Raw genomic sequence first — 124,436 nt, 5'->3', positions numbered from 1 at the left:
AAGAAAGAGGGCTGGCTGGCATCAACTGCAGTTTTAATCCCTGTTTAGCATGAGATGGTGGAAACCAGTTACAGAAATTGAACGTGGCTGTTTCAGTCTGTGTGTTTGGTACAAAACCTCAGAGGTTGGATTGAAGTAGTGTGCGTATCTTACCAGTTACCTGTAAAGATGACAGCAAGGGAGGTGGTAGCAGTTTGGTTAGATCAGAGACTCTGGGAGGTGGAAGGGGGCTGTCTTCGTACAGGCCAGACCTGGAGACGTTCCCTCTGAGCTTTCATGTTTACGTTGAAAACACTGTGGCCTTGCCTAAAAGAAGTGTGAAAGAAAATGGTAGTAGAAGAATAAGCAATGCACACTGGTCCAATATTTAAATATATAAATAAAGGTGTCTCTGCCCCTCCTTGCTCCCCTCATGGAGTGTGCTGGTAGCTCGTGCTGCCCTGTCCCCTCAGCCCACCACAGGGCCAAGGCAAAGGAGGCTGTGGCTGCTTCCAGGTGTTTTGCCCTTTTCCCTGGTTCCAGAGTGATTTCCCTGAGAGGTCGGCCCCAGGGCAGGCACCAGAGGAACCCTCAGGAGGCTGGACAGATGGCTGAGGCCTGGGATAGCCATCTTGCCCACCATGTCGGGGGCTCCCTCCACCATGTCCCATGACCTAGCATAGTCATAGAATTATTTAGGTATGAAGCAACCTTAAAGCTCATCCAGTTCCAGCTCCCTGCCACAGGCAGGGATACCTTCCACTAGACCAGGTTGATCCAAGTGCTAAGCTGGCCTTGAACACTGCCAGGGATGGGGCAGCCACAGCTTCTCTGCGCAACTTGTGCCAGAGCCTCACCACCCTCACAGGGAAGAACTTTTGCCTAATGTCTAATCTAAATCTTCCCTCTGTCAGTTTAGACATCTGACTGTGTTTTCCCCAGCTGTTTGCACAGCTAGGCTGCATGTGCAGTTGGCATTTGAAGTCTTCTTGCACCAGGCTAAGGAAAGAACCCCAGGCAATTAAGCCCACCCTTAGGAGAAGCAGTCATATTGAGGTTACTTTCAGTGTTGGAAACTTCAGGCATAGCAAGTAACTTCTAGAAGTTAAGGTGTGCTTTCATTTATACCTCAGCTGCACTTCTAGAAGTAGTGTCAGGTTGGAGCTGCTTACCTGCAATTTGGCAGTAGTGGCTTTATAGCTGTGAGATCACTTTCAAATCCAAGAGTGCTCCTTTACAAATGGAACATAAACACTTCATGCAACTTGGAAGGATGGTTTATGTCACTGGAGAAGGCTGGGGGCTTGAGGTAAGGCCTAAATATTTTTTCTTCTCTTTGTATACATTTATACCTTGTGATTGTCTTTTTAGACTGCGCTGTGTTGTGGAAGCTTTATCAGAAGTACTGCTGTCTTTACATGTGTGTGATTTGATGGAATAAGAAAAATAATTACAGAAAGTGTTAAGCTTTAATTGTTTCATCAAAGAAGTGGAGTTTGGGAAAGAACTGTAATTTGACTATTACTGTTGTTAAAGAAAAGGTCCTCATGCTCTGTCATCAGCTACAAAACTTGTTTCTCCAAAAGAAGCTTATTCTGTGCTTACAAGATGCCTTACCTGCACTTCTATTGCTATATTAAGTAATTGAAGAGCAGAATTAGCATTGTTTGTACTTTGTCTCTTGGTTTCATGCTTCTGATAACACTAGTTTGGAGATGACGTATTTACACATGCATTTTTGCTCCCATTCTCTTGATGCTGATAGTTTTGCCTAGAAACTGTTCGTGTGTTGGTCTATTCCATACTGTGCTCCTCCCCAGTTTGGAGAGAAGATAGTTTATTTTTATTACTTTTATTTGAGATGAGGTGCGACTGGAGAGTTTGAAATGCCCATTTGCTATTTTAATAGCTGCAACTGTGCTTTCAGATCAGGTGGTTTGTGCTGGAATTCATTCACCTGCAGAGAGTAGAAGCCCATTAGGCAGGCTTACAAGTTTTGCTTATTTTATGTGGGATAAGATATTTGCAACAAACTTTTAATAGTGAAACTCAGTTCCTGATTTACTAAGGAAACACCTTAATTTAAAAAAAATTCTTTTCAAACCTTAATTTTTCAAGTAGTATTTGTTTCATTTCAGTCAGTTAAAAGTAAGCAAAAAGTTTGCTGCTAAGCCAGTTGAATCCTGTTCTGTATTGATCTGTGTTTGACAACATCCTTGGTAATGAGTTTTGAGTCTACTACTTACGGTATCTTCTAAAAGGTGATTTCATCTAAAGGTAACCTGAAATAATTTAAAGTAGAAAACTCTCCTGCTATGTGCCAAGGTTTGCCTGTAGTCAGTTTTAAATTCTGCCTTGTTATATGTGGGGTTTGGGCTTTTTTTTTAAAAAGCAAACCCAAAATAAATGAGAGGCCTGACTCTTTTTGTTTGTTAGTTTGTTTTCCTTTTCTCTTTTAATACAGTCAGGTGAGGGCCACTGTATTATTTAGCTGGATAAGCAGCTGGAAATGTATACATACAAATAAAGGTGACGTTAATCTTGACTTGCCCATTGCCATTTCTTATTTTACTTTATATGTTTGGTGATTTAAAAAAAAACCACAAAACAACAACTAGCTATTTGATAGTGCTTTCAGTGTGCTTGCTGATAATAAAAGGTATAGTTTAGATAAAATGCCTTCCTTTTGGTAAACATTACTAAAGTACTGTTATAATTTTGTCTATTTGATGTTAGCTGTGTCTTTGATAGACTATGTTTTGCAGTGGGTTTTTTTAGTAATCTTTATTTAGTGGCATGAGTAGGCGGTTTTAGATTTGTCAGGAGCATCAGTGGAGATTTTGGTATTTACCGCCTACACTAACCTTTGCTACCAGTAGATGTCTCCTTCCGATAAGGGTTTGCAAGTACGTGCTCGACCTAGAAATGCTTAGGGGCCTGAGAGCTTCGTCGTTAGCATTGCAGTAAAAGCTCCTGCATATATCCAGATGTCTGCAAGTAATCTGGTGTCTGTTAGTCTTAAAATTGGGGGTCATTGTGTTTCCCGTAAAACAGCTGATTTTCTTTTTTTTTTTTTTAAAAACTTCTTCTCATTTTTCTATTTTAAATGTTCTCCCCAGAGAATGGGCTTCATTGATATTTCACAGGGTTGCTTTGAAATGTACAAATATATTTCAAAATGTGAAAATTACAGTAGTATCTGACTCCAGTTGGAAAAATAAACTTTTAAAAATTGCTCTACAAAAAGAAAACATTGGATTATCTTACAAATCCAGTAGAAATTGTTGGACAAACTGAACATTTTTAAGTATGACCCGATGTGAACACACTATGCTAGAACAGAAGAGACTAAAGAACCAAGAAATGAAAGCAGGACTCTTTCATCTTCTGGCTTTAAGAAAAAAAAAAAAAAATCTATGCCAATAGCATAAAGTTAGGGGTTTACAACTGGTTAAATTTGGTAGCAAAACCCTGTCTCTGGACATATGTTTGGTTGTGATGGCTCTCTGCTCCCAGTGGGTGGCTAGACGTGAGTGTGGTGTTCATGCTTTGCTGATTGACTTACTTGCTCTTGGCCTGGTGGTTGGTTCTTGATTTCCTTGTGCAGTATAATGGCTTCAATATTGGCAGGGTTCCTCTCAAAGATGTGGTAACTTGTTCAGCTCTTCATTGTGGGGGGCTGTAAACTAGTTGGCAGAGTTCTTGTTTTGAATCCTGTTTCCAGCCCACTCCAGTTCCACGGCTGCTGGATATCCTGGCATGGTGGCCAGACATACAGGGACACTAGCACTTGAGCTTCTCCTGAAGCTGTCTTTGCAGAGCAGACTGAGTGTACAGCTTGGAGGGGGCTGGAGCTCAGCTTGAGAAGAGCTAGACTTGACATTTACTTTGCCCCCTCCATCTGATGTTCTGAATCACCCTGTGTGTGTTAATTTCGCCTTGTCCTTTGGTCATGTTGAGCACCATGAACTAACAGTCTTCAGAAATTCTCTTTGTAAAGGATCTTACAGCACATTAATCACTCAAGTTAGAGTGTGTACGTAGTACAGAAAAAAATCATAAAAATGGGGAGGGGTTTTCAATGTTTGGTATTAGATCTTCTTGTGTTGCTCTAGCACTTACCACATTTTGGGACTGTCTCATTTGAGAGAATTCCATTAAATTAAGAATGACTGGGGGGATGGGGAGTTGTATGTCAATAGTCCTGCTATTTAAAAAATTAAACAAACACACACTGTCTCCCACAACCCTTAGCCTTCGAACATGTGAGTTGTCTTTGTAGATTTTTGTTGCTTTGAAGCATTCCCTGTATTGAGTGTCGTGATGTTTCCCACACAGTTCAAGAATGAGAGAGGTATTTGTAACTCATTTAGAATATGAACATAGCAATAGAACTATAAGAAAAAAAATATTACCTCTTGAAGTGAGGAGTTTTTGAAAGAAGCTTGTGTTAAAAAATTACAATAAGCTCATTTTTGAGGTATGTTTTTAAGTGAAAGTATATGTAAACCCCTATTTTTTTTACATTAAAAACTCTAGTTTTAAAATGCTAGGGGGTTTTCTGTCTCTTTTCTTTCATTCTCCTTATTCCTGTAGGTATAATGAGTATCTATTTACTCAGACTTCTGACCCTGCACTAAGAATGCTGAGGTAGCAGGAAGTACAATGGAATGGTGGGAAACAGGACAGGTTAGAGACAAGTTAACAAGGTTGGACTAGTAGCAACAGAACAGACTTACGAGAATACAGCCTACCTTGGTCAGAAGCATGGGGACATTCAAGGGGGCCTTTATTGCTTGTACACCTTTAAAAACATTCCTCCCTTGTAGTTCACACTTTTACTTACTGCTCAACTTATTGCGCTGGTTTTATTTTGGGAGTGCAGCTTCTAGAATAGACCTGACGAATGTGCCGTCGTTCTTGTTTATATCAATTTCGTGTAGTGGTCTCTACGTTCTGGCTTGGCTGTGACAGTGTTGTAACTTTTGTAAATTGTTTTGTTGTTGCTCTTTGGTTTTAATCTGTTATCAGCAATTTTCTGCTTGCTGGAGTTGGTGAAAAGTTAATATGCAACTGCTATGGGCTCCTTGTGCATGAAGGTCCTTTTAAAATCACTTACAATGCTTTAAAATTCATGGGACTATAGCTTTCAAAAAGTGTATTCATATGCAAAAAGCTTACAAAATTTCACTCTGGAAGCTTTGAGATGAGAAATCTTTAAAAGCATGCAAAGGCATGAGAGGTTAAGTGAGGAAAAGGCAGTCTGAGTCTCATCTTTAGCGTAATATTTGTTGCTACAACTTAATCCCATGAATTCTTATTTAAGCATGCTCTGAAAATGTGGGTCTAGTTCCCGTTGGATTAGGTGTGTCTTTCTTTTGTTTGATGCAATGCAGTCCTTGTGCAATCAGGAATTTTACTGTGAAAATCCACACAAACTACATGGAATATTAATGGCAGTACCAGGATTAATTTAAAATGCCCTTGAGAAGGTCAGGGCAACCTCTTTTGAAAAGCAATGCTGAAAGTTAAAAATGTAATCAATTTTGCTTATTTCTTACTGACACTAAAGTAATCTATGCCTGATGAATAGAAGTTGTGAGACTGCTTACAATGCTGTATGCTTTGTATGTGGTATCTACCTCTGAAGTCCTTCTAAAATGGCTTATCAGAAGTCAAGTATATGATGTTTCTGATGGGATCTGAACCACAGGTTAGGTGATGGTCTGCAGGCCATAAGTAGGTACATCCTAAACAAGAGGTAAGAAGTTTGAATTATGTCTGTAATTGCTCATGTGAATAATAGATCATTTCTCTTGCTTATGAGGAGGAAAAGGCTTACAAGGAAGCCAGCTTCCATGTTTTCAGTGAAATGTGACTTCCTGTCTCAAAATTTGATTTTTTTCGCTCAGTTAGAAGATAGTGGTGACTGAGGGACAATAGCATGTCAGTGGTTTTATTACAGTAACCTGATCATCCTTTGTAAGAAGGCAGGCCCAGAAAATGAAGGATTCTGAATTTTCAGGTTGTGGAGACAGTTTTGGAGTTGGTGTGGGAAAGAAATTAAATTATAACGCCATGGATACAGATACTGATAGTGGCATCACAGAGTCTGTGCTACAACAGGAGGAATTGTGAGTGCACTGAAGGCAATACTGAGGGGTTTGTTAGTTTGAGTTTTTTCCTATTCTGTTCACTGGCACCAAGAGATCATCCAGTTCTTTTTAAAATATAACAGCTCTGAGGAAATAGCGCAGTGGTGTAGGCCTGATAACCTTTCAACTACAGGGCAAGTTCAATTTTGGGTATTTTGGCCTTCAAAGGGTACTTGATAATGACTAGACTGTTCTGGCTAGTGGCATAGGGATTAACATTGCTCTTCTAACAATTTAGTAGGTGGTACGATTTTCTGACTTGTTGCAAACAGGAAAAGCAGGTTAGAAATATGCTAAGGAGGCAGTCTGTGGTATTAGCCAGTACTGTGGATATGATGGGATGAGCTGGATGAAAAGGACATTACTGCTGGCAGACTGTTCTTGGGGTAATTCTGGACAAGCCAGAAATAGAGCAGTTAAAGTGAGAAGGAAGATCAGTCAAAGCATGTTGCAGATTTAACTAAAACAGATTTGAGCTGGGTAGCTTTGGAACTGCCATCAAAGCAACCTCAGCATCGCTGACTATAGTTATGTCAAAAAGCTGGACAAGGAGGGATGGAGGACAGAGGTTGTTCTGTTCCTGTTGCCAGTCTCATGAGCTGCTATGATCATGAGTCACAGCTGATGATAAAATGGTGGCCTCTAGATTTTTTTATTTTTATTTTTATTTTTTTAAGACATTAAGATGAACCAAAGTTGGGGAAATGTTGCTGAATACAGTTGTAGTGCTTGTTGCATGTCTGTTATTGAGCATAAATGAAGGTTTAGCCTTTAGGTATAGAATAGGAAATTGGATTTGAAATCAGAAGGGACAAGGAAGAGCTGCTCTAATGCCATCACCTCAGTTTTCATCCTTGTAAAACAAGGCTTATTTAGCAGACAGCATTTAACTTTGAGGTATAATTATGGAGCTCGTAATGAAGTAGCACCCTTGGATCTTAGAACCTTTGAATTTGTAACTCTGTCATTTCGAGTCAGAAATTCTTCAGAAAAGCTATTGCTGAATTAGGCCAACTTTTGAATTCTGTTTAGCAAGCAAGGCACATCTCTTCAGAAATTCTTCTCATTCCTATGTGTTACTGATTTCAGCAATATTCCTTTTCATATCAGGTATAGATACAGCATTTGTGAGGAATACAGGAGAAATCCGTTTGTGTTTAACAGACTGTACCACTAAAAATCGAACTCTGCAAACTCTTTGTGCAAGAAGACTTGCATTTTTTCCTGAATGCTCAAAACCACTGCCCTCCCCCCACAACTTGAATGTTTTTCTCTATTGTTCAGTGTACCCAGGAAAAATAAGATTCTGTGGTTTATAATTCATTTTTATTTTTTACCCGCATAAACCATAGGGTGTTTTTTGTATCTCCTTATTAAAAACACTCCATTCTTAGTCCCCCAAATCAACAGTGGAACACTGATATCGAAAAGGCTTTTCGGTACATTTCTCAATGCAAGTAACAAACAGTGCTTTGCAGATCCATATTCTTTAGATAGCATGGCTACTCATGGTACTATGCAGAATGGTGACAGGTATGACAATCTGCTTCACTGGCAGATATAACGTTGGAGAGAATACCAGTTACTCTCCCTTCTCTCTTAATTAGGTTCTGCTGATGTGCTTTCGGAATTGCATAGTAAAGTTTCATGCCCTTCAATCACCCAGATTTGATAGACTTACAACAAGATGTTTTTCATGAATGACAAATAAATTCTAGGATCTGAATATCAACCTTGCAACTTTTTCACCAGTGGCAAGGTTTGTAAAACAGGAGACCATGAATATTATGGAGAATAATCCAAATTATTCCCTGTTACCATGGTGGCTTTGCCGTGCTAAGAGGAGTAAAGCATAGTTTGCTTAGTATGGAAATGGAAGTGGCAATTTATACTACAAGTGACATAATAAAATTATTGTTCAAGGAAAGCTTTTGTCCTGCTGTTCGATGCTCATGAGTAGCTTCTCAAATTGTGCTTCCAGAATGCCTTGTGGCACAGCCTAGACTGTTTTGGATGCAAGAGTCTTGCTTTTCTCTGGCCTGTTCTTTGTATATTCCCTCTTCATTATATACCTGTCTTGGGATCAGCAGTAGCAGCCATTTTTTCTCCTTCTTAGTAGCTGGTGCAGTGCTGTGTTTTTGGCTTCGAGCCTGGGAACAGCACTGATAACACCGATGTTTTTAGTTACTGCTCATATATTTAGTCTGACCAAGGACTTTGTGAGCCTCATGCTCTGCCAGGGAGGAGGGGAAGCCGGGAGGAAGCAGAGACAGGACACCTGACCCAAACTAGCCAAAGAGGTATTCCATACCACAGCACGTCATGCCCAGTGTATAAACTGGGGGCAGTTACCTGGAAGGGCTAGCTGACTGCAGGGCTTGGGCTGGGTAGTGTTGGTGGGCGGGTGGTATTGTATTCTCTTCCCTTGTTATTTCTTTTATCATTATTATTATTGGTGGTGACAGTAGTGGTTTGTGTTATACCTTAGTTACTAAACAATTCTTATCTCAACCCGTGGAAGTTACATTTTTTTCAATTCTCCTTCCCATTCCTCCAGGAGTGGGGGGAAGAAAGGGCCGGGGGGGGGGGGGGGTGGTGTAGACTGCATGGTTCTGATTTACTGCCTGGGCTTAAACCAGGACAATACCCCAATTTATAACCCCTGGGCAGCAAGCCTTTTTCATCAAGATATCCACTGTGTGATTTCTTTGGATCTTTCTCTGAATGGGTTGCAGAAGTAGTCTAGGAGAGCCATTTGCCCAAAGCAGAAGCCATCATTGCCCAGGTCTCCTCTGATATGCCCTAAATTGCGACTGTGAAATATGCTCATTTACTTTTGGTTACATTTGGGTACATTTTAAGCATGATTTTTAGTTAGCTTAAAATTACACCTCTCTTTTCCACATAGTATCACAGCAGTGAATAAGATTTGTAACTTTTTAAGATTTTTTCTTTTTTTTTTTAAATGTAACCCCCATTGTTCAGACTTTCCTTTAGAAGCTCAAAGAAACATTAAAAAAAAAAAAAGTTTTCTAGGTGAATACAGTAACTGCAGTCCATTTCAGACCAATAGCCCAACCACACATAACCTTTTGACTTGAATGTATTAAAATATTGAAGATAATGCCCTCTTGATGATGCTTCATGATGAGAAAGCATTCCTCCCTTCCAACAAGTGCCTTTGCATTTATTTTACTGCAGCATCTTCTGAAAGATTGCTAATGTGGAGCTTTATAAATAATCCTTTCTGCACTGCTGTAAGAGTAGCTTAATGGACATTTCTGGGAGGACATGCTGATGGGAAGATATTTATAGGAAGCATCAAGGGGTGCCTGACAAACTGGGGTGCGTGGTTTCGCTTTTAAGTGAGGGGTGGGAACAGCGAGGAAGGAGTCTTGGTGCTGGTGAACATTCTGCCACTGTACAGTGCGAGCACACTCTGTGCCTACTGTTCCCAGCCCACCCACCATGTTCTGAGAAGAGCTCAGCTCCTCCACTGTTGTAAACATTGCTCCAGCTGTGTGAAGCCAGTTGAGTGGCTACAGTAGTTGCTGGAAGGCTAACCAAGGCCAGCCTTAATTATGCAGACTTTTCAGAGAAAATAACTTGAAAGTTCCCAACATTCAGCAAAGATTTCCTCTTAACCCTGCTATAGCAGAAAATGCTCTTCCTGAAGGAAGAGTTTTTTCTTTTCAGAATGGCTTTTCTTCCTGAAAGCTTTCACTGAATTATCAGTCCTGCCTGGCTGTGCCTCTGAATCCAGCCTTTTTTGCAAGTATCTTCTGTCTCACAAAGGAAGATTCCTCCATGCAAAATTCTGCAGTACCTTTTAGGTAAATAAGGCTGTAGAGTTTTGGTTTTGTTGTTGTTTCTCTTTTTTTCTCTTTTTCTTTTTTGAGACATGCACTGTAGTGCATTTGGGAATACCAGGAATCTGTTCTGTAAGATCTAATGATATCTTTCACAAATGCACATTCATGTGTCCTTTCCTTTAGTCGTGCATTTGTTTTGTGGAAACCACCAGATGAGTAACACTATCTTTCAGGGAGTACCTTTCGTGGCAGGGAGAGACTGAAGACTTTCTGTGCAGTTGTTTAGCATGGCTGGTGTTTGAGGCAATTGTCTCTTGTGGTTTGGATGGTTCTGTACTGTGTAGGAACAAGAGGGGGACATTGAACTAATTGTTTATACATAAATTATTGATTACTTTTAAATTAATGAAACTCTGAGAAGAGAATCATATGTTAAAAATTTCTAGGGTTCATCAGCCACCATCTGTTGCTTAAGTGAATTTGATGTTGGGACCTAAAAAAGGCATTAGATGAACCTGGGTTTCTTTGAGCAGAAGCAGAATTTTGGAGCTAAAAAGGGCAAGGAGCTAATAAATGCAAGATAATAGCAACCAAATGGAGTGAGGTAACGCTCTGTAATAAAAAAGCTGACAGGATTTATTATTGCCATTGTGGATGTATGCAGGTATATTGCAGGTAATATAAGCACTTGAATAGTTGTATCATGCCCCTCTCCCCAGGTGTTTGCTGTTTAGCAGCTTGCTTCCTTCATGTGAGAACTGGGGACCTACTGTAAGCCCATCACTTGAACTTCTCTAATCGTGGCTTTTGAATTTGATTTCCTAACCGAGAGGGTCACTGGTGGTCCTCTTCTCCTCCAAAGATGAATCTGATATGGGTACACACAGTTGCATGGAGGGGGAAAAAGCAACTATACTTCCAGTAGCACTTAAAATTTCCTCTGGTTTGGGAATGACTTTAAATGGTGACTCTCACTGAGGGTAGGGAGGGAAATAATTGATAAAGCTATAAATGGCTGAAAGTTTGAGCTACAGGAAGGATCAGTAATGGAACAACTCATGATCAATATGTGGTATGTTGACAAATACTGAGATTAAAAAATGCACATCATAACCAGTAAGACACTAAAATGCTTTATATACGTGAACTGAAATGTCAACAAAAAGTACATATTGAATTCTGGGAACTGGTGATTGCAGTACTTAACAGAGGTTTAATGTTATCTCTGTGGGACATGGTGGAAAATAACTTGATGGAATTCAAATGAAGATTGCTTAAGGAAACATTTACTTTTGTGACCTGCACAAACTTGGACAATTATGTAATACCTACTTGAAACTCATCTGTATTTCAGCTATCACCTGTGATACTTCTTCTTTCTAGACTTCCTGTAATTAATATTAAACACTTGCTGCATTCCAGCTGCGTGGAGGTTGTCTTCTTGGTGACTTCAGGAATTTTTTGCATTTATTTGAAATATCTCATAATGGAAAGTAGATTAAACCCAAAATTATAGCACAAATTCTGTGATACAGTGATATTCAAAAAATAGTAAATCCTGACATCATTGTCCATTTTACCAAAGCTTAATCAGTGCTGTGATATTGAGCTCCCTGAAAGTCTTGGGGTTCAAGTTCAACCAATTGGTTATTGGTAACCAATTGCCTAGCAGATTCTCCAGTATGGCAAAGAGTTATTAAATGCTGTTTTTTTCCTCTCCAACATGTGTGCTGTCAGCTTTTCCCTGTGTTGAATTTGGATGGGGCTTTGAGCAAACTGATCTAGTGGAAGGTGTCAGTTCCCATGGCAGGAGGTTTGGAACTAGATGAGCTTTAAGGTCCCTTCCAACTCAAACAAGTCTACAGTCTATGCTGATGTTTGTGGTCTTTTTTATCTTTTTAATTTTTTTTTCTTTCAATAAAAGACATAGAAATAAAAAAACAGCCAACCCCATGCTTAGTCTGGTTGCATTTATACTATGTGAGAGCACTCTTCTTCTGACAAGTAAATGGCTTTGCTCTTTCCCCTTCTGATAAGAGATAATTAAGGGTTTCGCCTTTGTGCCTTCCACCTTTATAGTGGGGCATCTTTACCTTTTACAGCCATTATTCCTTTTTCCCTTTTAAGTCTTCTAGAGGATTTATACCAGTTTAATCTTTCCTGCTGCTTCCCTTGTTCCAGATAGTTTTCTTGACAGTTGGGCCACTTTTTTAGAAAAAAGGCTATTTCCCTTCCATATGTATGTAAATGTTTCCACATATAAAGCATTAGTTCTCTCCCCTTCATTTGATGGATACTGCCCCTTGCAGCAGAACACAGTTTCACTGGGGCCCTGTATTTCATATCAGTCTGTACACTGAAGGCCACATGCTGTAGTTATGAATGGCTTCTGCTAGAGCCCAGACACTGCTCACCACTCTGCAGTAGCATACTTTAACCATTCCTCTTTGTAGGTTTCCTAGCATGTTCTTGTGCTTTGCTCTCCTCAGCCCTGTGATTAGGTATACATGACTGCTTTATTAGCAGTGGTACCAGAGACTGGGATTTGAAGTTGGAGACATTATATCCTGGTTAGCTGCCATGCCATTAGTCTTTTCTGGGAAAGACTATTTTCTAGTACTGTCTATGGTCAGAAAAACATGTAGGATAGTCCAGCCCTTAGTTAATTGAAAGTAGAAGCAGCAGTGGCTTCTCTGGAGCTTGGTACAAAGGGACAAAGGTACAAAGTGTGAACCTCCTGATTAACATTGTTTCAGTGCAGGTGAGCCAACTCTGTTTTCCTCAGCGACCTTTCTGCATGTGAGATTTCATCTCTTCCTACTTACTTATGCTTATTTTGTGGGATTCATACTGAGAATAAAGTGGTCCAAAATACACAAATGGGGAGAAATAACTCAAACTACCTGTGGTTGCTCTTAGTTGCAAATAGAAAGCTAAAGCTGGAGTGCTTTCTTTCTTTATGCCCAATATCTGTGCCTTTGGGAAGCTCATGAAGTATAATCTGAATTCAGGTATGTGTTTTGTGAGCTCTTGCATCTCATTTACTAGACAGAAGAGACTCCAGAGAAGCGTCCTGAAGTGAAAAGGTGTGTTGTGCCTAATTGTGAACCTTTTTCTTACCTCTGACCTTTCTTAGGGGTAACTAGAACAGCAGGCATAAACATGGGATCTTTGTGTTGATTAAATGATGTAGCAGTCCTGCCCCCACTCCTATACTGCAGTTTGCCTTCTAAAAATACCCCCAAAGTAATCCTACAAAGGTCAGCTTGCTGTTGAGAGTAGAAAACTTGATTGCATCTATCTGGGTCAGTAGAGTTCCAGCAATACCAAATGAAGATTTGAAGGTGCTTGCTTGATTTGAATGAATTTGAGAGCTTTAGGAATGCTTCCATACCAGCTGAACAAGCAAGCTCCACACATCTCAATAATGCTATGTATTATTTTTAACATCACCACTGAGCAATTTTTGATATTGCATGATATCCAGTTCTAATTCTGCTTGCTTGGGTCCATCCACAGCAGATCTCTATGGTCTGCCAAGTGGCCTTCTTTGATGGATAAGCTACCCAATGTATCTTGGATAAAAGAAACAAGAGTGTAGCTTAAAAACTATCTTAGAATCTGAGTGGAAAGGTTGAATTTAATTGCTATTTTCATTTTTGCTACTTTGTTTATGAAGGAATCATAGAACGGTTAAAGTTGGAAAGGACCTTAAGATCGTCTAGTTCCAACCCCTGCCATGGGCAGGGATGCCTCACACTAGACCATGTCACCCAAGGCTCTGTCCAACCTGGCCTTGAACACTGCCAGGGATGGAATATTTACCACTTCTTTGGGCAACTTAAATATTTAATGTCATTCAGTATTCTACTGTATTTAGGATGTGTCCTTCTAACCAAATGGTATTTTTTTGTTACAATTGTTAGAATTTTACGGGGCTAGTCTGGATGTTGTTTGAACTGCAAAGAGTTAATGTTCTGTTGGAAAAATTCTTGAGCATAGTGTAATATGTATGCAAGTGATATACAGCAATGAAGGCACAGTCCCTGCAGGAGAATGAGGAGTGAGGGCAAAAATGGCGCAGCAAAATTGAACAACAGACACTAGACCATATCCTGTTTAGCAGGTGATATGCTTAACTATTGCTTACCCAAAGGGTGATTTATACAGCTTAACTGCTACCTAAAAAGAATTGCTAAGAATTTTGTGAGAGGTTTTCTGCTTTCTGCTATGAAATAGGAGTTGAGGTTTACCTTTTGTAGTAATGGAAGACTGCAATTGGAGACAGACCTGCTCCGCAACCAAAATAATTTTTTTTTTCTTTTTTTCTTTTTATTCTGTATGTTTTGTATTCTTTCTAGCTAAGGAGACCTTATTGGCCTCCAGTGTGGTTTCAGCAGCTGGGTTAGTTCCAAAGAGTTTAGGCTCAGACAATCAGAATTTAAGACTCTCAGTGAAACTCTGCTGACAGCCGCAAAATGTATGTCTGTCCCTGTCTCTCCAAACCACGATGTCTTTCAGCCCAGTATTTGGCCAGTGTTGGATTGCTTGTTTCTTTCATTGTTTGTGCAACTTTTCCATTATAATTTCTGTCAGTGGTGAGGTCAGATGGCAATGATGACATTCTTGGCATAGCTTCTTTTTTCATATCCTTAAAAGAAAATAATCTCATAGTAGCACTTAATTCAGTTTCAGTATTGCCTTATTTGTCCTATTGGCTTGATGACTTGTACTGCTCATCCAGCTACTGTGACTACAGCCAGGCAAATGTCACAGGGTGGTATTTGCTGTTACTTGAATAAAGTTTTCCTTGACCTCTCATATTTGCTTTCTGTTCAAGATTTTATAGGCGAATTTTTATTCCTGGTAAGTGAAGAAGTGATGGGAACATGGAATTGCACAGATGTGTGTGTCAGCAAAACAGTAAATGTGCCAATTAGTGCAGGAGAGACAGAAACAACTACTACAAGAACTTGAAATAATTACACAGCACAGACCTGAATATGAACTGTTTCAAGTAACAACAGCAGTTGCCAAGATTAATGTCTTATGAGCAACCAGTGGACAGAGAGACACTTCATGAAATGCACGCAGTGTATGGGTTGAACTAATGGCAGTTAAACTGGCAATCTGCACATCTGCTGTGAACTGAAAGTGTTTCTGATTTGTAAATGGTTGGACCTTTATTATGATGCATTTCTTACAATGCCAGACCTTAAAACTAAATCATAACTTGTTAAATCATAGAAAACCAGTGCTTTGGATAAGGCTGTGCATCCTTTCAAGGCATTTGTTCAAATGACAGAAGACTGGAAAAATCTGTTCTTACATCACACTCACAGAATTTCTTACTTGAGAAGAGTGACATACTGACTTCTGAAAGCTTGTCTTGACCTTTTCCATCACATTGTAAGAACGACTTGGCTCATGGATACACCAGGGAATTAATGGAATATTTACAAACAGATCATTTTATTGCAGTGGAGAAAAATTCATCATGCATATAAGAGAACCAAGAGAAGACACAGCTATTCTGTGTTGCTTCTTACAATGTTGTTGCCATCTTGGCAGAGAATCCACCACACCTTTTGCACCAAGCTACATTAAATTTAGGAAGGCAACCCTGACCTTTCATGCGTTGACCTAAAAAGTGCTGGATACCAGGTTAAACCCCAAAAGCTGATGTTGGTATCAAAGCCAGTGCTGTGCTAGCTTTACTCTTGCTGCTCACAGAATATCTAACATGTTAAGAAGTTAGGCTTAGGGACTCACATATTTGATACTGGGTGCTACAGTTGTTAATGTGTAGAGGTGCTTATTGTTTTTTGAAGCTACCTGTTTTCTAGAAACATTGGCCTGCCCAACTGTCTGCTTCTCTTCTCTGATTTTCATTAAAAGAAGTACTTCCCAAGTCATTAGTTATTTCCCCTTCTCCGGACAAGAGAACTTCTAAAAGTAGTTGATCCCTTTTACCTCTTATTCCATGTGATACCACTGATTGTCCAACACTGCCTTCCCAAGCAATACTTTCAGGAATGACGAAGTCCTCTTTAGGTGCACCACTTTTCTTTGAAAACTGACAGGACTAAAAATTACAGAAAAAAACAGGCCAATGGTAGTTTTCCTCATGTACTAGGGGTGGATAGGAAAGAGTGTAAGTGCATGACAGGAAGGAAATGCATTGATTCTAGGAACAAAATTGGAGTTTTATTACTACGAGTGGTGGGAAAAAAAACCCCAATATACAAACATCCAACAAACAGCATCTGGGGTTCAAATACTTGCTGTCAATTATTTGCAATATGAATTGTCAATCAGTTACCTGTTGGCATTGAACTTCTTGATGCAGCGGTCAGACCTCCCTGATCAGAACAATTTTGTATTATTTTCAGGCTGCCTTGCCTATCCATTTTCTGGCCCTTTAGCCCATGCTCTCTGCTGCCTTACCTAGAACCAGTCTGTCCAATCTTCAGGAATTTTCTGTGCTGTACATTTTTGATTCTTTCTAGACACAACTCTTCAGATTTTCACTGTTCCCTTGTATCTCTACGAATAACCCAGCTCCTGACTGCGGCAGTGATTATCATCAATATATTAGTCTTTTTTATTTGCTTTGTCATGATGAATCTTTCTGTAAGAGAAGATGAATGGCAGCATTGTCTTTTTAGAAATAAATCTGGAAAGGCTGAGACCCTGAGGCATCAAATCATTTGAGAAAGATACAAATGTGCGCACAATGACTTTTAACAGAACTGGGTTGGTTAATTAATGACCTTACACCTAAACACAGCCTTGCCAACAAAACAAATGGTGACTAAGACTTTTTTGTTCATTGCTTATCTTCCCACCCAGTTTTATTACCCTCCTCTTAAGTGCTTGCATCTCATTATCACCGTGTATTTGTGACTGGGCTTCTGAAAGATGTTATGAGTGTTTCTCTATGGAAGGTTTAACTCCTTCTGCAGTGTTTTAAGAGGCCAGGCAGGACTAAGTTATCTTAGCATGATGGCAAGCTCTGTTATGCACAGGCAGTTTGAGGAGACTTCTCTTCAGCTCAGCTCAGCATGATCATAGTTTTCTTCTGTCTTGCTTCTAGAAGTGTAGGCACTTCTCTGTGATATACAACAGTTGTGCCAACACTTAACTGGGTATTTTTATGAGTGTCAAACGAGAAATGCCCTAGAATGGCTTGCGGGGGGCGGGGCGGGGAGGGGGGGGCGGTGTGTGTGTTCAGGGAGAGCCTTTGTAATGGGAGCATGGACTACGAACATTCTTCCAGCTCTTACCAGCAGGTGTCACAACGGTGACAGTAAGAGGTAAGGTTGGTTAACTGTTGGCTTGGATTATTTTTTCTGTTTCCAGACAATATTTAAAGATAATAAATGTCAACACTAATAAACAAACAAACAAAAAAAATCACTCTGTTTTCAGAGAAAGCTCAGATAACTTGTATAGCTTGACAATATTTTATAAAACAAAATTCATGGTATGTACAAGCCTTTGCAAAGCAAGTATCCTATTTGTACTGCTCCTTAAGGTCTGCTCATTTTTTTTAACCTTCTGCTCCCTTTACATGTAGCAGATGTTACTGGTAACAAGGTAACAGTAGGTTATCATAAAATAATTTGTTTCTTAGAAAATCTTGGCAAACCACAATGCTTTTTGTGTGCCAAGTGTGACTGATAAACATTAGTCTTTTCAGTAGCAGAATAAACTTCCGTTACCAGAGAAGCGTGCATGCAAAACTATGCAGCAATTTAAACGTATTAAAATACTTTTTCTGTTCTGTGTTGTTTTTCTAAGTTAAGAGTACACTCTTTATGGCCTTTCACATACCTTAATAATTAAATCACTACAGCAGTAGCCAGTTCCTGAATATTATTCTTGTAAACTAATTAAAGCCAAAGGCCAAATAAATAAAAAAGGTGGGGGGACAATTTGGAAAATATCTCAGTTTTCCCTAATTGCCTACAGTAGAACAAGTGCTGGATTTGGAGCATACAGTGACACTGTGAGTAGGCAGCACAAGTAATGCGGTTGGATATTGTAAAGAAATGCTAGCTGCAGTAAAAGACATAAAAAGCCTTGATTTCTGCCTGTACTTCCTTTGGGTTTGTGTCTTAAACGAAGAGGAACTTCTGGCTACTCTTCTAAAGGAACTGGCGTTCCTCCTCTCTGGTTACCTGAAATTACAAAACACAGTGTTCTGCAAGGTACAAGTGGTGTTTTTACAATCCCTGAAATAAAGTATTGCAGATCCATGTGTCAGTATGAATGCTAAGGGTTAGCCACACTCTGCTTTAAATGCCCTGGTGTTACTGCTCATCCTATCATCTCTTCTCTCCCATCAATCTTGGTGAGTCAGCCTTCAGCCTATTTACATCTGAAAGAAGACTTAAACTGACACTAAAGTATACGCTGTCAATCCATGGATTATTACTAGTGCTGATACATTCTAATTATATACTGCGTAATCATACCAAAAAACGTGGAACAGCTTGTGCTATTTTTAGTAAAACAGATAAAATTACTTTTGTGTTCCCTTACTGACACTGCAGCCACCCCTTTCTGCTGGATTTATAGATAAAAAACATTGGTGAAGGTACTTAGTTGGGATGTGCACTCTAAGTAAGAGGCTAATCTCAAACTGGCCTGTGCTGTCCCTGAGCAATGTGCATAAATCACTGTGTGATTGCTCCTTTTTGCACTTTGGCAGGTGTGTGTTGCCAAACAAAGCCAGAGCTTCTGCTTCAGCGCTGAGTTTAGAACACTTGTGTACATTAACATTTACTTCCACAGAGAAGTAAAAGACCCTGTAAACAGAGCTGCAAGGGAGATGAGATAGATAGACATCTTTTCAGTAGCACTGATATCATTGAGATGAGAGAGAGCTTTTAAGGCCTGACTCAGCTGTACCATTCCCCAAGGCATTTCCCTCAACTCTGCTGGTTCAGCTGAGATTTGCAAATTATGTAGAGTAATAGGAATTTTACATCTATTTCTGAAACAATTTAACTGCATCTTCTCTATGGTAATATCTTTCAGGAATGGCAATTACTGTTTATGATGTGCTCTCTGAACAGTGATTTCTGGAGTAATCTCTCAGAATAACCTTCTGATCATCTAATTGAAACAATGAAAAATGTGAATAGGAGATAACCAGTTATTGTGCAAACTGGTACACTGTCAGCACTGGTGGTTGTTCATTACATGTGTATGTGTTCACTGCTGCTGGCTCTCAGCTGAGCCTCAAACTCTTCTCATTGCTTGGAATCACCACTTTTCTAGGGCAAATATTACATGTCCTATAGCACAACTGCACACAGCTGTTTACAGATGCTTCACAAATGCGGAATTTCTTCCCAACCTGTGATTGGGTCTGCATTTTAAAAAAATGACAATGCATTTGCATTCTTTTTATTGATTTGAACACTACGATTTAAGAGCCTAAATGCGAGTTTTTCCCTTTATTTCTGCAAGTAGCACTGCAATCATAACTTACAAAAATGTTTAAAATACAAAATGTACATGAAATTACAATACAAGGCTCTGTAAACATCTAGAACTTACTTAATCTTTATTGTCCCACATTTTTAAATATAAAACTTCAATTTGAACGATTTCTGAACCCCAAGGAACGACATCCATTATGAATATCAAAAATATAGAGTTTCAAACCTTTTTTGTATAAGAACAAAACTGCGATGCTATTTTCATTCTTTGGTTTAAAAAGGATGGCAGTTCCCCTGATAACATGTAAGTAAGTTTTACTACAGAAATTCAGATTTGTGGTGATTTCAAAAACCACTCCTTCACCCTCCTGGATGAATATATTACCCCCTTAACTTTTTGTTTTTAACATTAACCTCTGACCCTCCTTATAGAAAAGCTACTTCATCATTAAGGCTTTCCTTCAGGATAATCTAAATTATTAAAAACTTTTTGAAAAGTATTCAGGGAGAAGAAAAGACTTAAGGGTTAGGAAGTGGATGCCAACAAAATATCAACAGTTGTTGGGTTCTGTGGTTTAATTAAATTTGCATAGTCCAATAGAGATTGTGTGCTTTTTATATCACTAAAATTTTACGAGATTAACAGTCTTTACCTATGTTATCACACAAGCTAAAATAAAGACCCTTGTATTGAAGCTTTTACAAGGCAAATACAAAACTGCTTTAGTATCCAAAGCTTTTTTTTTTTTTTTTTATTATTATTTCATTTTTAAATAGGAAAGCATCTCTATGTCTACAGGCATCAAGGTATTTAAAGGCATCAGAAAATTTAGTGCATAGCAACTCCAGATTGTTTGGGCTCCCATATTTTAGGTACAGTGTGAATTCCAGCTACTTGAAGAACTTGCAATAAGAGTCTGTACCAGCAGGATTAAGGAGCATAAATCCCATACAGTATGAAAAGTTGTTCAGTTAGAATTCTCCTACAAACAACGGTTAATGCAAAAGACCCAACACACAAATGTAAATTGGAACATGCCTTGCCACCAGCACCCAGTCCTAAAACAATTACATTGATTGCAGTGTTGTGTGGTTTGTTTTGTTTTGAAGGTGTTAAAAACATAAGTAGATGTATTTCTGAGCATGTGAATCCTTCTCTAGGATCTTAAATGTAAATGAGTAGAGGACAGAGTAAAGCACCATCGCTGAGGGACAATTAAAATATCACTTTTCAGATTACAATCCTGCCCATTTTTTTCTTGCAAATTTAAAGATTTCCACCATTGAACAATATATTCACAAAACGGATGTTCAAGATTCCCAGCATGCACATAGTGGCCTTGCATTAAGTTGTCTGCAATTACCATGAAACATCAAGATAGTAGCCTTAGGCTGCACTCTTAAAAGAAAGGATATAATAAAGAGTTATAACTTCACCCACTTAATACATGGTCTTCTAAAAAGTTAATGATTCAGGTTATTAGAAAGATGCAGTTACAGCTACTTTAATGGTATTGCTTGGGTGCTGACTTAAATGTAGGTGTAATGTTGTGCCTGCAAAAGGCTCAATGGAAAGTTTTCCTGTGACCATCTGCCAAAACGCAACAGCAGTAGAATCCATGTTTTCTCTCACAGGTATTAGAATGCAGTTCTAGTATCCACTTTAAGACCATTTTACGGACATTTTAAGAATCTCTGTAAAATTTTCTACAGAAAGAGTCATGTGCTCTACGTGTTAAACCGCTGAAAGGTCCACAATTGTCTGAACTAGTTTCAATACAAATGTACTTTCTATATTTGGAAGTTTTTGAGTGTATTTGGTCTTAATTTTCATTAGAGCATCATGGCTCACCCAAATGGGGAACTAGAACTAACACCCTCAGTATTTGGATGTTCAGTGTATTATTTCTAATCTTACTTTGCCGTGATTGCTGTACCCTGTGTGTTCCATGTCAGGAAGCTTTGTAAATGACAGTGGCTTCTGGGGGACAGAAACATTTGCGGGCTGCATGGGCAGTTTCAGATCCTCTCCTAGGTTTCTAATCATAGAGGCCTGAGATTTTTCATAACTATGTAAACAGATTGTCTCAAATGCATCAGATTATGCATGTAAGGGAAATGCACCCTTTCAGCACATCACAAAGTTTACCGCTGGTATGAATTTTGTGTGTTTCTTTGGTAGCTTCTGCTTTTCACATTCACAATTAAACAAGGGTGAAATTATACTCCCTAATCCCTAATTCACAGTAAATTACTTTCTAGCAAACTGACATTTATAAACAGCTTAAATTTAAGGAACTGTAACTGTCATCTCCTCGGCACTTCCAAGTGGCAGAGTCAGGCATACAGCATATAAAAGCTAGAGATGTGATCAAACCATTTATTGCATGGAAAACTTGAATGCCACTGAATCGGTGATTTCAAAACTGTATTTTGCAGGGATAACAGGAACACCTAGATCCTCAGCAAATACTGAAATTTCTCCTGTATCACGGCTTTGATGTTGCTGTTCTTTAATCTAAAATCCTACTGCTTAAATTTGATTACAAGTGTAACTAAGAAAAAGCTATTTCAAGAAGGAGCCTGTGCTAATAAAAGAATAGGAAGATTATCCACGAAGTTATAAAAGTTAAATTTTGGAATGTCATTTCTATCCCAACACTTTCATGATGGAATGGTCTTTTTGCAGCCTATCAAGTAACATTTTCAGTTTATAAACAGTGCAGATCTACATTTGGCTTTGCTTCCTATGAATCTAAGAAAGAAAACACTACAGTATTTGCATACAATGGCTTCCGTGGCATTGGCTTCAGATGACAGGTATGATTTGCCACTGGAAGATAGTAGTAAAAAAATAAAATTAAACAACAGAAGCTTTAAAGGCTTTCAAAAATGACCAAAAGGTGTTACAAATCATCAGTTACAAACTATACTACCTCTAAAGGAATGCAGCACACTGAAGATGTGTATTAAATCTTTTTCCCCATTCAGTACTGTGAATAATATAAGAGCAAACTAACATCTCCGCACATCTGAAGCACTTACAATATAAAAGTATTCTATTTAAATGCAAAAAGCAAAGCTTGTTTATAACTTTAAAAGAGTTAAAATATCTGGTGTAGATTCTGTGTGTCCATTTTAAGAAGTCTCTTATACAGCATTTGAGGAACTGTAATTAAAATGCTCTGTCTCTACATCAAAAATGTAACCCACTAAAAGGGCTTTGCAAGGATCCACTGTTCCAGTTCATAAAGGCCACAGAGTTGGAAGCACAGTAAGTCTAAAGAGGAAAAGGACGAAGAAATATCCAGAGAAACTGTAATGTTTTCATGGACGTTTAGTTGCAAGCTTATCCACTACTGGATTCCATCAGATATTCTTGCCTCCAGAGATCCAGGACATGTACGTGCAGACTGGCTGGCCGCTGCTGTTCCATGTGACACTGAGATCTGTGACATATCTCTTCCTATAATCTCATTCACTAGAAAAAAAAGGAAAAAAAAAAAATCAACTGTTTTCATGTTTTCCGAAAGGCAGAATTCATCAGTGTGTCTCTTTCAAAAATAAATATTCTAGTACTAAGCCTTGATGCAGTTAAGTAACAGAGGATTAATGAGGAACTTAATTTCAGTTAACAGTTGAGCAAGAGAGGGGGAGAAAGTCCAGTTTTCTCTTAGTATTACACTTCGCACATACCATAATCCATGTTGGAAAATCCCTAAAACAGTTGAAAACCATACATAAGCACATATATATTCATGACAATGAGGTAACTGAAAGGCACAGCACAGGTGTCTCCAGACAACTCCTCCTGTTCAAGGGTGTTACAGACACAAGTAACTCCAGTAATTCTTGTCTCTTTCAAGCTACTTACAGAACCTCCTCAGAACTTGGATTTGGTTTGATAGAATATTCTTTTAATACTAGATACCTATTTAATTAGCAAGTTTTCTGGATACTTCCATTTCTGAAACTGCAGTAATAAAATCTTCTTTAGTTATCAGTCAACTTTTCTTTAGAGAAGAATTAAGATTGACTAATAGCAGGTCACATCAGGTTGTGTGTCTATGTATGTGTGTCAAATTCAGCAGAGATCAGTCAAAATGTTACTATTTACAAGTGATGGACAGCTGGTGAATATGACAAAGCAGCTCTTCAGTTATTAACAAAAGGCAATTTTGAAGTGGTATGCTAAAGCCTGAGTAATTGATTGCCATCCAATTGACTTTAGAAGATGACAAAACCGATTACTTTAATGGATATGCAGAAATGGTTTACATGGGTGACATGGTTTAGTGTGAGGTGTCCCTGCCCATGGCAGGGGGTTGGAACTAGATGATCTTAAGGTCCTTTCCAACCCTAACTGTTCTATGATTCTATGATTCTAAATACAGGGATATAAATATCCATTTTACAAAATGGGCAATGGTAAGTTTAAGAAAAGAGACTAATATTTGAAGTGCAGATGAAAAAAAACACATTAAATAGTAATGACAAATTTCAGATAAATATTAGATGATAACCAAAATAGAAATTACTTAATAGAAGAGGCAGTCAATCCTGCTGTTTTCCACGACTGTGTGGCAGTAGGTGTACAGTATCTTTTATACAGCAGGACTGTGAATTACAGTAATAAAAGAAACCCCCTAATACAGTTTGTTTGGACCTTCTATAAACAAGCATTAAATGGGATCCTTTTGTTGAGTAAGGACTATTCCTTGTAAAAGTAAGAACTTCTGTTGGGCTAGTAAGCTGCTTCTGTTTAAAATCTTAGCAGATTTCAAACCTAGGCTTTCACTCTTTTGTTGTCCATTGGGTAGCTTTACAGAACAATACACTTCACCACCTTTCTTAATGCTTCCTTCATTTCCCATAGCAGGATTTAGTTTCCTACTAACCATTCCGGTTTGGTAGAAGCAAAATTAAAAAAATTAATCTAAATTAATTAAACAAAAAAATCTAAAATCTAATTACAATCTAAATCTAATTAAACAAAGTTAATCTAAAGGTAGTGTTAATTGCTCTTAATGTTTATAGTGTTCAACAGTCTGAGCTTCATCTTTTGTTGGAGCACTAGCATAAGTGGGTTTGAAAGAAAATGTAGTAAATACTGTGAATCCTCTGAAGTATGTATAATGTACATAAAATCCAACTCTGATACAAAGGTTTGTCTGTATTCTTTTAGTTTACTTAGGAAAGCTTTAAAACCACCTTATGTCATACAACTGCATGTAACCATGGAAGAGGTACTTGTTATCTAAAGGTCAATCAATGGCAAAGGTGTTCTCTTGCATGACTGCAAGGACAGCTTGTTAAAAATGCACATTATTGCAGATCAAAGGCTCAGACGGTTCAGAAGAGCTACATAGTAACCAAATCCCTTGAGCAAAGACTTACTTAAAATCTATTGGGCTTTAAAAAGTCTTTCATTCAATGAACTTAATTGTTACTATGATAACTGAAAATTGTGTGACTGCACATAGGATCCTCTTTCAAGTGTTTTTATTATGCTAACACAAAGCATACACAAACAGCTGTTAAAAACCAAGACTTTTAAAAAAAAAAAAAAATAATTTAGATGTTCACTTACAAGAATTATGTTCCATTGGTTTCTATCGGGCACTCTTATTTTGCTCTAACCACAGGACCTCTCACAGCTATTATCTACTCTGTGTGACCGAACCGTTGCTTTGTGCAAGTCAAATATTGCAGCTGTTCAGTACTACTAAAATTTTGATGACTGGCACAATAAAAAAGAACATTAAATAAAACCACTTTCTATATTTTGTAATTGGATGGTTACTCCCTTTAAGTTTTGAGAGATGAACATGTATCTGTACTGGCAATGTCAGGGCAAACTAGTCTATCGTATTGTAATGCTTTGTGGTTTCCACAGGCAAGAATGTTTAACTGATCAGCACATAGCCATGTGGCGGTAAACCCTCCTTACATCACGTTACACTGGGAACACAATAGCTGCTCATGTGTTTTATTTGCCAAAGTTCTGCATAATCCATTATGGAGAGTATGACATTAAAGTCCGAGGTTGTTTTGTTTTTAAAATAATCACCGGTTTGTTTGCAAGAAGCTTACTGCCATGGCTCTGTCACACATTTCCTTTTGCAGCTGGGAGAACCTTTTTCTGCCAACATTTTTAGCATGTGGCCAATACAGCTTTATCAGGTTTATTTCGATTTATATTAGAAGTATCTACCACTTGTAAGGGAAATGCAATACCTGGCCTTCTTCCCAACAGAAATTCTAGCGGAATATTTACTTGCCACAGTGATTTTGAAAGGATTGTTCATTGTAAACCCAACCAGTATTCCAGTGTGCATTTTTTTTATTTTATAATTTTAATGTGTATCTCACTGGGTGTTTGTCAGATCACCATGCAGGCCTAAATAAAAGGCCACAGTCCTTTTTCTGCTGTGTCTGGCAAAGTTGTTTTTCCACCTTTCACAGACCATAGCCGCCTGCCTAACACACCTCCTTATGGTATACCTTCCAAGTGTGCCCATTTCAGCTGTCTGGAAATCTGTAAGCAACAAAAGAATGGGGGAAGCCTGCAGGCTCGGGAAGGCTACACGTTGAGTTAGATTACGTACAGATGATGGTAAAACGGCTTCAAAGAAAGCCCTGCCTGCAGAAGCAGCAGCTGAGATCAAAGCACTCCAACCTTTGTGAAGCAGCAGCCTGGCTCCTGAGCAGGGCAGTGCTGGGCTCTGCAGTGACAGGCTGGGGGCAAGGGCTGGCTGCCCAACAGGCTGGGCCCAACATGTCTGGGAGGTGTGGAAGGGATGAGAGAGAACCTGTGTAGTCCTGAGCTAGCATGCAGACTAGCAGATGGAGAACGGGTCTTTAAACCAGGAGAGCAACTTTTCCAGAGAAGGCTGGTTTTTGCAGCCTGAGAAAAACATTGTGAAGAAGCCATACTGGATATTTACCAAAATTAGGCAGCCTGGAAGTCCTTTGGAACAGCTCTCTGAAGGGCTGTACAACTCGGCTTTAAGGCACCAAATCCTGAGATGCCTCTATGTATCTAATTAGGAAACATTTAGCTTTATATGTAAGACATCCCATGTTTACCAGCATTGGCATAATTAACTTGTCTTTCTGACCGTGGAGTAGCATAAATAAAAGAAGTTTAAAATGTAAATTGTGTAGTCAGTAAGAAGAGTTAAAATCCTGCATAGCAAGGTACAAGACTGAAGATGAAACCATACCTATCATGTTTTCCTTTTTGTATTAATGTGATGGAGAAAAATCGTATTTGTTTAAAGACTTAGATAAAAATTCAAAGGTTAGCAATTGAATGCAGGATATATTACTTTCTTCCACAAAGGGTCAATCACAGAACATTCAGTGGTCTGAGATTAATGCTGAAAACTTAACTTATGCGCATAAACACAGGTTTTTATAATGTTGTCTAGTAAAATTCAAGTTTTTAGGTGACAAACTGGGAGAGGAAGTCAACTGCAACAGTCCTGAGCAAGGACAGAGCAATAATGTGTTAGAAGCAAAAGAAAATTTCTATTCTATACTTCCAGAAGAACATTTATCCCACCATTCCTATTTTCAGCTGTGGGGTGCATGGGCTATGCTGTCCTAGAAATACAGTTAGAAAGATTTCATATGTCTTTTTGTTTAACCTGAAAAGCCATTCAGTTAGCAACTAGATACTGGGAAACCAAGATGCACAGTACTTTCAATACATGCCCTTGTTTTTTTTATAGCATTTCCTTTCTCTCTTCAGCACAAGTTTCTAGGGGAAGTCTGCAGAGCTTGTTTGGGATTCAGGAACGCATATGTCAAGCATGTTGTTAAAGTTCTGCATGGTCTGTCTGCCAGGTTAATTTGTGTTTGTTGTGTAATTTATTCTTCTGTTGTCTCTTCAAAGAGAGCTGATCTCATGGGACTTAAGATGGAGGTGAACAGTTATGTGGGAAGGACTCTTGACTCCTTCAGTCTACTGCCTTCTTCCTGCCCCCAGATTAAATTAGCGCCTGTTGGGTATGCTCAGTGCCAGGGGGCCTGACTGCTAACTACATGCACCCTGGAGCTCTGCTGTCAAGAGATGAGGATCCAGAAATATGTTACACACTAAATTTTACACACCTACAATTGTTTTGGATGATCAGTGTCAAGTGAGTGGACAACATCAAAAATGTTATCAAATGTTTTACATGGTAACAGAGGCCAGGTTGCTAATCCTGAAATAATGACTGGATCACAGCAAGAGACAGAGGGGTGACACGCACAATACTGCATAGAGGTGTGGCAGATTCCTCCACAAAACTGGCAACTGCACTTCGAGAACCTGTTTGTCAGAAATGGCATGGATCAAACAACAATACAGGGGTGTTTTATTATTTTACTCCTATGGGACTGTGAAGTGGAAATTATTTTAACAACTTTCTTCTGTCTATTTAACTGACTTCTCTGGCAGTTATCCCAAATTTCAGATTTTCAGCTGTTACTTTATTTGCAATAGGTTTATCATTTTCTTCCCAGTGTTTACACTTGTGTAAGCTGGCTGGCAAATTTATACCAATAGTTATAAATAGACTGTGCAGAACAGAATTGAACATGGTGTAGAGAAAATCTTCTGCTACTGCAGAATCAGCATTTATACTTTCTACTGGAAATAGGCAGTTACAACACATTTTAGGTTTTTGTAGGTCAAAATTACTGCCCGAAAACCTCCATGGAGGACTACAACAAAATCAGTTCAGGTTACAAACCATTAGGTATGTAACTGGCAAGAGTAGACACCCAATGAAAACACATCATGATGTGTCTGGAACTTCCCCAGGATGTTCCACTGGCCTCCAAAACGTGTTTGTTCTAGGGAATTCCTGAGCCATCTATCTTTGCACCGATTTGTATCTATCTTTGGCACCGACTGGTTCCAGTCAGATTTTTCTCCCTGGGGTCTTTCAGGTCTGTGCAAAATTATGTCACCTGCAACATTCTGAGACAGTAAATTCCAGTTTAACTACAGATTGCTAGCAATGCTTTGTATGTGTTGAGCTTGCTGCATGATTATGTGGTAGACACTTCTATTATTTTCTTTCCCAAGCAGAACTTTACATTACCTTTTCCCATGCCACCCATTAACTTTATTATACTTGGCATATTCTGATTCATTTTTCTTGCTGCAGGGCCCTAGTGTGTTCAACATAACTTCTGTACCAAATCTTTGCCTGCGCGAGGTGTCCTTAACCAAAGCACTCCACAACACATGTGCACCTAATGCTTTTGCAGATCAGTGGCAAGATGTGGGCATATAACACAGATATATAGTAGCATTTGTTCATTCTCTGCTTTCTAAATATTCCTAGTATTTATTTACCTTTCTGAAACTGCTTTTAACACTACTCAGCAAGCTTTCATAGCCTTGTGCATTTTAAATTCAAGACGGCTTTAAATAAGAACAGTTCACCGAGCTCGTCACTGTATGTACGGAATTAGGGCAGGGTTTTTTCCTTCGCTTACCCTAATTTCCACTCCTTTAACTAACCAATTTTCTTTAATCACAAGGTCTTCCTATAGAGATTCCAGAGAGTTTGGGGTTTTTTTCACTTTCAGTATCTGAGCAGCAGTAGTGTCACATTTACCAACTTCCAGTCCCCTGGCTTTAAGCAAGAGGTTATACGTTACAGTTAATAGTTCCACTATTGCTTACTTATCTGCTGTCTGGCACATCAGCTAGCTGTGAAGAACTGTCACTGTCTGTTGATGTGTTTGTTCTGAAACCTTTTTACTGACACTTGAAGGGTGGCTACAAAGCAGATGAAGATTCCTTTTTTGCAAGGAGTCATATGGAAAAGACTTGGGGTAATGGGCACAAGTCACTCCTGGGGACATTCCAATTAGACACAAGAGGAAAATTTTTCCACACTGAGAACAAGCAGCCAATGGAATAATCTCCCCAAGGAAATGGTGGATTCCTCAACATTGGACACTGAATGTTTGGCAGGACAGGGTACTGGGACATACCGTTGAAGTGTCTAGGCCATGCTTTGCCTAGTAAGGTTAGACCAGATGACCCCTGAAGTCCCTTCCAACCTGGCATTCTATGACTTCAACTTGACAGATCCTGCAACAGATCCCTTTTTCAAAGGACTCTGGCATGAGCAACTCTAGTTCTTCAACTCTGAACATCAATACAAAAACCTTTCTAAGTTGATCCACCTAATTTTAAGTGAATTACTGATTTGTCATCTGTTGGACAGGTTAACCTAGTAATTTTCATGTTTAACCTAGTAATCTTCATGTTCTCTTCTGTTCTCTGCATTTGGAAGCAGTTTGTAGTCTCTCCCTCTGCAGAGTAGTTGTACACTTAAACTGAACCCTCATAAATAGTTTTCATACTGCTCACAAGTACTTTACCCTTTTAACCACCTGTTTTTTCTTAAGTAAGTTTTACTGTTTTCCTATAGCTCCCCTTCTGAAGTTCATTACAGCCTGTAATGCTGAAACTGCTACCAAACAAAGGAAGATTTGGTTGTTTATTTGGTTGGGTTTTTTTAAGCAGTTCCTGTATGCTCCTTTGGACCAAATAAAGAGACTTTTCCCCTTGTGGGTTCTTCTCATGACTTAGTGCTCCATGAAGAAGTCATCACACTTACCCATTCTATAAAGGATGACAAGTATTCCATTAGTGTATTTCCTGTCTGCAGATTAGCTGATCTCTTCTCGCACATGATAGTAACAGTCGCTCTCCTGCTCAGCAGTATAATTTAGAAGCTATGCACATCCTAATTTAAGCCTGAAAGGTGAATCTGTAAGCATTCCCTACTAGTTGATACAGTCAGCTTGTCTGTTTGTTGCTAAGCATTCTTCGAGGTACAGAACCATTCTACTAACATTCCTGAGAGAACACATCTCTTGCGTTAGTACAACACTATCTTGATTATTTTTCTTACACAAATACCTAAAATATTTTAATAGTGCCACGTGTCTCAACTATGCTTCTCAGATGCTTATGTGCAAGCATATTTCTCTCTGGGTCTGATTTTCTGTGTGCGTGCTCTCTTGAAAAGGGACCTGTGGGTGTAGGTTTCATAATTCTGAATTTGGGGGTTGCCAACCTGTGTGTCACTCTTTAGTTGAGGATGCTGGTATTTGTGGGTTATTACTGAGTTTTCATTTTTCAAGAACAACTGGTCTTCAACAATTATACTGTACCTACCAGATCCTGAGTTGCACAGGACATAGTACAGAACACTGAAATAATCTAAGCCATAACTGCTATCTTACTAATTGATTTGCTGGTTCAACATGTAGAAATGTCAGCTAGTTTTGCCATTCTGAGTAGTAGCTATTTGCCTTACCAGTAACATTTTGGTATGTAAGGAAAGCAGAACTATGTCACTTTCTGGAAAGGTGGTAAAAGACCAACATGGTGATTTCAGTTTCATGGGCAAACTCCTTTCACTCTTTTCCAAAGATCAGTCTACACACCCCCTGTGTGAGAGTTTTATAAAGGCTACACACAGAGCTTGGTCACCTTCCTGGTAACAATCCTGAAGACTGTACACTTACACGTACTCCTTTTTAAAAATCTATGGGGAAAGTAAATTGCATTACATGTTCTTATGTATGGGGGAGAGAAAAAGGGTCAGTATAGTTCTTTGGCATTTTAGGCATGTTTGTAATAAAGCGAAAAACACTTAAGAAGAATGAGTATAAACACAATCACGACCAATATACCATGCATCAATTTCTAATATCATTATGTAAGAGTCACATTGCATAATTATCTCGTTTATATGTGAAATGTGAGGCTGAAAGCATCTTAAAACAAACCCAGACAATCCTTCCCCGTTAAGCGCACATTCAACTAGAAATGTATTTATGAGTCTGTATCCCGAGTGTTTGGATTGGCAGTGCACGACACTGTATTCCATCTACTTAAATTGACATTGATTCCTCTTCTTGAAAAAGGGGAAGCATTCTAAATTTCTCACAGTTAACTGATCTGGCCACTCTACAGCCTTGCACGTATCTGGCTTAAGATTTTCATACCCTCTTCTGCTGTTGTACTAGATCCTACAGCACTCAGGAAGTTCTGCTGCACTACATATACTTTTAGTGGGGATTTTTACCGAATAAGGGAACACCTGGTTCATAGCTTCTGAATTTTCAGCTATTTCAGAATACACAGGTGTGTGATTATGGCAATACTTAAGTATTACATAGCGCTGTTCACTTGTAGATGTTAAGACTAATAAAACACTTTCCCCTTTCCTTTGTGCTCCAATTTAAAACATTGAAGCATTTCAGTAAGCAGACTCACCCTCTAGATTTTCCACATAGGAGTTGGACATGAGTGCTGAATGTTGAGTCCATTTCTCTGTTGAACCTGATGGCTGGTATTCCAGGTCAGAGATAAAACTGTCTGTGTCAGAGAAGAAGACAGACATAACTACTGACTGGACTAAACCAAGATGTTACAGTTCACTCAACCAGGAAGTGACTTTCAATTTTCTTTTAATAGCACTAACTTTAAACACCCACTTTCATTCACAACTACTACATATGTCGACATAAGTAACTATTTATAAATTATCAGAGTGCCTATTAAAAACAGTATCGCTTATCTCATATATATAGTTACTTTTCAGTTAGCAGCCAGAGCCATAAAGGTAATGGTTAATATTTTTTGGATGTCTGCCTAGTTGTATCATGATGAATTTTGTACTACATAAATTTCAATTTAGTATGCGTGTTAGTTTAGAACATTCCTTCTGCAATTTTCTCAATCTGTTTTACTTACTGTGGTCAAATTAAAAGTGCTTATGTCCTTTGGCAGCACCTCCACTGAACAAGGCAGGCAAAAGAGTACTAGCAAATAACACCTTTATTTTTATTTTTCCTATCCTTTCACTGGAGGAAACCGTTGTTACAACATGTTAGCTTCCTGCCTACTTGTCAGGCTGTCTGCACATTTTGCCCCAGGTACTGATCTGCAGTCAGGCCACACACAGGCTGAAGTGTTGGAAACCTAAGCATGATCTTGGTAGAGGTGGCTCTGGCAGACCAAGGCAACGTGAGAAACCAGGGAGGAAGTGAACTGTACTCCCTTCCACTGTTTTTCCTGGAGGAAAAACGAATGTAGACTAGTGTACTTATTACTTTAACCAACAGGCAGGTGCTTGTTCAGTTGTGATCAATGACAATGCAGAGAGTGCAACAGTGTACTGGGGTGGGTTTGGGTTTGAGTTTTTTCCCTGCCAAAGAGAGAGCTGCAAGTTTAGTACAACAAGTTTTAATACAATTAACAAAATTACTCTGAAAGCTGGCTAATTTGTGCCTTCTGGATAGAGCCATACATTTGCTTTGCTGGCATGATTTCTAAGCCCTGCTTACAGGTGACTCCTGAGAGAATGAAAGAGTTTATTCTTACTTCCTTATGAAATTCAAGCAGTTCAAATTACTGCTTTGGATGCCTTATGCTTAATTGTTTAAAGTGTAAAGTTACACGTATTTAAACAGGAAGTGGAAAGCATCATTTGGGTTTCAACGTAAATGTCACAGAATCATAGAATAGTTAGGGTTGAAAAGGACCTTAAGATCATCTAGCTCCAACCCCCCTGCCATGAACAGGGACATTTCACACTAAACCATGTCATTCAAACCTCTGTCCAACCTGGCCTTGAACACCACCAGGGATGGAGCATTCACAACCTCCCTGGGAAACCCATTCCAGTGCCTCACCCACCCGCACAGTAAAAACCTTCCTCCTTATATCCAATCTAAACTTCCCTGTTAAAGTTTTAACCCATTACCCCTTGTCCTGTCACTGCAGTCCCTAATGAAGAGTCCCTCCCCAGCATCCTTGTAGGCCCCCTTCAGATACTGGAAGGCTGCTATGAGGTCTCCAGGCAGCCTTCTCTTCTCCAGGCTGAACAGCCCCAACTTCCTCAGCCTGTCTTCATACGGGAGGTGCTCCAGTTCACTGATCATCCTTGTGGCCCTCCTCTGGACTCCAACAGTTCCATGTCCTTTTTATGTTGAGGACACCAGAACTGTACACAGTGCTCCAAGTGAGGTCTCAGGAGAGCAGAGTAGAGGGGCTCCAACACAGGTGTAGGACCTTGCACTTGTCATGGCTAAACTTCGTAAGGTTGGCATCAGCCCACCTAACAAGCGTGTCAAGGTCCCTCTGGATGGCATCCCTTCCCTCCAGCAGATGAACTGAACCACACAGCTTGGTGTCATCGGCAAACTTGCTGAGGGCACACTCAATCCCACTGTCCAGGTCACCAACAAAGATGTTGAACAAGACCGGTCCCAAAACAGATCCCTGAGGGACACCACTCGTTACTGGTCTCCAGCCGGACATTGAGCCATTGACAACAACAATTTACATGTGGCCATCCAGCCAGTTCTTTATCCACCGAGTAGTCCATCTATCAAATTGATTCTCTCCAATTTAGAGACCAGGATGTTGTGTGGGACAGTGTCGAACTCTTTGCACAAGTCCAGGTAGATGACATCAACTGCTCTACCCCTGTTCATCAGTTCCGTAGCCCCATCATAGAAGGCCACCAAATTGTCCATGCCATTTTGAAACAAAGCAGTAGATAAAGGACAAATTATTCTCAAATAATAGGAGATGAAGAAAATAGTAATGTTTTTTCCACCAACTATGAGACAACCAGCAAGAAAGTGACATTTAAATAAAGATATAATGAATCCAGAGAGATGAGCAGAAAACTACCTTGGGATGAAACAAATCAACTTTTATCAGCAATCCTCTTTAAATCTCAGGCTTTCAAAGGAGCAGACAACAAACACTGACAAAAAGCCTCTAGAGAGGGCAGTGGAGTTAATTAGCTCTTGTAAGCAACAGCCTCTGCACCATAAAGTCTGTATAGCTTAGACGATAGTGATTATCTGTCACTTTAGCAGAGAAATATGCTTTGAAGCAATTTTTCTAATTGATTTTGTATATAGAAGGACTCTGAGGTTCTTGCATACCCTAATGAAGCTGCTGACAGCACTGAGGTTTTGCTCTTATAAATCCCTGACAAAATGCGTCATGCGTAACATGTCTCCAGCCAGCACCTTCTGCAATGAAGCATGCACTGGCCTCAGGCACCCAATATTTGGTGTTTGTGAAACATGGTAAATAAAGCAACAGCCTTTAAAAGCATTCAATATAGCATAAAGATTTTGTTCAACATGCACTGAAGTTACTCGAACTTGAGGCACCAGATAAATACAAATTAAAAATACCTTTCTTCCTCATCATTTCAGGAACATTTGAGAGAGCTTTTTACTTCCTTAAGCAATACCATAATGTGTTTTGTACCCAAAGAATACAACATTAAAATTAAAGCTACTACATTGAACTGGAAATGAAGAAAACTGACATCCAGTAGATCTATTTAATTGGTCAAAAATACATGCTTTTATAAATCACCTCTTTGTCTTGGATTCTCCCTTAAAGAAAGAAAGGTTAAGAAAACACTTTTATCACTCCATTATCTGCATTAGCTTTGGATCAAAGCAGTAAGTCTAGTTAAAATTAGGAGTTCTACTATGGATACAGGCAGACCAAAACGCTACTGCAGTTACACCTTTGGTTTTCAAGACGAATTCCTACAGGAACCAATTAACTTTTTTGTAGCACTATTTGGATAAAAGCTTAGCTTTTCTATCCTTTACTACCACTGAACTGAAGCAGGATATGTGGGCAATGGGACATGACCTAAAATATGTACTGGTTTTAGAAAAGTAGACTCCAAAATATTCTAGAATGCATGATTGTTTGCAGTGGCATTAGGGTTTTTTAATATGCTTTGCAAAAATAAGTTTCATGCGACTGTATGGCATTTGATCATACCAACTATCTAGGTTTCATAGTATTGCTTCATCCACCTTGGAGTTTGTGTGGTTTAGAGGACAGGTGAATGAATTGCTGTATCTGCAGGCAGTAAGGATCAGTTATCCTCAAAGAACATCATGGCTAGACTGCAGTGCACACTTCCTTGGGGACAGGCCTTTGTTTGTCAACTGCAGATGGAACTTTATCAGCCACATTCATGTGAAGAATCCCTGCAGCTACGTCACAGGGGTTAGTGCAGCATATTTAGCCTGGTTTTGACTCCACATGACCAGCAACTAGTACAGTGTCAACTTTCCCTAAAAGAAAAAACCCAACAGGCGCTGCCAGGCTATAATTAACCCTCAGTGTTCTCTGCTGTGGAGCTGCCAGCTCATTCTGTTGGTCTGTGATCAAAACCAGTCGTATGGCAGGCTCTGTTTGCAATGGCAAGCTATTGACAATGTGGTGAGCTACCTTGCAAGTTATCATCCCAAGCCACAGGACAGGGTTCCTTTGAGAATTTTCAGGTTCAATTCCAACTTGACTAAAAAGTACTTTTTTTTTTAATTGACTGATAAATTTGAAAATGAAAGTAAATTTGAAATGTTAGGAGGAGTGTAGTTTTCCTGTACATATTATATATACAGCTACATAGACAGGCTGAATGTGCCTGCAGAGTCACAGCACAAGCTCTGCAGGTGTTTGGCTCAGTAACAAATATCCCTCTTCATGACATCATTATGTCACCACACCCAATTTACGTATCATAGTGAACCACCTCATTTCAGTCATATATTTACCCTTTCTCTCATGCAAGAAGATAGACAGTCTAACGTAGTAATTATAAAGCTTGAACCTTGGAGCCGCAGGACACATGCTGTGCAGTGGAAAGCAGCGTGAAAGCACCTAAGCATACTTTAGCTGGTGTCACCAAGGAATGCCTAATGCCTTCCAGTTCCACTACAATTGCAAGTGTCTGCAACGTGACGTAGACATGTCACCTATGCTCACAGAGTAAGCTTCTACTCTTGTAAGTCGTACATGGGAATCTTTTTGCTGTGGTGCAACCAGCTGAGCTTATTTTGAATCGGTTATGAGGTGTTCTATGGCTCTCAGGGCAATAGGAAGTTTCATACATTAGCTGGTCACAGATGGCTGATGAGTTGTCTGAAGCTCTTTACACATCAGCAGTCTCTAACTGGTCTTCTCACCAGGTGCCTTGCTGGCACACATTTTATAAACACAGTGAATGAATCTACTAGAAGGTATGATTGTAGCATCCTTTAACCGCTGTCAGAGAATAACATCCTCTTCACCTTTCCTTACTGTTTCACCCTTTTCCTTTTAATCTACTGGTAAGTCTGGTTCTTTCTCTGGTTCATTCATAACACCCACCCATTTCTAAAAGAAGATTCCCATTCTCTTCCACTACGTTTCAGGTTCTTCCTTGTGTTGAGGTTGAGTGAGGTGACCTCATGCTTACAACCTTACTAAAGAACATATACTAGTGTAATTTTGGGAATGCCTGTTATAAATAGGAACATTTTGAGGGTCCTGTGTACAATGTAGGCTAGAGTTCTTGTCACACAAATCCTTCCAGACATGCTGCAAGATGCAACATGTTGTTCTATGCTTAGGAAACAGTAAAAACTAAAAACTGGTGCTGCAGACAAACATCTTAAGTTGGAGCTGTACTGGCAAGAAGACAGGTTTTTGAGCTGCTCTCCTCCATGCTAAGCTAGACTTTAGCATTTGGCATTTTTTTTTTGTTTCTGTAGACCTTCAGTGCTCTGTTTGGCAGCGCGCTGCCTTAATTAAAAATTACCTGTTAATGCATAAGTTTAAAATATATAGAGAAATACAGTATACAGTCCTTCTCTAATGCTTTCTTACTAGTTACTACTGTAAATCTGCACAAGTTAAGCTGAAGCTACAGTAAAAAGCTACCTGCGAAGACACACAAATTTTCTAGCAAAGAGCAGAATAAACTCTGAGCAAGTGGAGATAACTCTCATCAAGTGGAGAGTTATCACAGAACTACTAAAATGAATCAATGCAAATGGCTTAGAATTCTACACGGAGTATGTCTGACAAAGCAGACTTATTGCTTTATGTACACAAAACTGTTAGAGGATTTCTAGTTATGATTTATAGTAAATCCATGTACTTCTAATCTTCAGCTTCATGTAATGGAGATGCAATGAGTAATAAAATGTAAGAGGATTAGAAGGTCCTCCCGATTTGCTGAATACAGCCTAATGTAGTACCTTAAAAGTGGTTAAATAACAGTTGTACATGTTAGAAACCTCATCACCATAGAAAGCCACAAAATCCAAGGTAAACTCATTCCTAAACTGCAATCCACAAGAGATTACATTTTAGATCAACAGTATTAGAATAGATTTAAATTTAAAACTTGACAGCAGGATAGGTAAACCACCACACAAGTAGCACTACTGAAAAGCAGTGTAGAGAAATCATGGAACTAGACTGAGTCTAACTTTGACTTGCCTTCTTTAAGTGGGGAAGAAATGGGATCTATCATAGAATGGTTTGGGTTGGAAAGTACCTTAAGATCATCTAGTTTCACCCCCATCTGTCACGGGCAGGGATGTCTCACACTAAATCATGTCACCCTAGGCTCTGTCCAACCTGTCCATGAACACTGCCAAGGATGGAGCATTTACCATGTCTTTGGGCATCCTGTTCCAGTGCCTCACCACCCTCACAGAAAAGAACTTCTTCCTTGTATCTAACCTGAACTTCCCCTGTTTCAGTTCAAACACATTACCCCTTGTCCTGTCGCTACAGCCCTTGATGAAGCCCCTCTGCAGCATCATTGTAGGCCCACTCCAGGTACTTGAAGGCTGCTATGAGGTCTCTACGCAGCTTCTCTTCTCCATGTTGAACAGCCCCAACTTTCTCAGCCTATCTTCATACAGGAGGTGCTCCAACCCCTCACCATCCTCGTGGCCCTCCTCTGGACTTGTTCCAACACTTCCATGTCCTTTTTATGTTGAGGACACCAGAACTGCACACAATACTCCAAGTAAGGTCTCATAAGAGCAGAGAAGAGGGGCAGGATCACCTCCTTCAACCTACTGGTCACGATCCTTTTGATGCAGCCCAGGATACGGTTGGCTTTCTGGGCTGTGAGCACACACTGCTGGCTCTTTTTAAGTTTTTCCATCAACAAACACACCCAAGTCTTTTTCCTCAGGCTGCTCTGAATCTCTTCTCTGCCCAACCTGTAGCTGTGCCTGGGACTGCCCGGAGTCAGTTGCATATTAGGAGAATGTACAACAAAAAGAGCACAGGATGGCTCATGGATTTGGGAAAGGACAGAGATCAGCAACTACCTGTCTGTAGTCATTTCACCTGCCTTGTTTACACCTATTTGCAGTCCTAAATACGCCCTGTCTATACAGGGAGCTGTTAGCTTGGGGAGCTGGGCAGAGGGCAGACTTCCTGAAAGATGGTAAAGGGAAAAAAAAGGTCCAGCATGGGGAGGGCGTGAGGAGGAGGAAAAGCAGATGGAACAAATAAAGAGCAGGAACCTTCTTTTACGTAGTTCCAGTCCAAAAGTTTATCAGCTTGTGCAGACTGACTACCGCAAAGCAGAATCAAGTACTGTTTTACAGAATACCTTTTAAGTAAGCATACAGTAGAAATTACTTAGAAATTGTGTTATATTTCAAATGTTTTCCAAAGTATCACTGAAATTTCATATTTAGGTGTCCTCATGCATTTTGATCCCTTGTTTCTTCAAGTGAACTAGAAAGCGTTTCCTGTAGGAAGCATGCATGGGAAGAGGAAAAGCCAAATGAAATTCAAGGTGGAGATGAGAAAAGCCTTAAGACATCAATGAGATCCTGGTGAAAAACAAGAGAAGAAAGGGCCACATAAACGTCAGCAAGGGGAAAAAAGGTAAAAAGTGTACTTTCTGCAGATACCCAGGCAGAGATCTGCCTTTAAGTGATGTAACTCTTTTTCACTCCTAGTCTGACCAGAGGCCAGCTTGCTCTGATTGATGAAGGGCAAAGAATACAAAAGGTTAGCCCATGCTGGTCACTGGCAAGCGTGCCTGACTCTGCAGAGAGCTCTAAGTGGTGAATCCACATGTCACAAGACTAATCCAGATGCTGTTGCCTTGAGCACTGATGTATGAAGCAGCTCTGTAATTCTGTATTAAGTAGTGGATATGGGTTTTTTGGTATGTTTTGAAAAAAAAAAAAAAAGCCTGAGGAGGCAGTAAGATTCACTTTTAGGAGTTTTGCTTAAAGGGATTTAGGTAACTACTACCCAGAATGTGTTGCTTGGTAGTTTTCTAAAAAGAATTTTAAATCCTACTCCATCAAGCCATACAGCTTTAATTTCAAGCCTAATTTTAGCATGAGGTAGCATGTCCATACTACACTCAAATTTGGTTAAGATTTCTTAAAATATTTTATTTTCTTAAAAAATACAATATCTAATATGCTGATTTGGGAACAGTACATGCTACTTAAGAGAAAGAAGACTATTTATGCTGACAAGGGTTGTTTGGTTTGGGGTTTTTTGAGTTTTTTTGTTTACTTTTTTTTTTTAAGACTATTGACTTAAATATTTAAGATCAGTAATCCAGACATGATTTACACAGTTCACAGTTGGCCTTGCCTTAGTATTTTAAGAGGTTTATTCGGCCTAACTGATAATCCTTAAAAACCTACTTTCCAACTAAATACAGCTTCAGGTTTGATATATTAGCTGGGAGAACATACTGTATTAACATTCATTTATGCACGCAATTACGTTTGGATTTTTTTCCTTAAGTGTTACACTATTAATGCAGAGTAACTGATTTGGTGTTTGTATCTAGCTCAATCTGTACAGAAACTAAAATTTGATTACACACATAGGAAAAATTTTGAAGTTATTTTTTAAAGTGCAGTAACCATTAGAGAAATTACAAAAATGTGCTCCTGCCCAAACATGGTTTTTACTTAAAGCTGATTAAGCAGAAGAAGGAGTTACTTATGTTGAAAGAACTGAGCAGCTTGTTTACTGTCACTCTGCCCTTTAAGATTTTTCAAATGGCAGGTTTCAGGCTAGACATCTGATTGGTATTTGCAGATTGGAAATGAAGAAACAGAACCAAACCCAACCCCCTGAGCAGTTATCAAGTGGGTGTACTGTGAAACCCAACTGAAGGTAATCTCTACGCTTGCAAACACATTGCTGCTGCCAATTGTTAGTTTAGTGTTTAAAACTTTGTTCAGTTTTCCATATAGAAAGTTTAAGAAGGTCTCATAACTGCTGATTAAACTATAAACTTCTATAGCAAGAGTTATTTACAAAAAGAAACCATTGAAACTGTGGCCATCTGACTCGTGTGTATGGATTACACGTCTCTAAGCTTGGTCATGCTCTAAGTGTGGCTCTTGCAGATTTTCCCATGATACCATGATTTTGTCAGCACAGAAACAACTTGGTCATTTCACAGTGTTAAGCAATAGGAACAGTTTCTAAAAGCAACTGGTATTTGTGCTATGGTGGGAAAAAAACGGCTTTCTTTTTACTGTCCATTGATTTTAATTTTTGAACCAGTATAAACAAACTGCCAAGATGCTCATAAATGCCAAGCACTTCTGCTTATGTTGTGAAAAGTTTAACTACTGCATTTAATTGTGTTTTATTTATTTCTACATCTTTCTCTTTTGTGGGTGTGGAGGGAAGAAGGATGAAAAAAAGGTAGGTTCTGACATGACACTTCTTGAAACATTCGATTTTTCCTCACTCTCTAGCACAGAAGTAGAAAATGCTGTTACTTTTTCCATTGCATTTTGTTTCACAAAGCCTTGCTCATCTCCCCTCAGCAAGTCCTTGATGGAATCAGTCTCTTTCTTCCTTTCTACATAAATTTGACTGAAAAACAGTATTTCTAAAATGAGAGTTTTGCTTAATTAGGGTGGCCATTTAACTGAAAGCCCAACTATATTAATTTCTCCAATTTTCTTCTCAGTAAGCTGTTCCTTTAAAAGCATTTCTTAATTTTTCTTTTACTGACTGGAGACAATAATAGCAAAGCTCCATTTAAGCAAGGGCTGGAACTGACATTTAACAGACAGCCTATGCTTATGTTTTTACACTACTGTTGATGTAACTAAGTAATTACTAGGGATGATTAAAAAAAAAAAAAAAATCCCCAAAACCTAACAAACCACAACAGTTAAAGCTCTCCTAAAAGAGCGGTACTTCTAAGAATCCCATCATCAATACCAGCTTTTACACACCTTTTAAGGCCAGGCTGTCTGCTCTTCAGTCCCATTAACATGACACGCTCTTTAAATTGCTTTGCATCTATGCCTCAAACAGTCTGACATTTAGGATCTGATCTCTCTTTGTTTTTCACTTGATTGGACATGTTTGTAAGTGAACACTGTCCAAGTATTTGAAGTAGAAAACTTTACAGCCTGGCCTTTAGCCCTAAAATGCCCTTGTTCTGTTGGTGTTAAAGAAGTGAATTTCTCAAAAGGGTGGTTAGAGTGGCAAGGAGAAAGCAAACAGCTACTGTGAGAAGAGATGCTGAATGATGACTGCAGATCTACAGAATGTCTGTGAAGAGACTAAGATGGTGCCCAAATAGCTGCGAAATATTTTCAAAAAATTAGCCTGTCCTTCACAACTGGGACCCCTCCAAGAAACATGACTCCAAACTACATTTATTGCAACTTAAGACGTATTATTACAACTCTCACTGAAACCTACCAACAAGACAATAAAAAAAAAGCTCCAAATTAGTTCCTATACATAAAGTGTCAACATGTAGGGGTTAATTTTCAATCCCTGCTTTATGACAAGCAGTCTACAGGCAAATTAGACTGAAGTACATAAACTGTGTAACTACAAATTTACACCAGTTTTAAATAAGTTGTTGCTTTGGACAGAAAAATATAATCCCATTTTAATAATACAAATCTACTGCTGTGGAGTGTGTTCTAAACAAAACAACCCTCCCATACCCATTCTGTACTTTAATGTGGATTATGTCCCAGTATTAAAATATTATATCCACTTACCATCATCTAGTGTGATGTCTTGTAGTCCTATTGTTTGAAAATTCAATTCTCGATCTTCAGGTTCCGGTTTAATGTTAATAGCTGCCCCATCTGGCGAGAACGGAGATGAATCGCATGTGGTGGGGTGGTGCACCAGTGACGATGCTGCATTCAGACCACCCAGCGCCGGACTGTGTGCTTGAGGGGAGTGCTGTCCCGAGTGACTTACAGCAGCTGGCGGGGGAGACGAGGCAGGTCCTGAGCTAGGAGACTGGTAAGGCATAGGTTGGAGCTGGGGTGAAGAAGGTCCAGACAGTGGCGAGTGGACCAAAGGGTGGGAAGCTGTTGGGGATGGGGATGAAGTGGATGTTGGATTTGTAGCATGATATGGGACTTGCTGCAGCTGGGGAGAACACTGCCCAAGGGAACGACTCATTGCAGATGGGATGGAGCCCTGCCCAGCGCTTGGACAGTGGTATCCCATTGAAGGCAGGTGAGAAGATGACTGTCCTGAATGAGCTGGGTGTGCTAGTGGGTGTCCTGCGGGTGCTGACATAGAACCTGGGCCTGAAGAATGAAACTGCATTGGTGGTAGGGCTTGGCAGCTAAGATTTATCAAATGAGGTACAGCTGTGTCTTGCTGAAATGAAACAGCATCGAATCCTTGGCTGGAGACAGAGTTCATAGAAAGACCAGACTGTCCATTGTATACATTGTTAGACTGCATAGGCTGGTAAGAAGGCCTCACAGGAGGTGCTGATGTTACCTGAAAAGACGGAACCACAGCAGGAGCCAAAACATGACACTCTTCACTTGGACTAAGGTTTCTGCCTTGCATATGTGGCAGATGGGATACTGCCGAGGTCACCATGGCTGTGTATGGTGGTTGAACAGGACACACGAGGCTCCTGGGTGACGTAGACAGTAAATTGTCATGAGGATGTCCTTGCTCTGGTGAAGGCAACTGAGTTTGGATAGAATGCAGACCCTGGACATTGCTTGTGTGAGGCAGGGCCAAAGATGGAACGGCAGACAAATCCACCTCATCCCTGTGCTCTTGCTTCATTATAACTACAAAAAGAAAAACACTTTATTACAAACCCAAACCATTTGTACCCTGTGCTAAATATACAGAAATTGCTAATAGGCTTCAAACTCTCCCCAGCCTCAGAGCAAAACAACTGCTGAACTTTCACAACACTAGCCCAAGTTGTGTGTGTTGTTTTAACTACAGCAGCTCTTTCAGCATATCCCTGATTTCAGTGATGGCAACAATTGTTCTTATAATACAGGTATGAACTGACACACTTCATTACAGTGGTGGTAACACTGTAACAAAGGCTCATGAAGAGATACTGATTTTAAGCACAAATAGCAGAAAAATGCTAACATGCTAAACTCCTAATTACAACTTTACAAAATACACTGTTGAATGGTTATATATCTTTATAGATAAAATGGATTTTAAAACAGTTGTGAAATAATAGCTGTAGTTATAATTAAATTTATTTTTTATTTAAACAGTGTCATTAGTTAATTCCATCATTTAAATAATCTAAATATGTATTTCTCAAACAAAAATACAGTTTTAAGATGTATTTTGTAACTATCGTAGGAACTGATATTCTTAAGAATGGTTGAAAAAGACCCCATAAACCTGAGAACGTAATTAACATATACTTAGTGTACCAGATACCTCGCTAACATGCCTGAATTACACATAAAAGTAAATAGGTAATTTTAGAGCACAAGTGAGAAAAATTATTTTAAATCGTGTAAACTAATGGAAGTTGGCTTTGCCAGCATACACATTAGCTTCAGGAAGTATATATTAATAGCTGTATCTCTTGAAAGACTCCAGATATCTGACTGCACATCCTTCAAGCAGTACTACAGGGCCTAACCCCATTACTGGGACCTTGTGAACTCTGACTGCTCTAAACAGGTATGAATTTCTGAGAAGAAAGTACATGACAGGCAAAGGAGTAGGTTTGGTTTGGTTTTTTTTTTTTTTAATCTTCTTTGTATCTAAATTTGTTTTGGATTGGGTTTTTTTAAACATTTTGTGGGGGGAGGAATGTGTAAAACCTGTTCTACAATCTCACTCTCCTCCATGTCATCTCTAGTGTTCCTTAAAGGGCAGCTTCTGAGATTCATCATCACTCTTAAAAAGAAGTAGAACGCAAACTGTTCTGTAAAAAGCATTAACAAAAAAATACCAGGCTGCAACCACAGCACAGTAGTTTATTGCTCTGAATTCAGCTGTTCAAGTAGACAAGCTTAAGTAAGTTGTTTTACAAACCATTCAAAACCAGTCTTGTCTACCTGTCAAAGGTACAAAACTACCCAAATAATTTTCAAATGTCTACTTTAAAACAAAAAAAATTAAAAAGCAACTGTTTAACTTTTTATTCAATACCTGGTGTGTAAGTAAAACGTTGAGACTGGCTTTTTTTCCTCTTGCCATTGCACAGATAAAACTGCACCTGAACTGCGGCTGTAATGGCTTTGTTATGGTATGGAGGAACTTCAAGTATGATGTTTGCCTGCATGAAAGTTGAAACAAAAATGTTTTACATATCAAATGCAAATGAAACTGCTATTAATTACAGAAAAACTAGAACACTTATTGCAAAACTAGAGCACACTGACATTCTGAAATTGGTAAACTGCAAGCTCATGTGCATTACACAGTAAAACAGTACTATAAATGAACTTGCATCTGGAGACGTTTTTTCTTCTTTTAAACACAAGTGTTCTGAAAGTAATACTTCTAATTAAAACAGACACATCATCTAAAGGATGCTTTATCTGCCAGAACATAAAAAACTCCAGCAGTCAAAAAACTGCATTTTGGATAATTTAGCTTTGAGAAAAATTTCAACGCACTGGAAATTATTTGTCATATTAGCAAAATTATAATCTGTTTTCTTTTTCAATTTCTTTTTTCACTGCATTCACAACCAGGATGCTATTTCCAGTTCCTTCACAGCATCATCTTAATGGCTACTTTATAGTATTAAGCCAGTTTGGAAGTCTCCAGTTGTCTGCCTGAAACAGCTAGTGATCTACTTCACTAAATGAAGTCTAAATTCCAGAACAACAATGAAGATGTCTAGCTTCTCACTTTAAAACAAGAAGCTTTCTAAAGTAAGAAAAACTGTTTCTCACCCCTTGACACTTTTCCCTCATTATTTTCCCTTCTACCTCCCACTGAGGTCGTCCATCTGTTGAGAGAAATGTATAAGCAATTTAAGCAAAAAGCTTTTTCTGAAATACTTTAATACTTAACCTTAAAAATACTTCAATAATTCATACAAAACTGCATTTATTTTTAGTCATAAAGAGGCCATTCAACTGACAGAGATACTGTAAACAAAGTGTGAAGTATAGAGACGCTTGAGCAATTCTACGACGTCCACAAGTTGACTGCTGCACAGGATTCTGCATTTGAACAGAAGCTGCTGCTTGCATTAAGTTAGAGTCAATTCCAAAGGAGGCAGCATGCACTGTAAGTGTACAGAGATACTTTTTTATCCCATTTTTTTAAAAACCTTTCTGAAAGGTAGCTAAACTACTGCTAACTCCTGAGATTATCCAAACATGCTGATGACTTCTAAGTGAAGTCACCATGTGAAAGATAACACGGACCTACATGCACATACCCACAGGTTATACATGTAAAATAAACAGTCTCCCCTGACCTGAAAGACCTGTGGCTCAAACACTGGGCAATCGGTCTGTGTTGTGAGATGTGAGGGAAGTAAACTGACCAGTGACGCTCTCTCTGGTCTGACTTTGCATTACCCCTCAGCCTGAATGTAATGCTCAGCACTCTTGTCACTGGTTTTTGGACAAGTTTGTCAGGCAACTTAGAGCAGTACCTATTTAACAGGCATTCATGTTGTTTGCTCAAATACATCATTACCTAAACCTCCCAGTTACCTTATATTAGCTAATTAAAAAAGATCCAGCTCTTTTACATATATATTTAAAGAAACAATGTAGAAGAATCAGACATGGTTGCCAAGTTTTCTTTTTAAGGATTCATTTTGCTACTGTTTTCCCAGAAGTTCAAATCAAGTATTCAAGTCACAGCAATGATAATTTAAGTTGCTCAAATTTTATCCTCTCTATATTAAAGGGACAATCAGGGAAGAAAAGGAGCTCTATGTATTAAGGCAGTTAGTCACAAGTGTTTGACAATTTTGCATGCATTTTAGTATAAGTAAGAAATATTAAGATCAAGTGTATATCCCAGAAGAGCTAAAGAACCAGGAAGGAATGCTGAATAACAGAACACCTTTTGAGTAATATGTATGCACGTAGCTGAGTGCATATATAATACAAAACAAAGATAAGAAAACTTTCAATACATTCATAGAATTATAGAATCATAGAACAGTTAGGGTTGGAAAGGACCTTAAGATCATCTAGTTCCACCCCCCCCGCCATAAGCAGGAACACCTCACACTAAACCATGTCACCCAAACCTCTGTCCGACCTGGCCTTGAACACCACCAGGGATGGAGCATTCACAACCTCCCTGGGAAACCCATTCCAGTGCCTCACCCACCCGCACAGTAAAAACCTTCCTCCTTATATCCAATCTAAACTTCCCTGTTAAAGTTTTAACCCATTACCCCTTGTCCTGTCACTGCAGTCCCTAATGAAGAGTCCCTCCCCAGCATCCTTGTAGGCCATCTTCAGATACTGGAAGGCTGCTATGAGGTCTCCACGCAGCCTTCTCTTCTCCAGGCTGAACAGCCCCAACTTCCTCAGCCTGTCTTCATACGGGAGGTGCTCCAGTCCCCTGAACATCCTCGTGGCCCTTCTCTGGACTTGTTCCAGCAGTTCCATGTCCTTTCTATGTTGAGGACACCAGAACTGCACACAATATTCCAGGTGAGGTCTCAGGAGAGCAGACTAGAGGAGTAGGATCACCTCCTTCGACCTGCTGGTCACGCTCCTTTTGATGGAGCCCAGGATACGGTTGGCTTTCTGGGCTGCGAGCGCACACTGCAGCCGGCTCATGTTCATTTTCTCATCAACCAACACCCCCAAGTCCTTCTCCACAGGGCTGCTCTGAATCTCTTCTCTGCCCAGCCTGTAGCTGTGTCTGGGATTGCTCTGACCCAGAGGTAGGACCTTGCTCTTGGCATGGTTAAACTTCATGAGGTTGGCATCAGCCCACCTCACAAGCGTGTCAAGGTCCCTCTGGATGGCATCCCTTCCCTCCAGCAGATCAACCAAACCACATAGCTTGGTGTCATCGGCAAACTTGCTGGGGGCGCACTAAGCCCCACTGTCCATGTCACCGACAAAGATGTCGAACAAGACCGGTTCCAACACAGACCCCTGAGGGACACTACTCGTTACTGGTCTCCAGCTGAACATCGAGCCATTGATCACAATTATATCCGGTTGTAGTAAACTAAAAATTAAAGTATTTAACAGGGTTTTTTTTTTTGGTTTTAAATTCCCTAGTTTATGTAGCTGCACTATTATAAAAGTGATAGAAAAAGAATATGGATTTAGGGGGAATAACCCCCAGCTTTCTTCAAACCTGTACATGTATTTAAAAAAAGATGTTTTAGAAATACTCATCCAAAATCCACAAGTTTCTTGCTTGCTTTGGCGATTCTGTGTCCTATATGTTCAAGTGAAAAATTTAATATTGGTTTTTCATTTCATGAGGTCAGCATGAAGCAGTTAAATTTTTTTGTTGCTTTCACTGCATGAAGGACACACTATGTCTTTAGTACAACTGAACTGAAATATGTGCCTGCAATATCATTGTGAACTCTACTGTGCTAATACACAAGTGTAACTGCTGCAATTCTCACCTATGACTACATGCTGCCATGCTGCCTGGAAGACTGAACTTGGATTCCAGAAAATGTGAATCATGTAATAAACTAACTAACATTTCTGAGTCTGTCTTTGTTCAGCATCTTCATCGCTGACATGGACAGTGGGATTGAGTGCACCCTCAGCAAGTTTGCCGATGACACCAAGCTGTGTGGTTCGGTTGATCTGCTGGAGGGAAGGAATGCCATCCAGAGCGATCTTGACACGCTTGTGAGGTGGGCTGATGCCAACCTTATGAAGTTTAACCATGACAAGAGCAAGGTCCTACCTCTGTGTCAGAGCAATCCCAGACACAGCTACAGGCTGGGCAAAGAAGAGATTCAGAGCGGCCCTGCAGAGAAGGACTTGGGGGTGCTGGTTGATAAGAAACTGAACATGAGCCGGCTGCAGTGTGCGCTCGCAGCCCAGAAAGCCAACCGTATCCTGGGCTGCATCAAAAGGAGCGTGACCAGCAGGTCGAAGGAGGTGATCCTGCTCCTCTACTCTGCTCTCCTGAGACCTCACCTGGAATATTGTGTGCAGTTCTGGTGTCCTCAACATAAAAAGGACATGGAACTGCTGGAACAAGTCCAGAGAAGGGCCACGAGGATGTTCAGGGGACTGGAGCACCTCCCGTATGAAGACAGGCTGAGGAAGTTGGGGCTGTTCAGCCTGGAGAAGAGAAGGCTGCGTGGAGACCTCATAGCAGCCTTCCAGTATCTGAAGATGGCCTACAAGGATGCTGGGGAGGGACTCTTCATTAGGGACTGCAGTGACAGGACAAGGGGTAATGGGTTAAAACTTTAACAGGGAAGTTTAGATTGGATATAAGGAGGAAGGTTTTTACTGTGCGGGTGGGTGAGGCACTGGAATGGGTTTCCCAGGGAGGTTGTGAATGCTCCATCCCTGGTGGTGTTCAAGGCCAGGTCGGACAGAGGTTTGGGTGACATGGTTTAGTGTGAGGTGTCCCTGCCCATGGTGGGGGGGTTGGAGCTAGATGATCTTAAGGTCCTTTCCAACCCTAACTATTCTATGATTTTATGATTTCTTGCCAACTAAATAACTGATGGGTGTCAAACTCACACGTTTAACACACATACAAGAACTCACTACTGTGCACACTACTGCTTACTTATTTTACCTACATGCACACTTGTCTGTTTGCAAACTGGACACAGACATAGCTGAAGGATACACTGCACCCCAAATCTGAGCCAAATCTTGAAACTTGTTAACAAATGCAGCCCTGAAGAATAACAGAAAATCTTATGCAAATATATGGGGGGGGTGGTGTGGGGTGTGGAAATCAGTAGTACTTTCTAACTAATATTACATTAGCTTAGGAGTAGGTCAGTTCCTATGCAGCAATTAAATAAGATGTAACATATCATCAATGCCAAACAGTACATTTCCTTTCAATTTTTTTCTTTTTTTTTTTTTTTTTTTAATGAGAAAATGCACAATAAGATCTGTTAACAGCATCTTTTAAATACACACAATTCCAAGTTAGGTAATTGGTAACTGTCTTCCTGAATCACAAGTACAACTTCATTAATAATTGCCAACCAGCATACAGATCAATGGCCAACCTCAAGTTTCAGATTACTCCTTGTGACTGGTTTTTTTACTTTTAGAAACATCCTTGCTTCCTAAAATCAAGCTCAGGCTTGTGCTTTTGGCTTTGTTTTGAAGCGAAAAAAAAAGAGTACTTACCTTGTCCTTTTTCAAAAAATATAATTTTGGATTCTGGAAGAAAATTGGATCCTGTCACCACCATTTCATGGCCTCCATTTACTGAGCAACTGTTGATGCTGTACTTCTCAATCTGAGGGAGTTCTTGAGCAGATCGCTGAGCTTTAAAAAATGACAAAGGGAAAAAAAATTATTATTTTCAATTTTAATCATAGTGACATGTCTTTTATGATCCTAACTTGAAGAATCAGGGATGAAACCAAACCTACCATCTATTTACTTATATAAATAATGTTTTTGTATGATTTATCTTTGTTTTTAAAATTGTGTTGAAATTATATAAATATAGAAAAGGAACACCAAGAAGCCATGAATCCCAACAGTCTCTAGTGTTACAGCAAATTAAATATTTAGTTTAGGAATATTGGTTTAAAAATTACTTCAGTATTTTATGAAGAAAATTAATTCTAGGAGAAATTCAGGTTGTTTAAGGTCACGTTTTGTTTCCTCAGTGTCAGCATTAAACAAATGAACTCTTTAGAAGTTCAGCTGTGCATTAGGTAATACTGTATAAAGACTAGTAATGGTATAGACTCATTTAAATGAAACGGTATTAGCTCTTCTTGAAATGAATATTTATTTTATTTATTTTCATTGAGATGTATCAGCTGCCTCTGTCCATATTGACGAACCACTGAAGCTGCTAGCTGCATGACTGTAGTATTAGGTTTAAAACCTGTAACGCTGGTTTTCCTCCAAATCTTCAAGCTGCCACTTAGCAAGTCCCATCTTTATAAAAAGCTATATTAGGTTTTGGTAACTTAGCTCTTTACACACAATGCTTTTTACACACACTTGTTATATATAATTCTGACAATAAATATTATCAGAATGACAATACTACTAACACATGCAGAAAACATGAGTATAAATGATGTATAGTTAAAGCAATCTTACAGCATTCAACAGGTATGGAAGCAGTCTGCAGGGATAAGACTTTCCCGCTAGGTTGTGGGATGTGAACACGAAACACAAGCCGCACTCTGGTATTCTTTCTTCCAATATCTGTCTCTCCTTTACGGAGCTCTATATCTGAATTGCGAAGTTTCAAAATACCAGCACAATCGATACTGGAGGTAGGTGAGGATGGATGGAGCAGAAGAAAAACAGAAGAAAATTAATCAAACTATTGCCAAAGTACACTCTGTAAACCTTTCTTTTGTTTAAGAATGAACAGCATTCTGTTTTACCCCATGTTATGCTATTTTAAATGTTATTTTAAATGTCTGAGATTAAAAGATCTGCTAGTGTCAAAAATGGCAGCAAGTACTCTGTTGAAACACTGTCTTATAAATAACTAGCTGCTGTTTTTTTGAACCTTTGAAATATTATTAATAATGATTCTGTGATTCTGTGATTCTGTGTTTCTGGAAACCAGGCGAGTCTTCCGACCAATGTTCTATCCACTCCAACTTGTTCTGCTTCCGAAGCAAGTGCAGGCATGCAAGCTCCTAATATTCTTCCTTCAAACTTTCATGTGAAAAAAGTCTTTTGATCATCATAGAAAATGAGCATAGAGGAAAAGAAGCAGAGTGAATGTTTTCGGATTTTTAGGTTTTTTTTTTTTTTTTTTTTTTTTGGTCTAAGCTTGTTGTTCCATCTTTAACAGAAGCACTTCAAAATCATCTTTCACCAATACAACTTGAACATACAACCAAGTTATTTTAGTCAAAGATAATACACAATGTGAATATTTTTATTAAAAGGCGGGATACACCAGTCCCAGAGAAGAAAAAGGGTTTTGGGGCAGGAGTTAGCAGGGCTTATTGACAGGGCTTTAAACTAGTTATGAAGGGGGGAGGGGATTTAACTGGGCCTGTTGGGGACAAGCCCAAGAGGAACATGCTAGGGATTGAAGGATGGCGGGCTAAGGAGGACTATCAATCTCTTGTTTCACTTGTGGGAAAGGATAGCTTTTTAGACCCTGTCCCGCAGGGGAAAAAGGGTACTAGGACTGGCTCCCTGAAATGCCTGTACACCAATGCACGCAGCATGGGGAATAAACAGGAGGAGTTACAAGTCTGTGTGCAGGCTAAAGGTTATGATCTAGTGGCAATTACAGAGACATGGTGGGACAGTTCACATGACTGGAATGTGGTCATGGATGGCTATGTCCTTTTTAGGAAAGATAGGTCAGCGAAGCGAGGTGGTGGAGTTGCTCTTTACGTGAGAGAGCAACTAGAATGTATTGAGTTCTGTCCGGGGTCGGATGAGGAGCAAGTGGAATGTCTGTGGGTACGAATCAAGGGACAGACTGGCACGGGTGATACAGTTGTGGGGGTCTATTACAGACCTCCTGATCAGGACAAAGGAGTTGATGAGGCTTTCTACAGGCAACTGGAAGTAGCCTCGCGACTACATGCCTTAGTCGTCGTGGGGGACTTTAACTACCCCGATATTTGCTGGAAGACTCACACAGCCAGTCATTCACAGTCTAGGAGGCTCCTCGAGTGCACTGATGATAATTTCTTAATGCAAATGGTGGACGTACCAACTAGGAGAGCAGCGCTGCTAGATTTAGTACTCGCCAACAAGGAGGGTTTGGTCAAAGTGGTAACAGTCAATGGCAGCCTTGGCTGCAGTGACCATGAGATGGTGGAGTTTAGGATCCTGTGTGGGAGGAATAGAATACCTAGCAAAGCCACAGTTCTGGATTTCCGAAGGGCCAACTTTGGCCTCTTCAGTCAACTACTAAGGGAAGTCTCATGGGAAAGTGTACTAGGCGGTAAAGGGGCTCAAGATAGTTGGTTAGCATTCAAGGACTGCTTCTTCCAAGCTCAGGATCGGAGCGTCCCAATGAGTAGGAAATCAAGGAAGGGGTCTAGGAGACCGGCGTGGTTAAACAAGGAGCTGCTGGGCAAACTCAAGTGGAAAAGGAGAATCTATGGATTACGTAAGGCTGGCCGCTTGGGAGGAATATAGGACAGTTGTTAGAGGATGCAGGGAGGCAATTAGGACAGCTAAGGCCGCCTTGGAACTCAATCTTGCTAGTCGGGTTAAAGACAATAGAAAGGGCTTCTTCAAATACATAGCAAATAAAACTAACACAAGAGGCAATATAGGCCCACTGCTGAACGAAGTGGGTGCCCTGAAGACAGAGGATATAAAGAAGGCAGAGGTGCTGAATGCCTTCTTTGCCTCTGTCTTTACTCATGCAGACTCTCCCCGAGGGCCCCGGATTTCTATAGCCCCAGAAGGAGTCAGGACAAAGGAGGAGTTTGCTTTGGTAGATGAGGATTGGGTTAGGGATCAGCTATGCAATCTGGACATCTGTAAATCGATGGGTCCGGATGGAATGCACCCACGGGTGCTGAGGGAGCTGGCGGAGGTCATTGCTAGGCCACTCTCCATCATCTTTGGTAAGTCGTGGGAAACGGGCGAGGTGCCTGAGGATTGGCGGATGGCAAAGGTCACACCAATCTATAAGAAGGGCAAGAAGGAGGACCTGGGTAATTATAGACCAGTCAGCCTTACCTCCATCCCTGGAAAGGTGATGGAACAACTTATTCTTGACTCCATCACTAGGCATATCAAGGACGAGGGGGTCATTAAGAACAGCCAACATGGTTTTATGAGGGGGAAGTCATGTATGACCAACCTTATAGCCTTCTATGAGGAAGTGACTAGGTGGAGGGATGATGGTAGAGCGGTAGATGTAGTTTTTCTTGATTTCAGTAAGGCATTTGATACTGTCTCCCACAGCATCCTCATAGATAAGCTAAGGAAGTGTGGGCTTGACAATCAAGTAGTGAGGTGGATCGAGAACTGGTTGAAAGGAAGAAGGCAGAGAGTTGTGGTCAATGGCGCAGAATCTAGCTGGAGGTCTGTGACTAGTGGAGTTCCTCAGGGGTCGGTGCTGGGACCGGTGCTGTTTAATATTTTCATCAATGACCTGGATGAGGGAACTGAGTGCACCCTCAGCAAGTTTGCTGATGACACAAAACTGGGAGGAGTGGCTGACACACCAGAGGACTGTGCTGCCATTCAGCGAGACCTGGACAGGCTGGAGAGTTGGGCGGGGAGAAACTTGATGAAATTTAACAAGGGCAAGTGTAGAGTCTTGCATCTGGGGAAGAACAACCCCATGTACCAGTACAGGTTGGGGGTTGACCTGCTGGAAAGTAGCGAAGGGGAAAGGGACCTAGGGGTCCTGGTGGATAGGAGGATAACCATGAGCCAGCAATGTGCTCTTGTGGCCAAGGCGGCAAATGGCATCTTAGGGTGCATTAGAAAGGGAGTGGTTAGTAGGTCAAGAGAGGTTCTCCTCCCCCTCTACTCAGCCTTGGTGAGGCCGCATCTGGAATATTGCGTCCAGTTCTGGGCCCCTCTGTTCAAGAAGGACAGGGAATTGCTTGAAGGAGTCCAGCGCAGAGCCACAAAGATGATTAAGGGAGTGGAACATCTCCCTTATGAGGAGAGGCTGAGGGAGCTGGGTCTCTTTAGCTTGGAGAAGAGGAGACTGAGGGGTGACCTCATCAATGTTTACAAATATGTAAAGGGTAGTTGTCAGGATGATGGAGCTAGGCTTTTTTCAGTGATATCCAGTGATAGGACAAGGGGCAATGGGTGTAAACTGGAGCATAGGAAGTTCCACGTTAACATCAGGAAGAACTTCTTTACTGTAAGAGTGACAGAGCACTGGAACAGGTTGCCCAGGGGGGTTGTAGAGTCTCCTACACTGGAGATATTCAAGGCCCGCCTGGACAAGTTCCTGCGTGATGTACTGTAGGTTACCCTGCTCTTGCAGGGGGGTTGGACTAGATGATCTTTTGAGGTCCCTTCCAACCCTTGGGATTCTGTGATTATGCTGCTATTGCACATTGTTCAACCTTTGTAGTAAATCATTTAACATAATGAACATCATCAACAATAGGAGCAAGAGAACTATATTTAATTCTGCCTTAGGAAGGACTAGAGAATGACAAAGCATAGCTGCCAAATCGCAGCTACTATTCGACATAGTTCTTGGTTATTCATATGACACACACATAGTTTAATCAAGTAACACCTATAGACAAACTGGTGAGGAGTGTTCTCTTGCACATCACCGTGGCTTCATAGCCTTCAACAGAACTAGCATGAAGTCTGCATCTAGGAAAATGGAAACTGACTTCAGAAGTCTAGATAAGAAATAGATGTGCTATATAAACAAATAATTGTGCTTTGCTCTGTTCACTGACCCTTCAGATAGAATGAAGCTATTTAATTGTTGCTGTAACTTGCCATTAAACTATTATTTGGCACATCTGATCCAGCAAGACCTGAAAAGTCAGATTAATGTAACTGCTAAAAATAAAATAATCAAAACAAGGAGAAGGCCTACTATGATACCACAAGTTAAAAATCGCCACATTCAGTCAAGGAACAAATAGCTAAGTTGTATATGACAGTATTTTCATAGAAAAAAAGTCTTCTGTCTTTGTAAAATCAAACAACCTCCACTGCCATCAACCCACATTCAATCTACAAATGTGGAGTCAGATGTATGTATAGATTGTACAGAGAAAAATAATCCCAGAAGTGCTCATCTATCTCCCTGTCAATCTTACGAGCTTCCGTCTGTCTCCTCCTTTTCTTTTGAGTACCTGAACACTGGCATGTTTAAAGAGATGTGTCTGTCTCAGTCATGAGCCATATTTGTGGAAAATACGATATTCTACAAGATTTTCTTTCGCCTTCGCACAAGTGAAAAAGGCACATACAACTACACAGCTAAGTTATGCTGTGACGTACCTGGCTGACATATTATTTTCAGGAAGAAGTGGTATTTCCAGAACTTTTGTGCTGGCAATTATTATCTCTTGACTGGCTGTTGCAACTGTTTTTCCAGTGATTCGGTGCACCTGGTAGAATGCGTGAGGTCTTAAGTACCGATCATCTGCTGTGCCGATGAACATCTGCAGGTTTACTGGCTTTTCGCTGTAACCCAGGAGCTGGTGAAAAAGTAGGTGTAATATTAAAATATTAGTTGACTCTTACTGCACTTGTATGTGCATAATATAAATACACAACTAGTATAAAGACTTATTAGTCAAAGAGTAGCATTTACTTACAAACTTCAATATCTTCAGAGAACTAAACACAGGCATCTGTCTGTCCTCCAGTACAACAACAATATCAACAACATTTACCAAAACAAACTAGTATCTAACTACCTTTTTACTTTTACATCTCTCAATTCTTATGTACAGGATTTCTACATCATAGCTATGCTATGTTATAGGTGTGTTTCTGATACTGTTTTTAATCAAAGCCAAATTACCAATTGTACTAAGACACACCTAGTTTCTAGAAATACAAAAAATATTTTCAAGTTTAGTTTTTCTACTACAGAATGCAGGAGTGAGTTTTATTAAGAGATTTGGTGTATGCAAATATATCATGTTAGGACACAGAAAATACAATTCATAAACAGGATATCATGTATGGTTTATTTCTGGCACACAAAATGTTTTAAAAACCAAAAGTTGATCAATTTTAATTCCTGCATCCTTCCTTTTCTTAAATATAAGGCTAACCACCAACTACAACTTCCAAAAAGTACTTTTTTTTAATACCAAATGAACATTTTCATATTTTCCAGGAGTCTGAATTATTTTAGGAGTTTAAAGAAAATTTGAAACATGGATTAGTTTAGCACTCACAGCAACCATCTTGTTTCAACTTCTCAACACCGACTCTACCGTCCATTTTCCTCAGAGTTAAAATTAAATCTTAATACACTGGAATACACCCTGAATGACATTCATTAAATGTGTTCACTCTAATACTGGGAATTATATAAATTACAAGCCTATTAAAAAATTTGAATAGCTTCCAAATAGGGTCACTGTGACAAAGCTAATTTCCCATTAAAGCTATCTTCCCCTTCCTTAACAATGGAGAAGCACACAATAGTTCCAAGAGATACTAGTGATATGGGAGAAAAAAAGAGGGTGAGGGGTAAGGACACTAACAAAACTAGGCTGGTGTGTCTGTAATCAGTGGGAAGCTGCCCTCTACACGAGCCTACACACAGCAGGAGTTTAATTTTGTGAAGAAAATCTACCCCATGCCAGCAGTTTAAATGGTATTGCCCATGAGGCTGTATGGGTATATGCATCATTCGAACTGTGCAAAGTCATGTCTGATACAGGTTTTGCTTCCATTTTTCCTTGGTGCTCACCCAGATATGCTATCACGGGAGATGTTTAGGGCTTGGTATATGCAAAGCACAACGGTGGGGGGAAGGAAGTCTTATAAAAAATGCCCACCCCACCGGCATGTATCAGTAGGTTATGTATCAGTAAGTTATGTATCAGTAAGTTATGTATCAGTAGGTTCACAAGTGCATTTCCGGTACAATGCTCTTGCAATATAAGCTCTTGAGCCTACTGACTGTCTCACATCACTGCAGTACATTAGCATACCAGAGTAAAGATGTGAAACTATGCTAGTACAGCTTCAGAATAAATAATAACACCCCCAACAAGACCCTGCACAGTAGCACTACCTTTAGTTACCCTCCTTTGGTTTATGTATCAGATTAAATCAAACAAGGAATCCAGCACCCCAAGAAAAAATATAACATAACAGAATACATTTTTATAATAATTGAGAAGAAACCTATGCATGTTATAGTACAGAAGCATATAAATAAGGCATCTCATAATTAAAAATTATCTATGATAACATCAGGACAAACCCCTGATATATGAAATTCATATATACTTAAAAGCTATAACAGTATAAAGCAGTCTCCAAAGAAAAAAGCCATACTATAGCTTACACTACAGCTTTGCCACAAATGAACTGCTGTAAAGGCTCTGCAATGAAGTCATATTAAAGGTACTATAATATATGGTGTGTATATATATAGCATATTCCAGTATCTATAGATGTATATATTATATGGGCAGACAGAGTAGTAATACATTGGCAAGGTAGCAGAGACTTCATAAATTTATACTTTGCATTACAGAGGAGTTACTGCATTTATTCAAAGTTTAAAATAAAAATTTATAAATGCATTCCATTTAAATACAGTTTTGTTCTAGTTAAAAAACACCCACAACTCATTGATTGCTCACCATTGACACTGGGGTGACACTTACTTATTATCTCATCTGGTTTATGCACAATTCCCTATGCTGAGCAGCCCAAACATTTAAGCCAGTAAAAAAATAATTTCTAACTGTTCTTCAACGAAAATACCTGCATAATTAACTTGAAAGAACCTAATGAAATCATGGTATCTGTACGTTTAGTTCACCTTTGTAAAGAATACACAGTGTATATAATAAGAACATAGTGTGTCCATATAGACCATAGGCAGTTAATAGCATTTACAACCCACTGGTAAGTGCTGCAGAATCACCACGAAGCAGATGCATTAAAATAAAGCTGCTGCAATATCAGTGTGCCCAAGGTACAGTCACGGGTCACTCACTGGAAGACAAAAACTTGAACTACTGGTTGAGCACTATGGATATTTTTTAGTATACCTTCCAGCACTTACTCTATTAATGTGCAATCCTAAAGCTGCACATTACGAAAAAAGAAAAAAAAGGCAACCCTTCCCCCCCCCCAAAAAAAAAAAGAAAAAATAATAAAAAAATCCATACTAATTTTACTTTAAAAGATATAAAACTTTCCCAGGAGTAACAGCCAGCCTTCTGCAGACGACTACCAAGTTACTGCACACTGTCACTACTGACCTCTAGAAACCTTCCTCTGTAACAGAACACTGATACACCACCCACAGCTCTGCTGAGGAAACTCAGCCAAGTTGTTTTTGTGTTTCTATATCGTTTCCATAGCAAAGGTCAGTGCATGCGTAAGTTAAACTAAAGCTGGAAGGCTAAAGACTGAAGGTCACCACAGGATAAGCCAAAAGGGCTTCATGCCAAAGTAGTTCCAGTCGTGTTACTATACTGCATACAGTAAGCTCACGCATGCATGTCAATACTTAGCTTACAAATTTTACCAAGGAACTACAAAGACAGTAAACTGGTGAGAGAATTTTTGGATCACCAATAAGCTGTATTTTATATTACAAAAACATTCAGAAATTCTTATTGCACATATGGAAAACATTAAAAAAATGTGTAACGCTAGAGACTATATAGAATAATTCTACCACTGAAGACCACATTTAATCCTGGAACTTTGCAGCAGTTGGGAGAACATTTTTGTTGCTGAGGAAAGCAAATATGTCTTATTTGCTAAATGGGAGGCATCAGCCTGGAAAAACAGTTATCATTTTTCCCAATTAGATGAAGATTATGGCTCAGATCTCACCAGTTCCATGCTCTGATCTAAAGGAAAGCTTGCAACACTCCACAAGCTTATGAGAAGACATTTCTTAGTCTCTAATACTTAGAAGCTTCACCTCCCCCATCTACTCTTTTAAAAAGTTCAGAAGATTCTGTCTATATTTTCCATTTATTGCTACAGGACACGTATCACCAATCTTGATTCAACTGTAAATGCTCTTTATTCACAACTTATTATTTCTTAAGACATGCAACAAGATTTAGGAAAAAAACCCAACAGAAAATACACACTTTACAGTAAAGAGGTCTTTAGCAGAAAATACTAGTATAATTTGAAATAGTCTGTTTTCAAAACCCATACCCCCTTTGCTTATTTAAAAAGCCCAATGCCTAATACTGTCACTGAAACCAGAAGCAATGCCAGGGTTTCACATGCCTACTGTTTCAGCCTAAAAATTAAAGAAAAAAACAGAACTCAACTGTGTGTGTTAGAAAAACCATTGAATTAATTAGTTAAGTTTTATGTTCAGCAATCAAGCTATACTATGATATTAATGACATTCAGACAGAGCCAAAACCCATTTAGCTATTTTTAAAGCATTTTTCCTGCAAAACTTCCCACCATTTATTAGGAAATTGCTATGCTTAATCAAACTTTCACGAGGCTTTATAAAATACTCATATCTTATCTTCCATGTGCCTTTTCTTTGCTTGCTAGTTGAAGATGAATCGTCTATCAACACTTTAGTGCTCCACCTTTGTGCAATTAACTCACTGCTTATGGCATTACTGGATTGGTACAACAGACTGACTAAAAAGAAAGCTTTTTACATACAAGTAGGCCTTCCTAAATATAGGGCAAAGTCTTGAAGTACAAGACATGTCAAGGGAAAAGTTTGGGATAACTTCAGTGAACAAAAGATTTTATTAACAACAATATCTTCACCAAATGCACCAGTATTCATATAAAAATCCTCAGTCTTCCAAGTTTTTCACTATAAGCACTTACTAAGCATTTACTAGAGATGGGCATTTCCTAGGCTTTTCAATACCTTGATATGAAAAGCATACTGTAACTAGTTATTTCCTCCTTGACAGTCTCATGGCAGCTGGATGCATTTCAGTGACTTTTGTATTCCTTAGAACACCCCTGAAGTGACAAGGCAAGAAGGGCAGGAGAGAAGAATGGAGGCCCCTTTACTGGGGGGAAAGATGAAGCTTTCTCTTGAATTAGGTATTTCCACTTTTACATTGGAAGATGATGAGTAAAGATACGATCTAATTCAGCACAAAACGTAAGTAATCATAAAGGAAAAGAATTTTAACACTTAAATTTTAGCCCACATTTAAAGTAATATTTTTTCATTTCATTTAAAGATAAAGGCAAAGCATGCCTTTGAAATGCCTGCCCTCTGAGACAACAGAGATGTGACCCACAAGCCTGGAACTTTTTTGGACAGCAATAACAGAGTGCATGGCTTTGAAGAACTGAACCTTTTTCTTCAGACATTTCTGCATGAAAATTTAATTTTCGAGTGGTGCGCAGCAACTTTCCTAAAGATCTGTGAAAGATGCTGGTTTAAACCTGAAGGACTACTCTGCCAAACTGAACAACACACCCACTAGCAATGACCTGAGAATAAAAGCAATGGATGACAAAGATCTGAAGGCATGAAGATGACATAGTTTCAAACAAAAGACACACAATGACTAACACCAGTGGTACAATTTATCACTAATTTATCAACAGTCACATTTGGAAAAGCTTGAAACAAACCATATATATAAACCCAAGAAATTATGAGTTCAGGGAAGTTACTGGAGTCAGAGTGACCATAGCCATCCCCTGTGGCTCCCAGTGGTGCAGGTGCTGACCTATCAACTTCAGTGCACTGTTTAAAAGAAACTGGAGAAATTCATGAAAGAAAACTCCATTCAGATGTACTAGGCAACACCCCAACCTCTGGCTCAGAAAGTCCTAACATGGGAACTTTCTTATTCATTCAGATTCTGCAAAGGTTATAATCTTATATAAAGCTAAGTGTCCAATTTCAAAGTTAAGTATGTTAAACCAAAACATCTACTCTCCTGTCCTGAGGGGCAGTACTATTTTCTACCACTTAATAATTTCATGTACCTTTCTGAATACTGAGAAGGAAAAGCATGCACATCAAAAAAAGCATCTTCCTTCCTCTTTTACTAAATAACCGAGTAGACTGACTTGAAAAATTTAAAATAGTACAGACATTTGCAGTTTGAAAAAAAGTGTCATAAAAGGAACTAACTTTAATAAAGGTCATCACAAACGGGTCCTGCAAACAAAGTAAAACAAACAAGCAATTGCAAGTATTAGTGTATTATTGGTCATGATACCATAGGTATACACAATGAACAGGACAACCTTCAAGGCTTAAAAACTTGGGACTTCTGTTTCTGAAATCTCACTTCTACATGCTCACCCCCTGCTTGCAGACAGGATTGAGAGTATTTTGAATTCTAATTTCAGGCATATTTTGAAAAGTGTTTTAGCTCAGATTCCTGTCCCATTCTACACTACCCTAAAAAGGAGATCAATTCATAGCTAAAATAGTGTTAAGACTAATAGTACTACTTCACACAGTGCAGAACTGCCAGACACATCTAACTAGCCATCACGATACACTTGCCAGCTGCAGTTTGCTCTACAGCCTTAAAAAAAAAAAAAAAAAGTGCTATTCATGAAATAGCAACAACTCTCAGTGTTAAATTACGCTATCACAGGGTTTTAGACAAGCATTTCCAGGACAGAAATAGGAAGTCCTTTCTCACTACCCCCAAAACCACCCCCCAAAAAAATCCCAAACAAAAAACCCACCATAAATTGATTACTACATTTTGACATTATAGTAAAGATAGGACATAAAAAAACCAGATGACCGTGTCCCATCCAGTGTACCATTTTTAATGTTTTTGGTTGGGCTTTTTTTCATGTTAATTACTGCATTTTCTAGCTTACGTATTCAAACATACAATACATGCATCAATATGGCTTTTACTATCTATTTTGGGGATTCTGGAGCAGAAGCTACCCAAACAGTTATCAAACTGATCTTGAAAGATATGTATTTTTAGAATCTCAACCAAAGGTCAGCGTTTTTCTCAATACAGCCGCCTATACGGTTCACACTGGCTGAGACTTACCTTCTGCCTTCTAGATTTATCTGGGGGTTGTTCTCACCAAACACCAGTAGGCAATTAGAGCTGGGATACAGCCTGCCTTCTGGTGATGTACAAAACAGGGAAAAAGTCAAGAGAAAAGTAAAAATTGAAACGTGAAATGCAAGAAGAATGTGAAGGGTCATGAAACACAGAAAAAGTGCACTGTTTATTGGGTTTAGAGAACAGGAAGAACTCCAATATTATACCTGTTATTCAAGTCGTTACATGAATCAGTCAGATAGAAGATGTGGGAAAAGGTGACAGCCTCAGAATTACAGGCCAGGAAACATACATGCATTTAGACAATCCTTCCTTAATTTATTTTCATTAGATCATCTCTGAAATTGCTTGGTTAGATCCTCTCTTATAGGGTACAGTTTCTTCCACCAGAACTCAGGCAGAGCTTGACAGACTTTTTGAGAACACATTCCTGTATCAGAATTTTCAAAGTAGTTCAAAATCAGTTTACTTTAGCTTAATTAGTTTACTTTTTCTCCCACTGCAGCTCTTCAGGCATGACTTCCAAGCTCTGCTGTCACTTTAAATAGAGCTGACATTCAGTCCTCCTTCCACAGGTCTCCATTAGACCTCACAAAGGAGGTTGCTGTTTGCTTGTCAGTGACTAGAAGTTTATAACCATTTAAACAAACTTGGTTTTACTTAACATTTCCTTAATTTTTTATCTTAAGCCTTTGTTCAGCTGTAACAGTGCTGAGCTGTCCATATAGATCACATGATGCTTCCCCTCCTCTGTTATTGCAGAATCAACTACAGTAAGAATTTTGCTTATGGCAGAGGAATTAATGAACGATTCTAACCTTAGACCCTTTGTAGCACGGCAAAAAACCATTTCTGGTACAGGCCAATTCTTAATGGCTACCAGTGCCCCAAGTCTGTCTTGCATGCATGGGGCCCAATTGGCTTCTACACAGTATCTGCTGCAGATACACAATACATTTTAGAATAAATTGCTGTTATGGTAGGTCACATCTACAACCCCTGGTAAACGGCCACAGAAGAGAGAGTCCTTCCTGCATACAGAACAGTGATAACAAGTAGCAGTTAGCTTAACAGTCCCTCAGTACATCACATTGTGTGGTTATCAAGACGAGCATCATGTAGATCACTTTCTTCACCGGTAACAAGACAATAAATAAAAAGTACATACTACTTCTTGTGCACAACACAGCTTACAGAATTTACTATCAAAAGATCACATTAAATTTAAAATACTTATGAAAACTCAGAAGTCAACATGAATAGCAGGAATACAGTGTACAAAACGAGATTTTTTCTTTTTAAAACAAAGTCATTTCAGATCAGAAAGCCAAAATACAAAAGTAAAAACAAAACTAAACAAAAAAATCCTCCTCAATGTATCCCTGAGAGATGCTTAGCATGTGCCCATCTGCTCTACAATGCTTATGTGGTTTTGATCCTAAATATTATCCAAGTGAAATCTCATGAAGAGCCCTAACCATTCTAGATAACAGTAAAACCTCATTCTAACAAATTGTGAGTATTATTTTATTACATACAATTTGTCCTATGGGAAGGGTGGCAAATTCAAGCAACAATGATCATTCATTTAGAGTCAGATGAAATGTGGCAGCCATTTCTCTAAAAGCTTCGTCGATGGGTAAAGTACTCCAACCTACAGAATTTGAATGGTAGACAGTGCTCTGAGGCTTTCTATGTCTCCTGATAAAGCAATTCAAAAATTCCACATAATGTGGATGCCAAAAATTCAACATGCCACCTTTCTCTTTGCTAATAATTCTGTCAAAGTTGTTTATTCCTTCCTTGTGAAAACTGTCAACATTCTCTTGCAAATTCTCTACAAAGGTAAAAGAAATTGTTCCAGATGACATGGATTAGCTTGAATATACCACCAACAAAACAGAGATTAAAATGACAATTATCTGTTATTTAGAACATTTTGCATTAAAATAGCTGAAATAAGTGAATTTCATTACAGACTTTGTTTCTTGAAGTCAATGGACTTACAAAGCAAAACACAATGCCTTACACATTTAATTTCCTCACATTTGAAAATAAGCTGATTAAATGTGCTCAACAGATGATGCCAAATTTGTCAGAGCTTAGTCTCCTAGCAACAGGTATGGTACAGTATTAGTTTATGGACTAATGAGAGGCACTAATAGATTAATGGCTTGAAGCTATGTACTATCTTAAAATCTGGTTTAACAGTTCAGAAATCAAATATTCTACCTTTCTATAAAATACTATTCAAGAGCAAAACAAACTGTGTAGGAGGCAAAAGTACACAAAGACCTTCAGGCACCTGAAGATGCGGCAGTTGGACTTGATGTTCTTTGTAGGACCCTTACAACCAAATACTCTATTCACTCACATCCCCTCTTGTCTCTGATACTGGTTAACATACAGTTATTTCACACAAGAAAATGCTTAGTACTTATTGCAATGATCGCACACATGGAAGTGATTGGTATCAACACTAAGAGCACCAAAAAGAAAAGTCAGGTCAGAAATAAATAGTAATGTATACTGTAATAGCAATTGGATTTGTGTAATAAGCTTCTGGAAGTGCTGGAAAGAGTTTACTTTTGTATTTACATAAGGTAATTTTCACTTCATTGCTCACAGCAATTGAATATTTACCTTTCACCAAACTTGGCCCTTAGCATACTGTTTTTTCCAGCAGTGAGTAAAAAGCTATTACAAATGGATGGTTTGTTTCCTAACAACTTCCTCTGTCCCATCAAGCACAGCAATTAATTTCTAACCCAGCTGGGACAGACAAAATTGCAAAATAGAATATTGATTTGCATTTGTATCCATTTAATAGAGAGACATAGTATAACCCATGTGTTTAAGCGTGAGACTGTCAGACACATAAAGATCATCCCCATTTTTAAAGCAGCATTCTTGTCATAGCAAGGTATTTCACAATTCTAATGCAAATAACTTTTAAAATCATTGGTGTAAGCCTCATAGATTGCAGACCTGTTTTTTTCTAGTACTGCAGCTTAGAATCATCTAATTCTGTAAGCAAAAGAAAGCTTACATGTATTTGTCAAATCTTACATCAATTTTGTAAGTTCCCTTAATGCAAACACTAGTGCAAGACACACAGAGGAAAGGAAAAAAAATTAAAAAATTAAACGCAGCTCAGAAAGGCTCAGCAGACATGTATTTTGTCAGCAAGAATCTCTCAAGTTTCTGCCCTCATTAATGATGTGTTAAATTGCAGCACCAGTACCTTGGCATGTGAAAGGTGTGCTGACTTCTCCACTGACTAAAGCAACACAATGCTCCACATGAAGAAATGTGCCCAGCCAACTTTCAGATTCCAGCCTAGTCCAGGCATCCTCAATTTTCTCTAGTTTGCAGCACAGACTTCCCTGATAAACACTTGACCCTGCCTCTACTGTGCTACAAAATCTAGCAGGGTAGATTTAGATTAGGCATTGGGAAATGATTCTTCACTATGAGGGTGGTGAGGCCCTAGCACAGGTTGCCCAGGGAAGCTCTGGCTGCCCCATCCCAGGCAGTGTTCAAGGCCAGGTTGGACAGGGCTTGGAGCAGCCTTGTCTAGTGGAAGGTATCTCTGCCCATGGCAGGGGTTTGGAACTGGATGAGCTCTGAGGTCCCCTCCAATCCAAACCATTCTGCAATTCTGTGACTGAAACTATTCTAGGAGACAATAAAGCTTGCAGGATTCTGTTAACACAACAGAAATGACATCCACATACCATTAAACTCCTAGTAGTAACTTCTGGTTAATGCTGAAGAAAGAGTCAAGTTTAATTTACTCCAAATATTTGAGTGAAAGTTAACAATATTTGTGGGCGCCATTTCACAGAAATAACCTAACAAATACACAAATGAGGCATTCATAGGATTCAGAAGCCATCTGAGCACCAAAAGACAGATTACTGATTCAAATGAAGCTGTATCATGTTTCAGTATAGTTCCAACTAAACTACTATTGTGACTTTTCTTACCTGCCCTCTTGCATACCCCTTCTTCCTTAAAGTTCATGTTGAATATGTGAATACATTATTGCACAGTGAATTCATTCATAAGCATAAAACTACACACAGTATAAAACTGCGACAGGCACTGTAACTGTAGCAAACTGTAATTTCTTAAACATCTAAAACTAACTTTTGTATTGAACAAGTTATATTTAAGGAAGAAAATCTTAGGTAGGACTGTAAGCTTCATACAAGGTAACAATTCACAGCATTATAAATACCAATAATTGTAGTTAAAATATTATCTTCTATTCAGGGAAGCCAGACTTCCTACCTTTACTACAGGGTGTCCTCCAGTAGACGCTTTTACTGCTCCTCTGCTTCCTTCTGTTTCATAGTGAGCTCTGTGATGAGTTTTAGGCTGGACTTCTATTTTCAGTTCACACTGCCCGTAATGACTTGGTAAAGGCCAGTCAAGAGGTGGCAATGAAGATGTGCTGCAATCAAGATGAGCACACTATGATGAAATGAACTATGCTGTCTGGCCACAGTACAAACAAAGTAACTTCACCATAAAATACAGGCAATGATGTCACTTTTCTAACAAATGATGACCAAATAAGAATACCTATTAGCCTAAAACTGTTACTTGAAAATTCAGAAATTTTGCTGGTGCACTGAAATCTTCAGTTAAGTATTTCCTTTGGGGATGACAGAGTGGAATTTCTTCCTACCCAATTAAGAGAATGGTACTGTATGACCCCCTGCTCCAAGTTACCAGTGCTATTCTATAATGGCTTTATATTAATTTTTTTATCCCCACATATATCAGCGAGCAAGTTCAAACGCTATTTAGAGAGAATAGTCTAAAATCAATCTGCAAGTCATGGAGTTTTAATTCTCTGCATTATGATCTTCCAGCTTGTTGGGTTTTGTTTGTCTAAAATTGGTAAGTGCTGCACTTTGTTAACTATCATTAAAATTAACTCGGTATGATGACTGAAAATTTTAAAGCTAGTGGTCCTATCTAAGCATGAAGACTTACTGCAACAGACAACAAAGCCCCTATGGTACATTGCTTAGCTTATTCATGGATTCTATATACCCTTACACACAGAAGCAGGGTCACTCCAGGGAAGAAGGAGAACAAAATGGAGTAACGGAAGAATCTCAAAGGGAAATAAGCCACACTGTATCACCAGTGTTTTAATACCTACCCTTTTACCTGTATAGATTTATAGACTTCTGATTCTAATAAGATGAACAGTCAGACTCAAGTCAGTAATTACCCGGTAGAGCAAACAAATTTATGAATGTTTACAAGTGAATGTTTATTTTTTCATTATGTACCGAACAAGAACATCTATAGTAATAATAAGCTTTTATTAAAATAGTTTTCTACTACCTTACTCTGAACAATGGGGAAAGCAAATGAGGTTTTAAAGAGGTGGACAAATACAGTAATTTGAAAAATCTCAAATCAATTTCTTTCCACTTCAAAGGAAGTCAGGAAAAACACCCACCACCAAACGCTGCAGATTTCCACAAACATGAATAACAGGTCCAAGAAAGAGACATTATGCCTTCTGGAGAATTTAGCCAAGACCTATAAAACATATCTACAGTCAAGAAAAAAGATCATTTTTTTTTCTGAATAAAAAAGAAAAGAAAGCTCTGCCTTTAGCAAGTATCTGGATGGACTTGGGCTCAGCCTGCAGTACCTTTTAATACAAAAATCAGTCACTGAGCATGGGAAGGAGAGAGAATAGCAGCACCACTTGCTGGCCTCCACCTACAGATCAGCCTCCAAGCTTGTCCTCCTGCTTCATGGGGTACCTCTTCTGTGCACTTCAGGAGACAGCTAACATTGTAATAGAAGCCTTCTCTCCTGAAGCATCTTTCTGAGAGCAACTGAAAAACAGGAGTATGTCCCTTTCTTCTTACTGAAAGGAAGAAATGTGAACAGTAAACTATCTCCATAAGTGGACAGCAAGGACCCTTCTTCCCCCAGTTAGGGAAGGACCGCTGATAACTGGTCCTTCCACAGCAAGAGTATTATTGTGTAGGAGAGGACTGGTGATGTCAGCAATAAGAAAGGAAACTAGCAGGAATGCAGCTGGAAGCCCAGTCCTTCCAGATACTTACCACAGGGCAAGACATACTGCCTACATGCTACTATTGGCTATCAACTAGACCTTTCCATTCACTTTTACAGCTGCTGAAGGAGAAAGACTCAATGACTCTTCAGTCTAAAAAAAGGAAAGAAAATGTCAGGATTAGAAGATACTAAAAAGAGTTTAAAAAAGAAATGTAGCATGCGAGAAAGTCTTCTTTAGTATTCCTGGAAACCCCTCCATATAACCAAATATTCTATGCCAAAATTGTTTACACAGTGAACACATAAAGGTCCCTAAGAGAACTTTGTGTAACATGCACACCACAGACTACGTATGAATTACTGGGAGGTATTACTGAAAGTTTATTATTAAACTCAATCAAATAAAAAGGTATTTGTTGCTTGTGACCACTCTCCATACAGCCTCTCAACGTGGTTTACCTCTTCTGCAATTAGCTAATAAAAACATGGCACAAGCTGTATCAGACTTTCATTATCTCCTGAAAAAATATTTGGAATATGAGAACAAACACAGAGACAGGAAAATAACTGAGTCTCAAGATTTTGTCGTTCTTTGAAAACAAATAGAAAATATCAGCACGAGAGAGCAAGCAAGCACACAGTGCATGCACAGATGACTAAAACATCACAAAACTGGAAAGATTTCAAAACACAATTCTCCAAATAAATTACACAGCCTTTGGGCTGCATCAAACTCATGTTTTGTAGATGTAGCTGCTCCCCTTTGGAGTTTGATGTTGAATATTCAAACTGTTGTGTCTCTCTGAACATGTTCGTTGCTCTCTTCATCACCCTCCACTTCTCAGCAGCCATGGAATATTAAAAAGTTTTAGAGCACACTGACATGCACCCTTCTGCCCTGTGAGGATTCCAGTTTGATCTGTTTCTGCTTCCACATCACCCTTCCACTTAGTCTTTAACAAATGCTGTAGATACACATAGAACTGGATCAGTGATCTATTTCATTTTGAAAGGTAAATTTTTTAATTCTATTAATTTATCACAGCCCCAGCTGTCTTCTTCAAATGGAACCAGTGGAAGTGGAAAACGGTGGAAACTTCCTACTCAGCACTGTCACCTTCTGAAAGTCACATGAACCTGCAAGCTTGAACACTAAATTTAAAAAAAAACAAAATAGCAGAATAAAGTCTACAAACTCTTGTTTTTTTTTTTTTTAATTCTATGTAGAAATCAATATCAAACATGAAAAATCATGTCAGTGTTTGGGGGGCAAGAGGTAACAAGTATGCATATTTTCAGCACTTTTCAGTATGTAGCAACATTATTTTTGTATCAGATACTGGAGATGGGTAAGTAAGTCTGAAGCTGCTTGGCTTTACTACATTTATGGGGTTTGTTCTCAAGAAAGTACTGTTCAGTTTGCTCTATTAGGTGAGGATCAGCAGTAAAACTGCCGTATGTTTCATAGAATCACAAAACAGTTAGGGTTGGAAAGGACCTCAAGATCATCTAGTTCCAACCCCCCTGCCATGGGCAGGGACACCTCACACTAAACCATCCCACCCAAGGCTTCGTCCAGCCTGGCCTTGAACACTGCCAAGGATGGAGCACTCACAACCTCCCTGGGCAACCCATTCCAGTGCCTCACCACCCTAACAGGAAAGAATTTCCTCCTTATACCCAATCTAAACTTCCCCTGTTTAAGTTTTAACCCATTACCCCTTGTCCTGTCACTACAGTCCCTGATGAAGAGTCCCTCCCCAGCATCCCTATAGCTTGACTCACCACAGTTATTTTATCAGTTGTAAACTGTGCACTGAACTCCAACGAGCTCTGATAGTTTAGAACTTACTTAAGTTCAAAGTCTAGTACTGTATTACTCTAAAAATACCTGGAACATGTTTAAGACTAAGACACTCAGCTGCTTCAGAAATGAGCAAGAATTTACTCTTGCAAAAAGGTTAAAGCTTTCTGTTTCCCCCAGCTTACACACAACAAAGCAGCATTATTGATAAAAAATATTTAACTTTGCATTCAGAACCCAGAATCCAGATCAGCTGCTGACTGGGGGGCTTTTTTCAAAAGATTAAAAGAAATAAGAATGCCTGTTATTTAAACCCCCTCATTTTTCAGACTTGGTGGTGGAGGAGCACATTTGTAGATACCCACATTTCATTACAAAATTCTACCCAGTTCATCATCAAATTACTGCTATAATAGCTTATGACTTAGTTTATCACAGAAGTTTCTCTAACTTTTTGTTTTCTTTAAATAAGTAAAAACCTGGCTAACAATGCACTAACCTACTAGTAAAGTATCAAATCATGTCAGGATAAAGAAATAATGAGTGACAGCCATTCCAAAACTTCAATTAAATCACATCTTAGCAAGTCATTGAAACAGCACCAACCTATAAATGTACAAGTATTTTACCAATAATACCAAAGAAGTTTTATAATGTGATTAATGCAAGCCTTCAAAAGCTCATACTCCTATCACATCAACATTAAAAGCTTTAGCTTTAATGCTTTAATAGCAGCAGCTATTAAAGGGAACTTAGAGATGGAACCCTTCAGCAGAAGCCACTGCATTTAAAATTATCACTTAAATGATAATTTTATCAATACTAATTTAACAGGTACCTTCTTCCTCTGCAACCATTATCTCTGAAACAGCATAAGGACAGTCAAATGTGTAGGCTTCAGTATTCAGACCTGTAATAGTCAAGGCGCAGCTCATGGGCTGACAATGGCTTCTTTCATGCCAGAAGAAACAAACCCCAGAAACAAGACTGCTTGTTTGCATTTGACCATGGCCCCACAGCAGTGTACGTGGGACAGAAAGAAAAATCAAAAATCAAAGCCTATGAGAGCTGTTAAAAATTACTCAGCTCCAAACCTAAAATACTTATCTTTCATTTATAGCACTCTTCCCGAGTAATTCATGGGACAAATGGCTGGGGCTGTGTTCAGACAAACTGCTAACACTGATACCTCAGCTGAAGCACGTATGCAATTAGCTCAGTAAGTCTAATGCTCTCCTGGACTCCTCGTTTAGAAAGCTTTTAAAACAGGCAGAACTCATTTTAGACACTCTGTGGCCACAGAACATATTCCCACCTCTCTGTAGTCATTAACACTAGTTCTTACTTCTTTTTCTGGCTGAGACGCACTTCTACAGTGACTCTTTTATTATTTCTTAATTTCAACAAAAGTAACTTTTTTTCACTTACAGCTCCTCCCAACACAGGAAGGAAAAGGGGAAAAGCTCACCAACCGCACAACAGACATGCCACATCTTTTCCTCCCCACAGTTTTTTGTAGAGATTAACGGCATATTCTGTGACAAGTCAATGAGGCAAGACAGCAAACCCTCAAGACTTTCAAACTGCTACTATGATTCAATACTATTCAAGAACACATGTAGAGCCAAAATACTGCTGTAGATGCTCTCTGCTGTCTAGAACAAAGCAACTTTTTCCCTGGTGGATTAATTTTGGAGTCAAGAATTTTAGGTCATTCCAGCTGCCACAGTGGCTTATTAATAGACTTTTTAAACAGTGTTTACATTCAAAACACCACTGTTCTGCTGCTAGCAGACCCACAGTTTGTGCTTTCAGAGTATTGATAGAGCACACTGACAAGTAAAAATCTATATTCTCTCATTTCAGAACAAAGCAGAGGTGAATCACATGTACAGCTCAAAGGTCCCATATGAAACACTGCCTGAATTTCTCTGGATTCATTAATGGAGTGTAAACGTTAAAGCAGCAGCCTAGCTTATTAAAAATCTAAGAGGTTCAAAGTTCTACTGTTGTCTCACTTAAGTGTTTTTTTATCTTCAAAGTCAGCAATTTGCAAATATTTTCACTTTAAAGCTTTGCTAAGGTAGCATAGCTGGTGTTATTTCTATTTATCAAAATAAGTACTTAGCAGACTAAGCTTGCCTATAGTTCACTCACATTGAAAGATTAAGTCTTCTTAAAATTAAGACCAAAATCCCGTTATATTAAAAATAGAACCTAATTCTGTGCCTATTCCCTGACTTCCAAGAGAATTCAGACAAGAGAAGCAACTTTTCCAAGTATTTCACCATCTATCAGTCTTATCTAAACTACTTTTTTTTTTTTTGTCAGAGTAAGCAACACTGCCAGCAATCCTAGTTTCCAGTGGTAACTGCCAGATAATTGCAGGTAACATACTCTCAAGTTGCATTAAGTATCCATCACTTCAATCCATCAAGAAATTTGTGGGCTGTGGATACATCTATCAGAGCCTGTTTGTTCATCAGCAGCAGAACAAACAAACTACTTAATATTCCATCACTTCTCAGTGCTCTAGATTAAATTTGTGAAACAGCAGTCTGAGGACAAACATCAGTTTACATAATAGGTTTTAAATCAATGTGTGTCTAAGAATTCCATGAGGAAAGACTCAGTAAAAGAAACCAGGTTTTATTTCAAGATCTTTCGGCATTACTGAATATTCCCTGGTTATCTACCAGACATATAAACACCATCTGTTCCCTTCAGGGGTTAAAGAAAGAAAGAAAGAAAAAGATGAACAACAACTTCAATTTACTACCCTGCGAAGCGCCTATTAGCTTGAGACAGAAATTAGATCCTCACTATCTGTTTTACAGAACCTGAAACTTAACAGTTTCACTAGCCATTCATATTTAAGTTTAAAGCAAAAGAAAATCAACAAGCCTAAAAGCAAAAATAACAGATCCCATAATTTTCAACTGCATCATTATTGCCCACTCTTCTACCAAAATGCCCCATGTTACCTGCATCAGTGCTGGCCAGGTCTGTGATGGCTGTTAACTCCAGAACACCCCAACCATGGCTGTTAACACCATGAATGTTGCTTGTCTCTTATGAATTGTGCTTTTAGTCACAAGTCCTCACCAAAGGAATTATATTATAGTGATAGACTCAGTACAGGTTTCTGGGTCATCCCTATATTCTTTTTATTCTCCTTGATGAAGTCCATAAAACAGATTTTCTCACAGAAGCTTTATAACTTGTAACTGAGAACATCAACTTCTGTAAAACAAGTCTGTATATAACGTCAAAATATTATTTGCTACTCATCTTCCTCATATGGCAGCTTTGTACTTGAGGAGGCTGGCTAGAATCTGAACAAGAAAATTTACATAAAAGGGATCAGTCTTGAAGAGCTTCCCAATATTACATGGGTCCATAAATATTTATGAAATAGCCTCTAAACAGAAATTTCACAAAATCCCAAAGACTTAAGGACACACTTAAGATAATTCACACAAGCATACTAGCCCCATTCAGATAGTGCCTTTGTGTGAGCCAGCAGATCAAATTTAGATATTTGAACATGAACAAACTCTAGGAAGAAGCACTTTCTCTAGTATTATCCTACATTATTTATAACCTATACTGACACAGGCAATGTTAATAAGAAAGTGAGCTTCAGCATGTTTCCCTTCCAACACCCAGTACAGGATTTGGGAAAAGAGTGAAAGAAAAAGAGAATCCAATTAATAAAAGAATCTGAAATAACCATATGTGTAGTAAGCCCAGAAATATGTCTCTAAGAGATTTAGTGACAGAACAGAAACAGAACAGAAACCATTTTTTTTCTGTGAGTAAAACTCAAGCTTTAATAGTAGATGTGCAAGAAAAACTTGTAAAATCAGCATCTTTATGAAATGTTGGGGTAATAAGGAAATGGGGAGATCACATCTACTATTACTACATCAAGATACTCCAAAGAAATGGATTTTCCGGGTGGGGGAGAGGCAACCAAGAGATGCAGAGATAAAGCCATTTCTCATTCATCATCCTGGGAGGAGGCTGCGAGTGGAAGAAAGGGGCACCTTAAATATCAGTAACAAGAGTAACTATGTAATAAATAAAATTATCAAATAAATTCATTGCTAAATATTCTGTAAAATGACCAATTTAATCTGCCACTGAAGGAGTGCTCATCTGACCAGGTACTTGATTAATGACATCATTGACAGACACCCTCACTATTCCTAGATACAGGAGACACTACCTAATTCCTTTTTTTCCCCATTTGAAAGAAATTGTTGCAGCACTGGTTCTGTCCATCCTCACTTATCTAGACTTACCTTTGACAAGGAAGCAGAAAAGTGACTCAGGGCACATAATACATACACATTTGTCATACACTACATGCTGTCAGATAATGGGTTTCTGTGACCAAATAACAACGAGTCACCTAACAAAACTGTTTGGATGGCTCAGAAGCATGTTCCATGTTTTTAAATGTTGTTAAGTATTGCACACATACTGAACACAGAAGAAAGCATGAAAACATGGTCAGGACTTGACACCTAAACTAGATTACAGATTCACAAAATTTCAGATAGCATTCAAAGAAGAAGGTGCTATCTGCACACTTCACACTGTGTCGCATGGGAGGCAAGTTACTCCCACTTCTGCCAGGGGTCAGGTTATTGCTGCTGAGTGTGCACACTGCTTGATCAATACTCCAATTTACTCCATGCACTACTTTGTGCTTGGCAATACAATCAAGACACTTAAAAAGTGTATTGAGTATAATGTTGTAATTTATATAACAATTAATATGCTACTATATAAAATATGTAATAAACATATAAATTACAATTAATATCTATGACAACAGAGATGCTCACTTTTGGTCACCGTCACAAACTAAGAAACAGTGGATCTTCTTGCATTTCATTTTTCTTCATAAAACATAAGAGTCAACTTAGCTCCTTTACTTTATAAACATCAAAGTTATAAAATATTATATGGCAGAATTAAATGTTTTAACATACTGAAGAAGCATACCTGCACAGCACCTGTGGAACAGGCTCCGACTGCTAAGTAATTCTCACTCAGGATACAGCTGCCAGCTCAGTCATTTCCACTAATTCAATAGTCAGACTACATTTTTGGCAGCAAATGTATACTGCTTAATAGTTCTATTTAGTTTACTTGCAAATAGGTGTAAATCTTTATTGTCTTCTGCCTGTTTGCCCTTTTTACATTTAGAGAAGTTCTTCAGTGACAACTTCTAAGTAAATCATGACATTTAAAAAAAAAAATTTATTTCTTAAAGAGAACAGTAAAAATTATTTTTACTCAGTTTGAGCTCAGTTCTCTCCACTACAGGAGGAAGCAGGTTTAACTGAGTATCTATTTTTGTAACTATTTTGGTCATCCCACAGAAGAACCATATATCCACACCCCATCTTGCTACATGCCTCTATGTTTCTGTGCTTCTATCCTAAGTGCTGTCCACCTTTAACAAACCATGTGTGCTGACAAAAATGCCGAATTCAAACTCCTGAGTATCTTACATAATTATAATACAATTCAAACCCACACAGTCAAGAAAAAATAGTTACAGTTGGTTTAGTTAGAATGAAAAGATCCTAGCAACAGACTGAACACCTTTTATTAACAGGTGAGCAGACTGCAACAAAACAGAAAAAAGAAAATAAATACACAAAACCTAACTTCAAGACAGCATATCTATCAACACAGTAGTTTTAGATCTGGTAAAACAGAATTTTCCACCTAACAGTTTTGAGTCTTTAATGTTAAACATCATGTTCATAAACAGATAAATGGAATGACATTAAAGAAAGAAAATAAATCACTTCTACTCACTAAAATCAATACATTTCTGAGAGAATATATGATTCTATGATTATGAAAAAAATGAAAGAATGCTGAATAAGCACTGTTTTAAATATATTTAGGTATTAACAACCTATGTTGACAACTGCTAAAGAATTTCTACAAAACAGTTAAAATTCATAGAAGCCTCGTATTACTAAAATTGAGCCTTCTGTGTGACACTGATCTATCAACACACAGGAATATGTTTAGTGATAAAAATAAAATGTTCGTTAGAACTCAGAGAAACACTGAGATCTGTTTGTATGCTTTAGAAGCTTAGAAAGTATTGGTTTCTATCTGACCCATATGTGTTCATAACTTCCTTCTCAGATACTCAATAGTAAAAGTCACAGCTGAATTTTTTGCGTTATTCCTCTGCCTGAAGCAAGCTTGGAAAGGGTCAGCTATAGCTATCTTTACAAGATGACTGAATGCTTCTATATTCTACAAGATAGACACCCCTGAGAATATTCATGCATTCAACTGAGAATGGGAACAGGTATTCTAAAACATTTTTTTGAACAGGCTTGTTTATCTGGAAATAATACAGCAAGATGTTAAAATTATGCAAAAATTATACATGAATTTGGAAAAAGCCACTAGAAAGGGAAATTACTGAGAACTAATATGTTGCCACAAATGCCAGCATCCTCTTTTCAACAAGTTGTGCTTTTGAGGGAGGTCTCTGAAAAAGATACCTTTTCAGTAAGCTTGGCTTACCAGGCAGTAGTTAATTCCAGTTCTTCTGGTAAGAATTTAAAATTCTGAGAGCCGGGAAAATAAAGAAACAAAGAAAACACCCCAACCTCCTATAGGACATCTTTGTAGGTTGGTCAGAAACTGCTCTTTGTTTCGCTTAACTTTGGGAGAGGAGGTCATAGAGGGGAGGAAAATTTCAAAGACTTTAATATTTTCTAAGCCATGCTTTCTAAAATTGGAAATAGTGTGAAAACAAGTGCTTTGCAAAGATGACTTTGCAATGAGAACACTACTATGTCACTGACTTTCAGTGTTTAAGCTTTGCCTTTTTCAAATTAAGGCATGTATGTGGAGAATCCTACCCTATTCCCTGCTCCCCACTTTAAGAAAGAGGAATTGCTTCATCCACTACATCCTTGAAGAGCAAATCTTAAGCACTGCCTGTGGACAGAATGATACAACTTTGATTAAAGTTATTTAACAATCAGTACAGAACAGCATGGAAGCACTGACATTTAAACCTACAATACAGCTTTTATACAGATAATCGTGCTTTACTGATGTTAACTGAATGTACCTTTCTTACAAAATGTCCACACAAAATATGCCCACAGCTTCCACTACCTCCCTACCCCTTATTTTTAAAATCCAGTAGAGCAAGGAAAAGGTTCAGAAATCAAATGGATAACTTGAATGAGTAATCATAATATCTGTCCATCCAGCAGCAATGCTGCTTAAGGAGTTTTCATTTCTACTCCACCCACTGCTATATGATTGGAAAGATCACAGACCTGCTCCATCTAAAAGGTAACAGAATGGGAAGGAGGGCAAATTTTTTTTCCCAAAGTGAACTAGTTCCCTCTTCTGAACTTCCACAAATCCTCCTGTAGACAGGACTACAACAGGAAAAGAGCTAGTTAACTTGGCACCACAATGGTGGAAATACCCTTGGAACTACAGCCCAGCAATCAATTCTTTCTGGATGATATTCTGCATGGCATGCAACTTTTTTTTCCTCTATTCTATTTCTAGAATTCTAACAGCCCAAAGAAGCAAGTGAAAACAAAAGCAAATAAATTTCCCACTTTTTCTATGGTTTCAGTTTTACAGATTCATGTAAGTCACATTTCTTTAGCTATACTAAAATGTCAACTGCTCAGATGGAACAGCAAAGTGTGCAAAATCTGTAGACCTTTGATGCAGCTGGGCTCTATGCATGTATGCAAACAAAGTAAGTAAAACTAATCTGATGTTACAATGCATTTATTGTATTCTTAAAGAAGAAAAAGATCAATTTGTTTTTTCCTAATTATATCATCTACCTGCCTAGAATAATTTTTCTTTAAGAAGTCTTAATGCATCCCTGAAATACAAGCACATTTAGATAGCTATTTAAGATTCACAGGAGGGGACAAATGAAAGGGAAGGACTTCCTAATCACTTACCGAAATATAGGAGTATGACCAGGCTTTGGTTTGTTCCAAGTAAAGTGCGAAGGAACAGAAAGAAATTGGTCTCCAGGCAAATCTTTTTTCACGGTGTGCTGAGATCCAGAGCAGTCATCTACTGCAGTTTCAAGGGATGACAATAAGTTACCCTGTTCTTCAGGACAGATATCTATTTTTCCAGATAAAGTAGCAGTCTGATCCTCTGAGGTCTTTCTTGTTTTTAGAGGAATATCAGTCTCTGTACAACACTGAAATGGTGAAAGGCCAGAATTAAGGCCTTGTACATTATGGACGGAAGTGCTGAGCCAAGTGTCTTCTGTTATGCTTCCTCTGGGAGAATGGCCAGGTGATGGAGTTGGAGAATGGTGAGGAGAGAGAGAACCAGCATAGCATATCTCAGCACTGGAGTGTCGTCGCTTCCCACAGGGGGATGTAGGTCTTGATGAGGGCCTTGATGTTGGTCTAGGACTTAGCCAATTTTCATCTGTAATACTAGTTCTAGGAGAATGACAGGGAGACTGTCTAGGTGACAAAGCATGCCCAAATCCATAAGGCTGCTGCCAGGATTCATCACTGGGGCCTCTTGGAGAACCACCAGGGGATGCCAAGGGAGAGCCCAGGGTAAATCGAGCAGCTGCTTCATTTAGCTCCGAGTCTACATCATCATAAACGTGGGAAATGGATTCACAAGAGGAAGCATCTGAAAACCAACTTCTGGATGAAATGCTGCTGGCAGGGCTTGGACTAAGGGATGATTCCCTGTATGATGGCTCAAGAGGAAGATAGAGATGGTCCCGTGAAGGCCTTTCCATATATTCATTTTCTGTGCCATTTGTGTGCAATTCATCTTCATTGGCTTCAATCCCTTGATGACAGTTAGGTGAAATAGATGTAATTTGAATACTAGGGCACTCAAATGGTTTGGGTCCACCTAGTGGACTATATTTCGATTCTGGTACCTCACAAGTTCCATCATAGTTCTTATGACTCTGAAGTCTTGTAGGTGGTGAGAGAGGAGTGGAGTGAGACTGCAATCCATGGCGAGGAATACAAATTGGCTGATTTACAGAGGATGATGGTTGGTCAACATTAAAGATGTATATGGATGCACAGTCATCTGACTCAAGATCTAAAAACAACATTAATAAAAAAAAAAGGAACAGAATCAGAATGTATATAACATTGGAAAAGTGTTATAAACAAAACCCTTTGTTTCCCAGGTATTTCCTGCTTTTAACATCCTGGGCATCTCTCACCACACTAGCCACAAAAAAATAAGCTAATTCTTCATTTTAAATTTTCCCCAGCTATATTTACAGCTAAATATGATTATGAGATAGTTTTCTGTCACAAATCTTGTTTTCAACCAGATTCCAAAGCCACACAGTGGCTGAAAACATAATACACTCAGAAAATGGGTTTAAAATCTTGAAAATATCTAAGATGGAACACTCAATTTGAACTTCCTATATCATAACTACATTCCATTGATAAATCAACATTTTCAATCCTAATCTATTAAAAAATAGTATTTTGGACATGAACAGGACTATGATACTTTCTGTAAGCTCACTAAGCAATACTTAAAAGCACCGGAATATCACATACATAATATTTATCTCCTTTAACACCAGAAAGCATCTTACAGTGACTCAAACTTCAATGAAGACTACAAACATTCAACCAAAAGAGACCTAACAAAGAATGTTAATAAAGATATGAAGAATCTTACCCCAAAGATCTTTTTTCTCTTGCTTAGAAACTCTCAAGTGCCAATCCCACAGAACACCTTTCCTCAAGTGCAGTTTCACAAAGTTTGAGCACAAGTTTAGGAAAAAAAAAAAAGCAAAACAAAATACTCACAGATCTCTCTAACTTATCCAAATCACAGGAAATATTCCAAAGAAAAACAAGCAATTGAGAGGGAGTGCAAGTGGGGTTAATGTAAGCAGCAGCTTTGTCTCACAGAACCAAAGCAGATTTTCTTGCTCCACTTCTCAATATTGAATTAACTGCTAGTATGAGACATATCTTTGAAACAAGAGTAGAAAACACAGTCTTTATCTTACTTAGTAACCACTAAGCTTCCACCCTTGTTTCTTTCCCCTTGTAAAATACAGCCTTCCCTCTACAATTATAGAAAGTAACTATGCAGGAGACCTCCGGTAGTTCACTAGTCTATCATCTCTTAGAAGATGAAATTAAATGATCTTGGCCCATCTCCATTAGACACTGAAACTAGCCTCAAAATCTGGTGTTATATTGTCTCTACAATCCAAGTAATTTACCAAATCACTTAGAGAACTTTTGACCTATTACTAGCATTTAACTTTGTCATTAAAACTATACAGTTTCTAATGTTTTGCATGTGGAGCTTTACTTTTTAAAGTGGGCTGGTATTTTTTTTTAGCAGTAGGGGTATATTATGCAGAAGCATAACTGTTTCTGCAAACTAAAATACTCCTGTGTCAAATATGTTGATGAAAAATCATACAATTATTTTCTGTAAATCCAGAATGGACGGCATTAATTGCATCTCCGGTATTACCTCTTTTTTTCTTTTTAAAATGTTTTTTATCCTGATTATCTGTAGAATATTTAAAATAAATCTAGTGTCTCTCACATTCAGATAAAATATCCAGACAGGAAGCCATGTATTTCAGGTTCTTCCATGATGAAAAAGTTAGTATGTTGATGAAGTTACTCTATTTTCAGTTTCACTGCATAGCAATCAGCTTAAAATTAACTAAAACAGAAAAAAAAAAAAAACAGCATCTCCTCAGAGACAACAAGGGAGCATATGCAAATGGAAAGAAAGCGTATTGTTACTGAGGAACGGCTATATTCCTCAAATAAAAGTCTGATATAGGTTCATGGGCAGCGAACAGCTCTATGAATAATCTATGTATTAAAGGAGGCCCAAAACTGCATTCAAGATTAGTTTTATAAGCATTGTGTGGTTTTTATATGTTGCATATACTCATATTTAACAATTATCCTTACTATATAATTATATCATTAGGCACAATGATATGTTTTAAGAGCACAGAAAAATCAATATAGGTTAACTTCTAAATATGCATACACTAAAAAGATCACGACACTTAGGAAGGACTCTTTTGTGTATTGTCTTTTTTGTACTGTATACTGAATAATCGACACAAGCTCACTACACTGAACACCACCAAAACTGCATTTCCCTATTCTTTCACTAGGATAACAAACAGGTTTTAAAACTTTAATTGGGAGTCTTTCATTTTGACATTTCCTATCACAAAACATGAAATGCAGCTAGTAGTTAGTTACAGGTTTTCCACATCTATCAGTATTTATGTGCAATATCACAAACGTTTCCTGACTCGTTATTAGTATTAGAAGTATAGGTCAAGGGATGAAAAAGGTAACCCTATTAACAGCAATTATCCAGCTACTCAAAACTTAGAAATAAAATGGTTATGGCTACACAAAATTTGAAATAATACTAAAAATCTTACAGGAAAACAACAGTTGGATGTCTTCAAGTCCTGGGCATAAAACCATTAACTGTCATTAATGGCTTCTGGAACAGTAGCAGCACATTGTGCTTAAACATTCACCATTGCAAAGAGTCTTACCTCTCTTGCAGCAATATTGAAGAGATCTTAAAATATTTAAGACAATTTGTCCACTTTCAATGTCCCTGGGGTTTACAAAAAGCAGATGTACATTAAAAATTTAAGTTTCACAGAGCTGAGGGGGAGAGATCAGACTAGCACAGAATTAACACCAGCTGAAAAGAGCTGGGGAAGAGGTGGAAAAGGCAGGAGAGCGCTCTTCTGACTCAGGCTTCTTTGGTCCTTCTCCATGGCAAACAATGTCTAATGAGTTTGGCACTGTGCTCTGCCATTACCTCTCCCCAGCAGCATACACACACACACTCAAAAAACAGGAAGCTAGAGACCTAGGGTAAGAACTATGCATTTAACGAACAACAAATCCCAAAAGCATGCTTAAGACTGTGGAAACAATATATTTGGAAGTCTAAATCATGCAAACCATTTTTAGACACAATCATCAAACATGTAGACTTATTTCAGTTTGCACACACAAATCCTCCCCTTTACAGCCATGTGTTAAAATAACTTGTTAGTTGGTCATACAAATGACAACACCAACTACTGTGACCTTTACAATTTGTGTCATTAATTCATGACCATTTACCAATCATTATCTTTGCCCTTTTAAAGACTGCAGAGAGAATCCAATCTGGAAGCGCCCTCTAAGTAATTTGAGGGCACTAGTGAACATACAAAGATGAGTATAAGTTAGGTGAAAGAAATGAGGAAAAAAACCAAACCAAAACCAAACCAAACCCATACTAGCTAATAACCCTTAAAAGAGAAAGGAGTGAGAATAGCTTAAAAAAATCCATCACAGGTCTTCAAGAAAGCAGAGAGTAAACAAATTCAGGCAAGCCTCACAATAGGCAAGGGCAAGGAGAAAAAACAGTTACAGGGAAGCCCAAGGGAAAAAATGGAGTTATGGAACTCTCATTACTGAGCAGAATGGCCACTACATCCAAACAATCCTACTGGCTGAGTGAAGGCAGTAAAGAAGTCTACTTGGCCAACTCATGAGGCCTTCACTGACCATAAAATATAAGGGTTCAAGAAAATGAAACTAGGTCAGATTACTAAACTAGAGCATAAAAACTACCACAAGCACATAGGGGCAAGATGCTAGATAGAACAGACACAGCAAAATACAAAGATCAAAGAAGCAGTGCCATTCACATCAAAAGCCTGCCATGACCCTGAAAAGGCAGGTGTGTTAAATGCTTTTTTTTTTTTTTTTTAGTAAAGGCAACTGAGTAAATTGCTTACAAAGTTAACAGCAATGCAAAATCAAGAAAACTGGAATAAATAAAAGCTTAGAAACTACTGAAAACTTATGGGCCAGTAAGTTTAACTTCAGGTTCAGAAGTAATATTAATAGTATGCTTGTTCCAGGAAGCATTTAAAAGGAGACAGGGAAACAAAACAAGTCAATGTTTGCTAAGAACAAAACCATGTCAAACAAATTTTGTTTTACTATCAAAGGAGGTCTTCTGGAGAGCTAGAAAGAAACCAAGCTTTGTTTTAGCTTAGGACTTTTAACACTACCATACATGGAGAAACCATTGAGTCTTTAGAAATTTAGTAAAGCCTTCTTCCCCATCCTGCTGAGATCAGGTTTATTGCTGAGGAGTCATGAAAGTTAGCAGATGCTCTATGTTCAAATAGTACCTATAAGCTACATAAAGCTGCAGACCTCCAACCTTACTTTACGCATCTGTGTCATCCTTAATCCATGAGAACCAGGAAGTCTGTCATTTTGAATGCATATTTACTACAGTCAGGAAAGACTAGTTTACAGAAGCTCCTGTTCAGCATTAAAACAACACTGGTTCATCCCTTACTAAGCTGCTAACTACACTTTCAACATAGGCTTTCTAACTGGAGAACATAATTAAATAATATCCAGAACAACTGCTCCTAAAGAACATTTTGCTCACTAGTTGTCGTATCAGACTGCACATTCAGGACTTGTAATGTTTGCCCACCAGTTGTTCACTCCTCAACAATGCACTAGCACATGCATACGTGCAGCTGTGTAGTGAGCCAGACTTCTTCACAGAACGAAGGTCAATTACTATCAAATGACTGAATAGGAGCCCTGTGTCAAAATTATCCAAACCACTTTTATTAATCTAGGTTTGTAAGTCCATAAACAAAAAGGTTCAGACAATAGGAGTTGTTATAGGCTACTAAGAAAGTGCAACACGAACTTGGTCTTATAAAAATACTACTGTGAAAACAGGATCATCAATCAAGTCCTTTAAATAGCATGAGGAAAGACTTGAGCATTGCCACAGACATCATATGTGTTCTCAGGCAAGTCATATAATCTGTCTCCACTCCCAAACTTTAAAAAGAATGACAACCTCCTCTCTTTTTCAGTTGTCATGACAGTTATCATGATCTCTTTCTGAACACAATCATATTTTTAAGAATGCCACAGAAATACCTGTAAATAAGAACAAAAAACATATGCAGCTCCATTTTTTTATTTCAGTATCCTACTGATTTGCAGCAGTTCATATATTTCTAAGGATGAAAAGAGGAGTCTAAATCTTCACAAAGAACCCAAAATACCTAAGAGTCATAGTTTTCCTTTTCTGCATTTAAAAAGACAACCTATCAGAGTTCTTGCTGGTAAGCTATCACATTAAAGCTCTCTAAAAGCATATTTAACTTCAGTTTTCCACTGCCAGCCATAAATTCTCTAGAAACATTTCTTACAAGCTTAAACAGCAATATAAAAAATACAACTTAAAACCCCCAAACCAAAACAAAACAAAAAAACCCAACCAAACAAACAAAACTGCAATCCATTAGCTTAAGAGTCTAACTGCCTAGTAAACCACCAAACATGATACTGAACACATATAAATTGTGAAAAAAATTTCAAGTAGCAAGGTGAAGTAGGAAGACATATCCTTATAGACCAAGTTTAGCAACACACAAAACAGTAGTTCAAGTTTATGCTTTCAGAAAAGGATGAGTTAGAACAACTGCCATTTAATGAAGCAGTTCTCTCACTTCAGTGATTTTGTGCTCTGTTTCACGGGCATATCAGATTACTCAGAAAGGATAAAAATAAATTTTACTTCTGTCAGTCATGTGCACAAGGGGCAGCTCTGTTGTGCCCATTAGAACTTCACTCATTCCTTGTGTTAAGGAAGAATATTGAAAATGTACAAGAAAAACAATCTTCTCGAGAATGTGAGCTCATCAATGTGTCTTTTCCAAATTCTAGTCTGGATAAGAATTCATTGTCTTTGGTAGAAATGCAGAAGAATAATGAAGCTGTGCTAGTTTAAGCAAGTGGATAATGCAGTATAAGAAATGTTTACAACTGACATGGAATAAAATAAGAGCATACTGGGTCTCAGGGTGTAACTATGTGTTACTTTTTTTCAGCAGCAACTACCCTCCCACACACACACTTGCAAACAAAGGGCGAGGGGAAATGAGAACGGACATATTTTTAACACATACATTTTGGCAATCAGATCTGCAGTGCACTAACGTAAACACCTGTATATATAACTGACAGAATGGCAAGCTTTGGGACATGAGGAGAAACCAGGAACTGCAGGTGTTTTCACTATCAAATAAAAACCTAACATGCAACTAACCCATAGGCCATGGCCTGCTATGCATATAAACTAGAATGGCTGTCAGTGTACATCCACCCATGTTGAAGCAACGGAATTGAGTTCCAAATAGGGAAGTAACAGTCATGAAATTTTATTTGGTATGTAAGGAAAACAGACTAAATACACATGAAAAGTCAAATGCATCTCCCTAAGCTACAAAGCATATTTCAGAAAATTATGTATTTTTGTTGCAGCAAATGGTAGTTACTCAGTTGAGGTTTATTCCTTTTTGTAAAAAAATGTAAGTAGCCACAATCTTTCATAGCAGAGTGCTTGAGATATGTTGATAAAAAAATGATGTACAAAACAGGTAAAAAAATCCATCTTGTAACTGTATGGTTCAACAAGAATTAGCCATTCTAAGTTCAGTTACAAGAACAAAAAGCAGCAAGAGGAAGTGCTAAGTAATGCTTATACTTGTGCCTCCTCCAGCTCTGCTGGTGTTCTAGCTTGATTATGAAGCACATCTGTAAATGAAAACTTTACACAGCTTGTGGTTCAGTATTTAAGGATTAATCCTTAATAAGCATAACAGGTTGGAAAAGAAAAATATTTACTTCCTACATCAAAAAAAATCTGTAAGTTCTACAGGCTTGTCTTTGCCTTCTTTTTTCTCTGTGAATATGTCATTCAAGAGGGCACATTATTTCACAGAAGACAGTGCCCTCCAGTTTGATAAAGCCTCATTTGCCATTCAGTGTTAAATAGACACTCAGCTTAACAGGACCCTAGTAGTTCAGAGATATTAAGAAATACACTACAGCCTTAGTTTCTTAAAATGACACAAGACATCCATGCAGTGGTTACTAACACACAGTATTAACAGCCTATTTGTCACTGCTATTCTGTAGATGAAGTACACTATTTTATACAGTTATTAGAATTTGTGAAAGGACTGCAGCCCTGCAATCCCAGAGCATCTGGTATGTATAGACATGGGAACTGAAAGAAGACTGAGCACTTCAAAACAACTGCCATGTTGTGCCTGACCCATAGGAAGAAGGCTGATCATGAAGGCAAGTGAGGACATTAGACAAATACTGATTGATGAGAATAAGGGAATCATGTGCTATAGATGCCAGCCAAAGGTTTGTCTAGATTCTTGGTACTGCAGGCCAGTTTATCATTCACAATCTAACTCGTCCTTTGTGGGGGCAAAACTAACAGACTCCATAAAAGGCTCTCCAGTTATTTAAAGTTCTGGTTTATGCTTTACCTATAAACTGCAATCCTCACCTACCTACCTACATGAATGCCTTTGCTACTGATCAACTTCTAACACCAACGAGCTTGCTAATGCAACCTGTAGGTCTATAGACACACCTCCAGGTTTACAGTCTGCTCCAGTCCTGAACCAAACACTAAGCAGAACCCAAGTTTCCAAGACTGGAATGTGTAAGAAGAGCCACAGCAAACAGAACACAAGAGTGTGCAAGAAAGTAGGTATTTTAGTTTATGGGACAGTGTGGTGACATAGGCATAGGTCTTGTGAAAACTCGTAGACAAAGAATGCAATAAGTCAAGGCAAAAAGTCTGAGTGGGGAGAGACTTACACAGTAAGAGGAGGGGTGAAATGGAGGCATGCCTCCCTCTGTTTACCAAACAGCATGACACAGAGGCTGAAACTGGTATTCATAGCGTCTGAACATAGTGGGGGAACTCTTCACACTTCAGCAAAATTATACCGTACTTCTGCCTCTGTTTTACAACATGAGAAAGGGCAAATCATTCCACAACAGGCAATTCTATCATACTTAAAGTTAACTCACTACTTCAAATCAATAACATTACACCTTTCACCAACGTATTTCATAATACAGCTTTAATGCGTACTTCAGGTGCATGAAACTCAGAGGCTCTCTGCACATCAAAGGACTGAAATGAGTCAGAATGATAATCTGAAACTTTTCCTGTTTTCCCAGCTGCTCACGAGTGTAGAATCAGAAAAACCTTGAATTCACTTTGCTAAGATTGACACAGAAAGTGTTAACAGGGAGAAATAGGAATCAAACAGCCAAATGAGAAAAGGGAAGCTGAAAACACCATGTTTTCAGCAACTTTCAGAATGATCCTCCAAAGTGTAAAGAAGACCATATTAGCATACCTCACAACTGTGCCACATGTAAGTCCTGAAACTCTGCATCTCTTCAGTCCTAAAGCCTGAGTTTATTCCAGCAGGATTGGAGGTATCACCACATACTGTACCTAAGCAGCCTAATCTCCTGCCCCAACCAGAAAAGCTAGGCAGTTTGAAAGACGTTAGCATTTGCTCTCAAACGCGTAAATTTGACAAATTATACTGACAAAATACAGACATTGACCTAATTTAAAGAAGCTATGCAACACACAAGATGTTGACTGATTTTCTTAGTAGTTCTTTGGATTAAACCACGCATTCTCTTGTGGCCTTGTCACTGGAGTACAGTTATCCCAAATGACACTGTTAAAGCCTTTTGTAATAACAGAGTTATTACATCTCATCAACTTTGTGTTTCTGATGCAAGGAATAACTACTAGAAAGCATCTAAGATCAACGTGAGTAGTTATAAATTATTATAGACATTATTTCAGCCCGTATCAAGAGCAGTGAGTCATTGTCACTAATGGTTAATAAATGCACCACGACTGTGTTATCAGCTTCTCAATCTACTTTTAGTGTATGCTTTAATTTTGGGTATGAAAGGTTACTCTGCAAAGCAACTTCAGTTAGAAGGTAACAGTCTGTGCTCTACCCCAACTACAGTCACAAGTCCATTCTCTTCCAGCACAGTACAAATGCTGCCTATCACTCAATTTAAGTGGTCTTCCCATTTGTTCTATTTACCAAAGCCATTTTAAAAAAGTAAAACCTGGGATTAAAAAAATATTTCTCCCAGCACTTGCTCCCAAAAAGCAAAGTTATCAGCGGCTAAAACATGAAGACTCTCAATAAGCAGTGAATTGAAAATTATTTGCCTCCTGCAATCTTGAATAACCTCATAAAGAAAATGGAAAGATAACAGTTTGAAAGGACCTATAAATTAAGTCCAAAGAGAAATATTTATGAGATTTCAAAAATAACTCTCTCCACCAACCTGTTAGAAAGAACCCAGAACAATTCAACACCATCCAGCAATTTTGCTATATTAAAACCATTTCTCATTTTTATGAGTGATGACTAATCTTCAAAATGCAGTCTGAGAGCCATTTTTTAAACAAGCAATTCCTATTAATCTAAATATTAATATGAATAATATAATTATAAATTTCTGGCAATAAAAATTAGCTGGAAGTATCTGCTCACATTTCTACCTACAAACATTATTTATGCAGCTTCAAATGAAGTTTGTTTCTCTTAAAACAAACAAAAATAAAACAAAACCCTAAACAAATAAAAATCCAAACAGACAAACCAGTAACACAACACAAACCCAAATTTAACCAAGAGTTCTATTTTCATGAATTTATTGCTGTTAGATCATGGGTTTGTAGTACGATCCCCAGAAAGTTGATTCTTTCTCTTTCCCCCAGGCACACAAAAATGACAACTGGGCCTCCCAGAGAAAACCAACAAAAGTATCTTCTTTTTTATCATACCCATTGTCCTTCGTCACAAAAGTAACCATAAGCATTCAATGCCACCAATACATTTAATCAGAAGAGCCAAGTAAATGATTAAGTTCAGCTGTTAACTCATGAGATGTGCAGGCCACAGCCCAGCCGAAACGCTTGCTTATCAACCACTTCTGCAGTTCTTCATATAAACTGGTCTTCCCTGAATGAAAAGTTCCACAATTTTCTAAATGTTCTATTTTGCCAGTATATCACAAAAATACTCACAGATGGGTGTACTAAAGGTAGAAGAGAATGTTGCCTTGTTAATAAGCTTACTCCTGCCTTGCAATTCTACTTAGCCTTTCTGATCACTCATCTTAAATTCCACTGTCATTTGAACCCTTTATGGCATGCCTGGACAAATGCAAGGACTTGGATGTTGTTTTACAGGCTGGGCTTCCTGCCAAGTCTGCTCCACATACTTCCCTGGCCCACTAGGGCAGCTTTGGGCAACAACTCCCATATTTATATCACTGCAGTGAACAGCCAAACTGCTGCTTAGCACTGACCCGGGCCCATTCTACTCTCACTTCTCAGTCATTCACGGCAACACAACTTATTTGGCCACTATTCAGGTGGGATATGATAAACTGCTTTCGGTTGTACAATACAAACAATAGGAAAAAGACCATCAAGCTTTAAGCAGAGGGCTACTTTGAAGAAAGAGCGAGAGCTTATTTCTAATTTTCACAAGTATGTAAGTTAAAAACATTAGCACAAATGCTTTTGTGTCCTGATCATCTCCCACATCGCAGCTCAGGATTCATTTGCACTATGCCCATAATTCACATGGGAGAGAAGGGTACAGAGGGTGAGGTGCGACTATAAATTTAAACATAAGTGAAATTCTGTTAAACTAGAGGTAATTTTCAAATTCCTGCACTACATAGAGACTCACTACAGTGATTCTCAAGGCACTATGTAGTGACTCAAGAACCCTATGCCAAACCATAAAAGTTATTAAATTAGGTCAGGTGCAACTGCAACTGCTTCACAAGTGCACACAAAAGAATTTGGTATTTTCTCAAATGGTCTTATACTGGCCAAGCTTTATCCAAACAAGCAAAACTTCATTCAGTGTAAATAAACCACAACATATTCAAACACATCAGCTTCCTAGAATTACACCTTAATCTGCTAGCCCCAGTGGCCAGGCAATTCTGCCTCCACTGACACCAGATTTTACTTCAACACACATTTTCCTCTGGTTCTCCCTCAGTGACTGTCCAAGCTATCCTGAAGTCACAAGGTTCTTGTCACAGACCCTCTATTTTTGGCCAAATGCAGCTGTTTGGTTTTGCCTCCTCCCCTCCATCAAGAGATTATATAACCACACTCCAGTGCTGATTTGCATTGTGTCAATCTTTTACGTGCACAGACACCAGCATCCGCTAGCTTGTAAAATAAAATGATAGCAACTAAATTTCCCTCACATGGTGGTTCCCATCTCAGTATCTAAATAATAAACAAACATATCTGTTAAAAAGTATCATTTATGTCTAAGGCAGAAAGAAAAGAAACAAACTCCAGCAACTTGTCTGTTTATTCCTTTCTCATAGTTGCATCAGTTGATCCTTGTGAGCACTCTTTGTATAGCAAAGATTTACAGACCAGCACAGACAGCTGTATTTGTCTGGATAGCTCAAATTATACATATTAACCACAGAGCTACCATTTTGTGGTAAGACTGTCTCTTACCCATTTATATGGGCAACCAAATCAAAACAGAATAAAAAGCCTTCAAAAAAAGGAATAATACTCCAGGTGAACTACGTAAGTGTGCAAAGTGGTCTATTAAAAAGACTTCGGAAGAACATATCTCACGAGGTTTTTTTTGCTCAGTTAAGGAAAGCAAACTTTGTAGCAGTTCTGGATCAGAAGTACGTGATCACAAAAATGAATTTCACCAACAGCAACCCTCATTCAGCTCACACCTCAAGTCCACAATTACTACCAGCATCCAGCCCTTAATTTTCCACTCAGTCCAATTACGAGCCTCCTCTCTTTCCTACCACAACTTGGCTTTCTTAGTACTGCTTACCTTAATCAGCATCTTAGGGAAAATAACAAAAAGTACAAGCATACTGCAAACTTCTGTAAACAGCTTAGGCTGTTTTCTGTTCTCTACCAGCAATCCCAGCCAGCAATACCTGCCATGAACACACACTTAAAAGTGAAGAATACTTCACATATTAACGATCAAGGCAAATCTGTAAAGACTAGTTTCATGGTGTTATTTATGTACAAATCATTGAGTTTAAGACTTTTAATACATATCTAAATTACTTCTATTATAGTGCTAGGTTTTGCTACAGAGATCTCTCCTTAGCTACTAATGAAATAAAAAAAAAAAAAAAAAAAAAAAAATCAGTGCCTGTTATCACTTCAGAGCGCTTAACACATAGGCAGCAGGCAACTGCTGAGCAGCCCAACAGTTCACATGCTCATAGAGAGAGAAGGTCTGGCATGGTAAGAAAAGATCAGATATTATTTTGACAGTCAGCAAAATGTGTATTTCAATCCTGATATTCAGTAACAGCCTCAAACCAATAAGCTAAAAGCTGTAAGCTAGAAGGAAAAAAAAAAAAAAAAAAAAAATTGAAGGGGAACATGAGTAGTTTTCAAATAAACTAAAGATCCTAAGCCAGCAATACTGTCCTTAACCAGAGCGAGGCTCCAGCTCACAAAGATGTTTTGAACTGTCATTAAATTCATTACAGAATGAGGATATTCTTAATACTTTTCATACCACACTGTCCAGGAGAAAAGTAAGAGAGATTGTAAGGCTCATCTGTAACAAGATTACTACACAGTATTACTTAACCATATATTAAGTCACAGGAAATATTCAGAACCCCTTTTTCAGCTTCTTCCACAGTTTCCAAGAAAATAAACAAGACATGATGAACCAGCAGTTCAAGGAGGGTACTTTTATCAGTATTTTTAAAGCACTCACATAATGCAAAAACAAATAAACAAAATAAACCATGGATAATTACTTATATTAAAAGATAATATTAATTTCTCCTCCTTCACCCCACAAGAACAAAAATTTCACACAGTACTCTTGTTTTCCTGTCTTTCACTCTAGAAGACTTCATCAGAAATAATAAGGCACATTTTAGACAGAATTCTAAACAGCGGTATCAATAATGCAGTCAGAATTTCCCAAGTAATTAAATAATTAATTTTCTGAATATTGAACAGTTTGCAGCCTCTCACTTTAAGTCAGTCCCCATTTTACACACCAACAAAAACTGTATTTTGGATGTTACAGAACCTTACAAGATCCTGAATTCCCAGCTTAGTACTACATACTCCAAGTTCTTTAAAGGCCCTTATCCTGCAAAAACTCCTTTGCCGAATTAGAAGATGAACCCTTAAAATAAAAATTCTGCTAAAGAAACAACCACAGCAACCTGTATTTGCTCCTCTTTTGCACAGTTTGGTATTAAATAGTGTACTGCTTCTTCAACAGGTTTTAACAGTACCTGTGAAGACCTTAATGCAGTTTGCTTAATGCTTAAATCCTAGGCAAAATTCCCAAAACCACAGAATCATAGAATAGTTAGGGTTGGAAATGACCTTAAGATCACCTAGTTCCAACCCCCCCACCATGGGCAGGGACACCTCACACTAAACCATCCCACCCAAGGCTTCATCCAACCTGGCCTTGAACACTGCCAGGGATGGAGCATTCATAACCTCCCTGGGCAACCCATTCCAGTGCCTCACCACCCTAACAGGAAAGAATTTCCTCCTTATATCCAATCTAAACTTCCCCTGTTTAAGTTTTAACCCGTTACCCCTTGTCCCGTCACTACAGTCCCTCATGAAGAGTCCCCTCGCGCAACCCTATAGGCCCCCTTCAGATACTGGAAGGCTACTATGAGGTCTCCACTGTACAGTGCTGCAAAACTGAGTGTAAAGCGGGTGGCGGCATCATTCAAGTTAAATTATTCCAATGTCACGTATTACATCCTCAAAATCTCTTCATTAAAAAGGCCAAACCTGGTGGCATCTCAAATAAATTCTACTTTTGGTTACTGGGGGCATGAATTATTTTGTCAGAAAAGGATCGTGCAAAGACTGCAGTATTAAAGTACAGACTTTCAGCACCCTTAAACCACCTTTCATGCATTCTTCTCTGCAGCACAAGCTACAACTTTCAGATCAAGCACACAAGCACTGCTGCAGAACATTAATCTCCATTTCTGCCATTTAGCACAAAACTAAGTATTTTAGTTCTGCTATCCTACAACCATCTGAAATTGTCCTGCATAATAACTCAGAATTCCAGTTGATTTAATTACTCTTATTGTTCTTTTAATGTCATAAAAAGGGTAATCTATTGCCTACAACTTGCATTTTCTTAGTAATTCAGAAATCAAAAGTATAGTAAAGGAAATGGAAGAATAGCTCACTTTTTCTTGCTTTTGATTAAAAATCAGTTAAAGATAAAATATGAAAGTATATATTATATATACTCATATAAAAAAGAATAAAATTCTCAGAACACTGCAGTAGTCTAAGCATAAATGAAAGCATTAATGTAGATTTCCGTGTTATTTACACAAGAACTTTGTAATAGACACTTCTTCAACAAGGATGCCAATTCCAAACTTCTAGAGATACAGCACAAGACATGAGAAAGTGTCAAGTGTTCTCCATGATTATGGAAGACTCAGTAATTTTAGTATTATTTATTTCAAATTCAGCAACTTCCTCTGTGACCTGCATATTTTATTATTAGCATCCATTAGGAAAAAAAATGCACTTAAGTTTACTTTGCTGCACAACAGACATCATCACTGAAACAAGTGATAGGCAATTATTCAATATATGCTTAAGGGACACGCAGGAAATTTTGTTCGTCTAGCTAATACACTTGGAAGAGGGAGAAGTCCTTTCTTGGATTCAGTCTAGCTCTTTGTATGTAAACTACATGGGCAGAACCAACAGCTAAACTCTGGCAATCCCTTCAATAGGATACTTGAAGGCAGAGATCTATTCTAATCCTTGCCTCTGAAGGCCGTATCTGTGAACAGCAGGTGACACCATCTCCAGTATTCTGCAAAAACAGTGGAATTACTGAGTTAGAGACACAAATGATGGATTTATTACTGAAAGCTCCAGCAAACAGACCTGAATATCACAGTTTCAAATCTGCCTTAAAAATTGTCTGAATTTACCAAGCTTGGAAAATTCCCTGTATTCAGAGTAGTATCTGAACTGCTTATGGAATGCTACCAAAATACAAATATTAAAGAAGTTAACTGAGTATCATTAGTATTTCCAGTTTCCTCAGCAACTTTTTTCTCACTCTCATCTATCATCGACAGAGAAGCATAGCTGAGACCACTAATGTTATATGAATAGAATAGTAGTACGGGTGTCAGAATTACTTTTGTTGTAATTTGTTAACATTCATCATTGTTTTCCTGCAGTACTGTAATGCACTTATTTAGCCAGCAGAACTCAACCCCTCTTCCCAACAGCACCATCTACTAAGTTGGAAAACAGGCAAAAGAAATCTCTCCTTATCTGATGGAATCTGTAAACTAAATCACAGCATCAAGTCAGTTAGAGATTTTGTACGAAATCCGCCCTGAGTGTTTGCGTTGGATTACACACAGACTGTATCAAACTGATTTGTTTTCCAACCAACTTATGCAGACAACCAAGTCAGAGAACAAAACAACATGGCTGCAACACTTAGCCTGTATAGTAGTGATTCAGAGCTACCTTATCATCTATCCAGTTAGACTTAAGATAGTGCATTACCAATTAATACTTATTTCAAGTAGGTCAGAAAAAACAGCATGCAGCCATAGAGGTCTGGTATAGCTACAGACGGCACAGCTGGCTCTTATTGATTCTCCACATCATGATTTGCAAGGAATACTTTATTTCCTGTGGTTTAGAGAAATATGAGCTGTTCTAAAAGGGATTTTCAGGCTTCAGTATTACAAAACAGAATAAACTGGAAACCCTCTGAAATATGTGTATATACCTGCCCATAGGGACGCAAATAGCCATCACATCCCACGTGCCATGTTTTGCCCATCCACACGTATATACACACACGTACACAAAGTTTGTAAGCACACACCGGAGTAACTACGATGCTTTTCGTACAGGGAACCGGTCGGTCGAAACTTTCCATCTCAGAGCCCCGGCAAGTCTCCAGTGAAGACCCATTAGTCTAGTCGCTCCCTGCCCGGTGCCAAGTTTAACGGCACGCTCCCCAAACCCTGCGGGGCCACCGGGGCCGCCACAGAGGGAAATAGCCGCCGGCTCCCCGCCGCTACCTGCGCCGGGCCGAGAGGCCGCCCGTGTGGGGGGAGGGAGCCAGGCCCACCCGATCCAACACGCCCCCCGCCAAGGCAAGGCGCCTGGGGCGGCTCCTCCGGCGCAATGCCCGCTCTAGGGTCCCTCTTCCCACATAAAGTTGTACCGGAGGCGGGCGGCCCGGGGAGCCCCGGCCCCTCCGCTGCTCCAAATCCGGCGCCGTGAGGCGGTCGCAGCCTGAGTGAGGAATGACGTCCCCCCAGCCCCGCTCCGGTCTCCCACCTCCTGCGTCAGCGGGACAGGCGGCAGCCCAACCCTCCCCGCTCTCGCCCTGAGGAAAACAGCAAACGGAAAGCCGATCCCGCTCCCGGGCCCGGCGGGAGGGCAGCGGCGGCGATCAAGCTGTAGATGAGGAGCGCACCTGCAGGCCCCAGCGGCGGCCCGGGGCCCGGCTGCCCGTCCTCCCCGAAGATCAGCCTGAAGTCGAACTCATCGGCGGCGCCGCAGTTTGCCGTAGTCATGGGTTTGGCCGGCGAGGCGAACCGAGACGCCGTCACCCTGCCGGGCCGCGTCGGGCTGCACTGGCCGCCGCCGCCGCCGCCGCCGCCCCTCAGGGCCGCCTCATAACACAGGATGGCGCCGCGGCCTGAGGGGACACAGAGGGAGACACGAGTAGGGGCGCGAGCGGCGGCTCCAACCCCAACGCAAGCTCCCGTACCCGGGCGCCTTCTGTCACTCAGCGGCGACGGCGCCTGCTACGGGCCGCCGCTGGCCCCGCCCCGCCGGCCCCGCCCCCGCGCCGTGGAGCGCCCCGGCAACCCCGCCTCCCGCTACGCCACCGTGCCCCGCCCCGCCCCGGGCCGGCGTTTCCCACAGTTGGTTCCCCCCCCGCCGCTCTCACACGGTGACGTCGGCGACACCGGCGGCGCCTCGTGACCCGCGCCGGCGCCGAGGAGGGGGGGGGGGGGGGGCACGCCTCGCGGCAGGTCACGTGGCTCCGAGAGGGGCGAGCCGCGGGGGCCGCCGGGGGCTGTAGTTGGTTGGTTGTAGTTGGCTCTGGTTGGCTGTAGTTGGTTGGTTGTAGTTGGCTCTGGTTGGCTGTAGTTGGTTGGTTGTAGTCGGTTCTGGTTGGCTGTAGTTGGTTGGTTGTAGTCGGTTCTGGTTGGCTGTAGTTGGTTGGTTGTAGTCGGTTCTGGTTGGCTGTAGTCGGTTGTAGCTGGTTGGCCGGGCTGCGCCAGGCTCCCAATCCGCGGGAGCCAGCTGACGCAAAAGGGCGGGGCAGCGGGGCGCGGGCGCCACGTGTCCCTCTGCCGCCGCAGAGCTGCGCCGCCGTGCTTCAGGCTGCGCCGCTTCGGGAGCCGGTGCGTGAGCGCTGCCGCAAGGCGTAAAGCGCCTCCCGAGAGTGGAGGAACGCGGGTTTCGTGTTAGTCTGCCAGAGTATCGCGTGTGAATAGGTGGTGCGCTTGGCACCGATTAGCAACTCGGGTAATTAGATAGGTTGGCTTGAGCTGAGGAATGCGGCTGGGATAACAGATGCTGGCTGAAGGACCCTAAACTGTTAGCTGCTTACTTTCCAGGCTCCTTGGAAACAGCAGCGGTGCAGCAACTGCGAGGATTACTCCTTAGCAACTTGTGGCATCAGTAAAGGGAGCCACGGCGGCGTTAGGAAGGGCACACGTGTTTCAGAATACTCTGCCTGTGCAATAACATACCATCACCTACGCTTTTGCTTTGTATTAAGGTTGAAAAACAGAAGGGGGAAGAGTGGGGAGGGACAAAAATAGACTAAGTTGTTTTTCTAGCTGGAGCGTCTGTTCCTAGTGTGGATGATGGTGCAGAAACCATGACTGGCCTGATGTGCCTGGAATTTGCAGTCTAAGAAATCCCAGGACAACTTCGTGAAACCATCAGTGAGTGCTGTGGAATTAAGTAAAAGATTAATCCTCAATTATGTAGTTTAGGTTGATCCTAGGTTTCTGCTGAAAGCTGGGATTGATAGGAATTAAGCTACTGGCAGTCAGTAGCATTTGTTTATAGTTACATAGTGTTCACAGTTTTATTTATGTTACAGAATGAAAGGTGTACTAACCAAAGATTCATTGCTGTATCCTTTAAACATCGAAGGACAAGATTTAATTACTTGATTAAATAATTAACTGGAGTATGAGCATGTGGAAATTTTAGATTTGCCTGTTAATATTGTTTGAGTCATAAATAACTAATGCAAATTGTTTCTGTGCACAGGGTCTTTTTGCACTTGTTGTTGTTCAGGCATATCATGATCCCATGCATAGATTTGTATCTAGATGCTCTTTTTTACAGACTGAACAGAAGTGAGAAAAGAAGGCTCACATTGGCTACAGTGCAGGCTTTTACAAGAGCTCAATTAATTCTAACTGTGCACTCCTTGGGGAAGATGGGTAATTTATGCTGAAGAAAGCAAGCCTAAATAAAAAGCTACTTTGTGACCCTGCAATTCTGGTGGAAATAGCATCATATTAAAAAATACTGTGTAGAACTTGGGACAGGAGGAGCTTGCTCAAGTAAAAATGGGAAGCTGCTTCTAGTGCCCAGCATACAAAGCAGCCATTTGTTTATCTCCTAACAAACACACAGTCCTTTCAACTGTCACTTCCCTCACACCACTAGCTATTTCTTTACCTAAAACACATGAGCAACTAGAACTACTGTTCCTACAGTATGTAAAGGTTGATGGTCTTGTTAGGGTAGCCAGCTTTCTCTCCTGAAGGAAGCCTGTTGGCCTGAAGCTTCTTTTTACCTCTAAATCCAAGGTCATGTAGCAAGAGAAGCTGGAAAAGAATGTGTAATTGGATTAACTGTGGTTAAGAAAAACCCTTGTGCATTCTTAAATGAAAATAGGTCTACGATGAACAATTCAGTCAAATACACTTTATATAAAATGCTGCTTATTTTTGTCTAAAAACTTTTGCTTAATCTTTCATATTTTCAAAGCAGATACATTAGAATTTGTCTATGGTTAAATAATTGTTGTGTCAGATTACATCAGGTTGAGTAACCGTGGCGGTTTCCTGTTCTGCTATACCAGTAGGTTGGTCGTTATGCCTGAGAAAAATACAACCAAACTTGTTCTCTCCATAAGGGGAAATGTGAACACAAATGTTTGTTGATAAGATGTTCTGAGTATATTTCTAAACAGTAGGCTACATGAAAAATATATATATTATTGTCTTGTGCCTTTCCCTTAACTGTAAAACAAATGTTCTCTCCCCTGTTTGGGATGGTATTCATTCATTCAGAAACTATGAGGCAGTGTTTTTGTGCTGCCCACTGTTGTTAATTAAAAAGAAAAAGGACTATACATCCTAAAATAATTGACTATCATGACCATCTATCTAACAAGAATTTACAGAATATGTGAAAGGTGGCATTGTGAGCAATTAAGTTATTCAGTCGTCTTCATTCAGCTTTTTACATTGAAATCATATATATCTGCCCATGTTCAGAACTTCCATTTCTTGCCAGCAATATCCTTTCTTTTTGTCATCTTCACCCTATTTTTCATTTTGCTGTCTCTGTCCCACTGCACCAAAACATGCACACTTCCTGTTTGAATTTATAAAAAAAGCCCCCACCTTCAATTCCTTTCTATACAGCTAAAGAGCAATTGGGGCATGACTGAGAGTGAGTTGGCAGAAGCCCTGAAATGACTGACGTGAGCTTACGTCAATTTGGAGGGACTTATGTCAAGCTCTGTACTTGAGGCCTGTGCCTCATGGATGGCTGATTTGGCTTTTGCTTGCTATTGAGAGGTGAAACAGTAGCAGCAACTTTATTTCACTTGTGGTTTTGTAAGCAGGGGCACTTTTATTGATTCATTTACTTAATATGCATAGGTGGTTTCTGTCCTAGCTGCTTTTAGGCTGCGTTATTGCATCCAGATGGGGATACACCTTGATCTGGTCAGAAGCTGGAGTTATTGCATGTGCCTCAAGAAGGAAGGAATGTGCTTCCTGTGGTATTTGAATCCTTTCCAAACTGGGGCTATTTTCTAGGCGTGTTGTTACTTTCTGCTCCAAAAACCTGAGGGCTCCATTGTGCGGTGTTTTATTTTCCACACATCATCCTATGCTGGATAGCTAGGAATTCTGGATCTGCAGCCACATCCCAGATCTGTATTTGTCTTGGAGTAATAGGGATTCCTCCCCCTTTCCTATGGGCAGCAAATCAAACCCAGCTGTGCAATTGTAGCCAGAGTAGGCTTTGGAAGAAGCATGGTCAGGCATTTGTTCCGCATGATTCAATAGTCCAAACAGCCTCAAATTAAGAATATAATGCATAAGGTTGTGTTTCATGTGCTTGATCTCATTCCCATTTGTGATTGAATCTGGACCAGTTTAGAAGCCACACACACCAGTGTGGCATAGAAAGGGCAGATGAGAAAGCAGAGAGAAAGACTCCCAGAATCAGCGGATACTACTGTTCCTTGGCTTGTGTCTATGGTCATGCCTTTTATAGCTGCTATTGAAGAAAGTACAAGGGAAATTTTTTGACCAGTGTGAATACTTACACACTTAAACTCATTTGCAAATGGCATACAAACAAAATATCATTCCTTTATGTCTCTTACAGCTAATAAGGCACATCCATTTTTTTTATGCTTGCTGGATGGTATTACATGGGAGAAAGACACTACCTCCATAAAGAGTCTACATTCAAAAAAAGTTAAATTGAGCAATCATATAGGAAAGGGGCTTGCTTTCTGCACACAGGGTCATAGGTTATTGATATTTTATATGTGACATCTGGCATCTTAAATAATTTCTTTGGCTAATTACCAGTGCCTGCGTGAAATACGAAACTTCTGCCATTTGGGAATTAAAACGAAAACAAAAACAGAAGTAGATTGCATAGCATTGGAAAGGTCTGTAGGAAAATTAGGAGTTGTCCTAATTGAGGCATTAGAATACATGGTAATAGAAGATAGAGTAAAAGGGAGGCATGTGACAGAACATGGATGAATTTTATGTTTCCAGTGAAAATCCTTTTCAGACTTCCTGAGCCATGACCGTTCATTACAGCACTTCTATCTACATCTTGTGCTCAGTGTTTGATCAGTGATGCATTTGTAATAGCAAGATTACAAAGTCTAAAGGAGAAAAAGATTGCCTACAAGGTGTGTGTTGACAAAACAATACCTACATAAAAACTTAATGAGGTCACACTCACAGTCTCATTTAACCATTTTACAGTTTTCCCAAGAAGTTCCATCGCTCTCCTAAACTTAACTGCAGACATATTTGTAGACTTTAATATCTTTTTCTTCAATATATTTATACATTAAACAACCCTTGCTTTGCTTTATTGTTTGTTTAATTCTGCCATGTAAAGCAGACATTACTTCATAAAGTTTGCTGCTGCTTTATGTTCCTATAGTTTTACAGAGCAGGTTGGAATCCCCCCCATCACACATGTTAAAAAGACTAGAAGGTCTGGAAATCTGGCATTTATCTGCATGGCTTTTTTCAAAAACTTACATTCATAGTATTTTGCTGTCAGATCATCAAGTAAAAGCAAAGTAAAGTTATCAGCTACATTATTACTCATATCAATATATAAGGACTTTCCAGGCATGAGTATTTGCTTCGGAAATGATTGCTTTTACAGATACCTTAGAGTCTTATTACAAAGCCTAAAGTGGTTTGTGAGTGAAATCAGATGACAATCGAGGTTGCTACCAGAATGAGAACAAACTCCTCTAATGCACAGTGATGTTTGCATAAGATAAAATATTTGTGGAAACTCAAATGAGGTTTCATAAAAGCTCTTAAGCTTGATACAAAGACTAACGCAGCATTTTACTTACTTTTCCAGATTTTAACTTCTTTTTTTGACTGTTCATTAGCCAGCAGACAGTCCTCTGGTACATGACCGGGATATAGAAAATACAGATTCTATTCCAAGCTTTTAATTTCTTGTAGTCTAATTTTCAGACTTTCTCAAAGCAGCACAAATAACTTGCTATTTATATAGACTCTGAAAACACTGCTTTTGTTTTGCTTTAAGGTGAAGGTAATAAAAATTCTATTGTTCCTCTTCTCGCTTAGATTGGAAATGCCTCCAAGTAAGGACCCTCAAGTCCGGAATACTTCTTATACACTGTGTTTGAAGAGTCAAGCAACCTGGCTAGATGATATAGGCTAATATTTCTCTTTGTACTGGAAAAGGAGAAGCATCACACAGCTGTTTATTAGTGCAAAATGGAACTCTGAGCCTTTAGCTATTCTACTGTAGGATCTATACATACTGTGATACTGCTGTGATATGGTTTTGTTTTGTTCAAGTGTAATGTCTGTGCAGATTAAGGTGCACCAGTTTTTCTGTATTCCAGATATATTAGATGTTCTTTGATTAGCTTAGAGACAACCACAATCTCATATGCTTAAGTCATTCCTCCTTTTAAATTGTAATTTAATAAATGATACATAGCCCTTGCTTATCAGTAAATTAAGGTTTCTTTATCAGTATATTAGTTGTCTTCAGGGGTAGCAAAAGAACATTTTCCCTCTTTACAGCTTTTCACCATAATTCACAATAAGCAACCAAAATAAATTTATTACTAATCTTTTATTGATAGGTGTATTTCCAGGTTTCTGTACAAAGCCTGAGGGGATCACTGTTCAGTGAGGAGGTCTGTCAGCCTTGATCAAGTCACTCTTTCATTCTTGACTCAGATCAGACTAAGCTAACATAAAACAATAGCTTTTAATGGTATGGAAAACTTTAAAGGCTCACTGGTAGTTTGGATGTTCAGCGTCTACCTTTCCTTCATGGAACTGGATCTGTTTCGTAGTCATTAGATCACACATGCTTGCACCACTTGCCTGATGAGCTTTCTGACCCAAATGCTTAATCTGGATACAAGACGTTTCAGCTGAGAGGCAAGAGGCATTGAGCAGAATTGCCATATGCCAGCTGTGGCAGGTGCTTTTCTGCCTTTTTTGCTGTGAACCATTCCAGTATAAAGTCAAACAGACCAGCCAGGTGGTTTACATTTATTTTTCCCTTTGCATTGGAATAGGGGCAGTAGTTTTCATTAGCAGCTCCTGCCTCTCAGTTGTTTAGTTGATTGAGTTTCCGCCTGGCTTGCTGTCCAGATTGTGTGTAAGGGCGTTGATTCTTCTTTGGCAGAGCAAAGGCTGGGAGGTTTAATTCAGTCACAGAATCAATCCTTATACAGTATGTCATCTGATATTATGCTGCTAGTATCGGTCTGTATCTTTCTGCTCTAACCCCTTCCCAGGAATGGGCTTAGCTGCAACCTCTGCCTCCTTATGTGTCAGACTGGATTGGGATAAAGGTACTGCTATATATTAAAAATGTATGGAAAGTAGAAAAGACAGAACACAGAAAGGAATTACTAAGTATTCTTCCAAGCTGGATAATGAGATATTCTATTAAGGAAGTGATCACAGCAAGTTGTGGAAGAATATCACTCAGTAATGTCTCACCCATTTAAAATTAATTTATTTTTGCTGTATTTCCAGATCCTGTATATCAGTTCACCAGAGGTGTATAAACAATGGTTAAGCTGTTAATTTATATTGAACAAAACAGCAGAGTTTCAGTGAGTGCTCATGTGAGACTTCTATTTTGAACACATGTTAAAAATCCATTTTATCCCAAGGATTCATATCATACAGTCAGTCCTTTTGCTTTCATTATAAAAAAGGCCACAGATGTTTTAATATGAACAAATTATCTGCCTGCAAATGCAAAATGAAATGCCTGACCTGCTGCTTCCTCCTTTAGAGACCAAGGCTTGTTGCTCCCATACGTTAAAAAGAAGTAATACCAATAAGCCACAAGGTGGTAATTAATGATAAGCTACAGAACAAATATTTTCAGGTTAAAAAAAACAGTAAGAAAAGACTAAACTTGTTAAATTCAACATCATTACTTTATTTGATCAGTAAATAATTCTATGAGGACCTTACCAAACTTAAATAGATTATCTTCCTATTATAAAATGAAATTTGTCTGAAACAAATGTGTAAGCCATGACATTAACAGTGATTCATGTTAAAATAAAGAATAAGTCCATTCTAAAGCATGACACAGTCTTTTGAGGGTTGAAATTCTTTTTCTTTTTCTCATGTACTTCAGTGCATAATGCCCTTTTGAGGCATTAAAATTGCTTGAGATTGACAGACTGAAGATACGGTTAAGTGTAAAATATGTTGTGTGCCTTTATTACTTAAACTGTTGTCCACTTTACACTTAGAGTGTTTGAGACTGCACTGGTTACTGGCAAAAAAAATAATTACTAATTTTATTCTTAATCAGTTTGGTCTTTTTTATAAAGCATTTGCTGATATCAAGGCTCACAATCTGTTGATTGATCAAAAACCAGCCTACAATTGCAAAACTTGTAATTGGAAAATTGCTCAACATGCAGGCTACTTCCTAATCCCGTCAATTACATCTAGTTTCTGGCCTTGTTAGGCAAAAATGGCATAGCAGTTGCATCCAGAATGGTAGTAACAACTGGGAGGGAAAGAATATAAGGTAATAGAAACTGGTCATCGCCATGATAAAGGTAAGTGATTGGTAACAAGTAGTTTAATATCCCTAGTTGAAAGGCACTATATCAAAGTTCAAAGCCATTTAGGGAGAACATAGAATGGAAGATGAAAAGTATATTCAAAAATCTCTATACACTATACATGTAATATCTACGAAGTTATAGAACCAGAGCAAAACGATGTTTTCTCCTTGAAAAATTAAGTTCCTTAAACAAAAAAACCCAAGAAGGAGACAAGGTTTGTGAAAGATGCTGAGTTGACAACTCCAAAGAAAAGTAATTAGCACAAAACCTGGTTTAGGCAGCAAATTATAAACAAACTGGTGCCCTACATTGTGAACTCCAGTAAGTACACTACAGCAATCTTTGGTCCATAGCAGGAAGACTGACATTTGCAATAATGATACCAGAGATGTAGATGGAGGTATCTGTAGTATATTGCCATCTGCAGACAATATCAAACACCGCTAAACTATTTGCTGGAAATAGATTCATGTCAGAACTGGTTTGGTATGGCTTCAACTGATATCCTGAAAATTAAAGTGATGACACAGACTTCTGCAAACCATCTTCAAGGCCTTTTCCACAGATGTAAGACTAAAACAAACCAGAGTTTTAGCAATGACTGCTATGAGACAAGTATCTGGATGAAAAAGAATGCAAAACCCCTGAAGATAAGGGGTTCTGAAATCAGAACTATTGCATGACACAGAGTAAAATACTCTTTCATGGGAACATAATGAGGTTTTAAAGATAAGATTTTTATAAAGATAATACAATGGGGGAAAATGCACAAAAAGAGATAGTTTCATGACCATTTGAGAAAGAAAAAAAAAAAAAATCAAGGAAGAGCAAGAAAGATCCTCCAATTGGGAATTAATGTAATTACAAGGGGAAAAAAGTTCGAAGACTGTTGTTTTGCCTATTCTGTCTCCCTTCATTCTTTCTGTTTTTATAGACTAAAAGCCAAACAAAACATTCTCCAAAAGACAGATAATTTTTCCAGGTAAAATATATACTACTGTTATGACATCTAACTTTTATTGCATTATAAAATACAATTCTATGATTATAAACAAAGAAAATGGGGAGATTGTAGATTTAGGGGGTTTAATGTAAACATCTAGAAGAGGAAAATGTTATAAGAGGAGAGTAATGTAAAAAGATGAGTAAATATACTTGCATGTTATCAGCACTGACAGTGCCCTCCACAGAACCACAACAAATAAACTAAAGGAAATAGGTGCCTTATACACAGCCTCTTACCTGATCAGTCACTGAGACAGCAGGAATTGAGGGTACCGGACTGAGATCCAGAAAGAAAAGACACATTTTCAAAAGCTTTCAGTAGTATGTCTGCAACACTGTGACTGTAAATAGATGCTCGCGGCACACTAGCTGGTAATAATAGGTATCAGGATGACACCAGCCTACTTGCTGTGTAAATAAAACTGTGCGTGCCTTTTCTCCAAGTCTTGTTCAGTCTGCAACTGAACAGTCCAAAATGTTTTCTGAAACATGTAAAGAGAAAGATTGTAATCAAGGAGAGCATCCTGAGGAATAACACATGTTTTAGCAATAGTGTGTATGGTAGTAATATGCATTTGGTTAAATTCCTCTTAAGGCAGGACGTTACGGGTAGAAGTAGTTAAAGTGAAAATATCTAATACAGTAGGAAAAAAAGGAATGAATTAACCCATGAAATCACCAAAATGAAAGGTTTCTAAGCAAAATGATGGAACTATTTTTTCTGAAATATTTTAATATTTATAAACAAACATATAATTATAAAATGCAGAGAGGTGCTCTTACTTTCATGAAAATTTCTTCATTAACTTAATAAGCCCTTTGCTGAACTAAATGTACTCACAGACAAGAAAAGGCGAGGTCTCTGGAATCTGCTATTTAGTTTTCCATCTGAATTAAAACATACATACATCTTCTTCAGTTTTGCTCAATTAAAAACGAAGTAACAATCAATCAGCCATGAAGTGATTTCTGCTGGGCAGAGATTCAGCAGGAAGTAGTCAGCAGGACTGTATGTACCCACAATCACTATAACGCATGACTTTTTTAGCATGTAGTAGCATTAAGCTGTCCTGATGGCTTTGACATGCTTTTGCTCAGCAGAAAAATGCTGAAGAGAACAACAGCTGCCCTTCTTGGTGCTCTCCTGCAGGCAGATTAATCCTCTGGGTTTACACAGTTGTTCAAGAAACATTAAGAGGAAAAGCCTGCTAAAGCACCAGAGGCACCAAATGGGAAACTGATTTCTCAGTTTTACTGATATTAAGGCAAAGTGTGGCTTATGCTTTTAAAATCTTTACAGTAGCACCTTCCAAAACCAGTCCATATATTAAAGATACATATCACAGAATACTGCTTTCATATTTATTATCACAAAGGGACGGGTGTGTCTGCTACATTATGACCATAAACTGGAAGGGAATCTTTTCCAGTCAAGACAGTACATGAAAGTTATTCGTCTAACAGCTTCCAAAGTTGTAAACCCAGTTTAGCTGGCTACCAGGCTCTGACTGTGCTTGGTACAAAACAATTGGTATGTACCAGTGAATCAGACAAAAACTAAAACTAAGAACAATTTCAACATTGGTATTTATATACCTTTGCAGTATTATAAACAGTGTTACTGGATTTTGTGGACTTTTCCTCATTGGGAATGCCCTAACAAATTATGCTGAGGCTGTTATAAAATTGATTGCAAGAGTTTAAAATTAAGCTTTAAAATTAAAGTAGAAACAATTGTAAGCCAAGAAATGTTCACGTAAAACTTGAAAGAAATCCAAACTTGTTAAAGCATAGAACTTCATAAAGTATTTTCAAGCATTGTTAACTCTTTCCTGTAGCAGTCCTCTAGCTGGAAAATTGGTCCATTTTTAATATTATTTTAATCAGGGATTACAATCTCTTATTCCAGTAAATGATGTCAAACATTTGGTATTAATGTAGTGTTCCTGCTGTCACTAACTTTGTGAAATATCTAAACCTCTTCTGTTAATTAAATGTAACATCAATTCACTGCGTGAGGCTTCATTTTAGGAAATAGCAATATAAACCACATATAGCTACTACGAGATCACAAATAAGAAATATCCTAAAAGGACCAGAATGGTTGCCAGTACAAGACCAAAGGTTAAGTAACTCTCAGAACATGAGGTTATGGGTCGAAGCAGTTAATGGGAAAATATTCCAGAAATACACTTCAGAAAATGAACTAATTAACCCATAACATCACTAGAATACAGGTATTTAAAGAGAAGGGTGGGAATAACTCCTTTTTGGGAAATCTTTTTCAATATTTATAACATAACTGGCCCAAACATGACTCAAAAATTAAATCAGAATTGTGTAGAATTCCTTAATATCTCTGTGTTTCTTATTAGTGGTTCAATCAGTCAAGGAAAAAAAGTATTCTTAAAAGCAAGTTTTTGTATTTTGTCTGCTTCGGTTTAGAGTGTATTTCTGTAACACCTTAAGCCAACCTAATTTACAACTGCCACAGTCTGGCCCTCCACCCTACCCTTAGGTACTCAGTGATTTGTGCTGGTGTGAGCACTGTGCAGTAAGCAAGCTCAGGGAATTGAGCCAGTTAAGAACTAGCTCTCCAAAGAAAGCAACGTTCTGTCTCAGTTCTCTGAACTGGCTCATTATATGGTAGCATGAGTGGCACCAGAGAGGGAGCTCAGCTAGCTCAGTTTCATGCACACTTGATATAAGGTCCTAAAGAACCCCTGGGACCGTCAGCTGTCCAACAGTCAGTGGTTAACCATCTTTATATGAGCCCCATAGCACACAGTCTAAATAGTGACTTGAACTATAATTAGCTCCAGGTTCCAATAATACAGCAGCTAGTAAATTAAACAGATGAAACTTCACTAAACCTGGTACTTCTGACAAGGGAACAGTAACATCTTTCAGCAGAAAGCCACAAATCAGCCAGCATGATTTGAACAAATTGTTAGCTAGAACCAACAGAAGAAATGGGCAGTGAGATAGCTGAACCAGGTCTCACACTTCCCTGTTACAGAATGGAGGTTTTCTGCATGTTTCCTCTCATATGACCCTCAGAGAACTGACTTAACTCACTAAACCAGATGGAAACATTTCACTTTTGCTGTGTTAATTCTCTGCCTGGGGCAGTTTATAGGGGGAATGGAATCACCTTCTTTCAGAAGCAGGAGTTATTTTCAGCTCAGCTCAGCTCATCCTGCCACCTTTGCATCTAAGGCTATGGATGCCCATCCTGGTCTGACTGTTGCTGGGATCAGTGAACAGGTTACCTCTGCCAGCCACCTACACAGTGATGTACTGAACACTCCCTTTTCAGTGACAGTTAAAATAAACCCCATTAGCCTACACAGTTTAAACAGCAGATCTTCCTTAACTACCTTTGAAAATCAGGATGCAACCTGTATATTGGTCCTAATTTTATCACCTTAGTTTTCTTCACCAATGACCTACCTGCCTATGCCCCAGAGCCAGTTCTCTGAGGCATTTTATGGGTGTGTACCAGAGCTCTCTCATTATGCACCTATTTTGCAATGAGGCCATAAGAGACATGTGAAAGAAAGAGGTTTGCATATAGCCCTTTTCTGTTCTCTGCTGTCATGCCTGCTACACACCTTCCCCACAAAACACAGATAATTTGTACCAACTGAACACACTCATTAAAAAAAAAAAAAAAAAGAAATAAAGTACTGGTAAGGATGACTTTGCTGCCTCAACGTAAATTGTCAATTGCCAGCCTTGTGCTAAAGTGTGGAGAGGAGAAAAAATAAAAGCTTTTAAACCATGGGATATCTGCAGGTTGGATCAAAGAGCAATCTATGGAGAATGAATGCTGGGCAGCAAATGCACAATCCCAGGTTTCTGACCTGCAAGACTTGCAGGAAAAGCCGGCCCAAGCCAGGGCCAGGTACAATACAGAAGTCACTGGAATTGGCTCAACTTGGCTGAATGCCAGAGCACACACTTAATCTAGGGAAAAGAGCCAGACCTGACCCCACTTGAGGACCTTTGCTGCTGTTTTAAACGTCTCTTTATTGTGCCAGATAACAGACCAAAGATGATACTAATTTAGCAATTAAAGAATTATTAGCAAAAGAAGCAATGTTTTGATCTGCACCAGTTAGTCAGACTGCCATTAATGCCAACTGGGTATATTAAGTATAAATATTTCTCTGACAACACTTTAATCAATTTGAAAAAATTAATTAATTTACACTACATGATAAATTATAACAGCTAAGTCTCAAAAACCCCTCCTTTACTCATTTACACTTAAACCTGGTGTAACCTAGCCTTTAAGGTAAATTGCAATTATAGCAACAAGTTGTAGGAAATAAATGAAATATTTACATCTGTTTGTACTTTGAGACAAATAAGCCACTGCCATCATATTTGAAAAATCATGGCAGTCGGGTGAAGTTCCCGACGACTGGAAAAAGGGAAATATAACCCCCATTTTCAAGAAGGGGAAAATGGAAGACCCGGGGAATTACAGACCAGTGAGTCTCACCTCTGTGCCTGGTAAAATCTTGGAGCACATTCTCCGGGAAGGCATGCTAAGGCACATGAAAAACAACAAGGTGGCTGGTGACAGCCAGCATGGCTTCACTAAGGGGAAATCCTGCCTGACCAATGTGGTGGCCTTCTATGATGGGGCTACAGAACTGATGAACAGGGGTAGAGCAGTTGATGTCACCTACCTGGACTTGTGCAAAGCGTTTGACACTGTCCCACACAACATCCTGGTCTCTAAATTGGAGAGGCATCAGTCTGATAGGTGGACCACTCGGTGGATAAAGAACTGGCTGGACAGCCGCACACAAAGAGTTGTGATCAATGGCTCGATGTCTGGCTGGAGACCAGTAACGAGTGGTGTCCCTCAGGGATCTGTTTTGGGACTGGTCTTGTTCAACATCTTCATCGCTGACATGGACAGTGGGATTGAGTGCGCCCTCAGCAAGTTTGCCGATGACACCAAGCTGTGTGGTCCGGTTGATATGCTGGAGGGAAGGGATGCCATCCAGAGGGACCTCCACACGCTTGTGAGGTGGGCTGACGCCAACCTTATGAAGTTCAACCATGACAAGTGCAAGGTCCTACACCTGGGTCAGAGCAATCCCAGGCACAGCTACACGTTGGGCAAAGAAGAGATTCAGAGCGGCCCTGCAGAGAAGGACTTGGGGGTGCTGGTTGATGAGAAACTGAACATGAGCCGGCTGCAGTGTGCGCTCGCAGCCCAGAAAGCCAACCGTATCCTGGGCTGCATCAAAAGGAGCGTGACCAGCAGGTCGAAGAAGGTGATCCTGCCCCTCTACTCTGCTCTTGTGAGACCTCACCTGGAGTATTGTGTGCAGTTCTGGTGTCCTCAACATGAAAAGGACATGGAACTGCTGGAACAAGTCCAGAGAAGGGCCACGAGGATGATCAGGGGACTGGAGCACCTCCCGTATGAAGACAGGCTGAGGAAGTTGGGGCTGTTCAGCCTGGAGAAGAAAAGGCTGAGTGGAGATCTCATAGCAGCCTTCCAGTATCTGAAGGGGGCCTACAGGGATGCTGGAGAGGGACTCTTCGTCAGGGACTGTAGTGACAGGACAAGGGGTAACGGGTTAAAACTTAAACAGGGGAAGTTTAGATTGGATCTAAGGAGGAAATTCTTTCCTGTTAGGGTGGTGAGACACTGGAATGGGTTGCCCAGGGAGGTTGTGAGTGCTCCAACCCTAGCGGTGTTCAAGGCCAGGTTGGATGAAGCCTTGGGTGGGATGGTTTAGTGTGAGGTGTCCCTGCCCATGGCAGGGGGGTTGGAACTAGGTGATCTTGAGGTCCTTTCCAACCCTAACTATTCTATGATTCTAAGAATACAGTGTTAGGCAATACCAGCTTAATGGTTTCTTCCTTCCCTCTGCACCGTAGAAGCATGCCATCTGCTCAGCTGTTTTGGCATGACCACTAGTGAGACCACCCTGTGAGCAAGACCCACGGAACTGAATCAGCCCCATGAGTGATATGGGGGAAGAGGGAGGGGATTGTTCCGCTCAGAGAAGTCCCTGGGTGATCCACTGTGTGGCCCCGCAAGAAGCTGTGTCAGCACAACTGTTCACTGATGGCGTAGTGGCTGCAATAAGCAATGCAGACCAAGGAGATCTTAAGTTAGTACTGCTTCCAAATGCTTTGTGTCTTGAGATAAGTGCGAGAGCAGTACCAGCCACCATGTACACCCACAAGGAGCAATAGCTCCAGAGAAACACTCTGATATACTGCCTTTGGATCCATGTTCTTCACAAATGCCAGTAAAAACTCTGTGAACAAGTACATATCTCAAGGATAAATGCTGCAAATACATTGATGTAGAGTGACTTCAGAGGAAAACCTGTGATGAGGCTATTCAATACTGAAACTTCGAGAAAGTGACTCTGCAAAGCAAACAACGATGCTTATTGCAGGTCATAAAGACAGGAGTATTGATTTTTTTGCTATAGGATTTTCCCTGTTAACCTGAGTTTTAGAGATGTATTTTATAAAGAGAATAATAATTATTTCAAAGTATCATTGTCAGATATAAGTGATCTGCAATAGCAAATCATGAGGAAAAAATGGACTGAAACTTACTTGAAAGTAAGAAAGAATCTTTAAAGCACTTAGACAGCAATTCATCAGTTTATCCCCCTCCCATGATTCAGTAACTCTGAAAACAATCTACTCACTAGGGATGGTTGTTGTTCTAAGCCATGGCCCCAGTGAATATAGTTTTTAGTCTCAAATATAAGTAAGATCTACAAAAGGCTAAAAAATGTGGGTATAGCTCAGATGAACACCTAAGAGTTTGGAAATTCATCTGAACGCTTTCTTTCAGAAAAAAAAAAAAAAAGTGCTATTAGTCTGATGAGAAAAAGGCTTATTTTTATTGTTGCCGGTACTTTTATTTCTGTTCTCAGCTGGAATATGTTGGGAGTAGTCAACTTTTCGCATGGTGTTTTGTCTTCAAGAGTTGCAGGGAAAAAGTTAAGTTCTAAAAATACAAGATTACGTGAGACTCTTATCCTATATAAACTGCCTTTGCGTCTTGTTATCAGAAGAGACAATGGGATAGTAAAGTAAAATTTTGGTGAAAACTGAAAAGTTGCATGCAGTTGAAGAAATAATTGTTTTCACATTACAAGTTAAAAAAATCCCCACATATTGAACTTCAAAGACAACTTCTTAATTTTAGTTACATAGTACTAAATCAAAGTTGACTCTTTTAAGAAACTTGAGTAATAACTGACAACCACCAAGTTCTTATGGCAGTGCCTTGAAATGAAGTCTGACTATACAGAGCACTAGGACTAGGGTCTTAGAATCACAGAATAGTTAGCATTGGAAAGGACCTTAAGATCATTCAGTCCCAAACCCCCTGCCATGGACAGGGACACCTCACACTAAACCATCCCACCCAAGGCTCTGTCCAGCCTGGTCCTTGAACGCTGCCAGGGATGGGGCATTTATCCCTCCCTTGAGCATCCTGTTCCAGTGCCTTAGCTATGGACAAATTAAATAGTCTACTATAAATAAGTTCCAAACCCGAAATTTAATTTCCAAAATGCCTTAGAAAATGACCAGTCTTTTACTAAGTCAGTGGGCTATAGCTTCCATTATTAATTCTTGGTCTTTTACATTACTTAGACTTGTTGAAATTATTTTACCCACAGCTTTATGTGAGGAATACACATATTTGTAGGGACAGGTTATAGTGTATCTGTGCACATAAATTTTAATTTTGGAGCTCTACCTCAGTGAGGGCAGCTAGAGAAACAGCACATCACTTCCATAACTGCAATTCTCCAATCTGACAGACCAGGTGAGGTTTTTTTCCTCAAACACATGGGTATGGTTTATACTTCCTTGGAATAGCTCTGCTGTGAAGTCTGACCTAAACCACCGTTGCCCCCAGGCTCATTGTCCCCTTCCTTTTCTTTCTCTCTTGTTGCCCCCCAGACAACTGTTTGGAGGTTTGGTGGAAGGATGTGAAGAAGACAGTGCTTTTAACCTGCATCACTTCCCTAATCTGTTTTAGCACAAAATTCCATGCCACAGCTGAGACAGTGGGGACAGCTGAGTTGTGGGGATTGAGCAGTTTGGGGATCAAGGAGCACTGACATGAGAAAAGGTGTTTGTCGAGATATGGCAGCCATCCTGTCTGAGCATAGCATGTTTCTGATACTTATCTAAGCAGTCAATTACAGGAGAATTCTCAGAAAGCAAAAAAGTGTTGGTTAAAATTGGCAATGAAATATGTCCTTTAAACCATAGGCATGCCATTTAAACAGTCTGAGTAGAAGCCAGTGATTTCCTTGCAGACATCCACTTTTGGCTGTTTCTTTGTAAATCAATACTAAAGCAAATTTACTAAATGTGCAAAACTGGCCTTATTTACACAGGGCTTGTGTGGCAGAGACAGTTCTTATTAAAATGTCATCATTTTTAAAGGGTCATACCTCTCAGTGTTATGTATTCAGAACTCACAGTTCAGCTGGCATTTTGCCTGTGCAGAAACTACATGACATCACCCTTTTCTTCCAAAAAAGAACATCCACCTATAATTTGGACTTGCTTTATGAGAAGCAAGGAGATATCCACTTAAAAAGGGTCACACACAGTTAATATCACATTATAACAAACTTACTCTGCTTAGTCTTCAAGGGGGTCTGTCCTCCTCCCTCCCACCCCAGAGACTGTTGCAGTTGCATGCTGTTTTTTTATGAACAAGCTGGTTGTTACTGACTCCTGCAGTTTATTGGAAAATTAAAATTAAAATATGCAGACTATTTTATAACCACACATAAATTTACAGACTTCCAAGATCCAGTATGCTCGCCTGCCCCCAAACCAGATTACACAATACAGGCATTTGTAGGGAAAAATTCATAGACAGATTTTTAAAGGCTCTGTAACACTCAGAAAAGAAATGTTAAGCAGCTGCTCCTTCCCCACTTTTACAAATACAGGGCTGAGTTATTACTCCATATAATAAAGTACTTGTTTTGGCATAAAGCGGGAGGTAGAGATAATCCCTAATGCTTAGTCTGTTTACAGGTCATATCTGCCTCCCTAGTGATACTGCCAGAGCCTGGTAAATATTCTGAAGCTACCAGACTGAGTACCTTTCACATACTGACCAGTCTGCATACTCCTTATATAGAATCTTTATAAAGAGATTCCAAACAATATGCTTTTGTTTTAAGGAACAGAGGGACATTTTTTCTTTTGCTCTTCCCCTCCCAAATCTTTCACTTTAGAAATGACTCTTGGTAATCCTGCATATTTGGGTGTTTTAACCTAAGGACAAAAATACGGAGCCAGGAATTAGATGAAAACTAAAATGCATAAATCCTCTTTAAAGAAACTTCTATCTTATACAGGCTTATATAGATGTGGTAGGAATATGGAGTCCAAAGTCAACTGTATTATTTATGGCAATCTGCCTTAAAATTCAGGAGTGAATACAGTCAAAAAGTTTACATGCTTTCCCAGACACATGTCACATGGTTCACAGATAACCATGTCTAGTTTGTCTGTCACCTATCTCAGCAGCTCTAAGAAGTACCTGGATTCATCAGGAAGATATACTGTAAAAGATTTCATCACCTCATTCATTTAGAAAATAGCAGATGCTCAGGAGCAGCATCAAAGAGTATTGAAAAAAGGTTTAAGTGAATCCTGGAACAAGTTTTCTTTCAAGCCTTCCCCCTGAACCTTTGCCTTCTCCTGACATTTCTCCATTCCTTATATTCTTTAGGACCAGTCCCATACAGAGGATATCTCTGCAAACCTTGGCTTCACTCATAGCCAAATAAAGCAAAGGATCAAGCTCATTCGCCTGTCTAGAGCAATCAGAACTAGTATCACAAGGGCACTTTGAAGAATGGAGTTTCCATCTGCCCTGCCTTGATCTGAGCCGGAACATTACTGAACTTGAGGACATAGTCAGGCATGTGCATCTGGTCTATATTAAGAGGTGAACTCCTCCACATCGCCTGTAGTTGCCAGTCCTCTCAGATCTGCCAGTCTGACATATGGAGCTACTCCTTAACCTGGCTCTATCCAAATAGTCTGCCTGCTGTGGCAAATGATCAGAGAACCATAGGAAAGGAATGAAAGAAAAACGCTCCTTTTGTTGGCTCCCGTTACTCTAGAGACTGGACAAGGTTCTCACTGACAGTTGGTTACCATGACTATTAATACCCTGAAACAAAGTGAATGAATACCATGATTCAGAAGAAAGGAGTGAAATCTCATTAAGAAGCCCTAAGAATATCATTGGAGTAGGCAACTGTATAGCAGTTTCTTTAAAGAGAGAAACTGATGACCATTTGGAAAAAACGCCTTTATATTTTAACGACGTGTAAAACTTAGCCTCTGGCAGTTCTAGTTTAAAAATAATCTTTCACAATTAAAACCAGTTAACTCAAACTGCTGCAAGATGAAATATATTTGATTTCTTGTCCATGTTTTGAATTGCAAAAACTTTTGTTTGCTGCAGACTAATCCTCTTTAAATATTAAATGCCAATATCTTATGTACATGGTATCTTATGTACAGAAGAGGTACAGCATCTCTTACACAGTCAACAAACAACTCTGATGGCCTTACTGCCAGGAAAGACAACTCACTTTTTACAAGAATACTATTTGTCTGTTAGCCATGCAGGAATCCACTGAGCTTCCATTTCAGCTCATTTGTATTTGCCAATATCTACCCTTTAAATACTTACAGCTACCATTTCTGTGTTGAAAAAGTATCTATTTTAGTCTTTCATTATGAGTGAGACACTGTTCAAAGCATCTGGTAATGTTAACTACAGAGCCCTGGATAGCCAGGAACTACAGAGCCTGGTTCAAAGTCATCCTAGATGCAGGTAGGAGTGTTTCATGAGCATTTCACTTCTGGCAGCAGTGGCTCCTGGCTGGCAAAATGTCCTATGCAACAAAACCACTCTATTTACTGGCTTGTTTTTACCCTGCATCAGTTCTCCAGCCTAATTAGCCAAATAGCTGTACACATAGAACTGAGAGGGTGAAGCAAGGGCAGGAATTGATGTCCAGGGTTACTTCTCTCAAACTGACTTCACAAGACATACTTATAAAAGGGACTTGACCATGACGTATTCAAGTAATAGGCAGAGGACTTCAGCCTATGCAGACACTAATTTGAGCCTTTTCCAAAGCACTAATTCTGTAGATAAACATCTAGAAGTGTGCTGAGGATTCAGTAATTATTTTGAAATATTCTCCGTTTTCAGGAAACAATAGTGGGAGGACAAAAGAAGTACAACAAGGTGTTTACTTTTCTACAGATTCTTTCTAAAAAGATTCTACAGAATCTTTCTAAAGATTCTACATTTGACTCAATTATCTATCAGCTGCCATGATTCCTATTGTGTACTAGCAAGAAGCAATAAAATGTCTAGAGTTTAAAAGATACAGTCTTCCCTATAATCTATGCTTAGAAATGGAAGATTTCCATCAGAAACTCACATTGCTGTCATATGCACCAAAATGCATGGGTAGTCCATCAGAATTAGAACTGGTTTACCATTAAAGCAGATGCTAGATAGCCAGGCTATCCACCAACGTCTCCCACTGTGACTGAGAGTGTATGTACACCGTAGGTGTTTTTAGAGCTATAGCTCATGCAGGCACAGCCAGCCTGGCTACAAAGCAGCTGTATTAGCTGTTGCTAACAGAACCCTTGCAGCACTGAGTTCATTGCAGGGATGCATTATGTTCTACAAAACTGAATAAATACCTGAGAAGTTTAGCCAGCTCCAAGATCTGTTTTGATGTGCTTGTTCTGGCAGTAGTCAGTAATTTTAACTGGTATTTTAACAATACAACTTCAATTACACACAAATAACATTTGCCTTAGCCGCTCTCAGAAATCACAGAACTTGCAAAGCAAACTGTATCCCAACGTAGAGTGTTGTTACTCAGAAGGGGTCTATTGCCATGATTCTCACCATCTGTAGGGATAATTTGATTCAAAAAAATTACAACTCTGATCTGACTAATACAAACCCTGCCCATAAACAAGATCTCCAAATTCAATGGTTAAGCTGCCAGGAAGTCCTTTTCTGCGCCTGAGGCTCTGGCTGCGCCGACCTTTTGTAGGTGATGAATACTGACTTCAATAGTCCCTCTTTCCCCTCTCTTTCATCAAGGCACTCTCCATTCCCAGATACCTTATCTTGCCTAGGTGCCATGTTGCTGTTGCACTACACTAAGACTTGTGTGATCCTAGGGTGAATCAAATCAGGGAACTGATTCATCTGAAAAATAAAAGCAGCTGTAAGCAAGTGTCTGTGCTGGCACAATAGACAAGGTAATGAACAATGGAGGTTGCAACAAAAAGCAGGAGTCAAGGACTTGGTAACTTGATTTGAACCACAGACTATTATGTGAGCCTTGATAACACGCAATGTCTCTATGATAACAGAGGAACTGTAACTGTAAAGGGATCAAATTATTGGTGAGTATGAACAGCTCAATGAAATAGCTCAGAATAAATCGGCTTTCATAGTCCCTTGCCTTAGCTACCTCTCCACACTTCTCAAGAACGAAAGTGTCCAACACGTTTGAATTGAATGCTACAGTAGTTTACTTAGTACCTTTGAGTGTTTCTGAGAATTGTGTGTTAACTTGTTTCAGGAATAAATAATCCCAAGAATATCCTGGAAACACACTTCAAATACACTGTCATTCTAATACACAGATGAAAGTCAAGTATAAGTAGCGACTTCCTTGACTGATGGTCATTTAGTACCGCTTTCTGGCATTCTTCAGTTCACCTCCCATCTCAGTAGACATTTCACAAAAAATCTCCTGCAGTCCCTATGAATTACTGGATACCAGTTTCTTCTTTTTAAGCACATAATTTAAAAAATAGAACAGAAAAGGGCTTGAGACAAAATTCCTTGCCTAAATAGCTTTTAAGTTTGTGAGAACTTGGGTCCAAAATACATAATTTTAATCTAATTTACCCAGCATGTCATCGTTTATAAGTAATTCAGTCTAAAGCTTTATAGTCAACTAGCAAAAACTTGAAACAATGTTATCTCCATTTTAAATAATATCCTCTCGAGATCACATGCAAGAAAATATGTCACTACTTTCCGTATTTGTAGTGGATAGATCTGAATTTAGGACATTATCCAGCACTCAGAACTGTATCTGAATCACCAACACAAGCACTCAGGGAGATGGTAAATCATCTTACTCTGACACTGGTATCTCTTCTGTAACCCCAGTTCCAGATCCCTCACTATTTTAACTTTCTTGACACTGGTTCATCCAACAATATTCTTAGGCTGCTTTGTATGAAGTTTTTCTTTCTCCCATGTCTTGTGATATGAGTCCACTCCAAGTCCTTCAGCTTCCTCCTCCTTTACGACATCCATCTTTGTCACAGAGAGCACAGAAAGCACAAAAATACGCACTTCACCTTCTTCTCTACTCCTGTGAAAAATGGGTCAGTCATCTTTGAGCTCTTCTTCACCTTTTCCACTCTTGGTATACACTGTATATCACATCTGCCTGACTTTCATGTTTGTTCTCTTCACAGTAAATTCTTCATAGTGGATGCTCCATGTAGTCTGAACACTTGCCTATTTTGGCTTTGCTACATTATAGATAATGAAACTATATTCCACACAGACCTGAACTTTGTCTCATAACAACAAGAAGCCCCAAACCCTGTGCATAATTTCTAGTGGTTTTAAATCATAAAAGTAATGCTGGAGTCTATTTTTAGACATTGTGTTAAGTTTCACTCACTTTTGATTATCTGCATTTTTTTCCTTTTGTGCAGTTATGTTTTGTTTATAGTTTAGAAATAGTGTGTTAGATCTCACATGATGACCTTTAAAATAAACCGAGCTTAACATCTTGATATCCCCAATGGCGTGGGAGTCTAAAGATGTGGTTGAAGATACTTGTTTCTCGTTAGAAGGAAACTAATGACAGATCATGCCACTTCCTTGCTTATCAAGGAAGATCCTCCTGGTGCTAGCTTTATGTTTAACTACAGCAGTTCATGGTGCACTGTGGGTGCATTTATAATATAGATACACAGGTTGCTGACAGAGCTCAGTACTCTATATCGTTCACTAATTGACTAATTATACAAATTAGTGGAATAAATTTGCTTTTATCTGCTACGCAAAGGTTATGAATGGGTTACACAAAGGTTGGAATGGGTTGCCCAGGGAAGTTGTGAATGCTCCATCCCTGGGAGTGTTCAAGGCTGGGTTGGACAGAGTGTTGGGTGACATGGTTTAGTGTGAGGTGTCCCTGCCCATGGCAGGGGGTTTGGAACTAGATCTTAAGGTCCTTTCCAGCCTTAACTATTCTATGATTCTATGAATTTCTCCACAAAATACTGAGCAGTCAAGAGATGGGAAGCATACTGGATAGAATATGCCAGACCTTTCCCAGTTCCACTTCTTGAATCCCAAAGAAGCATATGACACAACTGCGCATCCAGTCAGTCTGTATCTTCTCATTGCATTAATTTCCATGCTAATTTGCACAGAAGTGTCAAAGAATGAATATTATCTCGTTTTTTTAGGAGATCAGCTACATAATAGACAGCAACAGCACAAACTCCAAGAAGCCTGTGTCACTGACCACAAATCTTGATCTGGAGATACTCTACTTGAAAGGGAAAAAAAATATTTTAACTGCCCTTTTCCTGCCCTGATGTTCGTGCTGAGGTTGTCAACAAGATGTTTCATGCTCAAGACTGGACTGTAACCAGCAGCTCATTCCACTTCAGTTAAAACATCCTTACTACCTGCACAGGTATTATCGTGAGTGCAGGCAGTAGAGCAGACGGCTCTCTATCCAGCTGTGTTTTCCACCTTCACGATTCAGATGAAGTATTCTTGCTATGTTGCTGTTCCAGCCAGTCTTCACATGTCAAGCAAGGCACTTCAAGCGTTGACAGACATTTGGCGGCACATTTGGTTGCGGCCAGCAATGGTGGTAGCCACTCTCAGCTGTCTGCTCTGCCCCTGTGCTGGACGCCCCTGCTGAAGGGATATGTGCATGATCTTGAGGACCCCAGTTAGAGTGTGAGGAAGCAACATAACAAAACCCAACACTGACACCAGTTTAATTGTGCACTACAGAAGTCAAGGAAAAAATATTTGCGCTGTTTAATGATCTCTACCTACAGAAGTAACTGTTGACAAGCAAAGATAGGAAGAAAACAGATACACTTTTCTGTCATCCCAGGTAAATGCCTTCTCAAATGGAAGTCAACACCTGCACAATACTGTTCTAGTAACTCAGGTGTGACAGCTGTATCTCAAGTTAATTTTACTTCACCCAGAAAGACTTGCAACAGAAATTCAGGGAACAACAAGGTGGGTATTTATGTTCAGATAAAAAGACTCATCAGCTTGACATGCCTACTCTAAATACAGAGGTGGAAGAAAAGAATGGTATTTACAAAAGCTTTTACTTAGTAAGGCTAAGAAAGCAACTGAGCAGAAACTGACCATTTGAAAACCCTCTTTTCCCCATCCACACAGTCCTAAGTGAGAGAAGCATCAGTAAGCTAAGATTAGCATTACAGATAACTACTCTAAATGCTGAGCTGTATTTAGTGAAAATCAGTTTAAGTCACAGTTACAGAAAAGCTAACCAAACTTACTCATGCAAGAAGGAATACAATTAGCTGCTTTCTGTGAGTACAGGATCCCAAAACTCTAATAATAAAAAAAAAAAAAACCAAACCAAAACAAACCATCAAAGCCACTAAGCTCCCTGACCCCAAGAAACCAAGAAATGGAGTGTCACAGCATACTAAACTGAGGAATGTCTCTCCTATTTGCTGATTACTTTCATATTTGCAAGTAAGACCTAGGTGAGAATTCTGGCCTTGGAACAGAAACATTTTCCACTGGCCTCAGGCACCCAGTTTGCAATGTAATTAGAGGACTAGAATGTCCGAAAACAAGAAAGTTACTATGTTACCTCTCTTCTTCCCAGAGGAGAAGTTTTCAGGGCTTGAGTACCAGGTTTGGTTTCCATAAACCCTGTAACATTTGTGAAGAATACAGTGTTCACATAGAAACATCATTGCTGTCTTGCTCTGTTGAGCTGTTAGGGCGTCAGTGTGCACGCAGGGTTCTAAAGCACAGGGGAAGTGAGAGGAAGTGTGGGTGAAATGTTCTCTCCGACCAGGTGATCTGGTGAATTCACAGGCTGGGTTGAGGAGAAAATAACATGCATAATGGCAGCCAGGCAGTGATGGGTGAAGATGAGAGATATTTTTTAACAGGATGAGGTTAGCTCTTCCTTTCATGGAAATATATCAACCCTTTCTGGAAAACCTCCTTTTCATCTAAACTACTTTTATTTAAAATGATGTATGAAGAGAAAAACCACAAAAAAAAAAAAAAAAAAAACCAAAAAAAAAAACAAGCCCCAAAGTGGGGGTGGAACAAACCTCTGTCTTCAGAATGTTTACCTACAAGAAGAAATGAAATGGCAACTCTGTCCTCCATCATACTTTGAGCTGTGTTTGCTTCCACAGCTCAAGAGCACCATAGACCATTGTTTTAAATAAATGGTGTGTTACAAATTTTGTCTCCAACAAAGAATGGAGAATCATTCTACTATGGGCAAGTTTAAATACTGAATAGAAGCATGACAAAAAGGGTAAATGCTGAACTAATACTAAGTATAGAAATATTTCAGTGACTAGTTCTCGTTTTTTGGCTCCATTTATCCCGTCACCCCAGCATCACTGCCTTTACAGTATAAGCCCACATCTCAGGTCACTACTAGTTAGCAAATTACTATCGATTTTAGTCTACATTGGAATATTTGGCATGCTGATAAAACTTAATAAAACAGAAAATTAATTTATTAAATATCTATTCATTCAGTATTCATAATGCTGTATTTATATAGCCTAAGGGGTATAAATATCGTAAGTACTATTCCATGATCAGACAGAGCAAAATATGAAAAGCTTGTATTAGCTGCAATAAGAGAATGTCACAGGGCAGCATGACAGTAAACTATAATTTCCATACCACCAATGTGGCAGGCAGCCATCATGGTCTAACTGTGCGGTGATGTACTGGCTTAATCCTGCAGTCTCAGTATTCCAGCTTTCTGAAATCATATTATTCTGATGCCCCTACGAAATATCCACAAAGGATCTGGACACTGAATGTTTAACTTCTGGAAAAAACAACAAACAACAACCAACCAAACAAAAACTCAAGCAAAAACAAACAGCGTATGTCAAAAAGGGCAAATGCACTCTTCTACTGATGTGAAACTGCCCCATATCAGTCTTAAAACTCCAAAGATCTCACGGGTTTTGTGGTCCATAGCAGTACCTCTACCCAGACATGTTTACTTGTCTTCTGTCTGGTGTCCAGGATTTGTCTGTATTTCAGTACAGAGAGAAGAAAACAATGACGATGGGTTCAGCTTTTAAATTGTTTCTTGTCTGGGACTTACATGAGTATGTAACTAAAGCAAATACACAGATGGCCAGGAAATTTGCTTTGAATTTTATAATGATTCAGAGAGCTAGTGGAACAGTGAAGTATTCAGTGGCATTCATGGCTTTGCTGCCTGAAAAACCTGAAGAAAATTCAGTAATTAGTTTCTTAAGTAAGTAAGCATGTACCAAATCAAATCACCTAAGTCACTGTGAAGTTTCTCAATGAAGTTTGAGTTGGAAAAGAAAATAAATAAAAAAAATCAGGCTATAATCAAAGGGAGAATGTTTTCCAGTACTTGAAATTTAAAAAAAACCCAAACAACAAAACCATCAAACTAACCAACAAAACATTTAAAAATTCTAGCTTTTAGTTTTAACATCTTTGTAACACTCGCTTTTATCAGACCACCATGATGGAAACCACTTTATCAGTTTGTTCAAGAAATTTAACTTAAAGACTTACGACCAAATACTAACAATCCTTTCTAACAGCCGCACACAGGATGGACAGTGGCAAGCACAAAGGCATATGTGGCACATGCAGCATCCTAACAGTGCATCAATAATCTTACAAACCAACAAAAAACCTTACGAGGAAAGGTAAAATATATGTACAGTTTTAACACAGCTAAAAAGTACAGATTGAAGATCTGTACTCAAATCCAGTTCTGTCAGCCCTCCACAACAGAATAATCAAAAATCCATGCTCACAACTATAGATTATAGCCATTGCGGTTACAATCACCAAGCAATAATTTTTAAAGGCATTTAAACAGGAAGCTCATTTTTCATATCAAACAGTGACATACTGAAGCATCAACAAATGTATGGAGACTGTAAAGGGAAAAAGAATTAAAATGAGTGAAGCATCAGATTTGTACTACAGTCTTTTGTAAACCCTCACAAGAGGATCTCTCTCAGACAATGACTTCTAAAAATGGAAAACAGAGACTCTCCCACCATGCCAGGGCAAGAGAAAAATATTTATTTATCTAGCGGATATTTAACAGGCAGATTCACATTAACTCCCAGAACACAGTTTCATTTGGGAGCTAAGTGAACACCACAAAGGTTGAAGATTTTTTAAGCCTCCTCTCATAAAAAACACTGAGGTCAATGCTCCTTTGAGTAAAGATGAGTGGACTAGACTTCCTCTGGAGCTCATCAATTCTTCTCCTTAACTGACCTAGGCAATTGCTTTTTGACAATACAAGAGGCACTCCCTCTTCACCAAAGGCTTTGCGTCTCACTTTAAACATTTTTCATCAGCTTTGCCATTAGAAACTCAAAATAAAAGCTTCAAACATTAGCCTACTGTACTGTGCTACAGACAGAAACTTACAGGCCATCTCATCAACACAGCTTCTGGACTTGGAGTCCAAATATAAGCAGACTCCTGTTTAGTAAGGCAACAGCTCTGAAGTGTGTTAAGCTTGTAGGTTTCCTTAAAGAAGTAGTGATAAAATGCTTCTGTGAATGAAGACTTCTTTCTAGCTAACACCTGCTTTGGACTTCTTGCAATCTTGCCAGTTAGCATCTTTGAAAACCATACCCTTTGCAGGTCATAACGGGTAAGTAAAAACCAAACCAAAAACCATCCCTCCTCCCCCAGCAACCCAAGGCATGCTTAATCTTTGAATCAGAGAGCAGCTGAGCTGACATGTGGTTCACTTGCCAGCTTTCTGAAATTGCAGTGCTGGGGAACTCTTTTAAGATTTTGATATTCAAACTCTGTACCGCCAACATTTAACCTCACATTCCAGGGCGGGGTTGGGCTCAGAGCCTGGGACATTCCAAAAAGCATTCCAAAAGAGCAAGGCCCTGGAGGTAGCCCCACAGTGAGGACATCCATGCTAGAGGGCTAGTAAAAAATATCTTTGCATTCCCATTCACATTTCTAATATGCAGAGCGCATGTAGACTGCAGGGAGGACAAGTTACCATTCTCTCTATACCCATGGATTACACTTAGGCAGGTATTGTTTCTGCAGCATCAGTACGAAGAAACAAAATATAACTGATTTTTT

At 39.2% G+C, this 124,436-nt stretch overlaps 1 protein-coding gene and 1 long non-coding RNA gene across 3 annotated transcripts; one reads left to right on the top strand and one right to left on the bottom strand.

The window, feature by feature from the left end:
- Positions 1 to 19,398: 19,398 nt before the first annotated feature.
- On the bottom strand, positions 19,399 to 96,045 carry NFATC3 (nuclear factor of activated T cells 3). Of its 2 annotated transcripts, XM_065662238.1 has the most exons (11): positions 95,741 to 96,045; positions 78,192 to 79,323; positions 66,627 to 66,789; positions 55,612 to 55,811; positions 50,776 to 50,948; positions 49,840 to 49,980; positions 45,448 to 45,503; positions 44,696 to 44,822; positions 42,298 to 43,347; positions 31,703 to 31,804; positions 19,399 to 22,879 (listed from the first exon to the last, which is right to left on the bottom strand). In XM_065662238.1, the coding sequence occupies exons 1-11, from the start codon at positions 95,838 to 95,840 to the stop codon at positions 22,755 to 22,757; spliced, it is 3,369 nt and encodes a 1,122-aa protein (XP_065518310.1). In that variant the 5' UTR covers positions 95,841 to 96,045; the 3' UTR covers positions 19,399 to 22,754. The 2 variants fall into 2 exon arrangements, with proteins under 2 accessions (XP_065518310.1, XP_065518311.1); XM_065662239.1 differs by lacking the exon at positions 31,703 to 31,804.
- Positions 96,046 to 96,639: 594 nt separating this feature from the next.
- LOC136005551 (uncharacterized) lies at positions 96,640 to 101,805 on the top strand. The gene is made up of 2 exons (XR_010608799.1): positions 96,640 to 97,229; positions 101,406 to 101,805. It is a non-coding gene; the product is annotated as an uncharacterized LOC136005551 (long non-coding RNA).
- The last annotated feature ends 22,631 nt before the right edge of the window (positions 101,806 to 124,436 follow it).

Source organism: Lathamus discolor, chromosome Z (genome assembly GCF_037157495.1).
Source record: "Lathamus discolor isolate bLatDis1 chromosome Z, bLatDis1.hap1, whole genome shotgun sequence".
NCBI classification, from domain to species: domain Eukaryota; kingdom Metazoa; phylum Chordata; class Aves; order Psittaciformes; family Psittacidae; genus Lathamus; species Lathamus discolor.
The sequence above is the reverse complement of the archived record's forward strand: the minus strand, read 5'-3'. Positions and strand labels throughout refer to the sequence as shown.

Bases quoted from the DNA above. Each gene is read 5' to 3' on its own strand.
- NFATC3 (XM_065662238.1), bottom strand. From the start codon at position 95,840: ATGACTACGGCAAACTGCGGCGCCGCCGATGAGTTCGACTTCAGGCTG. The intron at 55,812-66,626 runs GTAGGAAGTCTG...CTTTTTCACCAG, and splicing joins GAGGACACCCTGTAGTAAAG to CTCCTGGGTTACAGCGAAAA. The intron at 49,981-50,775 runs GTAAGATTGCTT...CATTTTTTAAAG, and splicing joins TTCCATACCTGTTGAATGCT to CTCAGCGATCTGCTCAAGAA.